This window comes from Salmo salar, chromosome 24 (genome assembly GCF_965601325.2).
Source record: "Salmo salar chromosome 24, fSalSal1, whole genome shotgun sequence".
Classification (NCBI taxonomy): Eukaryota; Metazoa; Chordata; class Actinopteri; order Salmoniformes; family Salmonidae; genus Salmo; species Salmo salar.
The window spans coordinates 14396056-14540234 of record NC_138314.1 but is presented as its reverse complement, the minus strand read 5'-3'; the positions used below and the strand labels follow the sequence as shown (position 1 = coordinate 14540234).

Below are 144179 nucleotides of genomic sequence, written 5' to 3'. Positions count from 1 at the left end.
GCGCCGACGCTGTTCCATTGGATATTGGCTAGGCGTTCCGCTAGCAGAACGTCTGTCCTCAACAGGTTTTAAGCTGCCCACTCAAGACAAAGCTTCAAACTGTAACCAGGTCCTGCAATCTGGTTCAGGTTCAATCAACCTACCATGGTAGTTACAAACTGCACATGTATCACTGCTCAGGAGAAGACCCAGGCCTGCCGCAAAACAGCCTACACTCCCAACAGGAGGCCCAGAGCGGATACAAACAACGAATAGTTTCACAACCCTGGAGCCTGATCTTCCTGCACCTTCGTTGCTGGGATTACCTGTGTCTGCGGCCCCTATGCCTACCTCATACTCCTTCCCCTACGATTTTGAAGTCAATGTTGGAAACCTTCCATCCATGCTCTGGATCGAGCAGGGCTTCTCCATCTGTCAGAGGCCTGCACCATCATGTGAAGAGTGGGAGTGGGTGGATTTCCTCATCCTTCTCTCCAGCTGTGATTTTGGGCAGCTCCACGATAAGAAATGTGACTGTTGCTGGTGCAAAAACAATGTCCTATCCCGGAGCTCGAGTAAATGACATTACTAAGCTGCTCCTAAATGTACTATGCCAGGACATGGACAGTGATTCTATTGTAGTCCATGTGGGTTTTAATGACATTATGAAAGGCAGCTCTGAACAGTTGAAACTGGATTTCAAAGAGCTGATTGACTCTCTGCTAGACATAAATAAAAGACCCATCATATCTGGCCCTGTGCTCTCTCTGAATCATGGCATTGATCAGAAATGGTTCCATTCATCGGAAACAGGATTTTGGTACACTGGGGAAGAGGGAATTCACCAATCACCTCACAGTCCACAAGCCGTTTTCGTTGTCCATTCCGTTTTCCAGGGGTAATCCTCACACTTGGGTCCTCAGCCAATCTGGTCCGGTACACAAGGGAGGTAGTCCGACAGTCCAGGTCACAACAGGTAATCTCACAGCTATTGCTCGCTCTTCTCCCACTCTTCATAACGCACATTTAAACTGGTTACTACTCTTGCCCAGAAACGAGAATATCCATATTATTAGTAGATTTGGATAGAAAACACTCAAGTTTCTAGAACTGTTTGAATGGTGTCTGTGAGTATAACATAACTCATATGGCAGGCAAAAACCTGAGAAAAAGTCAACCAGGAAGTGGAGGATCTCAGAATTGTAGTTCTTCTTTGTAGTCCCTTTCGAAACTACAGTATCTGTGAGCCAATTGCAATTGGCTCAGAACAGGGCAGCACGGCTGCCCTATTAATAATATGCATGTCAAACTCTCCTAGCTCAAAGTAGAGTAGAGACTGACTTCATCACTACTTGTATTTGTGAGAGTTATTGACATGTTGAAAGCACCGAGCTGTCTATTTTAACGACTTGCACACAGCTCAGACACCAATACATACCCCACAAGGCATGCCACCAGAGGTCTCTTCACAGTCCCCAAGTCCAGAACAGACTATGGGAGGCACATAGTACTACATAGAGCCATGACTACATGGAACTATTCCACATCAGATAACTGATGCAAGCAGTAGAATCAGATTGAAAAAAAACAGATAAAAATTCCCCTTATGGAACAGCGGGGACTGTGAAGTAACACAAACATAGGCACAGCCACATGCATACACACACATGATAACATACGCACTATACACACGTACACATGGATTTTGTGTTGTAGATATGTGGTAGTAGAGCATTCAGCACATCAGCTAAATAGGCAGCGGAGTGGGGACTCAGCTAACTAAAGAAAAATCCTGCACATGTGCAGAAATATATATATATTTAGCCTGGGCCAATAGGGATACAGAAATGCCGTAGCCATAACAATCACAAAGAAATAAGACATCACCAAAGAGATAAGTAGACCTATCCAGCTTGCTGTCATTCAATATAGGAGCCACTGGATGGCAGACTTAGCACACTAGCTAACAGAGATCAGCACCATGGAGAGCAGCATCATAAGCATTAGAGCTCATCATCAACTTTCACACAACACACCTCCATGGACTGTCCAGTTAACCACTGTAAGGTGAAGAGTGTATGGCACCATGGCCAGATATATCACCTGAGAAGTTAGTGGTGGATGTTATTCTTACAGTACAGTATGTTTACTGTAAAAAAAAAAAGGATATTGAGACTTCTGGACAATTTACATTATTTTTACAGTTTATCATAAAATTTGGCATATCTGTAAGGCACTGCATTTTTATCTAATCTGCTATGGTGTTAACTTTGAAAGGGCTGTTGCCTGTTCCACCGTTTATGTCTGTAAACTACAGTGAGACGACAAGCCATTGGCTTAGTTAGAGCATGTGGAGGTTTTAGGGCGGCAACTACTAAAAGAGAAGCGTTAGACCTTATCTGACAGAGCACGCTCTATCCCCACTAGTAACAGGCCTCTGAACCGGCTGAGATTGGATGTAAATAAAATATTAAATTCCTGTCATGCACTCTTAGAAATAAGGGTACGGTATTGTTCTCTGGGGTACAAAAAGATCAAAATACACATAACGTACCTTCAGAGGTACACAATGATCTCACATGGTACAGTGTGGAAAAAGAGTATAAAGGTAGATTTTTGTATCCAATATTAGGAATTTAAAAAGGTACAATCATCACAATCTCACTCTCAAAAAAAGGGTACAATGTCAAGGTACATTTGTTTCCTACGGTACAAATGTATTTTGTGTACCTCAATACCCTTAATACCCACCAATTATGAATTTTTGTGTAGGCCATAATTATTATCATCATATTTCCCAGCATGCTTTACTGCAGGTAGATTTTATTTAACTAATGTATATCTGTGTTTTTGCATTGATGAATCTTATGCTACAAAGACAAAGACAAATAACATACATTTTTCTAAACTTATCTAATCAGTTGGCAGTCAATAAAAACTGTTGGATATTTCCAAACTTTGGCTGGATTCCAATAGGAATTACAAATCACTTTGCAAGCCAGCATAATATGACTTACAAGTAGGGTTACAAAATGCTGGTAACTTTTCCAGGATTTCCAGAAATCCCAGTCAGAAGAGTCCTGGAAATGGGAGGGAATAAGTAGGACATGCTTCAACCAGGATTTTGAGAAAATCTTGGAATTTTAGGTATATTACCAGAATTTTGCAAGCCTACTTGCAGGCATGATGTGGCCTGTAAACCATGACTTCCAGGCCACTGTATTAGGGTAAAACTAGGCCTCAAAATAAGTCCTCAGGATGCTAAATTACATATAATCATGAAGCGTATAATTGTAATGATAATATATGCCTAGGAACTCACTTGGTGAAGGCCACAGGACTGAAAATGAATGAATTCAACAACCATGTCTCTCACTAGCAAATACAGTCATGGGTGGTAACTCTACAATTTAATCAAAAAGGCAAGGCACACGGAAATTATATTGGAGGCGTGGCATAGTGGGGCCGTGGGTTTCAGATAGTTATTTTTGGCCACCCTTGAGTGAAAGCGTTGTACCAGTTTAAGTTGTTTATGGTAGAGGTACAATTTTCCCACTTACAAGGAACAAAAGGCTTTGTCACTGTGGTGGTATTATATAAAGGCAAAAGGCATGCTTGGTACCTGTGGAGAAAGGTACTATCTGAGGTATGAACTGGGGTACAATTACTGTATGTACCTATAAAAGTACAAAGGAGGACCTTACAGGGTACCACCCCAGTGACAAGTGGTTGTACCCACTTAGGAACAAATCTAACCCTTATTTCCGAGAGTGTAACGGTCAACCACTCACATAGGGATGTAGCACATGTGACTCTCCAGCATGCCACTTAGCACACCCAGGCCACAGGGATGCAATTATCAAAGTTTGTTGTCACAGATTGGGATATGATTTTCTGCAGATATCCACAGATATGGCAATAGCCCTTTCCTGACAAATGACCTAGTTGCCTCATGGGTGGAATGTTATTAATATTTTTTATAATTAATAAACTTATTTTTTTAAACTGCAGAAAATCCAGTGTTTCTATGTCAAACATTTTTGTTATATTTCAGTCTTCTGTGATGTATATAAAGTGAAACTCAAAATTGTATACATTTGAACTCCATCTAAAATGCTACAGCCCATAAGCATGTGTGTGAGGTGTATACTTTTGTTTAGAAGTAGATTTGTTTAACATTACCAAGAAACACTCACACACATGAATGTTTTTTTTTGGAGCAATGCTGGTGGGGATCTGCCACAGCGTTGTTGTGAAAAGAGGTTCAGGTAAACATCTGTAGTGATTACTGTGTGTATCTATGGGTACTTCAATTACATTTCTAGATTGCTCATACAAAATTCCAATCCATGTAATTAGCTAGCCGATACCATCATGTAAAGCTCATCTTTGTTGTAAAATGGCAACCAACTGGAATTGTCAGACACCTTTGGCCATGAAAGTGCTTCATAAAAAAGCTTTAATCCCCTGTAGTGCAAAACCAGGTCCCTCGAGATAGGCAGCTGACAAGGACATTTTTATGGGTCTGGGTCTGAAAGCACAGTGGTGGTATCTGCAAAGTGCAACTAGGCCTTTGCATTCTCACAAGACCTTGCACCTTGCCCCCAACAGAGGGGGTGGGGAAAAACACATTCTGCTCTCTCACGACTGTCTCTCATGACTCTCTCTCAGCTTCCATTACATTGTGACTGAATTAAAAGTAACAACTCCAGTCCTGTGGGAAATATTTTCTGCAGTTGTCACACACCAGATCTTTTCTTTCTTCTAGGGAATATGATGACGATGGATAGTTTGGGAAGGGGAAATAGGCATTTCCCAATGGAACTTTAAAAAAAAAAGTATTTTCTCTTTCCCAAAATGGTTTAGTTTCTGTGGTTTTTGTTTAGTTAAGTTTTATTTAATAGAATATTACAGTTTTGAAATCCATCTATACACTGCTACAGAAATGTATCGGCAAATTGTTTAAAACCCTACTATGTTGGTTACACACAACAGTTAATTACCCTCTAAATCTCCCTGGGAAAAGATATGACACCTGATAAGCTAAGAAAGCATGTGAGAGTGGAATATTTATTTGCCTGTTGCCCAGAGAAACCCAGACTCAACAAGATTTATTTTTGTGACTGTGTACACAGGCAAAATGAAGTATTGAAATGTCCTTTTTATTACACCCGTGCAAAGGGCCACATTTCAATGGGAACCTTAGGTGTTTTCCACCACTATAAAATATCTTGTTGTTTGCATGATATGCTTCAATATCAAAACCAGACCACTCAAAACAAGCACTCAGAGCAGTCATGAGATATTAATGTAGGAGCTCACACGGATGTGGTTGCTCCTAGTATTTTACAGAGCTGTTTGTTAGGCTTGGCATGTAAAAACAAAAACAATGTGCAGTACTATGAGATAATGGCAATTAAAGTGATAAATGTTAATACTGTATAACACTTGTGTTATTACGTTCCATAAGTGTTCAGTTTATGCATCTACTTAGACTCTCTTTCTTCAGAAGTGCCGCACTGTGAAGCTTCTTATAACACTGCTCCTCTTATGCGGCCCTTGTATGGATAAGTGTAACTGAATGATTAATGCGTATCAGATTAGGCAAAAAGCTGATCATTCTGATCTGGCACAGGAAGATGAAAACAAAATGAGAGACGAGCTGACAGGAGATGCATGAAAGAAATTATGTCTGAGCGAGACATGATAGGACTCACAAAGGGGGATTTCACATGGCGTCAAGTCTTCCTCAGGCAACGTGTGCTCTTTGTTCATTCTGAGAAGGTAACACACAGACGGGCAGACACCCACTGACATTGGTAGAGTAGGAAGATTTCAACTGTAGAGTGACAATGATAGTCCCCCCATCCTTTTCCACCAGTATTACCATGGTAACTGAGACACCGTTAACATAACTGCTGCATGACAAACAACACCACAGTCATCTACCATACAGTGTTTTTAAAACATATTCACACCCCTTTACTTTTTCCACATTTTGTTGTGTTACAGCAGGAATAAAAAAAAAATTAAATTGAGATTTTTTTCCACTGGCCTACACAAAATCACTGGTGTGTATTCATGAATGCCAAGGGAAGCCAGGCTTCCCCCAAAAAATGGAGCAAGAAAAAAACATACAAAATAATGTATCTTTCATCTCTCTGTGTTTCATAAATGTCCTTCAATTCGCAAGAGGCTGAATGTATCTCACCAGAGAGAGCATCTGAGCGAAGGAAACAGTGCCCCTCTGTCTCAGTATGTGTAGCATATCTATCTGAATCTGTCTGGTCAGAAAGACTATGACATTGTTGTCGCCCATAGCATTGAATGTAAGGGAAGCCAGGGAGCATTTGGCCTTCCTTGATAAAAAAATTAAATAATAGCCAATCAGCGTTGAGCTAAACTGAGTGAGCTCAGCTGTGAATGGTCCTGGCGCACCAAAAGAAAGTGTCAAGGGAAGCCAGTTTGGATTTGGCTTCAGACCAATCACATCACAACAATTTGGTAGCTAGACGTAGTATGCTAATGTTAACTAGCTGACCTGGCTCATCGTTGCCCATGAAAGGTAGTTAGGCTAGCGAAAAAAGCATTTTAGCCAGGTAGGCTAGGACGACAAAAACTAAAAGCATGTACTGTATGACAGTCATAGACTGTTCAGGCAACATGAAAGAGAGGAGGATGCCATTGGCGTAGGGTGAGTCAACATGTTTTTTTCTACTTGCACGCATGCACTCACACACAAAAATCAGTACCATGGGCAGCCACATCATATTTAGCTTACATTGATTGGACTAAATAGTTTTTGGTATCTTTTAGTTGTCATTGTATTGGACTCAGCATAGGTGATTAGATGATGTTGAAATTTTTAAGTTGAAATGGTGCTGGAATAGTGGAGGCAGCTCCTGTTTTCTTTGCGACTTGCGGTAACTCTCCTTGGTTCTAAATCAATGGTAGTTTAGTAGTCTGAAAATGTTAGAAACATTACAGAACCTTGCATGACCATACTGTAGGTCATGTAACTAATTGATACATGCAATATGTTTTGTGGACTTCACCAGACAGATGTTGCTCTCTGGTTTTGTAATGAAACACGTGTGGTTGAATTTATTCTGCCACTGTTTCTACAGCTACTTCATCCCGAAGCAAGCACCAATTAGCCTGGAGCTAACCTATGCTAGGCCCATCTCCCTGCTAGCTGAAGAGGTCCATCAGCCACTCCTTGGGCTACAATACCTATTTTGCCAATTGGCCTGGACCCCTTTTACTGCCAATACGGAGCCCCGCCGATCCATCACGACTGGACTATCGACGTAATCTGCTCAAGGGGGTTTTCAACAGGCTCCTCTGTCGCGACGTCCCTGAACATCACTAGTTCAGGGACTGCTAGTTCTGAACATCACATGCTAATGTAAAAAGCTGTTTTTTGATATAAATATGAACTTGATTGAACAAAACATGCATGTATTGTATAACATAATGTCCTAGGAATGTTATCTGATGAAGATCATCAAAGGTTAGTGCCGCTTTTAGCTGTGGTTTTGGTTTTTGTGACATATATGCTTGCTTTGAAAATGGCTGTGTGATTATTTTTGGCTGGGTACTCTCCTGACATAATCTAATGTTTTGCTTTCGCTGTAAAGCCTTTTTGAAATCGGACAATGTGGTTAGATTAACGAGAGTCTTATCTTTAAAATGGTGTAAAATAGTCATATGTTTGAGAAATTGAAGTTATAGCAGTTTTGAGGTATTTGTATTTCGCGCCACGCGATTCCACTGGCTGTTGACTAGGGTGGGACGCAAACGTCCCACTGGCCCAGAGAGGTTAAATGGTGTCTCTAGAGACAATACCTCTCTCATCGTTACTCAAGGCCTAGGTTTACCTCTACTGTATTCACATCCTACCATACCTTTGTCTGTATATTATGCCTTGAATCTATTCCACCGCACCCAGAAACCTGCTCCTTTTACTCTCTGTTCCGAACGTACTAGACGACCAGTTCTTATAGCCTTTAGCCGCACCCTTATCCTATCCCTCCTCTGTTCCTCTGGTGATGTAGAGTTTAATCCAGGCCCTGCAGTGCCTAGCTCCACTCCCATTCCCCAGGCGCTCTCATTTGTTGACTTCTGTAACCGTAAAAGCCTTGGTTTCATGCATGTTAACCTCTTACATCTGCTCCAATATCCAATGATAGGCATGGCGCGAATTACAAATTCCTCAAAAATCCAAAAACTTCAATTTTTCAAACATATGACTATTTTACACCATTTTAAAGACAAGACTCTCCTTTATCTAACCACACTGTCCAATTTCAAAAAGGCTTTACAGCGAAAGCAAAACATTAGATTATGTCAGCAGAGTACCCAGCCAGAAATAATCAGACACCCATTTTTCATGCTAGCATATAATGTCACAAAAAACAAAACCACAGCTAAATGCAGCACTAACCTTTGATGATCTTCATCAGATGACACTCCTAGGACATTATGTTATACAATACATGCATGTTTTGTTCAATCAAGTTCATATTTATATCAAAAAACAGCTTTTTACATTAGCATGTGACGTTCAGAACTAGCATTCCCACCGAACACTTCCGGTGAATTTACTAAATTACTCACGATAAACGTTCACAAAAAACATAACAATTATTTTAAGAATTATAGAAACAGAACTCCTTCATGCAATCGCTATGTCCGATTTTAAAATAGCTTTTCGGTCAAAGCACATTTTACAATATTCTGAGTACATAGCCTGGCCATCATGGCTAGCTATTTTGACACCCACCCAGTTTTGTACTCACCAAACTCCGATTTACTATAATAAAAATTGAATTACCTTTGCTGTTCTACGTCAGAATGCACTCCAAGGACTTCTTCTTCAATAACAAATGTTGTTTTGGTTCCAAATAATCCATAATCAAGACACTATCTGAAGGGTGACGAAGGGTTACACGCCCGACGCGTGTCGTGCCAAAATATTCCATTACCGTACATCGAAGCATGTCAACCGCTGTTTAAAATCAATTTTTATGCGATTTTTCTCGTAAAAAAGCGATAATATTCTGACCGGGAAACCCTGTTTTCGTTCAAAGACGAAAAAATAAAAACATGGTGTCGGCTCGTGCACGCGCCCCCAGTCTCATTGTTCTCAGATCGACCACTATCCAAATGCGCTACTGTTTTTCAGCCATGGCCTGCAAAGGCATCATTCAACGTTTTGCCGCCTTCTGAGAGCCTATGGGAGCCGTAGGAAGTGTCACATTACAGCAGAGATCCTCAGTTTTCAATAAAGAGAGAGTGTAGATGGCCAAGGAATGGTCAGAGAGGGCACTTCCTGTAAGGAATCTTCTCAGGTTTTGGCCTGCCAAATGAGTTCTGTTATACTCACAGACACCATTCAAACAGTTTTAGAAACTTTCGAGTGTTTTCTATCCAAAGCTAATAATTATATGCATATTCTAGTTTCTGGGCAGGAGTAGTAGTCAGATTAAATCGGGTACGTTTTTTATCCGGCCGTGAAAATACTGCCCCCTATCCATAACAGGTTAACACCCAGGCCGTCCTACAATCTAAGCTAGATGCCCTCAATCTCACACAAATTATCAATGAACCTACCAGGTACAACCCCAAATACGTAAACACAGGCACCCTCATAGATATCATCCTAACCAACCTGCCCTCAAAATACACCTCTGTTGTCTTCAACCAGGATCTCAGCGATCACTGCCACATCGCCTGCATCCGTAATGGGTCTGCGGTCAAACGACTACCCCTCATCACTGTCAAATGCTCCCTAAAACACTTCAACGAGCAGGCCTTTCCAATTGATCTGGCTGGGGTATCCTGGAAGGATATTGACCTCATTCTGTCAGTAGACAATGCCTGGTTATTCTTTTAAAGTGCTTTCCTCACCTCCTTCAATAAGAATGCCCCATTCAAAAAATTTAGAACCAGGAACAGATACAGCCCTTGGTTCACTCTAGACCTGACTGCCCTTGACCAGCACAAAAACATCCTGTGGCGTTCTGCATTAGCATCGAATAGCCCCCGCGATATGCAACTTTTCAGGGAAGTTAGGAAAGAAAATGCTAGCTTTTTCAAACAAAAATGTGCATCCTGTAGCACAAACTCCAAAAGGTTCAGGAACATTGTAAAGTCCATGGAGAATAAGAGCACCTCCTCCCAGCTGCCCACTGCACTGAGGCTAGGAAACACTGTCACCACTGATAAATCCACGATAATTGAGAATTTCAATAAGCATTTTTCTGTGGCTGGCCATGCTTTCCATCTGGCTACCCCTACCCAGGTCAACAGCCCTGCACCCCCCACAGCAACTTGCCCAAGCCTCCCCATTTCTCCTTCACCCAAATCCAGACAGCTGATGTTCTGAAAGAGCTGCAACATTTGGACCCCTACAAATCAGCCGTGCTAGACAATCTGGACCCTCTCTTTCTAACATTATCCGCCGCAATTGTTGCAACCCCTATTACTAGCCTGTTCAACCTCTCTTTCGTATCGTCTGAGATCCCCAAAGAATGGAAAGCTGCCGCTGTCATCCCCCTCTTCAAAGGGGGAGACACTAGATCCAAACAGTTACAGACCTATATCTATCCTACCCTGCCTTTCTAAGGTCTTCGAAAGCCAAGTTAACAAACAGATCACCAACCATTTCGAATCCCACCGTACCTTCTCCGCTATGCAATCTGGTTTCCGAGCAGGTCATGGGTGCACCTCAGCCACGGTCAAGGTACGGTATCATACGATATCATAACCGCCATCGATAAAAGACAATACTGTGCAGCCGTATTCATTGACCTGGCCAAGGCTTTCGACTCTGTCAATCACCACATTCTTATCGGCAGACTCAACAGTCTTGGTTTCTCAAATGACTGCCTCACCTGGTTCACCAACTGCTTCTCAGACAGAGTTCAGTGTGTCAAATCGGAAGGCCTGTTGTCCGGACCTCTGGCAGTCTCTATTGGGGTGCCACAGGGTTTAATTCTCGGGCTGACTCTTTTCTCTGTATACATCAATGATGTCGCTCTTGCTGCTGGTGATTCTCTGATCCACCTCTACGCAGACGACACCATTCTATATACTTCTGGCCCTTCTTTGGACACTGTGTTAAGTAACCTCCAGACGAGCTTCAATGCCATACAACTCTCCTTCCGTGGCCTCCAACTGCTCTTAAATGCAATTGAAACTAAATGCATGCTCTTCAACTGATCGCTGCCCACACCTGCCCGCCCATCCAGCATCACTACTCAGGACGGTTCTGACTTAGAATATGTGGACAACTACAAATACCTAGGTGTCTGGTTAGACTGTAAACTCTCCTTCCAGACTCACATTAAGCATCTCCAATCCAAAATTAAATCTCGAATTGGCTTCCTATTTTGCAAAAAAGCCTCCTTCACTCATGCTGCAAAACATACCCTCGTTAAACTGACTATCCTACCGATCCATGACTTCTGCGATGTCATTTACAAAATAGCCTCCAACACTCTACTCAGCAAATTGGATGCAGTCTATCACAGTGCCATCCGTTTTGTCACCAAAGCCCCATATACTACCCACCACTCCGACCTGTATGCTCTCGTTGGCTGGCCCTTACTTCATATTCATCGCCAAACTCACTGGCTCCAAGTCATCTATAAGTCTTTGCTAGGTAAAGCCCCGCCTTATCTCAGCTCACTGGTCACCCACCCGTAGCACGCACTCCAGCAGGTATATTTCACTGGTCACCCCCAAAGCCAATTCCTCCTTTGGCCACCTTTCCTTCCAGTTCTCTGCTGCCAATGACTGGAACCAATTGCAAAAATCACTGAAGCTGGAGACTCATATCTCCCTCTCTAACTTTAAGCACCAGCTGTCAGAGCAGCTCACAGATCACTGCACCTGTACATAGCCCATCTGTAAATTGCCTATCCAACTACCTCATCCACATACTGTTATTTTTTGTTGTTGCTCCTTTGCACCCCAGTGTCTCTACTTGCACATTCATCTTCTGCACATCTATCACTCCAGTGTTTAATTGCTAAATTGTAATTATTTCGCCACTATGGCCTATTTATTGCCTTACCTCCCTTATCTTACCTCATTCGCACACACTGTATAGAGACTTTTCTATTGTGCTATTGACTGTATGTTTGTTTTTTCCATGTTTAACTCTGTGTTGTTGTTTGTGTTGCACTGCTTTGCTTTATCTTGGCCAGGTCGCAGTTGTAAATGAGAACTTGTTCTCACCTGGCCTACCTGGTTAAATGAAGGTGAAATAAAAAAAAATAAAAAAAATACTCCATAATGTCGAAGTGGAATTATGTTTATTTTTTATTTTTATTATTAATAAAAAATGAAAAGCTGAAATGTCTTGGGTCAATAAGTATTCAAACCCTTTGTTATTGCAAGCCTAAACATGTTCAGGAGTAAAAATGTGCTTAACAAGACCCATCATTTTTACATTTTTTTATTTGACCTTTATTTAACTAGGCAAGTCAGTTAAGAACAAATTCTTAGACGGCCTACCCTGGGCCAAACCTGGACGACGCTGGGACAGTTGTGCGCCACCCTATGGGACTCCCAATCATGGCCAGATGTGATACAACATGGAATCGAATCAAGGATTGTGGTGACGCCTCTTCCACTGAGATGCAGTGCCTTAGATCGCTGCACCACTCAGGAGCCGTAATAAGTTGCTTTGACTCACTATGTGTGCAATAATAGTATTAAACATTTTTTCTGAATGACTACCTCATCTCTGTACCACACCCATACAATTATCTGTAAGGTTCCTCAGTCAAGTAGTGATTTCGAACACAGATTCAACCACAAATATCAGGGAGGTTTTCCAATGCCTCGCAAAGAAGGGCACCTATTGGTAAAAAAAGGAAAAAAAGAAGGCAGCCATTGAATATCCCTTTGAGCATGGTGAAGTTATTAATTACACTTTGGATGGTGTATCAATACACCCAGTCACTACAAAGATACAGAGGTCCTTCTTAACCCAGTTGCCAGAGAGGAAGGAAACCTCTCAGGGATTTCACCATGAGGGCAATGGTGACTTTAAAACAGTTACAGAGTTTAATGGTTGTGATAGGAGGAAACTGAGGATGGATCAACAACATTGTAGTTACATCCCAATACTAACTTAATTGACAAAGTGAAAGAAGGAAGCCTGTACAGAATACAATACAACACATTACTGAGTACCACTCTCCATGTTTTCAAGCATAGTGGTGGCTGCATCATGTTATGGTATGCTTGTAAATGTTAAGGACTGGGGAGTTTTTAGGATTAAAAAGAAATGGAATGGAGCTAAGCACAGGCAAAATGCTAGAGGACAACCTGGTTCAGTCTGCTTTCTGGGAGACACTGGGAGATGAATCCGCCTTTCAGCAGGACAGTAACCTAAAACACAAGGCCAAATCTACACTGGAGTTGCTTACCAAGAAGACAGTGAATGTTCCTGAGTGGCCGAGTTACAGTTTTGACCTGAAAATGGTTGTCTAGCAATGATCAACAACCAGAGCTTGAAGAATATTGAAAAGAATAATGGGCAAATGTTTCACAATCCAAGTGTAGAAAGCTCTTAGAGACTTACCCAGAAAAACTCACAACTGTAATCGCTGCCAAAAGTGCCTCTGCAAAGTATTGACTCAGGGGTGTGAGTACTTATGTAAATTAGATATTTCTGTATTTCAATAAATTAGCAAAAATGTGTCACTATGTCATTATGGTGTATTCTGTGTAGATGGGGTGAGGAAAAAATATATTTAATAATCCATTTTGAATTCAGGCTGTGACAACAAAATGTGGAATAAGTCAAGGGATATGAATACTTTCTGGCACTGCTGTGGATATGCATTTTTGGATTCATATGTCACACTGGATATTGTCTTTCCAATGCCTCATTAAAGGGGAACTGCACCCGTTGATATGCCCTCATTATTTGGCTTGCTCCTCAAAAAATAATGGTGACCAAGACAGAAGCCAAACGTGAGTTGGCTTGGGGGTGTAGTTTGATGTGGGTGTTTTTTGGGTGTGTTCTTGCCACCACCAAAACACACCCATCTGTCAGAACCTTACCCGCAGCTATTTCCCCCCACTCATTCACAAAAACAAACCTCCCGCAGGTTGAGTTCAATAACTACAGGCAGATGTATGTTGAGATGTTGGAGGAAGCTTTGAATTGGTCAGTAGCCTACAGAGTAATATGAGAAATATGCAATTGCTGAATGTATGTAGATATTCTAAACAAAGTGTTTTGATAACTTTAAAATGTATTAGCAGGTCCATGTAGAATAAACAACCCTTTACACAATACCATATAAACAGTGTTCTGCTAATATAACAATGTGGACCTTTCATTGTCATTCCCAGCCGATACAGATCCTGTGCCTATCGACATTTTGTCTGGTGGTAATGGGGCTACTTCAAACATGTCAGAGTGGTCATACCTTCCTGTGTGGTTCAGTAATTTCATTTTTAATACATTTGCAAACATTTCTAAAAACCTGTTTTTGCTTTGTCATTATGGGGTATTGTGTGTAGATTGATGAGGAAAAAAACATTTTACAATAAGGCTGTAACGTAACAAAATGTGGAAACAGTGAAGGTGTCTGAATACTTTTCGAATGCACAGTATACAACAATCAATGTCTTATATATACACACAAGACAATCCCAATAGGATACACAATAGGCACCAAAAGGCAGACATATGCTATCCTGGGCATTCTCTTTTCACTCACTTTCGAGGCATGCTACTTTTTAGCAGTGCTTTCAGTTAGAACTTGAAACTGCCTATGGAGGTTATCATTTTCAAATTCTTTGGAAGACTGAGTACCAAATGGTTTCTTTCCCTATAACACTATTACATCCAAAAGTGGAATAGTGGAAAAGTTATGGTTATCTCGGACCAAGTTAAAGTAGCTATATTGGGGAAAATACTGTGGATAATATTATGTACAAGACACAATTTCATCTGAGAGACTCTCTCCTCTCCTGAGCCATCTGAGGCTTTCAAAGTGGGAATGGTCAAGATGAGTTCGTGCTGGAGGTTTGAGAATAATCCTGACTAATTTGTTCTGAGATGTCTGCAGTTTGTTTTTAATTATCTTAGGGGCACTACTGTACCAGGAAGAGCACGCACAGTCGAAGTGGCACTGAACAAAAGCCTCCGCCAATGCCACCATTGCATTCTTATCTAGAAATTTGAAGGGGATCTTGCCAGAAACCTAATTTTATGGTTCACTTTGGAGATAACATTTTGTGCCATGCTCTCCCCTGTCAGATGGTTATCTAGCACACATCCAAGATAATTTACTGAGTCTTTTGCTATGATGACTATGTCACCTACTACCATCTTAAAGTCAGGGGATTTCCTCAGTTTCACTTTGGACCCTTACAAGGTGGACTCTGTTTTTCCAAGGTGGAGTGACAGCTTATTGTCATACAGCCATTTACTGACATTCAGAAGTTCAGCACTGACGGCTTTCTCAACCACATTTTTGTCTTTGTGGGAAACCAACAGTGCAGAATGATCTGCATAGAGGAAAAGGTCATGTACAGGCAGATTTCAGATCATTTATATACAACAGAAAGAAAAGTGGACACAGCCCACTCCCTTGGGGTACCTGCAGTTCAAGGTTTTGGGTTTAGACAGGGTCCCACCCACATCTACCATCTATTATCTTCCTTGCAGATAAGAGATAACCCACTTTATGGCTATGTTGTTAAAGCCCATGGCTCTTAGTTTAATTAACAGAATTTCATGACGCACTATATCAAACGCCTTTTGGAGATCTAACATAACCATACCACAAATTTTCTCTCCATCTACTTCCTTCCTGATGTGGTCAGTTAGATATAGTAGGCAAATGTTGGTAGAATGGGATTTGTTAAAGCCAGTGTGGAGCTCATATAGTAGGTTAAGTAAGGAAAAATAACTGAAAATCTGCTCAAACATAATCTTTACAATGTGAGTTACGCAGGGTGTGATGATTACCACAGCAGCCCTTAGAAATCTGCCAGGAATATTGTGAAGGCCAGTTGCCTTGGAATGGTCCATTTTATTTAGCTTCTTTTTACAGTTGACTCAGACACTTTTTCAAGCGAAAAACCATCTCCTTGAATCCCTCGCTGCGAGTCAAACTGCTGGACTTGACTCTCCCCATAACAACCTGATTGACCATGTAACTAATGTAGTAGCTATTCAGAGTGTCTGCAACCATGGTCTTGACTGATGTAACCTTTCCTCCAATGTCCATGCTAAGATTTCAATCTTTAGTCTTTAATCTGTTACTGTAACCTAACAGCTTCAGACACTTCCATAGTTTATTTGGATTGTTCCTCTTCTCAAACATTTTGTTATTAAAATACTCTTCATTGGCCTTCTCTATCATCCAGTTAGCCTCATGTCTTAGTTTCTTATAGTCTATAAAAACATAATTTGCCCTGGATATCCTGAACTCCAGAAAGTGTTTATTTCTTAGCTTAATTGCCTTTAACCTGTTATGGCTAGGGGGCAGTATTTTCACGGCTGGATAAAAAACGTACCTGATTTAATCTGGTTACTACTCCTGCCCAGTAACTAGAATATGTATATAATTATTGGCTTTGGATAGAAAACACCCTAAAGTTTCTAAAACTGTTTGAATGGTGTCTGTGAGTATAACAGAACTCATATGGCAGGCAAAAACCTGAGAAGATTTCATGCAGGAAGTCTGACAAGGTGTCGTTCTTCTTGTCTCTGTTTATTGAAGAGTGAGGATCTTAGCTGTCCCGTGACACTTCCTACGGCTGCCATAGGCTCTCAGAAGGCGGCAAAATGCTGAATCGTGGCTTTGCAGGCTCTGGCTGAAAAAAAGTAGCGCGTTTGGGTATTGGCTGGTTACAGTACTGTGAGACTCAGGCTCGTGCCCGCGTCGACAGAAAGCTTTGTTTTCTTTCCTCTGTTTAGCTAAATGGACATTCCCGGTCGGAATATTATCGCTTTTTTACGAGAAAAATGGATTTTAAACAGCTGTTGACATGCTTCGAAGTACGGTAATGGAATATTTCGATTTTTTTGGTCACGAATTGCGCCATGCGCACGACCCTGATTTACCATTTCGGATAGTGTCTGGGACGCACAAACAAAACGCCGCTATTCAGATATAACGATGGATTATTTTGGACCAAGCCAACATTTGTTATTGAAGTAGCAGTCCTGGGAGTGCATTCTGACGAAGACAACAAAAGGTAATCAAACTTTTATAATAGTAAATCTGATATTGGTGAGTGCTAAACTTGCCGGGTGTCTAAATAGCTAGCCGGTGATGGCTGGTCTATGTACTTAGAATATTGCAAAATGTGCTTTCACCAAAAAGCTATTTTAAAATCGGACATATCGAGTGCATAGAGGAGTTCTGTATCTATAATTCTTAAAATAATTGTTATGCTTTTTGTGAACGTTTATCGTGAGTAATTTAGTAAATTGTTAGCAAATTCCCCGGAAGTTTGCGGGGGGTATGCTAGTTCTGAACGTCACATGCTAATGTAAAAAGCTGTTTTTTGATATAAATATGAACTTGATTGAACAAAACATGCATGTATTGTATAACATAATGTCCTAGGTGTGTCATCTGATGAAGATCATCAAAGGTTAGTGCTGCATTTAGCTGTCTTCTGGGTTTTTTTAGCTTGAAAAATGGGTGTCTGATTATTTCTGGCTTGGTACTCTGCTGACATAATCTAATGTTTTGCTTTCGCTGTAAAGCCTTTTTGAAATCGGACAGTGTGGTTAGATAAAGGAGAGTCTTGTCTTTAAAATGCTGTGAAATAGTCATATGTTTGAAAAATTGAAGTTTTTGTATTTTTGAGGAATTTGTCATTCGCGCCACGCCTATCATTGGATATTGGAGTAGGTGTTCCGCTAGCGGAACGTCTAGATGTAAGAATGTTATCGTTTATCCATGGTTCTGTTCTTTGCTTAATTCCCCCCCAAAATTCTGAGGCCAGCTTGTCAACAGCATCTAAAAACAATTATTTAAAATTGCCCCAGGCATTTTCCACTTTATTGCATTTCAATACAGTGACCAGTCCAATTTGCTCAAACAATTAACAAAAACATCTGCACTATAGTTCTTCATAGACCAAATTTTTATTGAGTTATGACAAATAAAACAGTTTTCTGAACCTTCATATTACATAAAATGATGGAACAATCACTGAGCCCATAGTTTACAACCCCACTCTTTGATATTTTTGATCTCTCTGACACCAACATGAGGTCAATGATGGTTTAGGTAAAAGGACAGACCCTGGTGTGCCCATTAATCAGCTGGTGTAAAGTAAACAGATTACAAAAATTCTTAAGAGCTTTAAAATTAGCATTTTCCTTTTGAGCATGTCTGTATTAAAATCACCAGTAACAATAACCTCTGATTAAATCAAGCTAATTCTAGGTCGTCACTAATCATAGACAGCTAATAATCCTATCTATTACTATGTCTCACAATGTGTCTGCATACCAATAACTGTCAAAGACATGACCAGAGGTGACTGTGGACAGGTTTACAGCATATAGAGGTGAAACAGATTTACACTCTGATTAAATGTGACATTAATCAACTTCTATCGTCGGCCCATGAACTCTATTTCTACACTACAGCCATTGATGGCTGTACTGTAGGTCTTTAGCATGAATTGACTTGACCTCTGCTTGCCTTGTTTTTTATGCCCTACTGCACATGACCTCATGTCCAAGCCAGTAACCTCCCACTAACCAAACAAGCCCCAACAGGAAAGCACGAGCCTATGCCAGAATGTCCTGGTTAATGTAGTGTTTCATGAAGTGTTTCTGTGAAGCGTTCAATGCCCATGCCTACAGATGTTCTATATGTGTATCAATTGTACAGTATGTTGTACCATATTGTACAATGTCGTATAGTGCCGTGTTGTGGTCTTAACATCCCAAGGACTCCACACCAGCAGTCGCTCTAAACATCCACCATTGTTACATTGTCAACCCTCACCAGATGAGCCAGAGCTGACTCAATAATAACCACCTGGCATGGCGCATTTCAGGCCACTGAGCCTGGATAGAACCGTACAATGCTGATTCCTCAGGTGGCTCTGGGGAAGTCGGTGGGAGTGGAGGGGGGGGGGGGGGGTGAAGAGGAGTACAGAGATCCCCCTCTCCTACACGAAAGAACGTTTAAGTTCAAAGCATGGAAGACTTGTCTGCGAAGTGAAAACAATTGGCCAGTTCAAGTTCCCATTCATCAAAGTGACAGTTGTAGCCACGTGGAAATGAATTAATAAATAAAGGGAATGCATTCAGTGTGCAGATTAAGTGGAGCTGGCTGTGTAACGCAGACAGAACTACTGCAGCAGCTAAAGTGAAGACTGTCAGTGACAGTGGCTGGCAGCACAAGCCCATGTCAGCAAATAACATCCAGATGGTTGGAGGAGCATTCATCTGTTTTTACCCTGCATGATTCTCTCTCTCTTTCACAGCGGCCCACATATCGCATATCAATGCTTTTTGAAAGGGAAGGAAGTGTTTTTGTGTGTCCCCATGGTTTTTTTCACCTTTTTGTGGTATTTTTTTTTTTCACAAGTGTAGTCAAGGCCAGGGGGTTTGTGTGTTTGTGTTGTGTACACGCATGGAGAATTTTACTTTGAATGTTTATTGATTACCGTAGGTACAGTATTTGTATGCATGCAATGTGAGTCATATAGAAATATGTGTTTACCCATCACTGCCCTCCACTTGAGCTATGACCTGTCACATATTTATTATTAATTATCATATTCTGGGGATGCTGAGTGCGGAGGTTTCAGTTGCCTTGGTTACCTATTTAAGAAATCCATGTTGACCGAAATGTCCCCTTCTGTTCCGTGCTGTATTTAAAAGTGAATAAAAGCCTTTGATACAAAGCCTCAGTTTCCCATGGAGGTTGAACTCACAAATGATCTCACTTCTCTTATCGTGACCGGTTAAAAATGTACCATGAAAATAGATTCAGACTAATAATGTAGAACTCATTTAAATGTTTTTTTTTTTTAACTACAGTTATATGGTATAGTTTAATTTCACTGCATTGTTTATGAGGCAAAGATCTGTAGGATCTACATACGAATTAATGCACCATATTTCAGTCTCATCTGCCCTTCAAAATCACTTACTATTCTTCACTTGAAACCAACTTTTCATGCGATATGTTGGATCAATCTATCATCTTGGAGTGAGACGTTATTGCATAGAGCTAGCAACTTTTTCTGAGGACAAAAAGCTGTTATTTTCATTATGGTGTAGAACCTCTCATCCATTGAGTATCAGTCTAAGAGTGACACCTTCATCATAAATTACACGGCAGCAGACGGCTTGGTGTCGCCCAACTTTGCGGAAAGTAGCCTATAACCAGCAGGTGGGATGACTTGCAGTGAACCTTATTGATTACCACTCATGTTTCTTTTGAATCAATCTCCATCATCCAATGGCCATTTTCTCCATTATATTTCATTTGGAGAGACAGATGATGGGAGGGCCTAAAGGAGAGGCCTATCTGTTCTCTAGGAGAGATTCTATCATGTAAAGGGCTTTGTGTCCCTCACACACAGCACAACACTGGCTCATAGAAGGCGACAACTCCCTGTCACTGCCTCAATTCCCCCGAGGATTCCACAGAAAACATTTACTTTGGCTGATTAAAACTGCTGCCAAATAACATTACTCCCTTTTTATTTTGGACCAGAACCCCTGTAAAGAGCAAATGAATGCACCGATTCTGCATGTGTTTCTCTGTTGCTCATTGAACTTCTTAGGTCTAGGCCCCTTTTCTCTCCACTTCCTGTCTGAATGACGTGCCCAAAGTAAACTGCCTGTACCTCAGGCCCTGAAGCCAGGATATGCCTATAATTGGTGCCATTGGAAAGAAAACACTTTGAAGTTTGTAGAAATGTCGAAATAATGTAGGAGAATATAACACAATAGATACGGTAGGAGAAAATCCAAAGAAAAACCAACCAGAATTCTTTGTTGTTCATGGGCCGACCAACCAGGTCATATTGAAAATTTGCTCCCTGGATGCAATTCCTATGGCTTCCACAGGGTATCTGCAGTCTATGTTCAATGTTTCAGGATTGTAACTTCAAAATGAATTAGAAATATCAGTTTTAGCAGACACAGTCTTGGAAATTCGTGTTTGCGCGAGCCCTGAAGAAATTACGTCCCTGCTACAATCGGTTTCCTATTGAACATACTTCTTTCCGTAAAAAATATTATAGTTTGATTACATTTTAGGGTTTCTGAGGAGTAAATAGAAACATATGTTGACTTGTTGAAACAAAGTTTATGGGTAGATTTTCAGATTCCTTTCTCTGCATGTTGAACGAGTGGATTACTCAAATCAATGGCGCCAACTAAATTGACTTTTTGGGATATAAAGCAGGATTTTATCTAACAAAATGACACTACACGTTATAGCTGGGACCATTTGGATGACAAATCAGAGGAATATTTTCAAAAAGTAAGTGAATATTTAATCGTTATTTGTAAATGTATGAAACCTGTGCCGTGGAAAAATATTTTGATGTGGGGCGCCGTCCTCAAACAATCGCATGGCATGTTTTCGCTGTAATAGCTACTGTAAATTGGACGGTGCAGTTAGATTAACAAAAATGTTAGCTTTCAGCCAATACAAGACACTTATATGTACATAAATGTTTAAAATCCGTATTATTTATGATTATTTATTTGAATTGCGCGCCCTCCAGTTTCACCAGAGGTTGTTCCGCTAGCGGGACCCCTAGCTCCTTAAGAAAAATGTGATCTTGGGGGTGTGGTTCAATAAGGCAGTTACTGATGTTTGTCCCCCATGAGACACCATAGGAACAAAGCCAGTATCACTTCCACAAAATAGAAATCTGTAATTAGCTCTGCTGAGGAGGTTTTAATCATACAAATTTACATCTATCTAAGGTGGTTGGTGCTGTGTTTCTCAATTTAAAAAATGCGTGACGTGTTGTCTTATGTGCTGCTGGGCAGTCTGTCTCACTGGCTGTGTGTTCTGCGGTAGGATTGGATAGAGGCAATCACTGCTGCTGTATCCCATGTTAGTGGGCAATTGGGCATTGTCGAAATCAAAACCCAACCCTCAAGTAGGTCATGACAAACTCGAGAATTTATGACAAAAATTATCCTATTTACACTCTGTAGTCAATTTCGACACTAGAATAAATGTTTCTGACTAATAGGCCATTTTCTGTCAGAGAAGTTGTTTATTGCCTTCAAGTTGCACTTTAATGGCAGTAATCTTTGTGTTCTTTGAGCTTCTCCTGGTTGGTTCTGACGCATCAGGGAAATATTGAAATGGTTTTATTACTGACACCAAGGAAAATCAATGCCTGATCTTATAGCTTTTGTGTGAGATATGGTTTCAATTTATGTTAAATATACTGTGCTGAGGGAAGTATGAATGGGGATATATTTACATTGAAATTGAAAGATTACAAAGAAAGCATTGGAAAATGTATAAATGACATTACAATTTAGTAATACACAACAATTACACCAAACAAAGTCAGTCAAGACCACATTATGTTTGAGCAGTAGTAACCTTACTGGTTACTGCTGACACAAACCTTATTGTGGCCACACACCATGGGCTTATCCTTAAAACCAATCTCCCCCTCTCCACTGAGTATCCTCTCATAAGCCCTTTCTGAGAGATATGTCATACCTTATACAGACTGTGTTCCGGCTGGATTTATATCCCTCCCCCCTCCCAGAGTGAGAGCTCTGTCAGCCCTTGTCCTTCGCTCGCCCAAACCCCTCTGGTGCTCTCACCAATCTATCAGGTCCATCAGTGTTTCATGTGTCCTGTGGCACAACAGCGGGCAGCTCAATTAGCTCCCTTTTCTCCCTCTGCTTATGCAGGCAGTGCCAGCAAGGCCCTGCTCCTTCCACCAGGTATGGATCTCTCTCCTATAGTGTTTTTTCAGAGAAATGTTTGACGCCTCAGATCTCCTCGAGGTAAGAAAACTCTCCCCAGTGGTCCACCTGTACCATAAATAATTTTTCTGGGGTATGTATAGGAATGGGTTCAGTTAGATCAAGTGTGGCCAAGTAAATTGGTGGTCCAACTGGCATTTGACTTTGGGATGTTTTCTGTGTACTTTATCTGTTTGTATAAATTTTAGTCTGTGTATTCATCAAAGTAGCCTATGATATGCAGATTAGTTAGAAATCCTGAAGGAGATGAATGATAAAAAGAAGGCTAAGTTTTATATCATCCTCCATAAAAACATTGTGCAACTCTATAATAGCGGAGCCTATAGGCTTGTGAAGGACATTGCAGAGTGTTGCTATACAACCAAAGCAGCCAGCATGTAGCAACCACAACTTCTCCTCCCTCAGCCCGGTCCAATCCACACAGCCTTCCAATGCCAACACTACATGAGGACGGTATGCCTTTAAATCAACTTGTCACCTATGCTTCCTGATCCAATTTACAAACAGTACAGTACAGTAATTGTTTGAAAGGGTCACCCTATTAAATTACTCATGGAAAAAGTTGAAGGATGAAATAGCACTGTGTGCTCATAAATGCATTTCCCTCTAGGCACAGACGTCAAATCAACGTATATTCCACGTTGGTTCAACCAGTGTGTGCCTAGTGGGTTGTTTTCTCACACTCTTACTTGGATGTATAACATGTTGAAGGCGTATGTATGAATAAAAGGTCTCGAAGGATTACAGTATAGGGTGTAGGAATTATTCAAAACCCTATACTGCCTAACTAAACCCAAACTCCCTTCACATCACAACTGCTCACTTCTCCAACAAGGAGCTCTTAGCCGTCAGCCAGTGAATGCTACTCGTATTCCTTTTGAGTGGAGTGCACTTTGGCTATCAACTGTATGGTTTTTAATAAAGGGATCTATTTACTCCGCTAGCACATGGAAGACAAAAGTAGACCCCTAAATCCCCATGGAAGTTTCATGGAGTTGGTGGTGTGCTCTCTCTCCATGCTGCAGGTAACCTGATGTAAAAAGGTCTGATTGATTGATTGATTGATTGCTCGATCGATTGATTGATTGATTGATTGATTGATTGATTGATTGATTGAGGTAGCACTGTGGTAATGCCAGAAAATAAAATTGTTGTGCTTTATTTTACAGTACATACAATTACCAGTAATTATTCCAATAAAAATACTTTCTGTAAAACCACAGGGAAAGAAATCATGATTCGTTTTCCAATGAAGGGTTTAAGACTACAGAGAGGAAGGAGTAAGGGACCTTATCAGTATGATATAATGAACAAGCCGATGAGAGCAACCAGCCATATCTTCATTATAAATAATTATAAATAAATCTATTATAAATAAATCTATACACGCATTACATTCTTAATATATTTATTCACATAATTTATAGATTAATTTAGACATCAAAAGTTGTTACTTTTTAAAAATATCAGGCAGGAAATGGAAAATTAAACAGTGTCCTCTGAACTTTATCAACAAATCTTTCTATGTTTTAAGCAAGATTTCCCAGATTGAAACATAATGTAACCAAAAACTTTAAGAATTATCAATTTGTTCTGTTGTCAGTAATATGTAATATTATATACGATAACTGGGGATTTGTCTCATATTGTGCCAATACAGAGAGGGTTTCCAGTTGATTGCCAGAGCTAAGTTTGACCTCTTGTGCTTTTCTTTTGCATTGAGACTGAGAGAATAGAGTGGGATCTATCCTGACAGCCAGGGATAGGAGCCCTGCAGCGGTGTCAGCTTATCTTCATCCATTTATCCTCTCCTCTTCCTCCTCCTCTTCATTTCCTGCACCAGCCTAAACGCATCCTCCATGTTCCTTGTTTTTGGATATGTGACAGGAAATTGAGAGTGAAGAGTAGCCCAAGGTATGCAAATGTTTCTACTGTCAAGATAATGTAATGATGTTATATATACATCCATATACTGTCCCTATTCATTCCAACTGTGCCTGTAAGAGACATAGAAATGAGGTGTGGTAGAGAGGATACACACACATACTGTACAACGAGACAGGGAATCTGGTTTTCGTTTTGATGCCAAACAAACATTTACTTGTTATGATAGTAATACTGAGGCAAATACATTTCTATTTCATAACACAGTGGCTTACATGCTTTTTATGGCTGATTTCTTTTTTCCTAGCCATGTAATGAAAGACATTTCCAATATGTTATCAGACAGTGGAAGCAGTCTTGTGAGAATTATTGCTCAACCTTGACAATGGAGGGATACTTAACCTGTTTTAGATTTGACATTTTTAGAATACGGAAATGGATTCAAATGTAATATTGTTTTTGTATTGTTCCCTTTTGTATTGTTTGGGCATTTGTATTGTGGGTGTACTGTCGGTGAAGTTCAATCACTGGAATAAGTCTGATAATGGCTATTCAATCTCCCAGTCGGGTGTAAAGAACAAAGTCACACATTCCCTCCAAAGAGCAAAGTGTCTTGGTCTCGTCATCATTGGTCATTGGAGTAAAGAACTCCCTTGTGAGAAGTAGCAGTGAAATTCCCCTGTATTTTCTAACACCCTGCACACATTGTGCCTTCTGGCTGGTGAGTGGGGATGTTTGACTGCCTGGCAAGGCAAGCAGGAGGGATCCCTCGGCTCTGATCTGAGAGACCGTGGCTGATGTTCTATCTCCCGGGCATCACGACAACACTGACTCTTGTCAGACCCTGGGGGTCCCAAACTGTCTCAGAACGACTGTGGATCAAACACTGTGAAACAAAGCTGGTAAGACTGCTATTGTCTCTTTGTAACTTAAAAGGACTGACTCTGAGTAATGTTTATCAGTATGACATGGAGAATAACCGGACCTTATTTACTTGTACTCAAGTTGAATCTGGTTGTTGGTTACCATATGATTTAACAGTACTTATGTTTCAGAATCATTGCACTGTCCTAGTTACTCACCACACATACTGTAGGGTTAAATCGACTGCAGCTATACCACCTCTTTCATAATTCACAAGCTCTGATGTTCTGAATGATGCACTGGGGATAAGATGGCCTGTTTATTTTCCCTTAGAAACCTGAGGTAACTCTGCCAGATAATAAATAAATAAAGATAATACAAAAACAATATGTGGCATATACAGGGGGGAGTGAATAAAAAACAACAAAGGTACTCTAGATATACAATATGCTGGAAAGATTAATGACCGTTCCTGAGTATCCCAAATTAGAACACTGTTGTTGTACACACTCCTCTGACAAAACACAATTAATTACCAGCCCCAGTGCATACAATTAGTTTCAAAAATATTGTATTTACTACATGGGCAAAATGGCATAGTTTTGATTAATTGTTCTTGGGGACAAGTTAGACTCCTAGCCCTGATGTGAAGTCACAACAGGCCCTGCTACATCCTTCTATTAATGAAGGGAAATGCATGGTGATTTTAATCATTCAGGCAGGGGGGAAACAGTACCAGCACCTAACAGTAGAAACTATAAACAGAAAACAATTATGAGAAAATTGGGTCCAATGCAGTCGGTTTGATCACAATATCAAATCATTTCTGGGTAACAATTAAGTACCTTATAGTCATTGTTTTCAATGAAAATGGTCAAATAGAAACAAAAATAGCAAAGAGCAATTTCTCAAGCAAGAATTTTGCTAGGACTGTCTGGGAGTGGTCTGAGTGGGGAAGGGGAAAACTGAAAATTAGCAGTTATTGGCAGAGAGGTTTGGAACTCTCTGTCATGACTTCCGCCGATGTCGGTTCCTCTCCTTCTTCGGGCGGTGTTCGGCAGTCGACGTCATCGGTCTTCTAGCCATCGCCGATCCACCTTTCATTTTCCATTTGTTTTGTCTTGTTTTCCCGCTCACCTGGTTTACATTCCCTCATTACTTGACGTCATATAACCCTCTGTTCCCCCCATGTCTGTGTGTGGAATTGTTTGTTGTAAAGTGTTTTGTGCACTTCTGACTGGTTTGCTATGGGTTATTTCAACCCGTATTTTGTTGTTCTGGGTGCAGTTTGTGTTGCTTCATTAAACTGCTCCGGATGGTACCCAGTTCTGCTCTCCTGCGCCTGACTTCCCTGCAGCCAGTTACGCACCTCTTACACTCTCTTTCTTATTGGTCTATTAACTAATGTACCTCTTGGTGATGTGACCATGCAGGCCAAAATTACATCCCACTAAAACAGGCTGAAATTTCAGGTGGTCTTTTTAAACAGTTCTTACAACTAAAAGGGCATTATCACAATTAGCACAATTTCACAGTATTATTCCAACTGCATAGTGTGGAAATATATATAAAACATAGAAAAATTACATTTTTCAATGCAATGGACCTTTAAGTCAAGGAGACTTAAAGTTTAGTTTGGGAAATGCCTAAATAAATGACGTCCCATCTCACAATATAGACACAGCACCTTGCATGTTATTGAGAGGTCTTTGGCAAGATGGAAAAGAGAGGAAGGCAGAGTAATCACAGACCAACCTGTAAAATATACTCTGATCTGAATCGATGTGCCGTTTTACACTCTGAGTGGAACTGGAATACATTGATTGCGTCCCAAATGGCACCCTATTATTGCCTATACTGTATAGTGCACAACTTTTGACCAGGGCCCATAGGTTCATAGGGTTCTGGTCAAAAGTAATGGACTAAATAGGTAATAGCTTGCCATTTGGTACACACCCATTGCCTCTTAATCTAAGAATGAGAGAACAAAGAAAGGTTGTGCAATATTGTCTGAGGTTGGTGAAACTTTCATTAAATGTAAACCAGGACAGTGGCATGCCACAATATCATTCATATTTCATTATTTCTCCTCCAAACTTAGATTTGCCCTTTTCAAATGAGGAGACAAGGAAATGTACTGCAGGAAGCAGGCTCCTTCCAATAATAATGCATTGTTGTTATGTAAAAGCAAAATAAGGCATGTGTCATTTCAGATTACAGCGATATGACATGGCTGCTAGAGTGGGCACAAGGTGAACAATGATAAACAGTGCTATTTTTCAATTATGGGAAAGCTTATAGCTAAGGGGTAGGTAGCATGCTGTTCATAGGCTACAATATAAGGCACATTTGAAAATAACTGTAACTGAAATGATGAGTTCCATGCAGTGAGACATTCAGCACAACACATCTACATGTTAATGATACATGACAATTTATATCATCACATATGGCTTGCTGATGATTTGATTGGGCTAATAATTTCTTACCTTTTTGTAGACCCTGTTCAGACAAAAATAAATTACATGGGTAATGTTACACCTGAAAAATCTGTTTTGATTATATGGACAGACTGTGCTTTGTGTTATTACATCCTCCCAATTACCTGTGTGCTTCCTGAGTATAATCCATTGGTTTCCTGAGTATAATACATTGGTATGCATTAGTCCACATAGTCCCTTTTTAAACAATGGGCTACTTTCCCCTAATGGTAATCATCTTCCTGGTGCAGCACAGAAATGGTGATTAAATGTTGATTTTCCATCCGAGAGAAGCTGCGGTGATGTATTTTATCACATCACACTTCTCATAGGGCTGATTACAGAGGTTATCTAAGAGCAAGAAAAACTCTCTCCCTCCCTCTCCCCAGGAAAGACCTTGAGGATACTAGCCCTCTTCTCTGTCTCCTCGTAGTAGTAGAAGGCTAGCATTCCTTCCACATTAAAGTGGAACTCCTTGTTCTCTTTGAAAATGTCTGTGGACTCATGTCATTACAGAGACAGGAGTATGTATAATTGCTGACCTTGTCACTTGTGTGCTGTGCAAATTTCCCTTCTACAAACTAAATCAAGGACGTGGGGTTATGCATAGATTTGAACAGACATGGTCGATTATTGAATGAGATAAAGCGAGAATAATTTGCATTCACATGGCCGTGGAGAGTACATTGTGTCCTCAAGTCAAGGCGGGTATCATTTTTGCAAATGAAAATAGACTATAAGTGGCACCCTTGGTCCAATTGACACTACAACAATAACAATAAAAAAGGAAGAGAAATGAGTCACTGACGTAAAATTAATGTCTTTGGTTTTATAGCTAACATTCATTGGCAGCATGATACCAGTTTGAAAGCCATAGTACAATAGAATAAAGGCTTGTGTTAGGGAAAATATTTTTAGATTATGCCCAAATCCAGGTAGCGAATATATTTTTAGTAGAGCCAAGAAGCAGTCAAGTTATTTTACAAAGACATTCAAACAATAGTTGTTCAGAAATGTTTTGAGAAAACAAGAAATGATTCATTTTCAGAAAAACTATACAAATCAAAGTCTGCTCTCTCCTCATCCTAATATGAGCCACATCTGTTGAAACTGGTTCCCTAATTTAGTTAGGGAACCATGCCAGCCTAATCTCTGACTGGCATTTAAACAAAGCTTAGAGTGTCCTGGAGTGGATTGACATTTGCTCTTAAGACAAGGAGCTTTTGTCACGTCCTGACCAGTGAAGGGGTTATTTGTTCTTATAGTTTGGTCAGGACGTGGCAGGGGGTATTTGTTTTATGTGGTTCAGGGTGTGTTTGTGTGTGTTCATGTAGAGGGGGTATTTGGTTTATATGGTTCGGGGTGGTTGTGTATGTAGAGGGGTATTCGATTTATGTGTTCCGGGGTTTTTGGGTTATTGTTCTATGTTAGTTTGGTTCTATGTTCAGTCTAGTCGTTTGTATTTCTATGTTTAGTTAATTGGTGTTGGGGCCTTCAGTTGGAGGCAGCTGTCTATCGTTGCCTCTGATTGAAGGTCCTATAAATAGGTATGTGTTTGGCATGGGATTTTGTGGGAGATTGTTTCTTGTTTAGCTGTGTGCCTGACAAGATTGTCCAGTTCGTTTGTTTTTGTATACGTGGTTTCCGTCTTCACTAAATAAAAGAAGATGAGTATACATTTTCCCGCTGCGTTTTGGTCTACACCCTACGACACCCGTGACAGCTTTGTCTGCTCTGCTTTCTGTATCTATTCCTGTAAAATCATACACCACATAACCAAAAGTATGTGGACACCTGCTCGTCTAACATCTCCTTCCAAAAACATTGCCATTAATATGGAGTTGGTTCCCCCGTTGCGGCTATAACAGCCTCCACTCTTCTGGGAAGGCTTTCCACGAGATGTTGGAACATTGCTGCGGAGACTTGCTTCCATTCAGCCACAAGAGCATTAGTGAGGTCGGGCACTGATGTTGGGCAATTAGGCCTGGCACGCAGTCGGCATTCCAATTCATCCCAAAGGTGTTCAATGGAGTTGAGGTCAGGGCTCTGTACAGGCCAGTCAAGTTTTTCCACACCGATCTAAACCATTCCTATACGGACCTTGTTTTGTGCAGAGGAGCACTGTCATACTGAAACAGGAAAGGGCTTTTCCCAAACTGTTGCCACAAAGTTGGAAGCACAGAGTCGTCTAGAATGTAATTGTATAACGTAGCGTTAAGATTTCCCTTCACTGGAACGAAGAGGCCTAGCCCTTACCACGACCATTATTCCTCCTCCACCAAACTTTACAGTTGGCACTATGCATTCGGGCAGGCAGCGTTCTCCTGGCATCTACCAAACCCAAAGTCCAATGGCGGCGAATTTTATACCACTCCAGCTGACGCTTGGCATTGCGCATGGTGATCTTAGGCTTGTGTGTGGCTGCTCGGCCATGGAAACCCATTTTGTGAAGCTCCCAACGAACAGTTATTGTGCTGATGTTGCTTCCAGAAGCAGTTTGGAACTCGGTAATGAGTGTTGCAAACGAGGACAGACGATTTTTACGCATTACGCGCTGCAGCACTCGGCGGTCGAGTTCTCTGTAGCCTACCACTTTGCGGCTGAGCTGTTGCTCCGAGACGTTTCCACTTCACAATAACAGCACTTACAGTTGACCGGGGCAGCTCTAGCAGGGCATACATTTGACCAACTGACTTTTTGGAATGGTGGCATCCTATGACGGTGCCAAGTTGAAACTCACTGAGCTCTTCAGAAAGGGCCATTCTAATGCCAATGTTTGTCTATGGAGACTGCATGTCTATGTGCTCAATTTTTTTTTTACACCTGTCAGCAACAGGTGTGGCTGAAATAGCCAAATTCACTCATTTGAAGGGGTGTCCACATACTTTTTATAATTTGACAAACTACACTGAACAAATATCTAAACGCAACATTCAACAATTTCAAATATTTTACTGTTACAGTTAATATAAGGAAATCAGTCAATTAAAATAAATTCATTAGACCCTAATCTGTGGATTTCACATGACTTAGAATACATAAACTCAGCAACTGCGTTTATTTTCAGCAAACATAACATGTGTATTTGTATGAACATAACAACTGAGACATAAACTGAACAAGTTCCACAGACATGTGACGAACAGAAATTGAATAATGTGTCCCTGAACAAAGGGGGGGGGGTCAAAATCAAAAGTAACAGTCAGTATCTGGTGTGGCCCCCAGCTGCATTAAAACCTGTTATGGCTAGCGGAATCCCTTGACAATATCCAGTGAAATGGCAGAGTGCGAAATTCCAAAAAATGTATTTGAAATATTTTACTTTCATATATTCACAAGTGCAATACACCAAATTAAAGCTTAACTTCTTGTTAATTTAGCCATCGTGTCAGATTTCAAAAAGGCTTTACAGCGAAAGCACACCATACGATTATGTAAGGTCACCGCCAAGTCACAAAAAAACATACAGCCATTTTCCAGCCAAAGGGAGGAGTCACAAAAAGCAGAAATAGAGATAAAATGAATCACTAACCTTTGATGATCTTCATCAGATGGCACTCATAGGACTTCATGTTACACATTACATGTACTGTATGTTTTGTTCGATAAAGTTCATATTTATATACAAAAATCTCAGTTTACATTGGCGCGTTATGGTCAGTAATGTTGTGCCTCGAAAACATCCAGCGAATTTGCAGAGAGCCACATCAATTTACAGAAATACTCATCATAAACTTTGATGAGAGATACAAGTGTTATGCATAGTATTAAAGATAAACTTCTCCTTAATGCAACCACTGTGTCAAATTTCAAAAAAGCTTTACGGCAAAAGCACACCATGCAATAATCTGAGTACAGCACTCAGCCACCAAAACAAGCCATACAGATACCCGCCATGTTGCGGAGTCAGTAAAAGTCAGAAATAGCGTTATAAATATTCACTTACCTTTGATAATCTTCCTCGGAATGCACTCTCAGGAATCCCAGTTCCACAATAAATGTTTTTTTTGTTCGATAAAGTTCATCTCTATGTCCAAATACCTCCTTTTTGTTTGCGCGTTCAGTTCAGTTCATCCAAATGCACAGGCGCAGGCACTAAGTCCAGATGAAAAGTAAAAAAAGTTCCATTACAGTTTGTAGAAACATGTCAAATGATGTATAGAATCAGTCTTTAGGATGTTTTTATCATAAATCTTCAATAATATTCCAACCGGACAATTCCTTTGTCTTGAGATCCGGCCTCGTCGCTGGCCATGGCAAAACACTGACATTCCTGTCTTACAGGAGATCACTCGCAGAACAAGCAGTATGGCTGGTGACATTGTCATGCTGGAGGGTCATGTCAGGGTGAGCCTGCAGGAAGGGTACCGCAGGAAGGGTACCACATGAGGGAGGAGGATGTTTTCCCTGTAACGCACAGCGTTGAGATTGCTTGCAATGACAACAAACTCTGTACGATGATGCTGTGACACACCGCCCCAGACCATGATGGACCATCCACCTCCAAATCGATCCCGTTCCAGAGTACAGGCCTCGGTGTAACACTCATTCCTTCGACGATAAACACAAATCCGACCATCACCCCTGGTGAGACAAAACTGTGACTTGTCAGTGAAGAGCACTTTTTGCCAGTCCTGTCTGGTCCAGCGACGGTGGGTTTGTGCCCATAGGCGACGTTGTTGCCGGTGATGTCTGGTGAGGACCTGCCTTACAACAGGCCTACAAGCTCTCAGTCCAGCCTCTCTCAGCCTATTGTGGACAATCTGAGCACTGATGGAGGGATTGTGCGTTCCTGGTGTTACTCGGGCAGTTGTTGTTGCCATCCTGTACCTGTCCCGCAGTAGTGATGTTTGGATGTACCGATCCTGTGCAGGTGTTGTTACACGTGGTTTGCCACTGCGTGGTTAGCCATCAGTTGTCCATCCCGTCTCCCTGTAGCGCTGTCTTAGGTGTCTCACAGTACAGACATTGCAATTTATTGCCCTGGCCACATCTGCAGTCCTCATGCCTCTTTGTAGCATGACTAAGGCACGTTCACGCAGATGAGCAGGGACCCTGGGCATCTTTCTTTTGATGTTTTTCAGAGTCAGTAGAAAGGCCTCTTTAGTGTCCTAAGTTTTCATAACTGTGACCTTAATTGCCTACCATCTGTAAACTGTTAGTGTCTTAACGACCGTTCCACAGGTGCATGTTCATTAATTGCTTATGGTTCATTGAATAAGCATGGGTGTCACAAAATTTGTCATGTAGAGAAGAGGACCAAGGCGCAGCGGGATTGTGTACACTCATGTTTATTAAAGGAAACATGTAAAGCATCCACTTGAACAAAAAAAACAATAAACAGTACTTACACCGGTAACAGTGTGGCAGGCTCAAACCAACGCAGTGCACACAAACAATTCCCCACAAACACACCCAACTAATATAGGACTTCCAATCAAAGGCAACACCACACAGCTGCCTTCAATTGGAAGTCCACCCCAATTACCTCTACATAGAAACACCCAACCTAGACAGAACAAAGAAAACCCAACTTCTTCTGCTACGCCCTGACCAACACTTGTACACCTACTCCACCTGCTGGTCAGGACGTGACAATGGGAAACAGTGTTTAAACCCTTTACAATGAAGATCTGTGAACTTATTTGGATTTTTACGAATTATCTTTGAAAGACAGGGTCCTGAAAAAGGGACGTTTCTTTTTTTTCTGAGATTATATGCATCTATTGGTCACAGATACCTTAAAAAAATGTAGGGGCATGGATCCAAAAAAACAGTCAGTTTCTGGTGTGACCACCATTTGCCTCATGCAGCACGACACATCTCCTTCACATAAAATTGATCAGGCTGTTGATTGTGACCTCTGGAATGTTGTCGCACTCCTCTTCAATGGCTGTGCGGAGTTTCTGGATATTGGCAGGAACTGGAACACGTTGTTGTACACATCGATCCAGAGCATCCCAAACATGCTCAATGGGTGACATGTCTGGTGAGTATGCAGGCCATGGAAGAACTGGGACATTTTCAGCTTCCAGGAATTGTGTACAGATCCTTGCGACATGGGGCCATGCATTATCATGCTGAAACATGAGGTGATGACGGCGGATGAATGGTACGACAATAGGCCTCAGGATCTTGTCACGGTATCTGGATTATCAGTATATGAGTATATCAGTATATGGATGGATTATCTTGGCAAAGGATAAATGCTCACTAACAGGGATGTAAATCAAATTGTACTCAAAAGTAGAGAAAAATACGCTTTTTGTGCGTCTGGAAAATGTCTCTTCTCTTTTATTTCAGCTCTTTACATGGGACCAGCACTTTACATATTGTGTTTATATTTTGTTCAGTGTACCTTCAGTGTACCTCGTTCCCGAGTGGCGCAGCGGTCTAAGGCACTGCTTCTCAGTGCTTGAGGCGTCATTACAGACACCCTGGTTTGAATCCAGGCTGTATCACAACTGGCTGTGATTGGGAGTCCCATCGGGCAGCGCGCAATTGGCCCAGCGTCGTCCGGGTTTGGCTGGTCTAGGCCGTCATTGTAAATAAGAATTTGTTCTTAACTGACTTGCCTAGTTAAATTAAAAAAATGACCATAGTCATCTGCTATGACATTTTGTGCAGAGAACATATTAACAGTTACATATGAACTGTCGGTGCCATTATGACGTCCTTTACTTTGTAAGTGGCTCTGGCTGGTATGGATATTGGAGGAGAACCTACAAGTTGTAGTAAGTAACAATGCTAATGTAAGTGTTAATTGAGGTAAGATTGACACATTAAAATGCTTATAAGGGAATGTGCTCCCACAACAAAACATATTCTGGAAACTTCAGCACATACTGCGTGAGAGTGAGAATGGGATTTGCAGTTCTGTTCTGAGTGAGAATGGGATTTGCAGTTCTGTTTCTTTATTGAAAACAACTGACTTTTCTGTAGTTATGTTCAATAAACAATATTATTTTCTGTGGATCAGTGGACAACAACTGGCAGTTGACATTAGCATTTATAAAACACTGACCCACTGTTATGAATGTGTTATGAAGTACTCATATACTGTAGGTACCCTTCAAATAAAGTAACACCACTTTTCTTTGTGTAGGGAAAGTCACTTCTTTTTTGTTTTGCTGCGAAAGTCACTTCCTTTGGTTTTAAGTGAACACTGAAGGGTCCAGCCTCCATCAATGATAAGTGCTGGTACTTTATCAGACAGGCTGCAGAGGCATATTGTATTTTCAGCACGACTCTTTAGTGACTTTCAGGAAAAATCAAGGGATGTTTGGCTCAAAGTAAGACTGTTGAGTACTTTTAGTTGACGAGCGTTCTGAACCAAAGTGCTGCAAACTAATGAAATGAACTTTGTTAGAGAGACTTGAAATAGCAAATGTAACTCCCATTGACGTAAATAAAAAGACAATCAATCATTCATGCATGCACGCTCACACGCACTCACACACACACACACACACACACACACACACACACACACACACACACACACACACACACACACACACACACACACACACACACACACACACACACACACACACACACACACACACACACACACACAAACACAAATGTCCAGTGTGTCACTAAGGTTTAAAAGATATTGAACAGATCAGCACAGATCACCTGTTCAACTGTGTCCACTCTACTGCAGTACTTTATTCTGCTTAGCCCTCTGCACACATAAAATAATGCACGTCACATTACCACATCAGTGCTAGGGGAGATTGATTTCATTCAGCTGTATTATTAGAGAATTGGAGGAGTGCCAATGGACAGGCAGTGCAGTACAGGGGTTGTCTGTGACAATTCAATTACATGGCTCCATCTTTATGCCATTGCCAGTTGACCTGCCTGCTACAGTACAGTTGTTCATGCTAAAGATCTGCCTGACATGGATGGCATAATTTGGCAGTGTTTTGTACCGTTCTTATACAGTATGCCCAACTCAGTGGCTTTGTGAGTTTGAAAGGTTGCGAGTTTGATCCTCGGTCGAGTCATACCAAAGACTGCAAAAATGGGACCTGATGTGTCTCTGCTTGGCACTCAGCATAATAGGGGGGCTGAATGCACCACTTACAGTTTTTCTGCTGTTCGTTAAGAAAAAACAGATTTTGGTCTTGGGGGTATGGTTTGATGTGGGTGTGTCATGTTCGCTATATCGTACCTTGGCAGTTATAGTTGTTTGTCCCTCTTGAGTCACGGTAGCAACATTTCCCCCTCTAAATAGTCAGAATTAGATAAATCAAGAAATCTGTAATTAATTTAGATTTTTTGGGGTCAAGGAAGTCTTAGTCGTACAATTTTACATCTAGCTAAGGTGTTTGGTGCAATATTTCTCCAGTAAATAAAATGCATTAAAACAAGTAGTGCACTGCAATATCGAGTCATCTGTTGCTGCATTCCAGACTGATTTCTGAGAACATGTTTACAACTTCAACAAGATGTCAAACTTTCATAAATACAGCACAAGGTACATGCTGTTCATCAGTGCCTAAAATCACTATCTGTTCTGAACAAAAATCGAAAGTCAACATGCAACAATTTCAAAGATTTTACTGAGTTACAGTTCATACAAGGAAATCAGTCAATTGATATAAATTCATTAGGCCCTAATCTATTGATTTCAAATGACTGGGAATACAGATATGAATCTCTTGGTCACAGATACCTTAAAAAAATGTAGGATCAGAAAACCAGTCAATATCTGGTGTGACCACCATTTGCCTCATGCAGCACGACTCCTCTCCTTCGCATAGAGTTGATCAGGCTGTTGATTGTGGCCTGTGGAATGTTGTCCCACTCCTCTTCAATGGCTGTACAAAGTGACTGGATATTGACAGAAACTTGAACACGCTGTCGTACACATCAATCCAGAGCATCTCAAACATGCTCAATGGGTGACATGTCTGGTGAGTATGCAGGCCATTGAAGAACTGGGACATTTTAAGCTTCCAGGAGTTGTGTACAGATCCTTGTGACATGGGGCCATGCATTATCATGCTGAAACAAGAGGTGATGGCGGTGGATGAATGGCACAACAATTGGCCTCAGGATCTTGTCACGGTATCTCTGTGCATACAAATTGCCATCAATAAAATGCCATTGTGTTTGTTCTCCGTAGTTTATGCCTGCCCATGCCATAATCTCACCTCCACCGTGGGGGATGTGTGGGTGACCAAACCGCTCACCCACACGTCTGCCAGGAACAGTTGAAACCGTAATTCATCTGTGAAGAGCACACATCTCCAGCAAGCCAGTGGCCATCAAAGTTTTTATTTTTGTCCAGTGTAGTTCCATCTCTGTGTATGTCAGTGAAGCTAGCTAATAGCTAGCAGGCACATTGAGCAGTCAGGCCATATTAGCTAAATCAGCAGGCCATGTTAGCTAAATCAGTCACTGCCGAGTGGCAAAGTGCTTCTGTGCCGTTTTGTTTTAACAACTTTCTCACTATCTATTACCGGAGATTGAGTCTGTCTGGCAGTGTTTCATAGTGAGTCATGTACCAAAACATGTTGCGGTGGGACACAAGATACTCGCAAATTAGTTTCACATTTCTTTATATTGGCAAGTAGCAGTTAGGATGCAAGTGCGCATCGTCTCAATTCTCAATTTACCCAAAACAGTCACAGACTCCAGTGATCACTATCAAACACATCAGCAAGTCACCACTCAATTATGAAGTTAGGAGCCAAGTGTTCTTTCAACATAACATTTGCGACTTTGTTGTTTTCTGTAAAGTCTGAGGCTCTACCATCCATATCTGACATGTCTATTTTCTTCTCTTGGGATAAAATTGTGATGTCAGTTGAATGCTAGCAACGTTTGGGCATTGTTAAGGATGTAGCTATTGTAGCTTACTGACAAAAACATCTATGTAGTTGATGACTGCTGACAGTATTGTACATTATCTCATGCTGGAGAAGTTTAAGAAAGTACGTTCTCTCTTCCAGTGATTGGTAAAAGGATAACAAAAATGTGTTCTATAATACATGTACAGTTGAAGTTGGAAGTTTATGAACACCTTAGCCAAATACATTTAAACTCAGTTTTTCACAATTCCTGACATTTAATCCTAGTAAAAATTCCTTGTTTTAGGTCAGTTAGGATCACCACTTTATTTTAAGAATGTGAAATGTCAGAATAATAGTAGAGAGTGATTTATTCCAGCTTTTATTTCTTTCATCGCATTCCCAGTGGGTCAGAAGTTTACATACACTCAATTAGTATTTACACTCAATCAGGACTGTTTTGCTATCACAGACTGGAATATGTTCCGGGATTCTTCCGATGGCATTGAGGAGTACATCACATCAGTCACTGGCTTGATCAATAAGTGCATTGAGGACGTCGTCCCCACAGTGACTGTAAGTACATACCCCAACCAGAAGCCATGGATTACAGGCAACTTTCACACTGAGCTAAAGGGTAGAGCTGCCGCTTTCAAGATGCGGGACTCTAACCCGGAAGCTTATAAGAAATCCAGCTATGCCCTCCGACGAACCATCAAACAGGCAAAGCATCAATACAGGGTTAAGATTGAATCGTACTACACCGGCTCCAGCGCTTGTCTTATGTGGCAGGGCTTGCAAACTATTACAGACTACAAAGGGAAGCATTGCCGCGAGCTGCCCAGTGACACGAGCCTACCAGACGAGCTAAATCACTTCTATGCTCGCTTCGTTGCAAGCACCACTGAGGCATGCATGAGAGTATCAGCTGTTCCGGACGACTGTGTGATCACACTCTCAGTAGCCGACGTGAGTAAGACCTTTAAACAGGTCAACATTCACAAGGCCGCGGGGCCAGACGGATTACCAGGACGTGTGCTCCGGGCATGTGCTGACCAACTGGCAGGTGTCTTCACTGACATTTTCAACATGTCCCTGATTGAGTCTGTAATACCAGCATGTTTCAAGCAGACCACCATAGTCCCTGTGCCCAAGAACATGAAGGCAACCTGCCTAAATGACTACAGACCCGTAGCACTCACGTCCATAGCCATGAAATGTTTTGAAAGGCTGGTAAGGGCTCACATCAACATCATTATCCCAGAAATCCTAGACCCACTCCAATTTGCATACCGAACCAACAGATCCACAGATGATGCAATCTCAATTGCACTCCACACTGCCCTTTCCCACCTGGACAAAAGGAACACCTATGTGAGAAAGCTAGTCATTGACTACAGCTCAGCATTCAACACCATAGTACCCTCAAAGCTCATCACTAAGCTAAGGATCCTGGGACTAAACACCTCCCTCTGCAACTGGATCCTGGACTTCCTGACGGGCCGCCAGCCCAGGTGGTGAGCAACACATCTGCTACGTTGATCTTCAACACTGGAGCCCCCCCAGGGGTGCGTGCTCAGTCCACTCCTGTACTCCCTGTTCACCCACGACTGCATGGCCAGACACGACTCCAACACCATCATTAAGTTTGCTGATGACACAACAGTGGTAGGTCTGATCACCGACAATGACGAGACAGCCTACAGGGAGGAGGTCAGAGACCTGGCCGGGTGGTGCCAGAATAACGACCTATCCCTCAACGTAACCAAGACTAAGGAGATGATTGTGGACTACAGGAAAAGGAGGACCGAGCACACCCCCATTCTCATCGACGGGGCAGTAGTGGAGCAGGTTGAAAGCTTCAAGTTCCTTGGTGTCCACATCACCAACAAACTAGAATGGTGCCGACACCCCAAGACTGTTGAGGAGAGGGCACGACAAAGCCTATTCCCCCTCAGGAAACTAAAAAGATTTGTTATGGGTCCTCAGATCCTCAAAAGGTTCTACAGCTGCAACATTGAGAGCATCCTGACTGGTTGCATCAGTGCCTGGTACGGCAATTGCTCAGCCTCCGACCGCAAGGCACTACAGAGGGTAGTGCGTACGGCCTAGTACATCACTGGGGCTAAGCTGCCTGCCATCCAGGACCTCTACACCAGGCGGTGTCAGAGGAAGGCCCTAAAAATTGTCAAAGACCCCAGCCACCCCAGTCATAGACTGTTCTCTCTACTTCCTCATGGCAAGCGGTACCGGAGTGCCAAGTCTAGGACAAAAAGGCTTCTCAACAGTTTTTACCCCCAAGCCATAAGATTCCTGAACAGGTAATCAAATGTCTACCCAGACTATTTACATTGTGTGCCGCCCCCCCCCCCCCCCCCAAGCCTCTTTTACGCTGCTGCTACACTCTGTTTATCATACATGCATAGTCACTTTAACCATATCTACATGTACATACTACCTCAATCAGCCCGACCAACCGGTGCCTGTATGTAGCTTCGCTACTGTTATAGCCTCGCTACTGTATATAGCCTCGCTACTGTTATTTTTCACTGTCTTTTTACTGTTGTTTTATTTCTTTACTTACCTATTGTTCACATAATACCTTTTTTTGCAATTAAGAGCCTGCAATTAAGCATTTCACTGTTGAATTGGGTGCACTTGACAAATAAACTTTGAATTGATTTGATATTTGGTAGCATTGCCTTTAAATTGTTTAATTTGGGTCAAACGTTTCGGGTAGCCTTCCACAAGTTTCCCACAAAAAGTGAATTTTGGCCCATTCCTCCTGATAGAGCTGGTGTAACTGAGTCAGGTTTCTAGGCCTCCTTGCTCGCACACGCTTCTTCAGTTCTGCCCACAAATGTTCCATAGTATTGAGGTCAGGGCTTTGTGATGGCCACTCCAATACCTTGACTTTGTTGTCCTTAAGCCATTTTGCCACAACTCTGGAAGTATGCTTGGGGTCATTGTCCATTTGGAAGACCCATTTGTGACCAAGCTTTAACTTCCTGACTGATGTCTTGAGAGGTTGCTTCAATATATCCACATCATTTTCCTCCCTCATGATGCCATCTATTTTGTTAAGTGCACCAGTCCCTCCTGCAGCAAAGCACCCCCACAACATGATGCTGCCACCCCCGTGCTTCACGGTTGGGATGATGTTCTTTGGCTTGCAAGCCTCCCCCTTTTTCCTCCTAACATAACGATGGTCATTATGGCCAAACAGTTCTATTTTTGTTTCATCAGACCAGAGGACATTTCTCCAAAAAGTACGATCTTTGTCCCCATGTGCAGTTGCAAACCGTAGTCTGGGTTTTTTTATGGTGGTTTTGGAGCAGTGGCTTCTTCCTTGCTGACCGGCCTTTCAGGTTATGTCGATATAGGACTCGTTTTACTGTGGATATAGATACTTTTGAAACCTGTTTCCTGCAGGATCTTCACAAGGTCCTTTGCTGTTGTTCTGGGATTGATTCACACTTTTCGCACCAAAGTACGTTCATCTCTAGGAGACAGAACACGTCTCCTTCCTGAGCGGTATGACAGCGGCGTGGTCCCATGGTGTTTATATGTACTATTGCGTACTATTGTTTGTATAGATGAACGTGGTACCTTCAGGCGTTTGGAAATTGCTCCCAAGGATGAAACAGACTTGTGGAGGTCTACCATTTTTTTCTGAGGTCTTGGCTGATTTCTTTGGATTTTCCCATGATGTCAAGCAAAGAGGCACTGAGTTTGAAGGTAGGCCTTGAAATACATCCGCAGGTACTCTCAAATGATGTCAATTAGCCTATCAGAAGCTTCTAAAGCCATGACATCATTTTCTGGAATTTTACAAGCTGTTTAAAGGCACAGTCAACTTAGTGTATGTAAACTTCTGACCCACTGGAATTGTGATACAGTGAATTATAAGTGAAATAATCTGCCTGTAAACAATTGTTGCAAAAATTACTTGCGTCATGCACAAAGTAGATGTTCTAACCGACTTGCCAAAACTATAGTTTGTTTACAAGAAATTTGTGGAGTGGTTGAATAACGAGTTTTAATGACTCCAACCTAAGTGTATGTAAACTTTAGACTTCAACTGTATATACTGTAGCTATGCAAATTTTAAGTCATTACACAAATTTCAGGGTAGAATTCAATTTATTTCAAAAAGCTAAAATGTTTTAATGTGCTGCCCATTTATTCATTTATTTACTTTTAGTGATTTGGTGCCCAGAATTATATGCATTTTGGTTAGGCCAGAATGAGACGGTAAAATAAATATTGGATGGGGAAATTATAATTTTATCTCAGGGAGCTCATAAACATTAACATTAATAATACACTAGACGCGACTTATTCAAATTCACCATAAAGTTACCTCTGACAAATAACTATTATTCTGAATTAATTACGAGTTAAGATTCAACAGAATAGATCATAGATGGATTACAATGAATGTTTTGGTCCTTTCAATTGTAGACCAATGGGATATTTTATTTTACATATCTTCAAAGTATCCTATATCTACAGCCTACAGTGGGCTTATGTTTAATTTGAACCCTCATTAAACTATATGCTTCAGTGCTCTCCTCTTTCTTGTACATCCCAGTAATAGCCATCAATGTTTCTGTAGAATAATTATCTGATTGCAGTAACAAGCTGCCTACATATATATGTGATCAGACAACGCAACACAGTTTATAGGCCAATAGTTTGCAATGTTCCCAAACCAAGTTTCACAGAATCTCACAGCAGTGTGACTGACTGTATTTCGCAATGGGTCCTATGAGATTCTGTGTGACTCACCCTTCCCCCTTCATTTGTCAGAGAGTGCTCCCTTCGTCTGTCTGAATAATGAAGTCACCTCTCCCTGTTGGCTGGGATCCAGGCATAAAAATACTATTGTCAGCATGACAATGAGAAACTACCAGGTCCCCTTCCCATGAGAGCTATGTGTCCTTGTCCACCTGCACCTCTCGCCCCCACACCGCTCCCCTTTCTACCACCCCTCTGCCACCCAGCTCATCACTCACTGTCACACTATCTGTCTGCACGGCACGTGAGCGAGAATGAAACGTGTAATGCATACCCTGTCCGACGAACCGCTTTGGTCTCCGCTAGGAGGTGCACAATAGCTATTTTCTCATATTCGACCGTTTAATGCTAATCCACTAGATGACATTCAATGACATTTCTTGCAAGTAACATTCATCAGCTTTCAAAATATCATCCCTTTGTAAAGAAAATGTTATGGGCACATGTGTCATAGCGATCACAATCCCCTTTGCACCTACATTTTGACCATTCAGTATAAATAAATGAGAGACAAAATATGAGAGGCACCAAAAAAGGTATTAGAGAGTTATTTATCTTCAAAGTTGTTCACTTTTTGGCCGGGCATCAGAAAATACAGTGGGAAAAGAGTTTCTTGCTGAGCGTAATAAATTGGAACGCTTTCAGATCTTTGTGAAGACCTGTTATTCTGTGGGTGGGTTTTAACGATTAGAGAGTTGCGAGGCCAGAATCCAGTAGGAGGCTGTAAGTGGAAACACAACAAAGGCAGGTAAGTGGGCTTACGCTGTCAAAGTCAAACAACCACCCGCATCTGGCTTTACATCTGTAAAAATAGGCCCTGGCTTCCGTGTAACATGCAGTGAACAGCATTGTGGGTAAGGAAAATCTTTAGAAATCTTGAAATGTTCCAATATGTACACTGCCTGGCTCTGTACACAATGGTTTAAAATATAGCATTTTTTTTATTAATGCAGTTAATGAAAACATTTTATTATCCTAACTTTTTTTGGAGGACTGATACCAATTTCTATTTTACAATATATTACTATTATTTAGACATCTTTACATTGGTTTATATATTAATTACTTTAACATAATTTGTACATGCTTGTGGAATTGACATTCCCTGGTCAGATGAAGCATAAGGATGTAAAAAGGCACGCTATTGCTCTGATAATTAGTGGCAAGCAATACAGTCAAAAGAAAAATACAAAATAATATCCTTTTGTATTTGTGAGAACAGTAGTTGCTTTGCATTCTTATAAGTTCATCAGGAAGATGAACAGCTTTTTGAATCGTATAAAAAAATGTCTTATCAGGATTGTGAAATGTCCAAAGCAATTATCCAAATGACAGCCTGAAGTAATTACAGATTGATATGGCGACTGATAAGCAATTTCATCTTTTGATCTGCTCAGTCGAATCAACAAAATGACTCGCTCCAACCTCATCTGCAAAGATTCCTGGGATTGGCTTTATATCAAAAACACAATTCTTGTCATTGCCAGTGTTGAACCACATTGGTAGTTTCATTCAAGTGTCTTATTATTATTTTGTACATGTTCTGTAAGAAATGTAGAGTATTTCAAACAGTACTGTATAGCTCGCTGTAAGCTTATGGTATGGTCTCAACATTTGACCCCCAGCTCAGCTGAACACATACTGTATATTGATAATATTCTTCTGAAGATTCAGCAGTTGAAAGCTTTTTGCTCTAAGGGGAAAGCTCAGTGCACACAGTCCATAGAATAATCCACACACTGTGAACTCATCTGATCAGTCCCAGGGCCTATAGCTATCTCATATGAAATGCTCTCTGACTGTCTGTCCATGGGTTTGTCTTCCAAGACTGAAATTATATAATTTTCTCAGAGGTAATGTCTTGTCTCAATGCCTCGGATGCTTTATCCAGTTCCGTATCATCCACTTTTGACCAGAACACCTCTGCACCACCAGTCGAAGGCCAAAGTTGGCATCTTTGGACATCTCCACCTCCAGGCACCGTCCAGTGTCCCTGCTGATGATTGGACCATTCTGAAAAACAAGACGCGAAAGGATCCTATCAAAAACACTGATATTGAAATAGAACACATTGTTCCAAACAACTTTGTGTAACCTCAAATCACTCTCTATATTCCTGATGGTAGGTATTATGTTCAAATATTGTTACTATTACCCGCTCCATACAGGCACACTCGGTCATGTGACAGTTGTGAATGCAAATGCACTGAATGGACATGGGATTTGACATACTCTTCTACAATGGAGGGACCTTTATCAGCAGCAACAACATTTAATCTCACATTTAACACATAGCTCATACTATTATAGAGAACAATTTATTTTCCTCAATATGTATGCAATACATGACTCAGTTAATTTGATGAAGCCAGAGGCTCTTCCAGAAACATTGATCAATTATTGTATTTGAATCCATTTGTGTTTTGTTTTTACCTGTGTAAAATCCCACAGCCTCTGTGAAACCCGCGAAACAGAGTCACATTTTTTCAAGCTTGGCGTGCGCCCTCTTCCGTCATCAATGAGACATTTTGTATTGGGCAGGAAGGTGGTTGACCCTAGGGGTCCTAACTGCAGCAGGCCCTCTGTTGAGTAACGGGCAAGCTGAAAAACAGAGATGAACATCAGGCAGTTAATTTGATTATAACAAAAAGAAACATGGATCCAAAATGCTGTACATTTGAGTAAATGCTGCAAATAAAATTGGTAAGTAGTGCACCAGAAAGTATTTTCACCATCCAACTCTAATTCAGTGAGCAAATTCATTAGCTGTATGCAAACTTAAGATATTTATGGACCTGCTAAGTCTATTATCTATGTTACTGTCCTAGGACATTATAATACAAACAGAGGCATAGTTTATTAATGCTAAAGATTTTTTCAACCAGACATAATCCCTGGTCATTCAATCCAGTACTAGAAAGTGTGTGTGTCTGCGTGTCGTATCTGTTACTTAAGGATACAGTAGAAATAGCATCCATTATTCATTACACTGATCCTCTCACAGAAATGAGAAGATAAAGATAGGTGGGTCTTCAATACAGCCCAAAATCGCAATATTCTGCTCTTCCCCATTGTTCCACAGTCATCCAGGTAAAAGGGGGTGTTGTAACGGAGGTAACTATATGAACCAAAACAAGAGGAGGTCGGGGTCGATCAATATAACGGAATGCTTTTGAACCCATACTGTTGACGACCCGGCGTAGATGGACATTATGTGAGCCTTGCAGCTGACTGAATGGCTGCTGCTGCAGGCTGATATTTTCTGTTACCACTCCCTTAAACCAAATACTCAGAGCTGGATAAACAATATACAAGCCAGCTCATGTGGGGACAGTGGCTGTACTGGAGCTCTGGCTGAAGGTGACAGAGTGCTCATTGTGCAGAGTGCTGCACAGAGTGCTGCAGATAAAGAGACACCAATTTGGAACACATGAAAAATGTGGAATGGGTTCATCACTTACTTGTCCAGACTTTTCAGCTTTTACTACCTTGGGTCTGGTGAAAGTCCTGTGGCTGATTGCCTTTTCACTATTTCTATTGAAATACCAAGGGAATGTATTTCAAATACCATCTTTTCAAATCTTTTGCATGCTGAAAAGAAGTGTACAATGTAGATCTTGGAGCAGTAAAGTTGATCCTTGAAGTTAAACTCTATCCATATTTTTCTGTGTCTTGGGATGTTAAAGTGACCATATTGCCAACACACCGGCAGTCACGAATCATGACCAGTCAAACTCCACCTGACAGTTGAGAGCCCCTAGGCTTCTCCAAAAGTGCACGTTGATGCCGCTGATGGTCATTAGTAGCATACCAAACTTGCTAATGGCTAGTCGCTAATGGCCTGGTACTCTATTGGTACTCTATTGTCCCTCTAATCACTCTGACATCAATGCAAATGGGTCGAAAATCAAATCAAAAACTTAATCAGAGCCCTGGCATTAAGAGTCTGAGCGGAATAGGATCACCGGTTGAGCAGCGAGAGCCTGCTCCTCATAGCTGGTTGATGCATGGAATGAAATGTGTTCCTATGAGCCCAACATATATTGCCTATGCTATGCAATTGCGTGAGAAAACAGAGTTTTGATGGCCTCTATTAAAAAGAGGAGGATCCCATCAGCTTTCTATAAGCTAGGCCTACTAATAGCCTATTAAGCATATTGCTTCACTTTACAACCGGAGTAGCCTACCTGGCTGGCATGAAAATGAACAGCGGGAAAAGTGTCCTCCATTAGTTATTCAAGTGCATGTCTATTTTCTCCCTGCTCCTGTTCTGACAGTTGCATAATAATGGCCCATTCTACAGTAAATCAAAACTAATTTCACACATTTATTATTAAGTACATGTAAAGACAACATTACATTGAGAATAGTCTGATGGGTGAGAATATTATCACTTGTGAATGATGCCCAGCACGTGCAGAAATATGTATTTTTATAAACCCAGTCAATGTGCAATCGCGTGTGAAAACAGTTTTGACTTGCCACTATTTAAAAGAGGATCCCAGTTTTCTTGTGATACAGTATATTTATTGTTCAATTCTTAAAATGAAGCACATTAATCCGCTTTACAACCGGTGTAACCTACCCGGCATATTAAAAAATATAACCACAGGAAGCTTTTCCTCCATTCACTATTCGAGTGCAGGCTATGTTTTTTTTGTGGGCCATTCTAAATAAAACAAATTTCCACACTTATATTAGTAGGCTAATTAGTAGGCTAGAGCACATACGTTTCATGCAACTTTTTTAAAATCATCATCAGAGTCGCATCATGCAGCTTTAGTTATGATACAAACCTTAGCCTATATGTTTTGATTTCTAATAGATTCTAAAGTTGCATAAATCACTCATACAGTTATAAATTAAGCATACAGTGCCTTCAGAAAGTATGAACACCTTTTGACTTTTTTCACATGTTGTGTTACAGTCTGAATTTAAAATTGATTCAATTAACATTTTGTGTCACTGGTCTACACACAATACCCCATAATGTCAAAGTGGAATTATGTTTTTAGACATTTTTACAAATGAATAAAACATGAAATGCTGAAATGTCTTGAGTCAATAAGTATTTAACCCATTTGTTATTGTCAGCCTAAATAAAATCAGGAGTAGAAATACACTTAACAACTCACATAATAAGTTGCATGGATTCACTCTGTGTGCAATAATAGTGTTGAACATTATTTTTGAATGACTACCTCATCTCTCTACCTCATCTCTAGACCCCACAAACAATTATCTGTAAGGTCCCTCAGTCGAGCAATGAATTTCAAATACAAAGACCAGGGAGGTTTTCCAATGGCTAGCAAAGAAGGGCACCTATCGGCACAGTACATGGGTAAAAAAAATAATTAAAAGCAGACAATGAATATCCCTTTGAGCATGGTGAAGTTATTAATTACACTTTGGATGGTGTATCAATACATCCAGTCATTACAAAGATATAGGTGTCATTCCTAACTCAGTTGCCACAGAGGAAGGAAACCGCTCAGGAATTCCACCATGAGGCCAATGGTGACTTTAAAACAGTTAGAGTTTAATGGCTGTGATAGGAGAAAACTAAGGATGGATCAACAACATTCTAGTTACTCCACAATACTAACCTAAATGACAGTGAAAAGAAGGAAGCCTGTACAGAATACAAATATTCTAAAACATGCATCATGTTTGGAATAAGGCACTAAAGTAAAACTGCAAAGAATGTGGCAAAGAAAATAACTTTACAGTATGTCCTGAATATAAAGTGTTATGTTTGAGGCAAATCCAACACAACACATCACTGAGTACCACTCTTCATATTTTTCAATTATGGTTGATGGCTGCATAATGTTATGGGTATCTTTTTCATCGGCAAGGACAAATTCTTTTTTGGGGGATAAAAGGAAACAGAACAGAGCTAAGCACAGGCAAAATCCTAGAGGAAAACCTGGTTCAGTTTGCTTTCCAACAGACACTGGGAGACAAATTCACCTTTCAGTAGGACAATAACTTAAAACACAAGGCCAAATATACACTGGAATTGCTTACCAAGAGGACATTGAATGTTCCTGTGTGGCCTAGTTACAGTTTTGATTTAAATCGGCTTGAAAATCTATGGCAAGACTTGAAAGTTGCTGTCTAGAAATGATCAACAACCAACTTGTTAGAGATTGAAGAATTAAAAAATTATAATTAAGTGATAATACCAGAGAAGTTGGTGTTTGGTGGATATATTGCCACGGGTGTTGTTAGGCCCGAGACTAAGTGTTATTGTTATGTATCTATGGGCGTGACCCAGTTGTTCATTCTAAGTGTGTTATTGCCATATTGGTTGGAAATGTTCTTATCCCTTGCTTGCTAGCTAACTACGGCTAACTTACAGTCACATCAAACAGCGCAGCCAGAATAACAGAAAAGTAGCTGCATTTGCATTTGTTTAAGCTGTTTTCTAGTGACAATTATTTGGATACATCCATAACAATAAGCTAATAATGCGCGATTTCACCTGACATAGAAAATGTGCTCGTCAGGACACTGCTCAGAAAAGCTAAGTTAGGCAACAACACAGCTAACACAATCACTTCAAACTAAAGCTGGAAAGACTGAAAACTATCTACAATTCATTTCGTTTGACATGTTTTCTATTGACATTTGTTTGTATATATCCATAAAAATGATGCCTTCTGATTCTTGATTTCGACTGGCTGAGAAAAGCTGTCTGCCTGTCTGTCTCATCCCAATTCCCGACATGTGCATTACTATGGGACAGCTGATGATCGAATTTCAATATTGAAACAATGTACAAATGTCAGAAAGACAGTAAGGTTTATACAAATCTCTGCTGTTGACAACCAAATGCTAGTCTAAAAGAAATGGGAGATAATGTCTAGATGCTTTTTATAGTGGAGATCAAGTTTATAAATGGCCTGGATGGGCTAATGAGACAGTGGATTTGTCAGTGAGATGGAACAGAGTAAATAGGCATTTCAACATCATAGTTTTAGCCGGTTGTAAATTGTGGAATAGACACCGGCTGGAATGTGGTTTCAACCAATCAGCATCCAGGATTAGACCCATTCGTTGTATAATGTGCAAATATTGTACAACTGTGAGAGAAAAATTATGTATTTACCTGATTTGTTTGATATTAACAGCTAACAATTAATACTTAACAAACAGTAAGACATTTCTGTTCTATTAATACTGTGTTTCTGTAAAGGGGTGCTTTCCACTCGAGCTTCCTGCAGTTAGTCTGGGCGTATGGTCAAGGGAACGGGTTTTGCTAGAGATAGCTCGAGCTGACAATGACTTGGTGATAAATATCTACAGCTGGCATTCCATAGACAAGATGTGGTGTGTGTGACCCGAGATAGAGATAGCCTGGAAGAGTTTAGAACAATCCCTCATTGTCTCATCTTCATCCTGACAAAGTCTCTCTCAGTATAAATTTCCACGACACAACCCAGGTGTGCAAAGTTCTTAGAGATTTATTCAGAAAAGACTCACAGCTGTAATCACCGCCAAAGGTGATTCTAACAGGGTGTGAATACTTATGAATAGTTAAGTGAATACTTATGTCAATTTGATATTTCGGTATTTCACTTTCAATAAATTTGCAAACATTTCTAAACACACTTTGCCATAATGGGTGTTGTGTTTAGATGGGTGAGAAAAAAAATCTATTTAATCCATTTTGAATTCAGGCTGTAACACAACAAAATGTGGAATAATTCAAGGGGTATGAATACTTTCTGAAGGCAATGTAGGAGGACCTGTTTCAAATGATCACTTTGTTAACCACTTAACACAGAAAAGCTGCATGTGCACACTCCCTCAGAAATCTTTTGGGGAAAATATCCTTTCTATTTTATTCAGCTACATTCAATTGTGTTCTTACCCTATAATAATATAAAATAATGCCCCAGGAATTATAAGCAAATCTTATCTGCTAAATGAACTAGTGTAGCCCACAGCCATATGGTATAGCCAGATCTGGGCCTAACATAAGGACAACTCAGAATATGCTATTCTGTTCTTCTGAAATAAGCCACATTTTCTTCATATCATTATGTTTCTTTAGACCTGCCTATAATAATGTATTTATTGTGATGGTGTAGGCTATATAACATTTATTTATCCGACTTTTTCAAATGTAGATGTTTCAAAGGTCCGCATCACTGGCTTGTATGCAATGCGTGGAAGCCTGGAGATGCTAAATGTATTTATATTAATTTATGGTCAATTACCATGAGACCGGCAGTTATTTGCTTGACAGTTACCGTCTGACAAAATTTCATGACCGACACAGCCCTATCTGTATCACAAAGTGGTAGCTGTTTTTCCATACTGTTTGAACCACTGGCGTGATAAACTGACTCATCAGTAGTGGAAATGAGAACTGTAGACAGTCCAGCAATATAATCCCTGTTACGATGTGTTTACAGCGTTAAGGAGTGGATGCCTTTATTTCCTAACGCAATTCAAATCTGACTATAACAAATAATTTGCCACCATACGGAAATTTTTATGCCAAGCCAATCAACCTGTTCTCAAAACATTAGAGCCTGATGCTCAATTACTTAGCGCAGTAAAGTTTGGGTGGGAGCCTCTTTGGGTCAGGCTAATCATGAGTTCACTAATTGGCTCATTAACACCAGGCTGGGGTACAGTATAGTAAATATGATGTATGTGTGTTATTGTATAGCAGGAAGTATTTCAGAGTGCTATGGTAATCCCCCCTCCACACCTCGCTCTACCACAGAGTGACAGCTCTGCAATGTGCCACTCTGAGATTGCTGTACTGTACTCCACTGTACAATTACATTATCCCATTTATAAAGCTGCTGACTATGCTCTCTGACAAATACACTATACTAGTAGCTTTTCAAAGTAAATAGTATATATTTTTATGACTGCTGAATACCAACTATCAATCACTTAGATCATGTACTTTCAGGTAGAGAGATACCTCACGAAACAACTGCTCTATATCCCTCTCGATAGTGCGTTCTTCTGTCTCTTCTCTCAATTCCCTACTACATCGCACAGTTTGGGTTTGATCTAAATTTATCTCTAGAGAAACTACACATTGCGCTCACAGAAGAAAACTTAACGAAATGGAATTCAAATAACTGAACTGACGTTGGTAAATTAGTTGTTTAATAAACAAAAATACAGTTGAAGTCGGAAGTTTACATACACTCAGGCTGGAGTCATTAAAACTCGTTTTCAACCACTCCAAAAATGTATTGTTAACAAACTATAGTTTTGGAAAGTCGGTTAGAACATCTACTTTGTGCATGACACAAGTCATTTTTCCAACAATTGTTTACAGACAAGTTATTTCACTTGTAATTCACAGTATCACAATTCCAGTGGGTCAGAAGTTTACATACACTAAGTTGACTGTGCCTTTAAACAGCTTGGAAAATTCCAGAAAATGATACCATGGCTTTAGAAGCTTTTGATAGGCTAATTGACATCATTTGAGTCAATTGGAGGTGTACCTGTGGATGTATTTCAAGGCCTACCTTCAAACTCAGTGCCTCTTTGCTTGACATCATGGGAAAATTAAAAGAAATAGCCAAGACCTCAGAAAAAAATTGTAGACCCCCACAAGTCTGGCTCATCCTTGGGAGTAATTTCCAAATGCCTGAAGGTACCACGTTCATCTGTACAAACAATAGTACGCAAGTATAAATGTCCTCTGGTCTGATGAAACAAAACTAGAACTGTTTGGCCATAATGACCATCATTATGTTTGGAGGAAAAAGGGGGAGGCTTGCAAGCCAAAGAACACCATCCCAACTGTGAAGCACGGGGATGGCAGCATCATGTTGTAGGGGTGCTTTGCTGCAGGAGGGTCTGGTGCACTTAACAAAATAGATGGCATCATGAGATAGGGAAATTATGTGGATATATTGAAGCAACCTCTCAAGACATCCGTCAGGTTAAAGCTTGGTCACAAATGGGTCTTCCAAATGGACAATGACCCCAAGCATACTTCCAAAGTTGTGGCAAAATGGCTTAAGGACAACAAAGTCAAGGTATTGGAGTGGCCATCACATAGCCCTGACCTCAATCCTATAAAAAGTTTGTGGGCAGAACTGAAAAAGCATGTGTGAGCAAGGAGGCCTACAAACCTGACTCAGTTACACCAGCTCTGTCAGGAGGAATGGGCCAAAATTCACCCAACTTATTGTGGGAAGCTTGTGGAAGGCTACCTGAAACATTTGACCCAAGTTAAACAATTTAAAGGCAATGCTACCAAATACTAATTGAGTGTATGTAAACTTCTGACCCACTGGGAATGTGATGAAAGAAATAAAAGCTGAATTAAATCATTCTCTCAACTATTATTCTGACATTTCACATTCTTAAAATAAAGTGGTGATCCTAACTGACCTAAGACATGGAATTTTTGCTAGGATTAAATGTCAGGAATTGTGAAAAACTGAGTTTAAATGCATTTGGCTAAGGTGTATGTAAACTTCCGACTTCAACTGTAACTGACATTTTAGTTAATCACTCAGCACTACATTGATTAGAACTTTCAACTTTAAATATTTTTTCTACAAAACTTTGAAATGTGCTGTATTCACATATGTAGACACTGGTATTGTGCTGGAGATAATGAAATGAGGTTAAAAAGTGGTGAAATAAATAAATCCCCTTAGGGCTAGGGGTCCCGCTAGCGGGACAACTTCCTGTGAAACTGGAGGGCGCAATTCAAATAAATAATCATAAAAACTATGGATATTAAACATTTAGGTACATACAAGTGTCTTATATCGGTTGAAAGCTTAAATTCTTGTTACTCTAACTGCACTGTCCGATTTATAGTAGCCATTACAGCGAAAGCATTCCATGAGACTGTTTGAGGACGGTGCCCCACATCAAAATATTTTTTCCAACAGCACAGGTTTCATACATTCACAAATAACGATTAAATATTCACTTACTTTTTGAAAATCTTCCTCTGATTTGTCATCCAAAAGGTCCCAGCTATAACATGTAGTATCGTTTTGTTAGATAAAATCTTTCTTTATATCCCAAAAAGTCTGTTTAGTTGGCGTCATCGATTTGAGTAATCCACTCGTTCAACATACAGAGAAAGGAATCTGAAAATCTACCCCTAAACTCTGTTTCAACAAGTCAACATACATTTCTATTTACTCCTCAGATACCCTAAAATGTAATCAAACTATAATATTTCTTACAGAAAGAAGTATGTTCAATAGGAAACCGATTTTAGCTCGTGTTCTGTCTTCATTGCGTGCGCATACACGAATTTCCAAGACTGCGTCCTTGTTCTAAAACTGATATTTGTTATTTGTTTTGGAAGTTACAATCCCGAAAACCTTGAACATAGACTGCTGACACCCTGTGGAAGCCATAGGAATTGCATCTTAGGAGTTAGAATTCAGTATGCCCCTATACCTTCCATTGTAAGAGCATGGGTTCTCAAAAAAAAAAGATTCCGGTCGGTTTTTCTTTGGATTTTCTCCTACGATATCTATTGTGTTATATTCTCCTAAGCAAGCCGACCATACAGTACAGAATCCCTGGACAGAACACAGCTCATTTCCTCTCCCTATGGGGGTTGAGCAACAGCAGGAGACCAGCGTGTGATGTGAAACACCCTGTTTGCGTCCACAATGTCACCCTATTCTGTATGAGAATGACATCCTATGCCATTTGGACGCAGCCCCTGACTACTACCGATCCCTTTGCTGGGGTCTTAAAAGGCCTCTTAGCATAAATGATTCAAACAGAGAACAGGGAGCAACATACACTGTCCACTGCTCCATGTACACCACACATTTCAGGTATTCCTGCTGGGATGAGCCAGGTGGGTTGAGTGGGGCGACCCTGGCCCTGGAATCCCCATCCTCTGCCATGCCCTATATCAGGATTAGCCCAAATGGACAAGGTGAGCCATTGTCATCTTAGTTTTGAACCTCCTTACAAGAGGCATGGGGGAAACAGAGAGACTAATAAAGATTTATTCCGCACAATTACATTTTTTATACGTAATAGGAAAAGTTCAGTAAAATCAAAACGACTCTAAAAATGGAATTGGATCCTGTGTAGTAGCTTTGTAATCTAATGATACAATGACATAACATTCATTTCCATTTGTTTATTTCCCCTGAGGGTAGGATTAAAGACTCAGTGTAGCTTTACTGGACCGCACTGAGCTCTCTCCGGAGGATGGAAGGGGAAAAGAGCCAGCCAACACTCTGCAACTATTTTATATTCAGCCTGCGACTGATAATAAACATGTCACTCCGCATCCAGAGGGGGAAAAAAAATCAGCCATGAATAATATTTGCATGATTGCAGGCAAACAAAAATAGTTGCAAAGACCCTTTTGCCCTCACACTCACAGGTCAGCACCTAGTGAATATTCTATAATGGAACTACCAGGGAGGCCATTGATTAAAATATTAGAATAAACAAATGGGAAAGCAAAAATCAATCGAATTATGAATTATACTGAACAAAATTATAAACCCAACATTCAACAATTTCAACGATTTTACAGAGTTACAGTTCATATAAGGAACAAAGTCAATATATGTATTTTTTTTATTAGGCCTTAATCAGGGCAGGGGCGCAGCCATGGGTGTTCCCAGGAGGGCATAGGCCCCTCCCACTTGGGAGGCAGGCCCATCCAGGCCCCGCCAATCAGAATGATTTTATCCCCACAAAAGGGCCATATTACAGACAGAAATACTTCTCAGTATCATCAGCTGTCCAGGTGGTTGGTCTCAGATGATCCTGCAGGTGAATAACCCGGATGTAGAGGTCCTGTGCTGGCATGGTTACATGTGGTTTGCAGTTGTGAGGCCATTTGGACATACTGCCAAATACTCAAAAACCACATTGGAAGCAGCTTATGGTAAAGCAATTAACATTACATTCTCTGGCAACTGCTCTGGTGGACATTGCTGCAGTCAGCATGCCAATTGCGCTCTCCCTCAAAACTTGAGACATCTGTAGCATTGTGTTGTGTGACAAAACTGGCGTTATATTGTCCCCAGTGTAATGATCATGCTTTTTAATCAGCTTCTTGATATGCCACACCTGTCAGGTGGATGGATTATCTTAGCAAAGGAGAAATGCTCACTAACAGGGATGTAAACAATTTTGTCCACAAAATTTGAGAGAAATAAGCTTATTGTGCATATGGAACATTTCTGGGATCTTTTATTCCAGCTCATGAAACATGGGATCAACATTTTACATGTTGCGTTTATATTTTTGTTCATTATATTGTAAATATATTCACAATTCTGAGCTTTTTTCCCCAAAATGAAATGTGATTTGTAGATTTTGCTTGGCTGTCAATATTGAGATAAGTGTCATACACTGCATACTGTAACAATAATGCTTAAATTATTTAGTGAAGAAAGAAGGTACCTTCATGTTCAAACAACCCGAAAATGTAAACAGAGTCTTTATATTATTTGTAAATATACAAAAGAGAGTGAAATCTGCTAACCTGTGAGGACATCCCGTGGCAGGGGTAGAGAATGGCTTTGTCATCGTCCTCTGATCCCTGGTCCAGACAGTAGCCACTGGCCTTACTGTTCCTGACCTGCAACACACCAAAAAACATAGACACTTTACTGTTTCTGACCTGCAAAACACCTAACAACAAACACTTTAGTGTTCCTGACCTGCAACACACCAAACAACACAGACACTTTACTGTTCCTGACCTGTAACACACCAAACAACACAGACACTTTACAGTTCCTAAACTGCAACACAAAAACAGCACCTAAAATATACTGTTCATGACCTGCATCACACTAAACAACAGACACTTTACTGTTCCTGACCTGCAACACACCGAACATCACATATACTTTTCTCTTCCTGACCTGCAGCACACAAAACAACAGACATTTTACTGTTCCTGGCCTGCAATACACCAAACAACACAGACACGTTACTGTTCCTGACCTGCAACACACCAAACAACACAGACACGTTACTGTGCATGACCTGCAACACACCTAACAATAGACACTTTACTGTTCCGGACTTACAACGGACCAAACAACACAGAAACTTTACTGTTCCTGATCTGCAACACACAAAACAACATACATTTTACTGTTCCTGACCTGCAACACACCTAACAACAGACACTTTACTGTTCCTGACTTACAACACACAAAACAACACAGTACATTTACTGTTCCTCACCTGCAACACACCAAACAACCTACACATTACTGTTCCTGACCAACAACTTAACAAACAACAGATACTTTGCTGATCCTGACCTGCAACACACCAAACAACAGACTATTTCCTGCTCCTAACCTGCAAAAGATGAAACAACAGAGACTTTACTGTTCCTGACCTGCAACACACCAAACAATAGACAGTTTACTGTTCCTGACCTGCAAAACACCAAACAACACATAAGCATTATTGTTCCTGACCTGCAACACACCAAACAACACATAAACCTTACTCATCCTTACCTGTAACACACCAAAAAAAACAGATACACTTTAATGTTCCTTACCTGCAACAAACCAAACAACACATAAACCTTACTGATCCTGACCTGTAACACACCAAACAACACATAAACCTTACTGATCCTGACCTGTAACACACCAAACAACAGATACTTTAATGTTCCTTATCTGCAACAAACTAAAGAACACCTTAACTTTACTGTTCCTGACCAGCAACACACCAAACAACATACTATTCCTGACTTGCAACACACCAAACAACAGATAATTTACTGTTCTTGACCTGCAACAGACCAAAGAATACAGACACTTTAATGTTCCTGTCCTGCAACATAACAAACAACACAGATACTTTTCTGGTCCTGACCTGCATCACACCAAAGAACAGACACTTTACTGTTCCTGACCTGCAACACACCAAACAGACACTTTAATGCTCATGTCCTGCAACATAACAAACAACACAGATACTTTTCTGGTCCTGACCTGCAACACACCAAACAGATACTTTACTGCTCCTGACCTGCAACACACCAAACAAAATACTGTTCCTGACCTGCAACACACCAAACAACACATAAACTGTACCGTTCCTGACATGTAACACACCAAACATACTGTTCCTGACCTGCAACACACCAAACCACATACAGTTCCTGACCTGCAACACACCAAACAACATACAGTTCCTGACCTGCAACACACCAAACAACATACTGTTCCTGACCTGCAACACACCAAACAACATACTGTTCCTGACCAGCAACACACCAAACAACATACTGTTCCTGACCTGCAATACACCAAACAACATACAGTTCCTGACCTGCAACACACCAAACAACATACTGTTCCTGACCTGCAACACACCAAACAACATACTGTTCCTGACCTGCAACACACCAAACAACATACAGTTCCTGACCTGCAACAAACCAAACAACATACTGTTCCTGACCGGCAACACACCAAACAACAGATCATTTACTGTTCTTGACTTGCAACAGTCCAAAGAACACATACACTTTAATGTTCATGACCTGCAACATAACAAACAACATATACTTTACTGTTCCTGACCTGCAACACACCAAACAGCACAGTTGCTTTACTGGTGCTAACCTGCAACACACCAAACAAGAGATACTGTACTTTTCCTGACCTGTAACACATAAAACAACACATACACTTTACTGTTCCTGACCTGCAACACACCAAACAACACAGTCACTTTACTGGTGCTAACCTGCAACACACCAAACAAAATATACTTTACTGTTCCTGACCTGCAACACACCAAAAATATATATAATGTACTGTTCTTGACCTGCAATGTAAAAAACAACACAGATACTTTACAGTTTCTGACCTTCAACACACAAAACAACACAGCCACTTCACTGTTCCTGACCTGCAACACACAAAACAACATACACACTTTACTGTTCCTGACCTGCAAAACACAAAACAACATAGACACTTTACTGTTCCTGGCCTGCAACACACCAAACATGACAGATACTTTACTGTTCCTGAACTGCAACACACCATACAAAAAACACTTTACGGTTCCTGACCTGCAACACACCAAACAACACAGATATATACACACATGAAGATGGAAATCAGGCTACGCTTAGATTCAGGGAAAGATGTACTCAGTGCATGAGTCTGTGCAAAGTTTGCATTTATTATTTTCAGAAGGGAATTAATGGTATAAACACAAAACTGTTGTTATAACAGTCTTATCGAACCTATTTTCGATAATTTTTAGAGCCTCTTGTCCAGAATATACTGTAAAATATATATTTTTGTAAATATTAGTAATAAGAAACGGCACTTCATCATCATCTCACATCTCATAAAGTAAGAATGTAAACACTACAGTGATGAGAGATTCCATTTTAACCCAATGAGTCTCACCGTAACACCGGGATGTTTTGGACCCCTTTAAAACAGTTACAGACTTCTGGGATTTGTTCTGGGCCATTGTATTTGTCTATTTCTTCTGCATCCGTAGATACTGTACCAACCATTATTCTGTGTTTGTGAGACAAGGGCGGAACCAGAAGGGGCCCGGAGTTGGGTCTTTTTACAAAAACATATGTAGAGTCTTAATAGTTTAAGCTAGTAAAAGCTATCTATTAAAAGCTGAGACTCTCATGAATACGCACATGTGACATGTCTATGACAAGCATTAGAAGGTAATGGGTTCTTCTACATAGAAGATCATTGGAAATCCCAGGACATAGTGTCTATAATACTCTAATAAGCTCACATAGTTGCTGTCACAAACTCCAAACTCCACACAGTTGTCACTGAGTAGTTGTATATTCATTTCCCAGTGAGCAAACAAATTCATTTTGATCAGGTTTTTGCTTTGGCAGACCTTATTTTTTTTATTGACATCTGTCAATAAAATTCATGAATGCTCCCAAGTTGCGCAGTATCACATCCGGGCGTGATTGGGAGTCCCATAGGGTGGAGCACAATTGACCCAGCGTTGTCCAGGTTTGGCCCGGGGTAGGCCGCCATTGCAAATAAGAATTTGTTCTTAACTGACTTGCCTAGTTAAACAAAAGTTAAATATAAAATAAATTAATTAATTAATAAATGTTTTGTGTTGTTTTGTGTTCTAATTATATTTAGCCTCACTTCATAGTGAGGCTAAATATAAGGGCTGAACATGCAGATAAATTAATGTCAGATATATGAAAAGCCAATTTTAGCTGGGGTCTCGGGACTGATCTGGACTCCTGGTCCAGATGGTAGTGTGGATTAGTGTGCTTTTAAGACTATGTGATTGAATGTGTATGACTTTATTTCCACCATGTGAATGTAACCGGTGTGAAATGGCTAGATAGTTTGCAGTGCGTGCTAATAGCGTTTTAATCAGTGACCACTCTCTCTGAGACCTTGAACTAGTTGTTTCCCTTGCTTTGCAAGGGCTGCAGCTTTTGTGGAGCGATATCTAACAATGCTTCGTAGGCAGCAGTTGCTGACGTATTCAGAGGATCCTTGGTTCAAGCCCAGGTTGTGGTGAGGAGAGGGACAGAAACAATACTGTTACATGAAGATATCTATCATGTTGTGTTGTCTGGTAAAAGTTGTACGTTTTAAGAGTCGTATGTATTCGATACACATGGTATACACCGTCCAACCAAACGCTTACTTGCAGTTTCCTTCTCGACAATGCAACAACAATAAGAAATAATAAAAGATAACAATATGAACATAAAGTAAATGGCTCAGTAGAACAGAATAAACATTTTAGCATAAGTATAATACAGGAAGGCAGAATTTATAGTCCAATATTGACACATGTTTTGGGGAAGGGGGGATTGGGAGGGTAAGTGTTTAAATTGTGCAGTATTTACAAATCATAGTAAGAAACTGGTAGCAGCAGTTGTGATGTGTGTGCTGCATGAATGTTTATGTGTGTGTGTGTGTGTGTGTGTGTGTGTGTGTGTGTGTGTGTGTGTGTGTGTGTGTGTGTGTGTGTGTGTGTGTGTGTGTGTGTGTGTGTGTGTGTGGGGGGGGGGGGGGGGGATGTGTGTATGTCTGAGCTGGTGGTCAATCCAGTTCAAGTGTTCAGCAGTCTGATGGCTTGTAGATATAAAATGTCTCAAAGCCTTTTGGTATCCGATAACGGTCCGATAACGTCTGCTCGACGGTAAGGGAGTGAACAGCTCGTGGCTGGGGTGTGTGGGGTCCTTGGTGATGCTGCGGGCCTTCCTCAGGCACCATTTTCGAGTAGATGTCCTGGATGGATGGGAGCATGGTCCCAGTGATGTACTGGGCCACTGGTCTGGTCAGTGCAGCTGTGGTTCAGCTGTGGTTCAGCTGCTGCGGTATGGCAAACACAAGGTAACTGTTCCAAGACTTGAATCCATTTGCAAGAAGCAGGGCTAGCAGCATTCATGGGGCCAGGGCCACCAACATTGTGCTGCTTGATGAAGTTACGGCCTATTTTAATTCTGATATATGCCGACCATATACTTGAAAAGCTTATTGATTTTCTCCCCCGACTCTGATGTCGAAATCAATAAGTAAAAGTATTTTTATTTTACAATGATTCTGAATTGGCTGTCTGACTTCTTGCGCTCAATTTCTCATCCTGTCATAATCTTTTCCGCTGTGCAGGGTTGTGCAGCCGAGCCCAAACAATCAAGTCGGCATCGAAAGCTAATAAGTGTGTAATTAAAACTCATTACGTCGAAATTGCATCAAATTTTGTAGCTGCGCAGCGTTTCTGTGGAAACATGATACCTTTACCTTTCGATGACTCCCTGTAAATTAATGTATTTCCCTTCAACGTGTAATCTTGCAGAAGTGCAGAAGCGGTGAAATACAATGTCAATGGTAGATTGATTGAGTATACATTATGTAAACATAACTCGCGTAGTACTGTATGTGACATTAAAGAAAACACTGCTTCTTATATTGAAGCTCTTATATGCAAATACAGAGCAAAAAAACAAAGCACACCCTGCAATCACTGCAAGAGACAAGTGCATGCCAAATAATTCAACAAAAGACTGAAGGGAAGATTTCAAGAATATGTGGGTTTGCAAATGAACTAATTTGAAATGTGTATTATTTGTAGAACGTGTCTTCAAACACACAGTAGGCTGCAGCTATTCCACTCAAATATTGTGTCGTTTTCTTTTATTGTGTCATTGATAGTGAAAATGTAATCAGGTATTCCACTACATACAGTATAGGTATTCCACTCAAAACATGCTTTGTTTTTGTATCGCTATCGTTGATAGTGAACAGTGAATGTCTCACCTCCCCATATGTGATTGTGTTGTTGTAGATGCGCATCTCTGGGTAGACATTCTCCAGGTACCAGCGGAAGCTCCGACACTGCAGCCTCTTCCTCAGGGCCACCCGCTCAGACACGTCCCCATAGTCAACCCCAGGGTTCTGGTAGCAAACAGGAAAATAAATCACATTTAACATTTATCCAGGAGGCTATTACTTATTATCTACTTAGCTAAGCAACATGTGACTACACTTGTTGTGGTTTTGAATAGAAAAATGGAGGCCTGGAAAGACTGCTGGAGGGAGGAAGGGTAGAAAAAAGGAAAAGAAAAGAGAGAACCTGAGAGAGGAATAGTGGATTTGGTTTAGAGGTGGATGGATGGTGGCCTGTCATGTGGGACCCTCGTTGTTCTTTCATTAGACATGTATGCTGTGCAAATTCTAATCAGCTGCTTAATTATGAGTCCTCGCGGCCCTGCCGTGCCGGCCGGTGTTGTGCAGGGAGGTGGCTGCTTAATCACTGCTTTGCTCTGAGCTCTGCACTGTGCCCTGGCCTCTGCAGCAGACATACACTGCCTCATTAAGAGGCACAGTGACTTTAAAAATCTCCCTTTTCCACGGGTACCAACCATATTTTAATATCTGAGAATAATGGCATTGTCCTCTGTCTTTCTAACTAGCTATAATATTAGGCTAACAGATGCATTCCATTTGGGAGACGTTATTTGGACTACCTGATGGTGGTAACCACAGTGAATCATAGACCCTGCCCTCCTAGCAGAGTAACCAATAACCAATTATTCTGTGTGTGTGGTGAAGGGAATGGGAGATGGATTAGTTATAAGATAACGTTTTGTACAGTACATGAAATAACTTCTGTGCCATGGGACAGAGAGGTAAAAGCACCATGCCACTGGGATTGTAATTACATAAAGAATGTTATGCGATGAGCTAGTTTGTCTATAGGGTGCTGTCTTAGTTACTGTCGGAGGCCTTCAATCAGTAGGCTGCTCCTCCTGCACGCATCCATTGTACCTGTCCCGTCTTCTCCCTAGCTTTCTGCCACGTTTACAGAGGCATTGGCCTCCCTAGGATTGTTACCTTAATGTGCTCCTGTGTAGGAGGCCTTGTTTGAGTGAAACACAATCCAAAGCTTGTTTCTACTGACAATAATGTTTTGAAAAACATACAATTTCTACCAGGCTGTGTTTTAATAAAGCATTGTGACACACAGATAATTTGCAGTACTTAAATTAGTGTTCTCCATTAAGCTCTTTTTTACATTTATTATTGAAAATTATTATTTTCTAAGCCCATTTCAATGGCTCTTGAAAGCAATTATGTCTAAACTGATGTATATGAAAGCGGACTCTGATTAAATGAAAGGCCCCCTCATTCATTTGGTTTCAGCTCTCAGCTCCACCACTCAGAGCCAGACGTCGTCGTTCAGATTTCACTGAGCTGCTCTGAAGGTTGAGTTGGATGAAATCTGAATTCTGAATTTCCATTGAGGCATAGTCTCTCTAGAGGGGCCCTGCCGGCACAGATCAGGATGCTGGTCTGAATGAACAAGTGGTGAGGATGGATGGATGGATGGATGGATGGATGGATGGATGAGTAAAAGAGCAGACAGACTCATGTGACCATCTGTGTTCGAACTCGGTCTCCTGTGCACCATAATACTGTGTTACCCTGCTGAGCTAAAGCTTAGGTATTAGCTAACACAAGTCTTCAGGTCTTAGGCAAGGTTACTCATGAGCTTGGTTCACCGAACCACCTCCATTACACTCAATAGAAATAAGCCCTGTTTTGTCATAGAATGTCATTCTATTTATATCATCAATAGAAATAAGCCCTTTCTTTTCACAGAATGTCATTCTATTTCTATCATCACACTAGCCTTGACCTTGGCCGTATGTTCTCCATAGGTCCGGCACTGTCAGACTATGGCTACGCTCACATTCATGGGGATGTTCCAGGCCATGTAGACGTGGGACTTGTACTCGTCCATCCAGACCTCGGCGGCCCGCAGGGCGTTCCTCTTGGCATAGTAGTCAATGTCATTGTTGTACGGCTTCTTTGTCCGCTCGATGTGCGCCACTCTGGCGCAGGGCAGCACCTCCATGCTCCCGCCGCACTGCCACACCTAGAGAGGAGACAGCAGAGAGAAGACAGAGTCAAGCCTAGTTTAGAGGATTGTTTAGTAGTTCAGACAGAGAAAACATCTGTATCTGCAAGATTTCCTGCTAGCTGTTATAGCTGCCTCCTTGTTTATCTTTTTACGGAGGAGGGCGTTTGCTTGATGCAGCAATTAGGTTCCACAGGCCATTCTTTTCTGCTGAAGAGGGTGAAAACAGGCCTGATAAATGGCTCTGTATGGGAATGGCCCATAAATATGAGTGTCCCTAGAGAGTTTCCTGTGACACACAGTAACCCTGGCACTGGATTGTGGTTGAATAGTGTCTGTCTGTTAAAAAGTGGTAATACATAGAAATAGGTGGTAAAAGCATGTAATCCTGGAGAAAAACGTTCATCACTGCAAAAAGTATTGACTGACTACGGGCCTGAAAAATGCAGTGACACTCAACTGTGACCGACTCAATACTCAAGGAAGGAAAATAGTGGCTGCATCATCAGCAACGACTACCAGAATGAATTCTTCCAGGTTATTGGAAAACAATTCCAACCTAAGGTGTCACACCCTGATCTGTTTCACCTGTCTTTGTGATTGTCTCCACCCCCCTCCAGGTGTCGCCCATCTTCCCCATTATCCCCTGTGTATTTATACCTGTGTTCTCTGTTCTTCTGTTGACAAACAAGACGAACTGGCAAGTCAACCAGCGTTTTTGCCCCAGCTCCTGTTTTTCCCAGTCTCTCTTTTTCTCACCCTCCTGGTTTTGACCCTTGCCTGTCCTGAAAATGAGCCCGCCTGCCTGCCTGACCACTCTGCCTGACCCTGAGCCTGCCTGCCGACCCGTACCTGTGCCCCACCTCTGGATTAGTGACCACTGCCTACCTTGACCCTGAGCCTGCCTGCTGTCCATTACCGTTGCCCCACCTCTGGTTTACTGACCCCAGTCTGTCTATTGCCTACCTCTGTTGGATTATTAAACCATTGTTAATTCGACGTTGTCTGCATCTGGGTCTTACCTTCATAACTGATATAAGGATAACACTTGCCCAGACACAAAATGACAGCATATAAAGGAAAGTCAAAGTAGAGAGGGAGAGAGAACTTAAAACGAGAACATTTCCAACACCAGAGCAGAAAGATAGAGAGGACAGCATATGGTAATGTAGTCCTCCTGTCTTTTAAACTGCAGAGCCACCAGCACTCCGAGAGTCTCTTAATGACAATCTTCACAATGCAGAACAGATGTTCCAAACCATTAACATTCCACTGAACCCAACATTTACCTCATGCTCAGCATAAGAGGACACAGATAACTGCCTGCATGCCGCAGAGAAATACCCTGAAGAAACCAGGACCTCCACCAGTCGAATTTATAGTACCGAAATACTAATACGTTTTTTAATTACATACTAATGAGTCACCACCCTAAGGTAAAAAAACTAAATTTGGACTGGCAGTGACATCACCATTGTTTTGGAGGGGGTAGTAAGGAATACTTTACATTGTAGTGACTTACTGTAGGTGTACCACTAATGTTTCATATTTTGTGTTAGCATGGATTCCACTGTGCTCCTACTTTATGTGAAACATAAGAGGGTTTCATACCAAACTGCATGCAATGACACATGTTGGTGCACTGAGTGAGTGTGGGCATGAGGCAGAGCAGAGGGAATTGAGTCAGTAGGAGAAATGTCATTGCTCAGATTCCATTGATTGATGGATCCCTAGTCAAGATACATTGTGGAAAAAGTTTGTTCTCCACCCTTTTTGTTGGACAGGGCTGCATAAATGAAACCCATTGCATTGACTTGGGCCTTCCACTGACACTAAAAACAATGCTTGCATTGGAAAACATCCCTTTGTTAAGTGTATGACCCCAAAAAGACTGCTGCTATGCAGAGCATATACTCCTCCATCTTTTCCCTCGCAGTTTGTGACAGCTTATGTTGGAACTTCTTGTACTTCACCGCACATAACGCAGAGGTATTTGAGCGATTGTATTACAAGCACTATACAAATAGAGCATGCTGTGCTGAGTGCTAACAAAAGGAGAAGTCAAATCAAGTATTCAAATAAACCAAATAACTTCTTGCCGGTCTGTGAAATTCATTGAGGAAAGATGTTGGAGCCGCTAAGCCCCCAAGCCATATGGTACGGTGTGCCATGTTCATGGAAATGAAATACATCAAATATTAATCAAGTCACTGTTACCATCATTTGCATGTACTGTACAGTACCACTCAAGCGTGTTTATGTGGGTGAGTGTTTAATTGAATGTTAATAAAGGCATAACATTACTACATTTGTTTTCTGATCCATACCCTAGCTGTGAAGGCCTTTGCCCTCCTCCATCTCACACCCTCAATGGTTGCCTTTGACTCAATCTACCTCCATAATGACCCAGATTGGTTGTAAACCCTCTCTTAGATTAAACAGCAGTGAAGTGTGGAGTGACTAATAAATGGACTGGACTAATAAATCAATCTGCGCTATTACCATTACTTGACACGTAAGCACCTTCATGGCGACAACATACAAACTACTTGCATTCATTGTGTGTCTGTGGATGACATTGCATTCACTAATAGATGACTTATTGTTTTACTGATCAACGGTTAGGTTTCAAATAACAAAGACCTAATCAAACAAACACAGGATCATCTTCAATCCTGCCTCTACTAAAGCACAAGCACTTAACTGATGAACATGCAGTGGAATTACACTATTACCAACATATTCAAATAATAATTGACATATTTTCATGAAAGACTTTATTTTGATGAATTTATTCATATTATTTCATCCTTCCACAAGATATAGTCCCGACACAAATCTAGGTTTGCTACCCAAGCCGGCTGGTTGTTCGTTCTATCGCTTCGCTTGCCAGAGATGCGAGCCAGTAGTTCGTTCTTTTTGCTCTGTATCTATGGACGCGACCCAGTCGTTTGTTATAAATGTTCCATTGACAAACTGGCTGGCAACGTTCATATCTTTTGCTTGCTAGCTAGCCAACTATGGCTAACTTACAGTCACGTCAAAAAGTGCAGCCAGAATAACAGCATAGTAGCTGCATTTGCATTTGTTTAAGCTGTTTTCAAGTGACATTTATTTGGATACATCCATAACAGTGAGCTAATGAGTTGCAATTTTGCCTGGAATAGAAAATGTGTTCACTCGTCAGGAGCTAGCCAACAACACAGCTAACACAATCACTTCAATCACCTCCATTCTCAGTCAATGTGCACACTAGTCTGTACATTAATCATAACCCTCTGTAGTGCCTATCAGCTTCAGCAAGAAACTCCTAGCTAGGCCTCTATTACAGTCACGACATTTTCAATGTGTTCTTTTTAAACTGTGTAGGATAGCGTTGGGTGATTGCAGAGATGGATCTGCACAGGTAATGCTTGTTTACTTATGGGAGAATCAAGTGTGTCAAAGTGGGTGTATCAAATCAAATCCAGTTCTATTTGTCACATGCACCTATTACAAATGGTGTGGACTTTACTGTGAAATGTTTGCTCACAAGCCCTTCCCGATGATGCAGAGTTTAAAAATAAAAGAGTAACACAAGAGGAATACAATTAAATACACAAGAATGTATGCAGGGAGGACACGTACCAGATCAATGCGCAGAGGTATGAGATATTTGAGGTAGATATGTACTGTACATGAAGGCAGGGTAAAGTGATTAGGCATCAGTATAGATAATAATAAGAGTAAAATAAGGAACAGAGTAGCAGCAGCAAAGGATCAGTGTAAAAAAGTGTGTCTGTGAGTGTGCGTTTGTGTTTGTGTTGTGTCGGTATATGCGTCCATTTGGGACGTACGGTTTTAACAGTGCGTTTATCTAAGATTGTCCTTTCTGTCTATTCTTGTAATCAGCCTAAATGACATTGAAAAAGCCTAATCAGATCAGACCAGACAAATCCTCTATGACAGGGTAGGTTTGGGAAATAAATAGCTAACAGACATCACAGAACATGGAGTCTGAGGAGTCAGGTCAGTTCCTTTTTTAAAACACACAAAATCATCAGTGATAACGTGACCTTTGCAGCGTAAGAGATAGAGTGAGTGTTAGTCAATCAGAGAGAGAACAGGTGGTGTGCAGCAGGCCAGTACCAGGCAGAGGAAGGAGCAGACCGCAGGCTTCTCATGTATGTCACGTCTGTTCCAGGATGTCTTATGACGCTGCTGCCACTCTCTAGTATCTTCGGAGGTCTCAGCCAGGGCATTAGCTAAACAAATCAGACCAAATGCCTTTTTTTCCCTGGACACAAAAGGCATAATGATGATGTGATGATTGCACCAGGGCTGCGTGGAAAACACATTTATGCCATGTTGAGAGAGCATCGCCAGCACAGCTTGCGGGTGATCTCTTCAAATAGACAATAATTGATCTGTATGTGAATCATCTGGCCTGTCAAGTCACGTTAAAAAGTGTTTTCTATAAGCAGTAATCAAACTTCTCACTACCACAGTAAAACAACAATTATCTCAAATATATTAAGTGAAATTGGAGTCTTGCCCTGATATATGGTTGTTGATTCATATGGCATCATAGGAGTCAACAGCCATGCATCAGGGCAAGTTGGTGACCAACACAGAAGTATCATACACACATTACCTTTTCACCTCTAAATAGATTAGGAAACAAACATCTTTAAGTATCTTACTATGGTTTCATAGGAATATATAGTGAAGTCTGATTTGCATAAATTCCTCTTTAAACGCAGGAGAGAGATCATTAAGAGGCATCACCGAACATAGGAGACTGTTTACTTTGATGTAGAGGTAATTTAATTGCTAATATAATTGCCGCTGTGTGGCGTTAGTTAATTGGCACAGGACCATTTGGGTGAGCTAAGCCCTAGAGGGATGTAGGAAACATCAACTGTAAAAACCATAGAAATTATTAACAGCAGTAAACAGAATTGGAAACAGCACCATTACACAGTTTCGCTACTAACCCAACATATTGGAGAATCTAAGGTCTATATAATTCCTCTTCAGCGTCTCATCCCGTCAGCGGGATCAAAATCCAGCGAAAAATCATATCGCCATTAGCATAACAAAATGTAATAATTTGAAGAAAAAAAAAATTATAATCAATTTTTTTCGTTTTATAGATACACCTCTCCTGAATCGACCCACGTCGTCCGATTTCAAAAAGGTTTTACAGGAAAAGCAAATCATTAGATTATGTTAGAGGAGTCCATCGTAAAAAGCAGCAACATAGCCATTTTCCGACCAACACATGCATCACAAATAACCAAAAAACAGTTAAATGCAGCACTAACCTTTTACAAACTTCATCAGATGACACACCTAGGACATCATGTTACACAATGCATGCATTCTTTTGTTCAATAAAGTTCATATTTATATATGAAAACAGCATTTTACATCGGCGTCTGACATTGACTAACTATTTTCCCGTCAAAAGCATCCGATGAAACAGTGCTACAATTTACTGAATTACTATTCGAAAACATGTTTAAAATGTAATATTGTCATTCTAAGATTTATAGATGAATATCTCTTGAAGGCACCTGTCATACCAGATTTAAAAATAACTTTACTAGGTAATCACACTTAGCGATAAAAGGGGATGCGATACTCAGAAAATGAGCTAGTAAATACAGCTCGGCGCCATCTTGGAACAATCGCATATCACATCTAATGTTGTATAATATTGTCAATAATCCCTTACCTTTAGTTGTCTTCATCAGAAAGCACTTCCAGGAATCCCAGGTCCACAACAGATGTATTTTCGGTCGAAAAAGTTAATCCTTTATGTTCCATTAGCTTGTTGTTGTTAGCGCGTTCTGAAGGCTGCACCAAAAGTTCCGACGTGCACGGGGCTACTCTGTCAACAAAATGCATTTTTTTCTTATTTAGGTTCGTTCAAACATGTCAAACGTTGTATAACATAAATCTTCAGGGCCTGTTTCAACAAGAGAGCCAATAAGACTCGAGGGGGACGATTTCAATGTGTTTCAAAACGTTTCCAAAGGTGGGGGTAGACAGGGCCGCCGGCGTCATAATGGTGATGGCCCTCCCGCTGTGACCAATTTCCAACGCATCTCATTCACTGAGTTTCGACAGTAGAAGGCTCAAAACACTTTGTAAAGACTGGCGACATCTTGTGGAAGCAATAGGAAGTGCTCAATAAACGATATCTCACGGTGTTAATAATAGGCGACGACGTGAAGTTGAGTCCACAATTCAGAATTCCACTTCCTGGTTCAATCGGTCTCGGGGTTTTGACTGCCATATGAGTTCTGTTATACTCACAGACACCATTCAAACAGTTTTAGAAACTTTAGGGTGTTTTCTATCCACAGGTATTAATTATATGCATATCCTAGCTTCTGCTGAACACTGCTACGCAGAGTCTGCATCTAATCCCTCTAATCTACCAGAAGTCATGAAGTAAGGAGACAAGGAAAGAAAAGGAGACAAGGAGAGGAGACAAGGTTGGAACTCCCAGCAATGGGACTTAGTCGGAGATCATCAGAAGGTTTCCTGAAGTCCTGCTGAATTCATTTTCTGCCTCATCTTGCTTTGTAGCTGTCTGATTTGACAGACCGCTTGGAAAATTGTCCACTAACACAAATAATATAATTCTAATTAAACTCTTTATGACAAAACATAAGGCCTTAATTTGAGGCCTAGCTTAACCTGTAACATCTGCTTCCAACTCACACCCTCAAACACGTAGATCCCCTGAATGCAGCTCACTTTCCAGCTCACACTCTCAAACACCTAGATCCCCTGAACGCAGCTCACTCTCCAGATCCCAATCACCTGAATTCTAGTCACCTGTTCACACACCTGTATGTCATTATCACACATTATTTAGTTCAGTTCTTTGCACCCCATCACTGTGAGGTATTTTTTTATTTTGTGACACGTCTTTCAGAGTGCTGGGTTTCCCGTGATTTACTCCTCCTGTGTATTTTGCCTGCCTCACTAATGATGCCTTTTGCCTATTCCCTGCCTGTTCTTTAGCCTATTGGATTTCCTGTTATCTACCTATTGCCTGATCTCCCGGACTACGTTACTAGCCTTTTACCTGCCTGTACTGTTGCCCTTTTGGACCCCCTGTGTATGACCTTCTGCCTGCCCCTGGACCCAGCTACCTGCCTCCTCCTGTGGTCCTTTGCAATAAACACCTGCTGCGCCCTGCGCTTGAAACCGGCTCTCTGTCTCGCCTCATGTTCATTACATTACCCACCTTCAGTGGCCTGAAACTCATGGTTTAAAGGCCACAACAGGCCTGCAAGTTGGGTTGCAAAATTCTGGTAACTTTATCCAAAATTCCCCGATTTCCAGGAATCTTCCAACCGGGATTTCTGGAAAACTTGGAAAACCCTACCTGCAAGTCACATTATGCTGGCTTGCAAGGTTATGTTGAATTTCTTTTGTTGATGTGACATTTAGTTTTGAGTCAGTACCACAAACATAACTAATAATGACTTTTCATTGATTTTGAGTTCAACTTATGAGTTGAGTAAAGTATTTGAGTAAAAAAATGCAATGGGGTGTAACTACTGTGCCGAGTCGGTTCCTTCCAGTGACAGTAGGAGCTTCCTGGAGGGTCACAGAGTTAAGCTCCAATATTTATTGGTCATATTGTAAGCATGGTTGACTAAGCTAAGGACAATGGACCCTGGCATGACCCCAGCGGACCTCTGGTTACTATAAACTCCATGTTATGTATGTCTGTTATTCAGAAAACTGTGGGGATTGGAGGGCATTTGCCAAACGAAAAACATACATTTTCCATAACTATTTCACAGACAGTCAACTCTAAATGTATTGTCAAATGCCCTTGTTCTGCAAATTGTACACCTTTTGAGATTGGTAATCATATATAGATGTACAGTGCCTTCAAAAAGTATTCAGACCCCTTGACTTTTTCCACATTTTGTTACGTTACAGCCTTATACTAAAATTGATTAAATATTTTTTTAAATCCTCAGCAATCTACACACAATACCCCATAATGACAAAGTGAAAACAGGTATTTAATTTTTTTTTTTTATGTAATAAAAATCAAATAAAAAATACCTTATTTACATAAGTATTCAGACCCTTTGCCATGAGACTTGAAATTGAGCTCAGATGCCTCCTGTTTCCATTGATCATCCTTGAGATGTTTTTACAACTGGATTAGAGTCCACCTGTGGTAAATTCAATTGATTGGACATGATTTGGAAAGGCACACACCTGTCTTTATAAGGTCCCACAGTTGACAGTTCATGTCAGAGCAAAAACCAAGCCATGTGATCTAAGGAATTGTCCGTAGAGCTTTGAGACAGGATTTGTGTCAAGGCACAGATCTGGGGAAGGGTACCAAAATATTTCTACAGCATTGAAGGCCCGCAAGAAAACAGTGGCCTCCATCATTCATAAATGGAAGAAGTTCGGAACCACCAAGACTCTTCCTAGAGCTGGCCTCCCGGGCCAAACTGAGCAATCGGGGGAGAAGGGCCTTGGTCAGGGAGGTGAACAAGAACCCGATGGTCATTCTGACAGAGCTCTAGTGTTCCTCTGTGGAGATGGGAGAATCTTCCAGAAGTACAACCATCTACGCCGCACTCAACCAATCAGGCCTTTATGGTAGAGTGGCAAGATGGAAGCCACTCCTCAGTAAAAGGCACATGACAGCCCCCTTGAAGTTTGCCAAAAGGCACCTAAAGACACTCAGACCATTAGAAACAAGATTCTCTGGTCTGATGAAACCAAGATTGAACTCTTTGACCTGAATGCCAAGCGTCACGCATGGAGGAAATCTGGCACCATCCCTACGGTGAAGCATGGTGGTGGCAGCATCATGCTTTTGGGATGTTTTTCAGCTGCAGGGACTGGGTTACTAGTCAGGATCGAGGGAAAGATGAACGGAGCAAAGTACAGAGAGATCCTTGATGAAAACCTGCTACAGAGCGCTCAGGACCGCAGACTGGGGCGAAGGTTCACCTTCCAACAGGACAACGACCCTAAACACACAGCCAAGACAACTCAGGAGTGGCTTCGTGACAAGTCTTTGAATGTCCTTGAGTGGACCAGCCAGAGCCCGGACTTGAACCCGATCGAACATCTCCGGAGAGACTTGAAAATAGCTGTGCAGCAACGCTCCCCATCCAACCTGACAGAGCATGAGAGGATCTGCAGAGAAGAATTGGAGAAACTCCCCAAATACAAGCCATACCCAAGAAGACTCTATGCTGTAATCGCTGCCAAAGGTGCTTCAACAAAGTACTGAGTAAAGGGTCTAAATACTTATGTAAAAGTGATATTTCAAAAAACTTTTATATAAATTGTCATTATGGGGTATTGTGTGTAGATTGATTAGGGGGAAAAAACACTTTGATCAATTTTAGAATAAGGCTGTAACATAACAAAATGGGGAAAAAGAAGGGGTCTGAATACTTTCCAAAGGCACTGTATGTGTATATACAGGGAGGTTTGCCATCAGCCATACGGTTATGAAAATCTATACCTTAGGTTAGCTAATGGTTTTCTCCCATTGACAATCACACAAAACACATAATTTACATTTCTGAGTTATAGCACTTGATACATTCAAAAATATATTCACCTCTCCCCACTCTTACATACTGTAAATGTATCCAATTAGCATAATCAAAGTTCTGGTAATAGTCAAGCTTCTCAAAGACCGCGGCTCTTAAACCGTTTTTGTCTTGTGATATACAGTCTACAATGCCTACAATCTTTTGAATATTCTTGTGACCTGTCAAATAAATTAGCTTTAACTCAGTTTTACTTCTATATACTACTTATAGTATAATAGTATATGCCATTTAGCAGATGCTTTTATCCAAAGCGACTTATGCAAGCATACATTTTTACGTATGGGTGGTCCTGGGAATTGAATGCAATAACCCTGCTCTATCACATGACACAAGGGGACCAGCCACCAGTGTCTCGTGACCCATAGTTGGGAGGAAGACACACTGACTGCCCTAAAGGTCCTCATTTCCATTTCTGCCACGGAGCTGCAATTCTGGGATCAATTTTGTGTCAAGTTAGAGTGAAGCAACCAATGGATGAGGGAGGATTAAAGGGATTGGGATATCTTATCCCTTTTAAACAAAGCCAGGTGAATTCCTTTAACAGTTTTACCACCGGAGCCCTTACAGAGATTAACACTACAACACAGAATGAAAATATTCACAATGAAAAATAAGAAAGACATACAGTACTTGCATTTGTGGGCTTGTTTTACCACTTGAGGTGTGTGTGTGTGTGTGTGTGTGTGTGTGTGTGTGTGTGTGTGTGTGTGTGTGTGTGTGTGTGTGTGTGTGTGTGTGTGTGTGTGTGTGTGTGTGTGTGTGTGGGGGGGGGAGTTGTGTCTTAGGAATTTGTCTCTGTCTCTGTTCTTAATTGAAATGTTTCTCACTGGCTTCTAGTCTCTGTACCCAGGAGAGCTCTCTTCCTTTTAATGTAATATCTGATTTGCCCATTTCAAAGACATAGCAGGAAATCCTGACCACAAAGTGATATATTCTCCCATGAAGCTGTTTGGCTTTATAAAGTGAAAGAAATATTCCTCACATCTGTTTTTTGTAAGTTGTTGTGATGTACAGTGTGACATCAAAGATGAATTCGATTTGAGAACCCCCACCGTGTAGTGTGGACATCTATAGCATTCACACCACTGATGTAATCACGCCTCCATGCAAATCCCAAATACATCAATTGATTCAGTATGTGGATATGAAGAACAAAAAAGGCATGATAGCATAACATCTTTCCCTCAAAGCTTTAGCTTGAATAGTAGAATACTTAACATTTCCTCTATAACAGGCCATACTAATAAATAATGAGTGGTAAACCTTGGTTTGAGCACATATCATTGGGCCTACACCCTCAACTGGTGTTTTTGTCAGCATCCATGTTACATGCGTGCAACACCATAGTTAACACATTCAGAACTAGTCGGACCATTGTCTCTAAGCTGTTAAGAATGACTAGAATACCAGGCAGCAGCATCATAATGTGTTGCAATGCAAAGTCTATCCCGCCCCTCCCAATGGGATGTCCAATGAGATGAGTGATGTTTCAAGCAGAATGAACTGAAGGTCTCTCTCTCTCTCTCTCTCTCTCATACCCAAAATGTATAGTTCAAATCAGGATGTCTCAGTGATGTGATGTAGCGCTTTCAACTCTACTGTCAAAACATGCAAAGCAATTGAATCCCCTGCTTTCTCATCGGCAGTCCCCTTAATTGTAGTGAGTTTGTTTGACATACCAGTGCATTCCTCACTACTTAAGTGGGTTTTTTTTGTTACAGTAGATTAGCTGTCAAAATAATTTCCATCTTGTCAAACACATCTAACACCATCAAACACCCTCCAATTAAACTAACAAATTAAAAACATGTTTTCTATAATGAGAAGGATGATCCAATTTCAAGTCTGTGCATTTCAAAGTTTATTTAAGTAAGTATGGCGACTTCAGACAGAGTTGGATGGTTAATTAGCTTCACTTTTCTTTTTGCATAACAGGCTCTGAAAACAGAGGGTTATGAAATGAACAATATGTCTTAAAGGATCTTAATTGCCTCGTCAATGTGTGTTTAAAGATAGGTGCAAGAGCAGTCACACTTGAAAGAGGCCTATAATGAAGTTTATGGCTCATGTAGATAATAAGTGCGCTGACAAGTTCTGCCTAATTGCTACTCCCTGTGGCCCTGAATAGGAAAACTCTCTGTCTGGCTGTCGAGCGCTACAATATGTATTGAAACCCACATAACCTTGTCAATCTCCAAAAGTCATTCAGGGATTTCAAATACTTGAAAATAAGCTGGATGGGCTGTTGTTAGGAATAATTTTGCTTTTCAAAACGTGACCTGTTTAAGCATTTAGTGGCAGATTTCTGGGTCAGCACTATACCTTATAAAACAATATAAACCCAGTCCAATTATCTGTGCGCACAGACACAAAATGTTATTTTTTAAATAATTCAATACAGTAGTATGTGATCTATATGTAAAACATTTACATTTCACATTTTAGTAGTTTAATCACTTAGCTGATGCTCTTATCTAGAGCAACTTACAGTAAATGTATTACTCTTAAGATAGCTAGGTAAGACAACCACATATCACAGTCAAATATACAGGATACAAACATTCCTTTCTAGCTAAACAATGGATTGGCCTGTATAGCGTTTAGCAACAAAAAAAAAACATGTTTTCATACACATCTAAAATCTACGAATTAAAGATCTGAGAACAGTAATATTTAACATACACATGAAGGTACCCTAAAGCAATCATTTCTGATGAGAAAACACAAATATAACGTTATAAAAATAAACTCTCAATCTATTTATACTTATTTACTTCAATATTAACTTATACAACTAGGATAGCCACCTTGTAAACTCAAACCATTGAATGAATGGAGCATTAAAATAGTTCCTATATGATATATCCCTGTTGTTCCTATTCTCCTCTGTGTCTTCCCTCCTCTGTGTCCTCCCTCCTCTGTGTCCTCCCTCCTCTGTGTCCTCCCTCCTCTGTGTCCTCCCTCTTCTGTGTCCTCCCTCCTATGACTAGTGGTGAGGTAGTGAGATAAAACCTACTGTAACGAAGCCTAGAGTAAATACCTCTCAGTCCATTAAGCCCCAGCAGATTGATTCAGGCCCTCTAAATAATGTATGTCTTGAAAAAGACAAATACTTGATCAATATGAAATGGTCAACCCATTGTTACCTTTGCACTGTTCCTATTGATGAAAAACAGATCTTTCCTCCTACGTCTTCCCAGTTAAAGAACTATGTTCTCTGAGAATTAATCATTCATGTAATGGGGCGATGAGCCAGAGGAGGAGCAGAAAGGATAGGAAGAAATCCACATGAGAGATACAGTATATTTGTAGTCGATATACGACACAGGCCAGGTCTCCTGTTGTACTGATCTCTCACACAAATGTATATATTTCTCATCATCTATCTCCATCTTCTCCCATGACTCTTCATGTCTGCCTTCAGACTGTGATGCAGTAGCCTAATAGTCAAATTCCCTCATGTAGTGGCTCAAATCAGTCCAATTTTTTTTTTAAATGGTCTATTTGTTTCAGTGGGCCCACATATGGTCAGCCGCTTTGTCATTCGCTGCCTGGTGGACGTGGGCATGAGGGTGATTTTAGCTAGCCGCGGATGGAGCTGGTATGGCTGCTGACCACAGATGGCTGAGGCTTAATGTTGGCTCATAAAGACACGGCTGACCTTTTCAAGGTGACTCTCTCTTTGCTATAGATGTGAGGATAAGGAGGAAAGTAAAGCAAACACCACTAGAGAGAGATGCCCTCTCCTCTTCGGATATAATGATTTTGTACATACCTCCCAGTATCTACTGCATGGTGATGGCTCTGTCAACATCATAGAGATATAACACTAGTTCATTCTGTGGTCAGCATGAACTGTAGTTACACACAAAAAAAAATGATGGCTCATCAAGGTTTCTTTGGGAAGGGAGATGGTTCTATGTGGAACCATTGAGCTCTTCAATGGTTCTTTACAGTTCACAAAAGAGTTCTTTGCTTTTTTTTTGTGACGATTCAAATTTAGGGGAGGTGGCTCGTTTGAACATTTGGGGGCGTGGTTTGCACACAGCTCATTTTGTGCAACTGTGAGTGAGAGTGTCTTTCCAGTTTATCTAATGTTTTGTGTTATGACATTACATATTATATATGGCTATGGCTAATGATTGTGTTTCGTGAAAGACTGGCCTTGCGGTAATTTTTCACTGATGCAATAATCAACAATATCAAATGGCTGACCGGAATGAAAACCCCTCTATGGTTCTTCGAAAGTATATATAAAGAACATTTCAGATGTGAAGGTTCTATAAAGAACCATAAAAAGGGTTCTCTATAGCCCCCCAAAACGTTGCAACCATAGCAGAACCCTGTTTTGGTGCTATATAGAATATTTTTTTAAGGTTATTTATAGAACCTTAGGAAAGGGTTCTTTATAGATGGGTTAGCTGACACAGTCACGAAAACGATGTGCACGCTTCAATGGGGCAGAAGTCTGTGAGTTGTTGTGATTCTGGATGGCCAATAAACTGCCATGTGGGAAAATGTAAGTGACTCGTTTCAGCTAGTTTCATCTTGTTCTTGATACCATGTCTTGTTTTCAGGTGTTTTGACTGATTTCATGTCAATTCCAATATGGCAAAAGAAATTGCTAGCTAGGTAACCAACATCTGTAATTATGTATTTGAGAGACAACAAGTACTCATTGTGCAAATGTATTTATGTTTTCAATAAACATTGGAGATGAAATATAGTTTAGATGTGGTCAACAATCTAAGCCCACCCCATCTGTTTTGCCCCATAGTTGCGCACACATATGTTTTCTTGCTAAACAACCAACCCATCTATAGCACCATACAGGTTCCATTTAGATCCTTGTGAGCATGGTTCTTTATTTAGCAGAGAGTTTGTCTCCCAGGCATAAAAGGAGCATTTAGTTGTAAGAAGAACAAACAATTGTTGTTTGAGGCACAGTGGCCACAAACTAGCCACAGCATCTAAACACACCACTTCAAAGCAGTGAGTGTTTTACTTAAAAGCTTTAGCATTACCCAGGTTCAGTAATGTACCGATCTTTGTCTGTTTTTTAACTACAGAAGTGGCGGAAGTTTCAAGACACAACCTCACTCCAATATGTTCACCTGTAGAAAATAAGGCAGTCTTAATTAAGGGCAGCTGTGTCAATTGCGTATCCCAGGGTATGGCAGTACCATTTTAAATAGGCTAAAATCATTCCAATCCCCATTAAAGGGCAATACAGTTTAGCGGGATTAAAGGGCTAGGATGATGCAGACACCTGGGAGAGGCAATGGTGTAAAGTACTTAAGGTAAAATACTTTAAAGTACATCTTAAGTAGTTTTCTGGGGTATCTGTACTTTACTTTACTAGTGATATTTTTTTACAACTTTTACTTTTATTCCACTAAATTCCTAAAGTAAATAATGTACTTTTTACTCCAAAAGTACTTGTTACATTTCGAATGCTTAGCAGGACAGAAAATGTTTCCAATTCACACGCTTATCAAGAAAACATCCCTGGTCATCCTTACTGCCTCTGATCTGGCAGACTCATTAAACACAGATGCTTCATTTGTAAATTATGTCTGAGTGTTGGAGTGTGTCCCTGGCTATCTGTAAAATAATAAAACAATAAAATTGTGCTGTCTGTTAATCTAAGGAATGTGAAATGATTTACTTTTGATACTTAAGTATATTAAAAAACAAGAAAATCGTGCTGTCTGGTTTGCTTAAATCCAAGGAATGTGAAATTATTTACTTTTGATATTTAAGAATATTTTAGCAATTACATTTACTTTTACACTTAACTACATTCTATGTATCTTTACTTTTACTCAAGTATGACAATTGGGTACTTTTTCCACCACTGGGGAGTGGAAGGTAAGGCTGTTTGTATGGCTGGCTGGCTCCACCCTAACAATGTATAAAATTAAGTGTCGAAAGGGAGTAGGCACACCACTGGCTTGACCCTGACTTGCAGCTGTAGTGTCGCCGGCAGGGAGAAGGACGGGTGAGGGGTGGGTAGGCTGTGTAGGAAAACGACAGGAGCACGGCTGCCACTTGACAAAGCAACCTATTGCGGGTGCCCTACTCTGGAGGGACTCTGGAGGGACGCCGGCCTCCCGAGTGCTGACTGGGTGTGTTTATAGAATGTTAAGTCCCCTATTGACTCAGGTGAATGAAGCTACAGCAACAAGTTGATGATGGCTGGAGTCAAATTTGCTTGTTTTTGCTGTTCTCCAAATTGCATTTTCGAGTTAAAAAAATTGTGTACAAATGATGTAACTTTGCCATACTCTAGGTTTAGCTGAAATGATGTCCATGTCCTGTGTGGGTTCCTTTGTCTACACTTAAGTACCTGAAACTATCTGGCAGAACAATAAACCCGGAAAGTGAAGAGGCAAGAGTGTATCTTATCTTTTGAGCAGGAGAGGACCCAACTGAGTTGAGCAATCAATCACCCTCTCCCGTTCTTCTACTTTGTGTTGATGTTTCTGGAGTTTTAATTAAGTTAATTCCCCATCAAACAGAAGCGAGATTATGACCATATGCCAAGGATGAACCAGAGCCTGTGTGGATACAGTAGATGGCCTTTCAGAAAACTAATTATTACAACTTTCTTTTGTTAAATACATGTAAAAATAAAAGAAGCTTGGGTTGGTTGAGTTCATTTGAATATCCCAGGAGAAGTGCTGTGGTGCGATCACTCACAGATGAGTTGAGATAAAAACACTTTACAAATACTTTCAAGAAGACACCATCAAGTGTAATGTCACCCTGACCCCTAGATATATATACAGTTGAAGTCGGAAGTTTACATACACCTTAGCCAAATACATTTAAACTCAGTTTTCCAAAATTACTGACATTTAATCCAAGTAAAAATTCACTGTCTTAGGTCAGTTAGGATCACCACTTTATTTTAAGAAGGTGAAATGTCAGAATAATAGTAGAGAGAATTATTTATTTCAGCTTTTATTTCTTTCATCACATTCCCACTGGGTCAGAAGTTTACATACACTCAATTAGTATTTGGTAGCATTGCCTTTAAATTGTTTAACTTGGGTCAAACATTTCGGGTAGCCTTCTACAATCTTCCCACAATAAGTTGGGTGAATTTTGGCCCATTCCTCCTGACAGAGCTGGTGTAACTGAGTCAGGTTTCTAGGTCTCCTTGCTCGCACACACTTTTTCAGTTCTGCCCACAAATTTTCTATGGGATTGAGGTCAGGGCGTTGTGATGGCCACTCCAATGCCTTGACTTTGTTGTCCTTAAGCCATTTTGCCACAACTTTGGAAGTATGCTTGGGGTCATTGTCCATTTGGAAGACCCATTTGCGACCAAGCTTTAACTTCCTGACTGATGTCTTGAGATGGTCCTTCAATATATCCACAAAATGTTCCTACCTCATGATGCCATCTATTTTGTGAAGTGCACCAGTCCCTCCTGCAGCAAAGCACCCCCACAACATGATGCTGCCACCCCAGTGCTTCACAGTTGGGATGGTGTTCTTCTGCTTGCAAGCCTCTCCCTTGTTTCTCCAAACATAACGATGGTCATTATGTCCAAACAGTTCTATTTTTGTTTCATCAGACCAGAGGACATTTCTCCAAAAAGTACGATCTTTGTCCCCATGTGCAGTTGCAAACCGTAGTCTGGCTTTTTTTATGGCGGTTTTGGAGCAGTGGCTTCTTTCTTGTTTTTCCATTCGAATGTGGTTGTGCTTTTAGATGGATGAAAGCATAGTGATAACACATTGTAAATTCAACTAACTTTTGGCATTTTTTTTTTCAGTCTGTGAATATGGTTGTAATCTCATTGATCAACATCTCAACCAAATATTACCCAATTATCCACTTTAAAATGATGTAGTGTGCCCGGTGGGATATGTCATCATATGTATCCTCCATACCATTTGGGCATCAGGAAGGGATGGCCATAACAATACTAAAGATTAAGAAATGCTCATATCTCAGTGTTCCTGTTCCTCCTTTAATAGCATTAGCTCTTCCGGCATACAGAATCATTATGTTTTGTGAAAGCACTGCTGGCACCATGAATAATTTCTTTGTCTAGGAGACAGAACACGTCTCCTTTCTGAGCGGTATGATGGCTGTGTGGTCCCATGGTGTTTATAGTTATGTATTATTATTTGTACAGATGAACGTGGTACCTTCAGGCATTTGTAAATTGCTCCCAAGTATGAACCTGACTTGTGGAGGTCTATAATTTTTTTTTCTGAGGTCTTGGCTGATTTCTTTTGATTTTCCCATGATGTCAAGCAAAGAGGCACTGAGTTTGAAGGTAGGCTTTGAAATACATCCACAGGTACACCTCCAATTGACTCAAATGATGTCAATTCGCCTATCAGAAGCTTCTAAAGCTATGACATCATTTTCTGGAATTTTCCCAGCTGTTTAAGGGCACAGTCAACTTAGTGTATGTAAACTTCTGACCCACTGGAATTGTGATACAGTGAATTATAAGTGAAATAATCTGTCTGTAAACAATTGTTGGAAAAATTACTTGTGTCATGCACAAAGTAGATGTCCTAACCGACTTGCCAAAACTATAGTTTGTTAACAAGAAATGTGTGGAGTGGTTGAAAAACGAGTTTTAATGACTCCAACCTGAGTGTATGTAAACTTCCGACTTCAATTGTATATACACAGTATGTGTATGTATATATATATATATATATATATATATATATATATATACATATATATATATATATATATATATATATATATATATATATTATACAGTATGTATGTATACTGTAGCTAAATATTCCTGAGGGGACTTGAAAATGAAGGGCAGTGTTTTGGTCTCATGAGATGCTGTATCAGCAAATAATAAGTGAGAGATGGAAAATGCATGATGCAATAAATGTGTATTGACACCTCTGGCAGAATTCATCATTTCTATTCCTTCTTGATATTTTTTTATTTTTGCAAACTCAGCCTCATGGTAAGCAATGTTTACATCTCTGATACCAGGGTATGGGTTTCAAATTAGACTTATTTATAAGTCACAGTGAACTGCAGCAAAAATAAACTACTTTAATACTAATATTTTGGAAGAGCTGCAATGGCATTGATAATCAACATCATCAAATATCATGACTAAATTAACTATTTTGTACACATACAGTACTGGGATAAATGGTAAAACTATGATATCAAGAAACAGCATAAACATTTACTTTAACATCTATGGTCTATATATCTTCCTCTTCATGATTTCTCCCACAATTCCATGAAAGCCTCTCCTATTCCCTGTAGTGTAAATACATCTCTAAACTGTACAGTGGAGGCTCCTCAGGGGAGGAAGGGGAGGACCATCCTCAGTGAATTTCATAAAAATAAAAATAGTGAAACATAAAAAAAGTTTTCCTCTTTAGATAAAACTATAATGAATATATTAATGTCACCAGCGACATCTATTGCAGGATAAATCAATGTTAAAATGTTCATAGCTGGTCATATATGGGATGTTACGTTTTACTTTATGGGTTGGTTATGTAGGCTTCTTGTAACCCATCGCTTTCTACTAAATATAATAATACGATTCAATTATATCTTTACATTAAAAACCAAAGTCTATCAGAATTTCAGTCATTCCAATAAATATTATACCCTTTGATCTTCAAGAATAGGACTTGGAAATATGGAAGTATAGATTAGCCAAATTGTTTTACCTGAGCATAAGCCCAAAACTAAGGATTTATTAGCCAGCCCTACTCTGTTGTTGATGAATTTGTGGTCATGGAGGACTGATTGGGCTCATTGATTCGAGTTGAAAAATAAATGCTGTGCTCATGGAATGGCATGCACTGAGCGCTACTGAAAAGTGATATTTACATGTGAAAAATGATTGCCATATGCTGCATTTGCTATAGGCCTATTGTTCAACTTTTCGTTAGTGACACTTTGATGTCTTGATAATATGCAGCTCTTTAAGTCCATAGATGAAACAATAACAAACTTCTGAATTAAAAAGTTTTCCTCGAAGTAATCATCTACCTTTTCAAAAGTATCTGTAATCTGATTACAATATTTTTGCTGTAACATGATTACAGTTAAACAAAAAAAAATGTCATCCCTAACATGTAACGAATTACATGTAATCCATTACTCCCCAACCCTGCTGGCTATGGCTATCCAACACTGGAACTCTTTCAAGTCAAGGTCAATTTTTTATTTTTTATATATATATTGCCACCGAGGCCCACGGTGTAACTGCTAAACTGCTTGCTTAACTGTATACTGTAACGGGTTACTAACGCATTAGTTCTAGTAGCTATGTTGACCATGACGTTACTAATGTCAGCTAATATGGTGACAACGTTGTAGGCTGTGTGTAGCTGTTGGCTTGGAAAGTTTTTTTTTCGCATAGTCACAGACAGCTGATGTGTTGTGCACTGAAATCCCCAAGGGAAGGGAAAAGGTGAAAGGAGGAGAGCGCATAGATGCGAGAAGGAATTACACAACAAACACATTTGTATGTTATGTGACCGCTATGAAAGTGCATTGTGTTTTAGTGTGATCAGTGGTGTATTCATTCCGCCGATAATGTTTAAAAACGTTTCTTAAATGGTAGCTAACGGAACGAAACGGGGATAAACATGCCGGCATTTGTCCAAAAGAAACTCACGTTTGCAACTGTTGGACTAACGAGTACACCCTAGATACGCTTGGCGCACAACCGTGAGTCGAGGAAATTTCTGGTTGCGACAACCACTCATATCGCCGTCTGCAACCAAGAAGTAACCAAGAATTGCACTCGCCAACCAATCCGAGACACCAGTGCAACCAAGAAGTAACCAATAATTAACCAATGAGGTTATAGCTATGGCAGGACCTTTAAACTCTAGAAGAGGACCATGGAAAAGTACATTTCCTATCAGGTAATTTTGTTCGGGAGTTATCTTTCTTTTCTGAAGTAACGTTAGCTATGGCGGGAACTTTAAACGCTAGAAGAGGACCATGGAAAGATATATTTCCTCTCAGGTAATTTTGGCGAGTTATCTTTCTTTTTTGAAGTAACGTTAGCTACAATTTATTGTTGTTTGCTGTTTTTATTAATCATCATCATAATCGATCGGAATATCTAGCAGGTAAGATCAGTGTATTAGGCTTCAGTAATATGTTAGCACGATTTACAGTGTAGCTACAGTAACGCTATCTAACGCGTTAGTAAACTGGTGTTTTGACACTGACACAGGTTATCGAAGTAAAGTAACGTTAGCTAGCTTAACGTCCGATGACTCTGACCATCAAAATAGAGGTGGGTATAATTTGTGGAACGTTCCAACAGGAATATGTAAATAACAAGGTTGTCAACAAACAACGCATACGAAGTTGTATAGCGGCCGAATAAGATACCGGGTAGGGAGTGGGGTATTTCATTAAGTTAACTTACCACGTTTATTCCGTAAAATGTCTGTCCTCACTCTGGTAGCCTATGGACAAGCATTAAGAATAAGCTACGTGGTGACTCGATGCCTATTCGGCAGCTAGTTAGCTAGATTAATTGATCGTGCTACTTGTATGCGTTGTTTGTTGGCAACATTGTACTTTACGACGTTTTTGGAACAGATTCCTGTTGGAACGTTCCACAAATTATACCCACCCTCAAAATAGTCTGTTAACCCCACTATTTCCAAACTGGAGGTATTATTTGCTTATTACCGTAACTAGCTATCCAAACAAAGTGTGATTTTATAGCTAATAGTTGTGTTTTTGTCACACAACAAAGCATCATCAAACCCTCTCCCTTTTCTCTTTTAATTAATTTAGCTAATTGGACTAGACATAACTATAGGGCAGACACTGTCTTCATATCAAATAGGCTAGGGTCATCATGTTAATTATGAATCAAAAGGCACGAGCGATATCCTATGCTCTTGCTTATGCTGGTGTGTCTGTTTGTGGTAGAAATGTCCTTCAGCAAGTAGCTAGAGTTTATATACTTCATTTTATTGTTCCATCTATTAACCTGGTCTGCTCACTGTGATTAAAATGTATATCATTTATGCTTATTAAATACAAACTTTCCCCTTTATTTTCACAGCAGACATGGAGCCGGGTTCAGAAAACTGCCAAATGGAAGCCATGTCTTAACGGACAGTAAGGATTCCAGGATTTACAGGACAAAAACTACAAAAAGCGTGTGGAGCAAGGCTGTGTCTCCAGACAAAGTGGTGGAATCAGCCAGGAGGGCTGTACTGCTCAGAGGTGGCAACCCAACAAGCAGGGCACCTTTGCTGGGTCAGCATGAGATGCAGTTTGGCCTTTATAAGGAGCAGTCTTTCAAGTGGGTGGTTGAAAATGTGCTGGGCTGGGTATTTGGTGGCATCGATGCAGAAAGAATCTGCCTCTCAGCCAGCGAGGAGTGATTTCAAAAACCATGCTGCTAATAAGATGGCTTTCAAGGAATACATGGAGCTCTTCCCTGAGGGCCGGGAGGCTATCAGGATTAAGTCCACCACCCAGCCATCCGCCACCACCCAGCCATTCAAAGACCAGATGACCACTGGTTACCAGAGGTCCTCAACATCCTCACTCAGGTCATTGCTGGTTGGAAAATTACGCCCCTCCCAGAATCTCCACAGCACAATAAGGAAGCTCATGTCTCCTCGGAAGGTTCAGCCTAGTAAGCTCTATATTATGTTAATATAAATGATATCATAATGATGTTTATTTTAGTTTATAGAGATAATAGATAAGTAAAACAATGTTGTTTAATCTATTGATCTAATTTATTGAATAGTTCTACTTTTCAGCCCTTCCAGCCTCTGAGCCTGATGATGGTGAGCTCCTTATGGCAGCAGAGCAGCTTGAGTCACAGGAGTCAGACGTGCCGCGACCAATGGAGTTACAAGTATCAAGTTATTACATATAGTACTGACTGCTCAGCCTCTTTAAGGCTCATTCTACGTATTTGTGTGGTGTATTTATAGTGATGACTTACATTTTAAATGATGTACCAGGCCTACACAGTATGTCTCATGTGATATGAGGACCTGTCCTTGGGGAATTTATCATCAAAACATTATTTATTGTGTTGGGATGTTGTTGTCTTTTGATTTCAGGGAGCGACGTAGTATGCCTTCCCAAGGATTGGCAACGCACTTTGCCTGATGTGGACCATAAGTGGGTGTCCAAGGCATTGTTCAGGTGGTCGGGCAATGGGATTCCAGAGATGGACTTTGACAGGGTTGACAAAATGTGGTGGGACCCCCCTCCACCACCCTTCATCTGCAGCTCAGCACCGGTGATGGAGAGGTACTTTGCCCATCCTCTGCTGCTCTGGATGCCCAGGAAGGTCTGGCAGGTGAAGCTGTATTGCCCACATTCTGACTGTGAGAGGGGGGAGTTGACCTCATCAGGACTCCACCAGAAGATCAGGCAGGTTGTGGATGTGGACGGATCTTACTATCTGGCAGCAGAATAACTTTAATGTCCCAAGTGCAGTAGGAAGGTCATCAGTTGGAACCACAACATCCTTTCCCAGCTGGAAATAAGCCACAGCATCCAGTTTCCCTGCATTTTGACAGCTAAACTCATCTGTGACATCAAGGTAGTTCATCTGATGAGACAGAGGTCTGGGGAACAGCAGCAGCCATATACAAAAGAAGGTGGAGGAACAATGCAGTCCTGGCTGCAGAGGACTATCCCTTACCTGACTGACTGCAAGCCCCCCCCCCCCCCCCTCCCCTCCTCCCCCTCCCGACATGACATCTGTGCCCAAGTACCGCTGGCTAATGCAGGTATACGCCCAGGAGGTCCTGCACCGACTGGATGAGGTCAAGGCCAGCATTACCTCCCAGTTTGGCACGGTCCTCAAGATCGACTCAACCAAGAAGGTGGTAAAGAAGCTGGCAAGCCACAGTGCCAAAACTGCTGTGTGGGTCACTAATGTGGGAAATGAGCATGGACAAGCCCTCATGTCCGTGCTCACAGCCAGTGAGGGCAAAAGGACTGGGCCCTATGGTCGATGGCCTCATTAAAATGTATGCGGATGCTGGAGTCACAACACCTTCCGTCCTGTATGTGGACAGGGACTGTTGCGGAGCAAGCCACATTCAGAAGATGTTCGCTGCCTGGCCACAGCTGAAGATTAAGCTGGACATGTGGCACTTCATGAGGCGCATGGCAGTTGGTTACAACACCGACTCCCACCAGCTGTATGCAACATTCATGAATCGTCTCAGCCAGTGCATTTTCCAGTACGACCAGTATGACCTAAAAGCACTGAAGGATGCAAAACGAAAAGAGCTGGAGGCAAAGCTCATGGGTCCATTAGATGCTGATGTCATGCGTAACATCACTTGGAGTGAGCTGGCCCTGCACTGCCGAAGAACCACACGTGGCACAGAGGAGACCCAAGCTCTGATCACTGAGCTCATCAATGGCTTTGATGGTGAGAAGGGGCGTGACTCCTTGGGTGTGCCTCTGATTAACTCCTGCAGGATGGAGGACACAGATCAAGCATGTGGCCTGCCTGCAAGACCCAGAGGGTGCCCAGTTGTATATCCAGACTGGCATCAGCATCAAGGGAGGACTTCCCCTGCCCACATACAGATGTGCCAGAAGTTCCACATCACTAGAATGCTTCACCTGAACTGATTCCTCCCAGGTAAAAACACAATCAAAACAATTCACTTCTAATGTAGAATTACTGTTGTCTCTGTTTGAACTGGTGGTTGTATTCGAATGTACCAACCTTATGAATTTATATTTCAGGTACCCTAGCCAGTGATACCTTTTATCAGATGTACCTGGTTGATGGATTGGCACGGTGGAGTCAGGACCATGCTGTTGCAGCTACAAGTGACAGGAAGGAGCCACACTCCTACTGTGTTATCCTTCGTCATGCTGCCAACACCCTCGGGGAGGAGATGCTTGGAAAGATTATGGTTCCTTACACTGTTCCACGCAAATACACTGGTAATGGCAATATGATTTTTATGTAATAGATGCAGCTTTTATATTTAATAAAAACAGCAACACATTTCTCTTTGTGAAATGTTATTATAGAATAATTCCATTCTCAGTCTGATGTATTCTCATATTGTTTTCCTTTATGGAGGAAATATGTTTGGGGTACCTCTTCAATCAGACTGGTTTGGTGCTGCAGGATTACGAGGCTGCCATTGAGGAACTGGAGACAGGTGATCCTGATGTCCAAGGGGAGGATGATGAGGGCTTTGTGGAGCTTGTGGAATTTCAGGACCTGACAGTTCCAGTGCTAGAAGCAGCCCTGCCTCTTGGCACCTTTCGTCCTATTCCCACCCCCTCTACCAGCATCCAGTCCACAGCTGCATCAGTCAGTCCCCTATCTTCCACTCCTGTACGTGCTACTCCACCACTTGGGCCTCTGTCCTCCACACCTGTGCTCGCCAGTCCATCAGTCAGTCCCGTCACTGTCTGTCGCCTTGGCTGTGTTTGTAAATTCACTCTGGAATGCCAGAGTCTGCTCAGAGTGCGCTCTTGGGCGTTCGTAAATCCAGAGCGTTGTCAGATTGTCCGTTTGTAAAATTCAGAGTGTTTCGCTCCCGGAGCATTTAGAACACACACTGGACGCTCTAGCCAAAGAGTAGGTTTGATCCGAGCTAGCGTTCTGACCTCACAACAGCAGTCAAGCACCCAAGCTAACTGACTGAAGTTGGCTAGCTTACTAATGAGAGAACACCTCACTCTGCCCATTTTATTCACCCTAGCAGAGCTGGTTAGGCTGCTTTCATGTTATCTAGTGCATTGACTGTAACTGTGCGGCTGGCAACAATTTACTGACACCCATCATATTCAACAGGTGTTGCGTGTTATTAAATGAATCAGTTGCCCCTTGATTACTCACATTTTTCTCTTGACCTGTGCATCTATACTGAACAAAAATCTAACGCAACATGCAATAATTTAAAAGATTTTACTGAGTTACAGTTCATATAAGGAAATCAGTCAATTAAAATAAATTCATTAGGCCATAATCTATGGATTTCACATGACTGAGAATACCGATATGCCTCTGTTGGTCACAGATACCTAAAAAAAAGATAAGGGCGTGGATAAAAAAAACCCAGTCAGTATCTGGTGTGACCACCCTTTGCCTCATGCAGCAAGACACATCTCCTTCGTATAAAGTTGATCAGGCTGTTGATTGTGGAAATGTTGTCCCACTCCTCTTCACTGGTGTGTCCAAACTTTTGACTGGTACTGTATATATTTTAGTTCTGTATACAACTTTCATTCATAGGCTAGGTCGTAGCACCCTCATGAAGGGTATATGGAAAATTATAGTATCATGTAGTAGCCTAAACCTATCGATGTTACATTGAACTGGGTGAATGGAATATGAATGACAGTCATCCAATATGCTGTAATAGAAGTAAGGCCAAGCTCATCAAAAACCAAATTGTCCTCCCTCATCTTAAACATCACTGACCGCCACTGATACCGTATATTGACAAAATTCAATAAGCTCATACACTTCTGATCTTGATTCCCTCCAATGACTGTTTTATTCAGTTACTGCTTACCCCAAGATCTCCACTACCACACCGAAGACCACTGTGGCCTGTGAACCCAGCATCTTCTCTCTCTCTCTCTCTCTCTCTGTCTCTCTGTCTCTCTCTCTCTGTCTGTCAATGGGATGGCCTCAGAGACATAATTGCTCTATGCAAAAGAGAAGCCAATCTCCATTCCATTAGAGGCTGTACAATACAGTGTTGCGGTGAATCAAAGTTGATTTGTTATTCAGCCATTCTTATACAGGTATATTCATTTCATTTTCCTCACAATGACAGAACTAGAGAAGAAAGGGTGCTAGTATTTGCATAGGCATTATGGTGAAAGACAAAGAGAGACTGTTATGTTATGACATTTGTGACATTGGTGTTATTATTGCATGAATCAAGGAGAGTGCAATTACTTTATGTAAGCATTGTGCAAATGTCAGACCTGATGCAAGTCATTCAATGGAGCAGAATGACAAAGTGGAGTACATCAGTATAAAACACACACTCCAGTGGGTTTCTTATAACACTCTATTTAGTGGCCGTATCTGAATCAATCTCCTACCTTTCGAACCGACCACTCAGTGGCATGGTTTGCTGCATAAAGGCAGGTCCGGTGAATAACAAAACAGAGTTTAACCTTGAAGACTGAAATTCTGGGGTGGCATACTGAACATTGAAATTACTATTAGGCTCAATGAAGAATGTGACTGTTCACTGGTAACAAACCTGAAACAAACATTTACTTGTTGTCTGAATGTCTCTTACTATTCAGCGGGGAAACCTTTCTATTGATGAGAATGTCATGCTAGTCCATTTAGAATGATGAGGACTTTGAGACGGTCATCAGCTACTATAATATTCCGTCCAGGTTCCTCAGAGGGGTTGAGTTATCAATAAACCAACCAAGATCTATCCTCTTGCCTCTGAAGTGCATTTTCAAAGGCTGCAGAAACCCTTCTGAAGCACCGTTCAAGCAATCTGAAGATTTTAAACTGGATGTGATGACATTAATGAAGGATACTTTTTCAAGCACGTCTCATTCCAATAAGCCCAGAGTGAGTTTAGATTCAGAGTGGTTCCACTTGGCTGAGGAGAAACATTTTCTGAATTTAAACGCGACCAATTCTTCAACCAAGCCTCCGCTCACATGAAGCGTTAAATTCAACTCAAAGCAGCTGAAAAGAGATTTACATTTTCAGTATAGAGCTTTAAAGCTATAGGGTTGACTGAAATATTTGCATTAAGGATTTTCCCTCCCGTCTGAGAAACATATTTCTGACATCTCTCAGTTGACGCCTTTGGGTATTGTATCTTAAGCTACTACCCTTATTTTACAAAACATAAGGAAACTTAATCGTGAGCCATTCCAAAGAAGGGAATATAAGCATAATAAATCATTTCAACAGGACTTTCCAAGTGAGCCGGTGCTGTACCTAATATTGGATTTGTAATTACTGGTATTATGTTTCAGCGCACTAGTCTTTCCTTTCCAATCCCACTCGCTTTAACTGAATAGGCTTATTAACAACCTCAACTTCCAATGGCACTTTTAACAACTTTTTTGTGTGATTATGATTTTGTACCTTCATGTTGTAACTTCTCAAAAATAAATGTGTCCATTTGAGTCTATCAAAATAATGTGGATGTATTCAATAAGCAGAATGAATCAGTGTTGTACTCACGCGCATGCCAAGCTCAATGTTCTCGCCTCCATAGACTTCCATGCCAGGATCGAGGAGGCCGATCTGGCCAAAGTATTCTCTGTCCACCACAAAGGAGCAGCCGATCATAGCTGGTGTCCTAGATGAAAAGACAGAGATGGAGAGAGGCTTTTAAAAACAGTGTTCATTCCCCTGTCACTGTCTTGATCAGCCTCAGTGACTAACCTTTAGTACACCCACAGTGCACTCTGTTGAGTAGACCCTTTACTAAAAAAAACAGGATTCATAATAATGTTAATAATCACTGCACACCAGGCTGTTTGCACCCTGGGCTACACTGCAGGCCGATACACTATTTACTTGATTTGATTTAATTTAACACAATAATCTATGCATGATTAACCTGGGAAAACCCCTGAGTAACAATGCATTTTACAAAACGGAGAACACCATTCTTCTCTCTTAATTGTACATCTACATGTGGGGTACAAGTGCACCCAGACATTCTGTGAAAATACCACAGGCTCAGCATTTGGTATATCTTTAGATATGCATTTTTCCATAAGTGTCTGTGCTAAAACATCAAGAGGACCAACTTCCAGAGACATCTCCATAATACAATAGAACTGGGTCTATAAAGCTCTTCAAGGAAGAGGGGTGGCAGGTAGACTAGTGGTCAGAGTGTTGGACTAGTAACCGAAAGAATGCAAGATCGAATCCCCAAGCTGACAAGGTAAAAATCTGTTGTTCTGACAAGGCAGTTAACCCTCTGTTCCTAGGCTGTCATTGAAAATAAGATTTTGTTCTTAACTGACGTGCCTAGTTAAATAAAGGTTAAAAAAAAGGAACATTGCTTTAGGGATGTATGAGAGGGAAGCTATGATGGGGACAAGGTCCTCTAGTAAATATAGACTGTCAGACACACACACAAACCTCCATGAGAGAGCCACCTGAGGAGGATAGGATGGGCTGCTTTCCTCTCCACTCCAGCCTGCTGTCTCTAGGTCTCTAAAGTTGTTTTTATTTCCGGGCCACTGTCACCCTAGGCTTGCTTTTACTGGCTTTAGCCATTGCATTTAGTCCTCTATGACATAGACCTCATAAAAATGTAATATAAAAATATAGCAGTCCATGATGTGCGATGACAGAGTCAAAAAGCTTATTTTCAATCTGATCAGTGGGTAGCTGTAGTCTACTGCAGCATGGAGCCTAGTACGTCATACATTAACATGCACAGTGGAGAGTGCAATTCTGTACGACTGGCCCTACTGTATGTTATCGGGAGGAGGTTATTAGAGAGGAAGGATGAAGAGGGAACTCTATAATGATTAATTGACACTGTGTTAATATTCAAAAGGAGGTTGTTTAAGGATATCAAGGATGCTGTGCATGTTTATATTTATTTGCATATAGTCGTGTTTAGACTATAATTGCAGTAGTTTTGTCTTCCCAAAATAATCTGCATGGAGTGTGCTTTATGAAATGATTATGTGGGGTAAGGAAGAAAGACACACACACACACACACACACACACACACACACACACACACACACACACACACACACACACACACACACACACACACACACACACAAACCAACATCTGCGCAATCACTGCTCTAAATGTTTTGCAGTCAGTCAAAGTTTATAAAAGCAACGTTTTTGCTATTACAGTGCCTTCAGAAAGTAGTCACACCCCTTTACTTTTTCCACATTTTGTTGTGTTACAGCCTGAATTTAAAATGGATTACATTGAGATGTATTGTTACTGGCCTACACACAATACCCCATAATGTCAAAGAGGGATTATGTTTTAAGAACGTGTAACTAATTAATAAAACATGAAAAGCTGAAATGTCTTGAGTTAATAAGTATTCAACCCCTTCGTTATGGCAAGCATAAATAATTTCTGGAGTAAAAATGTCCATAGTCACATAATACGTTGCACGGACTCTTTGTGTCCAATAATAGTGTTTATCATGATTTTTGAATGACTACCTCATCTCTGTACCCCACACATACAATTATCTGTAAGGTCCCTCAGTCAAGCAGTGAATGTCAAACACAGATTCAACCACAAAGTCCAGGGAGGTTTTCCAACGCCTCACAAATAACGGCACCTATTGGTAGATGGGTAAAAATAAAAAAATAAAAAAAACATTTAATATCCCTTTGAGCATGATAAAGTTATTCATTACACTTTGGATGGTGTATCAATACACCCAGTCACTACAAAGATACAGGTGTTGACGGAGAGGAAGGAATTCGCTCAGGAATTTCACCAATGGTGACTTTAAAACAGTTACAGACTTGGGACATTTTCTTGTTACTTACAACCTCGTTAGCCTACGTTAGCTCATATTTTGATTGGTCTTGTTACAGTTTTGACCTAAATTGGCAATACTTAAAAAAGGGCTGTCTAGCAATGATCAAAACCAACTTGACAAAGCTTTAAAAAGAATATTTTGCAAATATTGCACAATCAAGCTGTACAAAGCTCTTAGAGACGTACCCAGAAAAACTCACAGCTGTAATCGTTGCCAGAGGTGATTCTAACATGTATTGCCTCAGGGGTGTGAATACTTACTGTATGTAAATTATATTTCTGTATTTCATTTTCGATGCATTTCCAAACATTTCTAAAAACATGTTTTCACTTTGTCATTATGGAGTATTGTGAGTAAATGGGTGAGAAGAAAAAAAACGATTGAATTCATTTTGAATTGAGGCTGTAACACAACAACATGTGGAATAAGTCAAGGAGTATGAATACTTTCTGAAGGCACTGTTGTGGATATATTCTTGGATGCCCAAACACCTCAGCTCTGAATAGCCATTGGCCTACACTCCATGTATTGTTGATGGGCAGAGAGATTTAGGAAACAAGTACAGGAATGATTTCCAATAGGGATCAACACAGCCAACACACCTCTTGAGGCGTGGAGTGTCAATAACAGGACTGCAAATAGCACCTGCAATGTTTGCAGTCATTCCACTGCTGTTTTTGACAAAAATTTCTACAACAGAAACAATTAGGTTACTGTAGTCCATATGAAAATGAATCCTCTTACAATATTTATTAAGAAAAGTTGAGTTTTTCATGCTTGTTCTCCTGTATGTCCATTTAATCTATCTCAGGGGCAACAGTAACACCACTTAACAGAGTCCTGCTTAAACATTATTTCCAGCGCTTAACATTTCTGTCTCTAACTGGCAAAGCATGGTTCGGTTGTCATTCAAATAGTGATCAGCAAAGTGGCATAGCCATGATGTCAGAACAGTCTGGTTGAAATTTTCCTCAGAGGAGAAGTCTCATATTGTCTCTTCTGTCTCTGTTGGTTGGCTTCTGACATTGTGTTAAATTATAATCATAAGCTAAATTATGTTTTAATGTCTCAACCAGAAGACAAATGGCCCATAGCACATGGCTCAGCAGTCACCTCCAGTCTTCAGACACAGCATTAGGGTCTACATGAATAATTAATTACAACTATTTTATGACCTGATTTGTGTGTGTTGCCATGACCTTGCCCCAGCCAAACACATGTCCGGAGAAATATATGACTATTTCTGTGTAATTTAGGAAATATGACATAATAATAATGCTGAACATATAAAAAAATACATAAAACATGATTTACTTGAGGCTCCTAGGTGAATATTTACTGTAATAATAATCAACTCTATGATTACAGTGACAACATTTATTCCATACTATACAGCACCAATGAACACTGTAGTCTAAAGTCATGTACAGTGCTCACTGTATGAAAGTACACTAATGACCCAATATCAAGGTTTCCTCGTCAAAATGGAGGGGGTGCTCAACTATGGTGAGGTGTGTTACCTGATGGGGGCTGTCTCGTCGCCCTTGTCCAGCCACTCCTGAGGGGGGATAATGTACATGCACCACAGGCCCCAGTTGTAGCCGTGGGCCGCGTTGGCGTACTGCTGCACCTCGAACGTGTTGAACTTGATGTTGTCGATGGCCGGGAGGATGATCCGGGTATGGTCCTCCTTCACTCTGGTCAGGATAGGCTCCGCCCTTTGATAAGAGAAGAGAGACATCAGGGTTGAGCTATTGTACTGTGACACTGTCACAACCATCAAACAATCATCCATCAACATCCCTTTAAAACACTGCAGATAAATAAATGTAATACATATGGCCAGCAATAAAAAAAAGCAGTGTTGGCTCCCTCGAGATCTTTATTTCTCATGTACAGGGTTGCCAGGGATTCTCAATAAAAGCCTTTTTCTAAAAGCCTGCCAAAGTCTTCAACAGTGGCTTACTCGAGGGTGTTTTGCTTGGCACGTTCGGTGTCAGAGTACATCAGACTGTGTGCAGCACCCTTGGTGTCATTGAAGTGGCTGGCTACAGAGTTATGTGTTTGTTCCCTTCATTTCCTTCTCCCTTGGCCTATGGCATGCATGCTGATACCTTTGGGTAGATGGAAGGGGAATAAGGGTCTCTGTCAATTCATTTGCCATACTGTTAGCCCTGGCTATACATGTACTTTGATCATCTGTCTAATGTTAGGTTTGCTTCAGTACAGCTTTAGAGCAACTACTCATACCTAGAAGCTGCATTTCGCACAATTTTCAATCTGACAGGCTGCAATTATGATCCATAATTACCGTAACTCTTTAGAATACCCTCTCCCTCATCTCCCTCCATTCTCATCCTCTATCGCTCTCAGCATATTTTCTTAAACTCTCTCTCTATCCCCTTCTCTCTCTCTCTCTCTCTCCCTCCCCTTTCTCTCTATTTCTTTAAAAGCCAAACCCATTTATCTTCCAAAAGCAGAAGTATTCTTTATCACATCAGGGTAGTGGAAAGAGTGCAGGGGAATGGATCCAAATGGAGCTATAAGTGGGTTTCCGGTAAAAATGACTGACAGATGCACTACTAAGTAAAAGCAATCATTTAATGAGAGCGGCGTGATTGTAAAAACCTTCCCATCTCATTCGGAAAGATTGGCATATGAGAGACCTGGGCCTCTACTTACTTTAAGGTGTAATGGAAAGGATAAAAGTACGCGTGGGAGAGGGGTCGACTTCCCCATCTGCTGTTAGAAAGTTGGTCATTGTCCAGGTAAAGAAATGTGTTAATGAGCTACATTTTCTGACAAACATGATTTACCGTATGTGCTTTGAACAGTCAAACTTGAATGATGAAGTAATAAAACGTAATAATTGAAAGGTGCTAAAAAATATTGCACCGCTAAATTATTGTCACTGAACACTTGAATTGAAAACGACTGTATTTAGATTCATTAAACGCTAGGATGTTTGTATAGCCCTAATTTCTCAGCCAGCAAATAAATATTATATATAGTTAATTCTACTTAGAATGAGAAGGCAAAGTTTTACTTCCCTCAACAACCTTCTGTAAGCGTCATATTGCCAAGGGCCTAACATGGATAGGCAAGGATGAATAGAGTATACAGTGGGGGAAAAAAGTATTTGATCCCCTGCTGATTTTGTACGTTTGCCCAGTTACAAAGAAATGATCAGTCTATAATTTTAATAGTAGGTTTATATGAACAGTGAGAGACAGAATAACAACAAAAAAATCCAGAAAAACGCATGTCTAAAATGTTATAAATTGATTTGCATTTTAATGAGGAAAATTATTATTTGACCCCTCTGCAAAACATGACTTAGTACTTGGTGGCAAAACCCTTGTTGGCAATCACAGAGATCAGACGTTTCTTATAGTTGGCCACCAAGTTTGCACACATCTCAGGAGGGATTTTGTCCCACTCCTCTTTGCAGATCTTCTCCAAGTCATTAAGGTTTTGAGGCTGACAGATTTTCTATGGGATTAAGGTCTGGAGACTGGCTAGGCCACTCCAGGACCTTAATGTGCTTCTTCTTGAGCCACTCCTTTGTTGCCTTGGCCGTGTGTTTTGGGTCATTGTCATGCTGGAATACCCATCCACGACCCATTTTCAATGCCCTGGCTGAGGGAAGGAGGTTCTCACCCAAGATTTGACAGTACATGGCCCTGTCAAATGATGCGGTTAAGTTGTCCTGTCCCCTTAGCAGAAAAACACCCCCAAAGCATAATGTTTCCACCTCCATGTTTGACGGTGGAGATGGTGTTCTTGGGGTCATAGGCAGCATTCCTCCCTCTCCAAACACAGCGAGTTGAGTTGATGCCAAAGAGCTCCATTTTGGTCTCATCTGACCACAACACTTTCACCAGTTGTCCTCTGAATCATTCAGATATTCATTGGCAAACTTCAGACGGGCATGTATATGTATTCTTGAGCAGGGGGACCTTGCGGGCGCTGCAGGATTTCAGTCCTTCACGGCGTAGTGTGTTACCAATTGTTTTCTTGGTGACTATGGTCCCAGCTGCCTTGAGATCATTGACAAGATCCTCCCGTGTAGTTCTGGGCTGATTCCTCACCGTTCTCATGCTCATTGCAACTCCACGAGGTGAGATCTTGCATGGAGCCCCAGGCCGAGGGATATTGACAGTTCTTTTGTGTTTCTTCCATTTGCGAATAATCGCACCAAATGTTGTCACCTTCTCACCAAGCTGATTGGCGATGGTCTTGTAGCCCATTCCAGCCTTGTGTAGGTCTACAATCTTGTCCCTGACATCCTTGGAGAGCTCTTTGGTCTTGGCCATGGTGGAGACTTTGGAATCTGATTGATTGATTGCTTCTGTGGACAGGTGTCTTTTATACAGGTAACAGGCTGTGGTTAGGAGCACACCCTAACGTAGTTGTTTTTACACGTTTTTCTCGATATTTTTGTTGTTATTCTGTCTCTCACTGTTCAAATAAACGTACCATTAAAATTATAGACTGATCATTTCTTTGCCAGTGGGCAAATGTACAAAATCAGCAGGGGATCAAATACTTTTTTCCCCCACTGTATCTACTACATGCTGAGATCTTGCTTTTGGTGGATCCTGAATGCATTCTCTAACCTTGAGAACTCAGAACCCCCATCTTCTCCAGTACACTCCATCAGTCATTCATCTTCACCTGTCCCTCGACAGTACAGTAGCAGCCCAGCGCTAGCTAGCAGCGTGCTCAACACTAGCTACCTCACCAGGTACCTCAGAAACAATGAGGGATCAGGTTTAACTGATGAGGTTTTTCATTTCCCACCTCTTCTTCTCCTATCATTTCATATGCACCATCTCCGTGACGGTTATTCACCCACATCGGTCCAGATTCAATTTGGTTTCATATTCAAGTAGTGTTTTTTTCCCTCAGTGATGACTCATGTAATCTTGTTCAAATACATTGTCGCAATAGGTCTCATTGTTTTTCTGGAGCTTCTCTCATTTTATTACTACCTGGTCTGGTCTCAAGCCTTTTTCAACATTTACATGTACAGACGTTTTGGATAAATGGAACATTTTGTGAGTTGTTTACTTGATGTCTACTTGCAAAACAATAAACAGCCCTGCGTGTTTTTAACCCACTCAAAACCAATGGAAGATGTCTAATATAGCGATCAACACTTATTTTCCTGACCTAAGCAAACACGCCTGCCTGGGGTTGAGCAACATCATATGGCAGGATAAAAATGCCCTGATTTCAATCTGTGTATACTTAAGTCTACATGCCATCTTCTGAGGATGGCTCCTCTCCCTATCTGTCCTACCTTTGTCCTCTGCACAGAGCCCAGAACGCAGGCCGCTGAGATTACGGCTCCATTCTTCAAGATTAATGGAATTCCTGTGTGACACATCTTGAATTGGGAAAGTTTCTCAAACACAGATTTATCAGATAATGGAATCTAGCTTCATTCACAACCATGCAGCCACAGAACTGCAGGTGCTGAGCGCCTAAAACAGGATCTGTTATAATTCGTTTACAGGTTAATGCACCAGAACATGTGAGTTGCCCATGTAGAAAGTCGAGGGGATTTCATTGTGACCTACTGTAGCTTTTATGAGCGCAGTAGATGTGAGCATGCACATTTGTTTGTGTGTGCATGCACATTTGTTTGTGTGTGTGTGAGAGAGAGAGAATGTGTGTGTGTGTGTGCGAGCGTGTGTGTGTGTGTGTGTGTGTGAGAGAGAGAGAGAGAGAGAGAGAGAGAGAGAGAGAGAGAGAGAGAGAGAGAGAGAGAGAGAGGAGAGAGAGAGAGAGAGAGAGAGAGAGAGTGTGTGTGTAGTGTCTGCATGTGAGAAGCCTTTCATCGCCTCCAGCCATGTTCTTGCACATTAAGACTGCACACTGTGCACAGATCTTGGACTATCCAGTCACACAGTTGTCTTCAGGGCTGTTTTGGATAGATAATGCATGAATCTGTAGCAAAAATATTCATATTAGGCAATACTACTCCTGTAAAAATGACTGTTCTGAATGAAATGTACAGATGTAGGACCTTAAATTGATCACCCTGTTGCAGGAGAACTTTCCTGCAATGCAGGAAATTAAAAACCTTTCATGTATTTGAGGTTTAAAAATGCTTTTGAAGTTTGTAATTTCCACTTTGAAATTTCAGACTTGATTTTCCGTTACGAAAAATGTATCAACCCCTATAAAAATGTGCATTAATTATAATACAAATAATAATTCACATTTCCTGTTGCTGCAGCACTACAGTATTTTCCTGCTGTAGCAAACTGTCTCAAATTAAGATTCTACATCTGTAGGGATCATTATTCACACTGAATTTAAAGTTACAGTGTCAGGTCCACTGAATAAGGTTTTGGCAATATCATTATAGAGCTTAGGAGCTTGCAATACTATCTACCTTTAGCTTTTATGTCTTGATATTACTTTGATCATTTTCAGTTGTCCTGGTAGGTATATATGCTTGGGGATAAAAGCTGATAATACTGTAGTATTAGCAGCATAAATCTCTGTCTATTCTGTATTTTTGGATGCCTGCCTAGTGTGTGGTTTGTGAAGCACTCACTGTTTAAGCGTTACACCATCTTCCTCCTTTCAAGACGGATAAACACTGAACCAAGACCAGTCAGTCAGAGCAAGAAGAAAGGTAAGGCATGTTTCAATTTAGCTGTGAAAAAAAGGCCACAGGGTTTCTAAAGCTCAGTACTGTTAAATGAAAAATAATACTTTTAGCACACTTGCACAGCAAGCAGATTGAGCTCATTATATCCACTAAAAGAGATACAAGCTTTGAGAAGAGACCACAAGTGTCAAAATATGTCTGATTTTTAAACTGTTTTGCACAATGAAAAAATTAACTACTCAGTATAAGGTCTATGAGATCTTATCTACCCTTTTTGTTAAAACCTTTTTTGGAAATCAAGTGTTTAGTTCACAAATGTATCCAATATATTTCAATTTTCTGAACAACGAATGCAAAGCACACAATCCAAACCAATTGAGAGGTCCTTGGAAGAGGTTGGAACAGCAACTCTTTGTCACGTTCATGGTAGGAAGGAGACCAAGGCGCAGCGTGCGTATCGTTCCACATCTTTATTAATATGTGAAACTATGCAAGACATACAATAAACAAAACAACAAACCGTGACGACAGAGGTGCAACATGCACTAACTCAAAATAATCTCCCACAAACACAGGTGGGAAAAACAACTACTTAAATATGATCCCCAATTAGAGACAACGATGACCAGCTGCCTCTAATTGGGGATCATCCAAAAACCCCAACATAGAAAAACAGAAACTAGAACCAAACAACATACAAATAAATAAACTAAATAAACCCCCCCAGTCACACCCTGACCTACTCTACCATAGAAATAAGAGCTCTCTATGGTCAGGACGTGAAACTCTTATTTTTCCTATTTTCGATTCTCTGACCTCAATCTGAATCCTGGGAAACAGTGGGATCACAAGGTGTAGCATCACAGCACCATCAAAGTGTGGGGTTGTGACCTGTGCATTTCATTACAGCCATGCAGCCTACACCCAACACCCACAGCCTTTAATCTTCCCCCACACACATACACCGCTCGCATGGACTAATAATGAATCATTAATAACCTGATTGCAACAGTGCAGAATTCAAAAACCAAATAAATATACATTTATCTGAAGCTGCTCCCCCTGTGAGCTCAGAGTTCAAGAGGCACGGATGCTCATTACAACCCTGTCGTATTTCCACCACATTAATTGTATTTACAGAAAAATGGAGGTTAGCGGAATTAGAACGTTCGCCTCGGAATGGATGAATGTAAATATGTTCCATCCATTCCAACAGTGAAAACTATTGAAACGTGAACTATTCATACTTAATAAACCAACATGGGTTCAAGGAAATTGAAAGTGTCAAAGTACATTTATGTTGCAATTATATCAAACTATCCTAGAATTCCGTATGTGTATAATCAATTCTATACTAAGGGTAAACAATATCAACTGGACAGTTTCTTGGCTTCAGAGTGCCAGCACGTTCACTTGGCTCAAAAAACTGGATGCCTGCATGCATTACTAGCTCTAACAAGGTTATTCACTATGCCTCATGACAAAAAGCAGGGGAACAATCCATCTCACTTATCACTTATGTATGTGCCATAATGCATATTCATATGATGATGAATAGAGGGGCTTGTGATTGCAACGAATGGACACATCTAAGGTTTCTTCTAGTATTTGAATAAGGGCTAGCAGCACAATACACCACATACTGTACATTCAACACGTGTCATATTTTTTTGCTATTCACACTGAAATCTATATACTCAGCTCTGTGCAAACACAGAAGCACACTCACAGTTGAAGAGCCAAAAATGTGCTGTATGCAACACAAATCAATTTCAATCAAATTCTATTTGGCACATGCTTCGTAAACAACAGGTATACACTAAACGTGATATGCTTACTTACGGGCCCTTCCCAACAATGTAGAGAGAAAGAAAATAGAGAAATAATAGAAAAGTATTGACATGTAATAATAAAAGTGATAATGAATACACAATGAGTAACGATAACTTGGCTATATACACGGGGTACCAGTACCGAGTCGATATGCAGGGGTATGAGGTAATTGAGGTAGATATGTACATATAGGTAGGAATAAAGTGACTAGGCAACAGGATAGATAATAAACAGTAGTTAGTGCAAAAGGTCAATGCAGATAGTCCGGGTAGCTATTTGGTTAACTATTTAACTAACTATTTAGCTTGGGGGTAGAAGCTGTTCAGGGTCCTGTTGGTTCCAGACTCGGTGCATCGGTACCGCTTGCATTGCGGTAGCAGAGAGAACAGTTTATGCCTGGAGTCTTTGACAATGTTTAGGGCCTTCCTCTGACACCGCCTGGTATAGCGTTCCTGGATGGCGAGGAGCTCGGCTCCAGTGATGTACTGGCCCTTACGCCGTACCCTCTTTAGCGCCTTGCGGTCGGATGCCAAGGAGTAACCAAAACATGTTTCCTAGAGTGATGTAGTGCCTGATGTTTTTCATTTCATCTATAGCATTCTTTTTTTCTACATACTATGGCTTCTTTGAGAGAATAAGTCGAATCCAAGGGCACAGTTGTACATTTCATAAGCTGATGTACAAATATAATGTAGACTCATGTAAAACAAATGAACGGCTGCTGTACCAAACAAAGAAGCCACACTATAAAAAAAAGTGAAACGTGAAGTGTGTGTGTGAGTCACGAAGGCAGCAGGTGAACTAAATCAAAAGAAATTCAGACTGATCCCTGCATGTAAAAAAGAGAGCGAACACCAGAAACAATGAGGGTGGTTCCTGTGGAGGTGAAAGGGTGGTGAGGGGACGGAAAAGCACATCAATTTTTTTCAGGAGCAGATGGGGAAACAGATGAGGGAACCACTAGGGAATCAATTATCATCACTCACTCAACTCCTGATGAAACCAACCAACCGACTCCCCCATGTAGCTGGCTGGCTGGCAGAGACAGCTGGGTTTGGTGTGGCCATTAAGTTCCCACTAAAAGCCCTCCTGGTCCAGGATAAAGGTACATGAGATTCTCCTCCACCCAGAAGTTGAAAGGTCGGCGGTGATGAATGTATAGCGGATCAGATCACAGTAGACTAAAAGCCCTCCTGGTCAAGGATCAAGGTACATGAGATTCTCCTCTGCCCAGAAGTTGAAAGGTCGGCGGTGATGAACGTATAGCGGATCAGATCACAGTAGACTAAAAGCCCTCCTGGTCAAGGATCAAGGTACATGAGATTCTCCTCTGCCCAGAAGTTGAAAGGTCGGCGGTGATGAACGTATAGCGGATCAGATCACAGTAGACTAAAAGCCCTCCTGGTGAAGGATCAAGGTACATGAGATTCCCCTCCGCCCAGAAGTCGAAAGGTCGGCGGTCGGTGATGAATGTATAGCGGATCAGATCACAGTAAACTAAAAGCCCTCCTGGTCCAGGATCAAGGTACATGAGATCCTCCGGAGGAGGACTAGACTAAACTCACAGAGGGCTTTGAGCCTTTTTACCTTTAATGCTGTATGTTGATTTATTATAGTCAAATGTGTGTAGGAATCACATAGTCGTTTACCCATAAATAGGGAGGAGGGGACAAGGAGTTTTTATGACCATGTGACCTCACTTGTGACCTTACTCCAGGCCCTAGATTTTCCTGGTCCAGGGAAACTCTAGGCCCTATTCATTACAAATGATGGCGTACAACAGTCTTGAACAAGATATTTAACCACACTTTTATTGAAGTGATAAGTAAATATATTTGGCAAATATTTGTCATCTGTCTTCTCTTCCTGTTCTGTCTGATGTTTGAGTTATGAAGCAATGGCAGTATCTTGTTAGGTGAAGTACCTGAGCTACAACCAGGGAGGTAGAGAAACAATTTATTACCCAAACCTTCGGTCCCAGCTTCCCCACAGCTTCCCCTAGCTTCCCCAGGAACACACCACACACACTCAGTCTTAAAAAGCCTGACAGGATGACAGGCTCAAATTAGGTGCCAATTACAATGCGCTTGAGTGACATGTTTGGTGGTAAGCATGCCTGTCAGCCAGACATTGGGTTGAGACCCCCATCATGCTTATAAGACTAAAGTCTAAGGCCTGAGGAGGGTGGGAACAGTGTGGCAAACACAACATTTGAGCTGTTCTCTATTATTTTATTCTGCCACCACCGTTAAAACGTCAGCGACTTACAGGACAGCACAGCACAGTACCGTGCCATCATTGAAACCCAAACAGTGTATTTTCTATTGGCCATTGGTCACAGTTCAGGAGTGATGAGGAAAAGCTCATTAACTGTTCTAACTCTTTCAAAATTAAGGTCACATTCCCTGAATGTGCTGCCTCAGTAATAATTCCTCGTAGCGTAAGCACTGTTTAGCTGACGCTTAATCAAAATGCTTAAAGGAGCGACCCTCATATTTCATTGATGATTATGTAGGAGTACAACCGTTGCACTCTAACATGAACCCCAAGAGGGAAAAGGAGAATGAAGAGTGAACGAAGATGAAGCGCAGTTCTTACCATGCGGTGTTGAACTCTACATGGGCATCAAAGAAGCCTACGACCGGGAGGAGCGACCCGCATATTTCATTGATGATTATGTAGGAGTACAACCGTTGCACTCTAACATGAACCCCAAGAGGGAAAAGGAGAATGAAGAGTGAACGAAGATGAAGCGCAGTTCTTACCATGCGGTGTTGAACTCTACATGGGCATCAAAGAAGCCTACGACCGGGGCTGTCGCAGCGTTCCAGCCGTGTATCCTGGCTCGGATCAGGCCCTCCCTCTTACTGTTGCGGACGATCTTTACCAGGCCTGGGTAACGCTTGTTCACATACTGGTCCAGGTTGAACTTCAGCTCCACTGGAGAGACAAGAAAAAGAGAATCAGTTTTATTGTAAAACAGAAACACTGAAAGTATTGGCTTCACCGCAAATGCATAGTTTGCAGAAAGTGTTGTTTCAATCTGGTATACAACAATCAATTAGCATTGTTTGTCTGAATAAAAATGGGGTAATGAATTGCCCCAAGAAGAACACAACAGAGCTCAGAATCAGGAGTTACGTAGAACTAGAACGACCCAGCACAACACAGATTACTTTATTATTTCTGTACTGTAAAAACATTCTCTCCTTCTCCCTTCACTCTACTCCAAGGGATGAGCCTGGCTTTCTTTCCGTGTCGCTGTCTTACCTGTAAATAAAGTCTGTGAGGTAAACAAGCAGTTCCACAAATGGCCCAACTGACTGACTGAGCCCACGTAATGTTTTTGGAGGATTGGTGAGTGTTTGAGGTTCTCCCCCCAAGGTTGCTGAGTGCTCTACCTTCTATGGGAGAGAGAGAATGATAAAGGCGAGCAAAGCTTCATAATGGATCTGATGCCTGGAGCTGACGCCTGGAGCTCACGCCTGCTCTGTACATAAATCAACCTCTGAAAGAACACCTGGTCTAATCTGTAGGTCTCAGTTGGATAGAGGAGGTGCTGTCATTGGAGGTGTGTTCAGTGCTTTTTGTCAGAATGGGTAAAGCTGGTCTGCCTATCATTAAAGTGGCAATCATCAGTAGAACATTTACAAAGCTGCCTCGGCACCCCTGGTTTGGTAAAAAAGCTGAGGGATGCGGCTGGAGAAATGTAATCACTCTCAAATTCATAGGCAGAGCTATGGAGCTATGCAAGGATTGACCAACCATGATATAAACATTATAGTTTATAGTTATAAACATTATTGTTTGAACCATGTGTTGTGGCTACATAGTGTTTGTTCACAAACATTGGGGTAAAACAAGTTGATATTTGGGTTCTGATGGGGTACGACAGTTGAACAAAGCCCATGTGGCATTTATATTATAAGTTATATTCTTCAAGAATAGGTACATATCATTCATTTGTAAGTCCAAACATGTATGTTGCAGCTGCTGATTGCGCCTTTAAGCAACCTTTGACTACAATATGACCCTAACAGACAACCAATGAGTAGAGCCAAATGTTTTCCCCTGATCATGTGACCTGACCACGGAAACTCTGGGCCGTAGCGATAGCCGACTGTGACCTGACCTCTACACCCTAGTTGAAGTTTTTTACTGGGCTTTTTTTTCTTCTGTTTGTCTATATTTAAGTTTGCTAGAATGGCTTGTGAGCTGTGTGAAAACTGCGGCACCACTGATGCAGCTAAAAGATTATGACACCCAACAAAAAGTGCAATAATTGCATGGCTGTTCTGCTGGGGGGAGAAACGTTATAGGATCCCCTCTGGTGCCCAGCAAACAAATAGAATGTGGATTGCATCCGTGGCACTGGAGAATTATGGACCATGGACTATGTTTTAAAGGGATCGACGGTGCAAAACAGCAAAGAATAAATAACTATCCATCATACTGTGAATATGGAATGAATACATATTTCACCATACAGGGAGCCAAAGGATTTCAGGGTGAAATGGTCAGATTGTGAGAGGCCTTCTGCTGTGTCTGATAGATTTTTCTCACATGCATTGGTTTTATTCGATCAGTCTAAAGGCTTACACATTTTCATCTGCATATATCAAGTGGTTTATTTTCGTGTATGACTTCTAGACTATGCCTATTGCCAAATGCTTCCTGTGTGGTCACCAGAGATCAAAGGCCAGTGTGTAGCCATGTTGATTAAGGCCAATTGGCAGCGGGTTACGTCATATATTACATAACTTATATAGCCTATACCACTGACAGAGAGAGAGAGAGAGAGAGAGAGAGAGAGAGAGAGGAGGTGAGATTGGTCATATTTCTTGTCTTGATGATCAACTGCAATCCACTTGTATTTGAATTCAGCTCTCATGTCACGTTATGAGCTGTACTCAATTTCGCTTCAGTTCAACAGATCCCAGCTAGCACATAGCGTTCTGAGAACCATATGTTTCCTAGAGCTTGGTGAGAGTGTGATTGTCCTACGGTTATTTTGCATACAAACAAAACATAAGATTCTGGGAATGGTGCAGGATGCCCAGCTAGCAAAACCTTTTTATTTAGAAACATACTGTTCTCAGCGTCAACCAAACTTTCTCCATCTTCTATCTTGTTAAGTGGGTTCAGGTGTGTTGGCCGTGCGCACTAACTGGCCACAACTCATGTTAATAATGAGTGCTTGTTTCCTTTAAAATGGGGTCTGTTTGAATAGACTAAAATCAATACCTTTATAGGAGTTTAAAAAAACATGGCATTCTAGCTCCATCCTGGGTGGACTAATTCCATGGATAGAGAACAGAATCTCACCAAGAAATGTTGCATGATTAATGCCTAAGCAAATGAATTTCCATGTGTCCTATCTGTGCTTGGAGTTCAAAACAATTAACCCAAACTAAGCTAACAGTGTTATTAAAAGTCTTATTGAAACATGTTCTCAGAACATTAATAATTTCAGTTCTAAGAACATTAATAGAATCTCCCAGGAAAACTTTCAGGGAACCATAGTAAAACGTTCTCATAACCTCCCTGCAATCTAAAAATAAACGTTCTCAGAACAGGTGAAATTTGCCCTTCTGTTCTCAGTACATAAAAAAAACATTAAGTTTTACCATTCAGGAAACTTAACGCTTCGTTCCCAGAACCAATGGGAAACCAAAAACGTAAGTTCCCACAACTTCCATGGAACCAAATGTGCCAGCTGGGATGATATTTCCATTATATGAACCATTAAGTTATTAATTTACTTGCTATATTTGGAGTTTAAATTCCAGAAGGCCTATTAAACATTGTCCTTCTGATAATATTTAAGCTGCAACAATGAATGAGTGTTTGGGACTGTTACTGTATGATATACACAGCAAGCTAAACTTCATCAGGTAGAACAAGCATTTAGTTCCCCGCATGCCCGGCGCTCACTAAGGCAAAGGAGCAGCCCAATACATGTCACTCTCTGTCCCAGCTAAAGGATATGTCACAAAGACAAGGCAAACATCCCACTGGGCACAGACAATTCAACGTCTATTCCAAGTTGGTTCAACGCAATGTCATTAAAATGACGTGGAAACAACGTTGATTCAACCAGTTTGTGCCCAGTGGGATGTTCCCTGTGTGTGATTCATTATGCACCAAGTGAGCCTCTGTGCCTTACCTCTAGTCATATCTCAGAGCCGTGGTCAAATGAGAGGTGACAGGCATAGCCAGCAAGAAAAGGTCAAGTAGCCTAGCCTGCATATTAATAGTCTGTCACTGGAGAGAACAGCTTAAACATCTGCACAAATTATCATCACCAATCACAACCAGTAAATATCTGGGTAGATGGATAGGGGGAGTACTTGGTTTGGTATTTTGCCGCGGCTGCCATTTGTGCCTACTTTGTTTGGTTTAAATGGATGCCTATTTAAGAGCCTCTACATGGAGAGTGGGCAGGTGCCAATGTTGACTCTTACTTGGTCCTCTTTCAGTATGTTATTTGTGCCTCCTCTCTACGCCTGCCGGGGGGAAACTGGGTCTTAAATCCAGCTCCATGCCAAGTGATGGAGGGCCAAGTGTCAGTTGGAATCTAGTTCATTGTCCCTCTCTGAAACAGGCAGGATTTTGGGAGTCGTGGCTGAGCGGGGCCGGCTGCCACGGGCCATGCAGGTGTGTAGAAGCAACCAAAGCCCCATGTCGACCAAATCACAATGAAGGCTGTGCACTGCACATCAGTTCAACAGAGGGTAGAGGCCTCTCTTTTTTTCTGGATATTTTTAAACTCACTAACAGTGTTTAAGAGCACACCCCCAAGGGTTCTCCATTCCTCTCTACTTTGCCCTCGTTCATTCTCTTCTCTGAACACACGCACAACCAACACACACAGAGAGAGACAGAGAGACGGAGAGAGAGAGAAAGAGAGAGGGAGAGAGGGAGACAGAGAGAGGGAGAGAGAGAGAAAGAGAGAGAGAAAGAGAGAGGGAGAGAGAGAGAAAGAGAGAGGGAGAGAGAGAGAAAGAGAGAGCGAAAGAGAGAGGGAGAGAGAGAGAAAGAGAGAGGGAGAGAGAGAGCAAGAAAGAGAGAATCACACTTAAGTTAGAAATGTATTTTGTGTAACTTGACTTATTCAATCACGGCTGTTTATTTCATTTATAAGGGAATTGACTCCTTTGGCACTTTTCCCACACACAAACAGATGAAATCCTTTGTTTGTGACTCCACCCTCCACTTTTAAAGAGACAAAAATGAATTGGAGTGGTAATGTTTGTGGAGCAATTAGCCACAAAAAAATGTCAGTAATGCAGTAATACAGAGATTGTGGTTATTCGAATGAGATATGGGAAACAAAACACTAGGTCAGGTAACAGTAGCATCACTGTGACAAATGTAACAAGGGCTTTATAAATTCACTTGATTGATCATTAGATTGAGTACAGTCACAGGGAATGAACAGTTAGATGGTTCTACTAAAGAAGCATCTGAACTAGACGTCTTACCACTGTCGCTGTTGTCGTCCACCAGGATGATCTCCTTGAGAAGGTGTGCAGGGGTGTGGTTGACCACGCTGTGGACGGACCGCAAGATGACTGACAAGGCCTCGTTCACAAAGATGAAAACCACTGAGATCTGAGGGAGGTCCTCTGGGTAAGTCAACTGCTTGCACCTGTATTGAAACAAATCATACGGTTTTATAATTATGGAACACAATTCAGGATTTGGCCAGTGAACCGGTAAAAGTGAGCTGCCCTCTTTCATTTGAATAAACCAAGTCTTGTTTGAAAGTTCTGAACGTTCATTGTAAAAGGAAGAAGATATTGAAATGCAAAAATATTTGCATTTAAATATCTTCTGCCTTCTACAATGAATGTTCAGAACATTCAAACATAAAACACTATTCATTCACTGAGCATACCTACACAAGTCTTCATACATGTTTCTATGCTCAGTGAATTAATAGTGTTTTAAGTCGATTCCCCTCAAAGCATACCACAGTCCCAAAAGATTTTCTGACAAAGCAAAGTAGGGGAAATAGGAACACTCTTTAATGTGAGGGTTGTGGCAAGGGAAAGCTGCAGCCTGGCTGTAGATGAAAGATGCAGCCCCTTCCTGGCTAGCTAGATCTATAAGCTGGAGGTGAGAGGCAGATGAGGTGTAGAGAACAGGGCTGGGAATGACACCAACACTGATGGGCTAGGGCTTTCCTCCCTCTCTCTCTATCTCTCTCTCTGGCTTCCCTCTCTCGCTCTCCAGTCTCCAGAGCCAACACTCTCTCTCTCTCTGTGTCTCTCCCTATCCCTCCTCCCTCCATCTCCCACAACTCTCTCTCTACAGCCCAGGATCTCAACTAGAGAAAACGCTCTTGCTGCCACCGATTAGGCCTCTCACACCAACGCATGGTAACTGGAGCTGTGGAGCAGGGATTCTTGTGATTGCAATCCAATTTCATGTTGTCGTTTTCAATGACCCAGTTAATGGAATGAATAGCACACGCCCACAGTAGTAGTACACAAGCACGTAAACAGGCACCATACAGTAGCATTTAGATTTTGTATATTTTTATATGCAGTTCATCACAGTCTTTTTGACTCCTCCCATTGCGTTTCCCAAGGGCTTTCACAGTAGCATAAGGCTTTGCAGGCATCTAAAGGTAAAGCTGGTCATACTGAAACGAATTCCTATGGCAACAACCAGCACACACGAACATCTTGTAAACCATCCCCCACCAGCATCCTAATTATATTTCAACTGCTGTCCCACTGGGCACACACTGGTTGAATCAACGTTGTTTCCACATAATTTCTATGAAATTACGTTGAGCCGACGTGGAATAGGCGTTCAATTGACGTGGGGTGTTATTTAATCTTCCATTTTTTTGGTGTAATCATATTGCACCACAATTAGGTGTTAATGAAGTACTAGTCACAATAAGATGTGTTTATATTTTCAACAATGTTCTCACTTATGGTTGAAATGAATGGTTTATGAGGCGGTGGTGGCAAAACGTCAACACAACAAATTAATTCAAAACTTAAATCGACTTGGCTCTGAGTAGGTGAGAGCAGAGGGCACAAACAAGATGAGTCATTTAAAGCTGTAATCCTTAATGGTGAAATTGCCACAGTCCATTTGCAATATTACAAACAACAAAGACTTTACTACTAACGACCACAGTTTTTTCCCTCAGACATTATGCGTAATAGAACAGCAGCATAAGTGCTGCAATGTTTTTTACCACGATGCACGAGGATCCCCAGCTCTGCTTCATGAACAAAACAAAAACAACGGCCGTGGGGCAGACAGTGGCACTGTTTTTCCCTATTGTTTCCATAATTTTCCCCACAAAAGTTTAGTATTTCGTCTCATATTCCTACTACACAATGACCACATCAAGCTTGTGACAAACTTGTTGGATGCATTTGCAGTTAGTTTCGGTTGCGTTTCATATTATTTTGTGCCCAATAGAATTAATGGTAAATAAGGTATTGTGTGATTTGGAGTCACTTTTATTGTAAATAAGAATAGGATATGTTTCTAAACACTTCTACATTAATGTGGATGCTACAATGATTAAGGATAATTGTGAATGAACTGTGGATAATGATGAGTGAGAAAGTTACAGGGGGTGAAAGATCATACCCCTAAGACATGCTAACCTCTCACCAATACCAACAACAGGGGATGTTAGCATGTCTTGGGGGTAGAATCGTTGACCCTGTGTGTGTGTGTGTGTGTGTGTGTGTGTGTGTGTGTGTGTGTGTGTGTGTGTGTGTGTGTGTGTGTGTGTGTGTGTGTGTGTGTGTGTGTGTGTGTGTGTGTGTGTGTGTGTGTGTGTGTGTGTGTGGTGTGTGTGCCTGCGCATCAGATGGAACCCAGCGTTGCTCTGCGTCCTGTCCTCTCTACCCACCTAAACTTGAGAATAGTGCAGTCAGTCAGTTCTGCATAAACCAATGATGTGTGTGTGCGTTTGTGTTTGGCCTGCACTAACTGTTTCTCACCTCACAGCAATAGGAAATGACAGGAGCGAAATGTACAATGATATGGAGAGGAGAGACTGTAAGGGTGTTATACATGGTCCATTTTAGGGCCTGTCCTTTTTAAACTGTACACAAAGGATGTTGGTAGAAATGTTTAAAACTCCACCTGTATGCTGATGACACAATTGTTTACTCCTGTGCCTCTTGTTAAATGGTTAAATGTTATCTGGTTAAATGAAAAGCTCAATTTTAAACAGCACATTAAAAACTTGGCAAAGAATCTGAAATTAGGTTTTTATTTTAGGAACAAATCAGGTTTTTCTATGTCAGTTAGAAAGGAACTTGTGCAAGGGACATTTTTTTGTGTGTTGGACTATGGTGACACTATTTACATGCAAGCTTCCGCCAGTACCTTTAGGGTGCTGGCCATAATGTATCATGGAGCACTTAGGTTCATAACTTATGCAAGATCACTCATATCTTTGCTCCTCACTAACAACAAAATCACAATCCTACAGCCTCCGTTCTCAGGACTGAAAGGGGGAAACAATCCTTCTCTCCTTCAACGCTCCAAGACCGAGCTACAAAAAACTGAAGCTGTACTGTACATTATTTTGTCTAAATGGGTCATACTGTTAATGTATTATTTGCAGTATATTACCCTATTCAAGTTCAAAGTGAAGTTCTATACAATTATTTCAGTTACAGTAAATTTCTATTTTATTCTGTCAGGAAAAGATTTGATTGAAAATCGGAATTGGTTTACATATCAGTTTATATACGTTTCCTAGGTTTGTTTTTGCTTCTATACAGAAAGTTCCATGTTTCCCCTCAATAATAGCAAATAGGACTGTTTTGATTGATTAGCTTTTCAGTGTATTCCTGAAATCCTTCCAAAAGGATTCCTTTCTCTCAGCAAGTTTATTTTGTTCTCTTTCACAGCTGTTTCACTGCCTCTTTCAATCAGCCATACATGCATTATACGTAAACACGAAGCCATATCTGGCAGTGAATACAAGTGAATCTTTGTGCAATAGTTTTCCTTTAAGTGGGGGACAGCCACAAGCTGACAACCATGCCAAATCTAATGATGTATGTTTTATTTGGGCTTAGTTTAATTTGTCATGGCTAGTATGTGTATGAATATGGTTACCATAAGAATAAAAGCCAGAAGGGGCCAGGGAAAGGCACCAGATCACTTCAGCTGAGTTATGTCTATGGGCAAATTCAGTATCGAGGTTGTTAAGTGATATTGTAGTTCCAATGCCCTAGTTACTGAATTCAATTTAGGACAATGCTCAACCTTAAATTTGTGCCTGTCTGCTGGAACGAGGAGGTTTGTAGGTCCATATCAGTATGAGCGATCGACTCATCTGTTTGTAATGGAACTAAGCTCACTGGCAAGCTCTCATAATTCAACCTAGAACGATCTGTGACAGAAACAGAGCGCCAGATTAAGACTTATTCCCATCACACCCCCTTTTCGGCCTGCGACGCTGGCTGGCCGGCCCGTCTGCTTTTCACAGCCATGTTATTCGCTTTGAAATTTCACATTAACCTGAGATAACCTGTGCTGCACAGGAAATGAAAGCAACTCTACCCCTATAGAAAAGATTGTTCTCAAAAAGACATTAGTTTGCCTTGTCATTTCGCTGCCCTGTTGAGGAGATAAACTCAGCTTTTGTGGGAGAAACATTCCAGCTGAAAGCCTTTTACTTACAAATGGCTGCTGCGGTGACCTTGCGATCCCATTCCAGGGTATCAGAGGCTTAAGAAATTAGGTAGCGCCCAGCCGCGTGACCTTCCTGCTTTATAGTCTAGTTCTCCAAGTCCCAGATACGTCTATGGGGAAGTCTATGGGGAGACCAACCTCAAGATCTGTTGCATTGCTTGATCTCAATGAATATAGGAGCAATATTGTGCCATGTCTTGCTACAAGTGATTACAGATGATATAGATGAATTGAAATAGAAAATATTGTACAACTTCTCATCAGGGGCTAAAAGAGCCAAACTAGGGAAACTAGAGAGCAACAGAGAGCTAACAGCATGGAAATTGCATTTTCACATTGACTGTGAGGTATAGGCTAGAAGTGTCTTTCATTTTCTTTCTCATTCAGATGCTATTCTCTTCTGCCCTCAGTGAACCTCTGGTGCTAGCTAGTGCATCATTCTTATTGGCCCATCCCTTATCTAAGACATAGTATTGCAGCATTGTGCTACAGGCAACCCAAGGATGGGCAACATGGTGTGGTGTGACATCAGTTCCTGGATGGGATAATAAAGCCTCAAGTTAACTTCCTCTGGATCAATGTTGGAAAATGTCACCGCTGGAAGGATTGGCAACATAAAGCTCAGACCACTGGACGGGGAATGGGATAAAAGGGTTTAGGGAAATGGTCCGTCTTGACAAGTCCTGATTTGACCATGAGCTGATAGTGGGCTGTAATTAGAATGAATAGATTGGCGGTAGATCTTAAAACCCTACAAAAGGAGAAAGACAGTGTAATACAGAGACAGAGGTGATGAGGAGTGTGGATGTAGAGATCATTCAATAATCCTGCACCCCCCCCCCCCCCCCCCCATGACTCCTGTGCAATTATGGCATTTGACCAAAGGTGTCTTGTGTTACCCTTTCCACACTATCCTACAGACCCCAATCCTATACTTTGCTGGCTAAGGTATTTTCTTTTCACATTGTCCTTTCAGGCAATGTTTCAGAAACCAAGGCGGACGCATAAGCAGGCCAATGCGGTACAGATTGGCTTGGCTCAGCTCAGTAGTGTGGAAATGGTATCAGTATATTGAAGGTGTGTCTTGTGTGTTTCTGCACAGCCAATTCAGTCCAACATGCAATGCAATGCACCCACATGGTGTGAAAATAGCCCTATCCCTTTCTTGCACCAAGGACCCATGTTTTGATTACAATCAAAGTCCTTGTCTTGTTCCAATCAGTAGACATCTTGCTACCTATGTCAAATGAATTACCCAAACAAGGTCGTTCAAAGTGCAGGGACAATGTGCAGGGACAATGTTAATTTCCTTCCAGCCATGGTGCAATAATACGCAGTAAGTAAGACACGCAGTAAGTAAGACACGCAGTAAGTAAGACACGGATATGTTAAGCTTAAACATATTGATTTCCTTTATGCATAGGGAGCCCACTGTATCTTCATCAAATAGTGTGTCTATGGTTGTTATGAACTGCTTTGCTTTGGGGAAGGTTTTCACCCTCTGGAATGACCTGTTTACATCTAAAGAAAGGGCATATCTTTGTTAATGGCGTGAACAATTGTGTTGAAATAGAGGCACACACGTCTCTCTCTCACACACACACACACACACACACACACACACACACACACACACACACACACACACACACACACACACACACACACACACACACACACACACACACACACACACACACACACACACACACCCACACACAGCATAGAACTGCATGAATCATTATTATTTCCACAGGGTATACATAACATACAGCTGCCCCTTACATTAGTGTCAAACACAGGACTGGCGGTATGATTATCTATCACGAGGGAGTAAACAATACATAGAAGTAAACGGTCTAGACAAACTGTCAACACTGACTTCCTGTAGACATGATCAAACCGTCAACACTGACTTCCTGTAAACATGATCAAACCGTTAACACTGACTTCCTGTAGACGTGATCAAACCGTCAACACGGACTCCCTGTACATATGATCAAACCCTCAACACTGACTTCCTGTAAACATGATCAAACCGTTAACACTGACTTCCTGTAGACGTGATATAACTGTTAACACTGACTCCCTGTACATATGATCAAACCGTTAACACGGACTCCCTGTACATATGATCAAACCGTCAACACTGACTTCCTTTAGACATGATCAAACCGTTAACACTGACTTCCAGTGAGACATGATCAAACCATCAACACTGACTTCCTGTAAACATGATCAAACCGTTAACACTGACTTCCTGTAGACGTGATCAAACCGTCAACCCGGACTCCCTGTACATATGATCAAACCATCAACACTGACTTCCTTTAGACATGATCAAACCATTAACACTGACTTCCAGTGAGACATGATCAAACCATCAACACTGACTTCCTGTAAACATGATCAAACCGTTAACACTGACTTCCTGTACACATGATCAAACCGTCAACACGGACTCCCTGTACATATGATCAAACCCTCAACACTGACTTCCTGTAAACATGATCAAACCGTTAACACTGACTTCCTGTAGACGTGATATAACTGTTAACACTGACTTCCTGTAGACATTTTCAAACCGTCAACACTGTCTTCCTGTAGAAATTATCAAACCGTTAACACTGACTTCCTGTAGACATTATCAAACCGCCATCACTGACTTCCTGTAGACATTATCCTCCTCATAAAGAATCATTTCCTCAAATCCTCTTTTCCACCAAGCAGTTTTCAGCTGGTTATTAATTAGTAACCCGTCTTTTCACTCTTTCCCTTGCTCGCTCTCTCCTCTCGTTGATTTTCCAGCATGAAAGAAAGGGGATTACAAAGCGGATGTGGATGAAATGAATTGTTATCCACAGCAAAGCCCAAAGAAGTCTCTGGACGTCTCTCTCTGTCTGTCTGTTTTTGTTCTCTGACACGGGCTGATCTGAACACCAGTGGCATGCCTTATTATTCCCTCACAGTCATTGTATCACAGATGTAGTCCCACATTCTAAATATAAGATTCATTTTCTAAAAGGCCATTAATATTCCTACTGGGGTCTCCACGGTCTCTTTCATAAGAAATACTGCTGGACTCTCTCTTTTATTGCATTATTAACTAGCCTGCCGCCCCACTATCAACATCTTCTCTGGCTGTCTGGGACAATGTCTTTCCATGTAAGAAATACTCATGTCTTATGCAGCTGCCCTGGCCTAGCTACTGTACGGAGACAAGACAAATCTAAAAACCCATTTTGGGGTTCTCACTGTTTTACCTCAATTCAGTTGGCTCTTCTATTACCTACAGACAATGTTACTTTCTTTTGCACAAATAAATATAATAAAAGATACTAAATGAATATATAAATAAAGTCAAACCTACTTTTTGGGTCTGTAGTCTGGGATGCTACGGTCCAGGGATATGCGGTCACTGAGCTGGGCGTTGTAGCCGTACTCCTCGTACTTCCCGTCCCCGTCAACATGGCTGTCGTCCCCCAGAGTGGCAGCTGCTCCTCCCTGGCCCAGACCCCCAGGCCCCTCCACCAGCCCCATGGGCTTCGCCAGCCCTAGAGGACAAACACACAGACATGCACACACACACACACACACACACACACACACACACACACACACACACACACACACACACACACACACACACACACACACACACACACACACACACACACACACACACACACAGACACAGACACAGAGAGTGAGACGGACAGACAAAAAAAAAGAGACAGAGAGTGGTAGGTGAGAGGAGAGGCCATACAGAGGGACAGGAGATTGACATTCATGGGCTGTGAGAATCATGGGGAGTGCATCATTACACTCTCTGTCTTTAAAGGTGCTGAAAATACCAGCCTGGATGTGGATTTCTCAAGATGACAGAGTAGAGCGAGCAGCAGAGAAAAGGCAGTGGTACAAGACATAGAGAGACATATACAGTATAACGTCTGCATTCTACTTCTATGGCACAAGCATTGCATTGGAGATATGTACACTGAGTGTACAAAACATTAAGAACACCTTCCTAATATTTAGTTGCACCCCACCCTTTGCCCTCAATTCGTCAGGGCAAGGAATCAAAAAGGGGGCGAAAGCATTCCACAGGGATGTTGGCCCATGTTGACTCCAATGCTTCCCACAGTTGTTTCATGTTGGCTGGATGTCCTTTGGGTGGTGGACCGTTCTTGATACACACAGTAAACTATTGAGGCGGCAGGTAGCCTAGTGGTTAGAGCGTTGGACTAGTAACCGAAAGGTTACAAGATTGAATCCCCAAGCTGACAAGGTAAAAATATGTCGTTCTGCCCGTGAACAAGGCAGTTAACCCACTGTTCCTAGGCTGTCATTGAAAATAAGAATTTGTTCTTAACTGACTTGGCTAGTAAAATATTGAATGTGAAAAACCCAGGAGTGTTGCAGTTCTTGACACAAACAGTGGCACCTACTACCATACCCTGTTCAAAAGCACTTAAATATATTGTCTTGCCCATTTACCCTCTGAATGGCACACATACACAATCCATGGCACACATACACATGGATTGTGTATGTGTGCCATTCAGAGGGTAAATGGGCATTGTCTCAAGGCTTAAACAAAATCTTTAACATGTCTCTTCCCTTTCATCTACACTGATTGAAGTGGATTTAACAAGTGACATCACTAAGGGATAATAGCATTCACCTGGTCAGTCTATCTCATGGAAAGAGCATGTTTTGTACACTCAGTCTACATTTCCCTTGTACTGATCATTTTACAGGATATCAGGTCTAAAATCACTGTTGGAATTATCCTCATTTGGAGAAGCACATTAGATACACTTTCCTTATAACCTAATCAGAATTAGACTGAAACTGATTGGGACTGACAGGTTTACAGATACTATTGGCCACTATAGCAGTTCTCTAGACTGTTATAATTCCCTGCAGAGGAAGGGGTCAGCTCTGTAAATACAAAATCTATCAACAAACAAATATAGCTTTTCAACTACACATTGATGGCCGTTCACTAAATGATTTTAAGTCTTCCCACTGGGCACACAGGTTGAATCAACATCGTTTCCATGTCATTTTAATGACATCTGTGACGTCTGTGGTGGATCACACATCAGAAATAAATCTGTCAGTTAAGTCTCCCACTATTGTAACCAGTGGTGGAAAAAGTACCCAATTATCATACTTGAGTAAAAGTAAAGATACCTTAATAGTATAAAGCATTTCAAATTGCTTATAATAAGCACATCAGACAGATTTTTTTACGGATGGCCAGGGGCACACTACAACACACAGACATCATTTACAAACAAAGCATGTGTGTTTAGTGAGTACTCCAGATCAGAGGCAGTATGGATGACCAGGGATGTTCTCTTGATAAGTGAGTGAATTGGACCATTTTCGTGTCCTGGTAAGTATTTTTGAGTGTCAGGGAAAATGTACATTATTTTCTTTAGGAATGTAATGGAGTAAAAGTAAAGTCGTCAAAAATAGAAATAGTAAAGTACAGATACCTAAAAAAACGACTTAAGTAGTACTTTAAAATATTTTGACTTAAGTACTTTACAGCACTGATTGTAACTGACATCCGATTGAACGTATCAGACAATGATGCTCTTATTAAAATGACATAGTACAATGCATTTAGCAGACTATAACACATTTCCCCTGTCTGTGACATTTTTAAAGGGGAAAGGGTTATCAGAAATGAAGGGTACAATGGGTTATCAGAAATGTGATTTTCCGAGATCTCAGCAGTCTCATTTTTTATTTTATTTTTATTTAACCTTTATTTAACTCATCAAGTGAATGCTCTTGGAAGTTTTCAGTCTTTAATCACAGACAGTGATATTTTGCTGTTAAACTTTCCAGACCGACTTCAAAGTCTGGCTCTTAATGATAGTTTTGGGTTGTATTTATATTCCTGGCTCTTTCTTTTTTTTACATTTCACCTTATCTGTTTAAGTACGGAGACTCTGGTGCACCTTGTCTACTATACAGTCGTGGCCAAAACTTTTGAGAATGACACAAATATTAATTTTCACAAAGTCTGCTACCTCAGTTTGTATGATGGCAATTTGCATATACTCCATAATGTTATGAAGAGTGATCAGATGAATTGGAATTAATTGCAAAGTCCCTCTTTGCCATGCAAATGAACTGAATCCCCCAAAAACATTTCCACTGCATTTCAGCCCTGCCACAAAAGGACCAGCTGACATCATGTCAGTGATTCTCTCGTTAACACAGGTGTGAGTGTTGACGAGGACAAGGCTGGAAATCATGCTGTCATGCTGATTGAATTCGAATAACAAACTGGAAGCTTCAAAGGGAGGGTGGTGCTTGGAATCATTGTTCTTCCTCTGTCAGCCATGGTTACCTGCAAGGAAACACGTGCCGTCATTATTGCTTTGCACAAAAAGGGCTTCACAGGCAAGGATATTGCTGCCAGTAAGATTGCACCTAAATCAACCATTTATCGGATCATCAAGAACTTCAAGGAGAGCGGTTCAATTGCTGTGAAGAAGGCTTCAGGGCGCCCAAGAAAGTCCAGCAAGCGCCAGGACCGTCTCCTAAAGTTCATTCAGCTGCGGGATCGGGGCACCACCAGTACAGAGCTTGCTCAGGAATGGCAGCAGGCAGGTGTGAGTGCATCTGCACGCACAGTGAGGCGAAGACTTTTGGAGGGTGGCCTGGTGTCAAGAAGGGCAGCAAAGAAGCCACTTCTCTCCAGAAAAAACATCAGGGATAGACTGATATTCTGCAAAAGGTACAGGGATTGGACTGCTGAGGACTGGGGTAAAGTAATTTTCTCTGATGAATCCCCTTTCCGATTGTTTGGGGCATCCGGAAAACAGCTTGTCCGGAGAAGACAAGTTGAGCGCTCCCATCAGTCCTGTGTCATGCCAACAGTAAAGCATCCTGAGACCATTCATGTGTGGGGTTGCTTCTCAGCCAAGGGAGTGGGCTCACTCACAATTTTGCCTAAGAACATAGCCATGAATAAAGAATGGTACCAACACATCCTCTGAGAGCAACTTCTCCCAACCATCCAGGAACAGTTTGGTGACGAACAATGCCTTCTCCAGTATGATGGAGCACCTTGCCATAAGGCAAAAGTGATAACTAAGTGGCTCGGGGAACAAAACATCGATATTTTGGGTCCATGGCCAGGAAACTCCCCAGACCTTAATCCCATTGAGAACTTGTGGTCAATCCTCAAGAGGCGGGTGGACAAACAAAAACCCACAAATTCTGACAAACTCCATGCATTGATTATGCAAGAATGGACTGCCATCAGTCAGGATGTGGCCCAGAAGTTAATTGACAGCATGCCAGGGCGGATTGCAGAGGTCTTGAAAAAGAAGGGTCAACACTGCAAATATTGACTCTTTGCATCAACTTCATGTAATTGTCAATAAAAGCCTTTGACACTTATGAAATGCTTGTAATTATACTTCAGTATTCCATAGTAACATCTGACAAAAATATATAAAGACACTGAGGCAGCAGACTTTGTGAAAATTCATATTTGTGTCATTCTCAAAACTTTTGGCCACGACTGTAGGTATGAAGTCTCATAGCGTTTCTGGTTTGGATATTCTAAACCCTGCTACACAGTGACATTGTAGGGGCTTAATTGTATCTGTGTGTCATACTTCCAGTGTGATCTCCACAGGTAAACCATGTTGCCTCTTCTCAACAGATGGACAGAAACAGCAAGTAAACAGGCCATACTAATGAAGATCTTCTCCCCAAGCCATTGCAAAGAAAACATTTTGGGGATGAGAGCTTTGAGGTTCTGGGAGATTTGCCATTGGAGCTGAACGGTTGGCGGTTGCAAGCTGTCACCTGTCACGAGAGGGATCACATCAGGAGAAACGCAGTGGTGTCATCTGACACCCTGAGTGGCGTTCAGTAGCGGTATGAACCCAGTCTGAATCCCAATCGCCGCTCTCATAACACTGAGGCAATCTAAGAAGCAACTGAAAGTAAAATATGGAGTGCCTCTCTGCGTGAGACTCGGAAACAGCCTAACATCCCCGCAGTTTTGTTTTCCGCAGTCCTTGTTATTTTGCTCCCATCACTCTCCGCTTCTTCTGGCTGGTTGAAGAAAATTCCATTAGAGGATGAGCGGATGCACATTGAGCCAGGAAGTCTGTCTGCCATTTGCTGCTGCCTGACAGAGTGGAGAGAGGTATTTTAACATAGGCCACGGGCGACTGACATGGTTTGAACCCTGGCCTCTTACACGTCAGAAGAGCACATTAGCCCGCTAAGCTAAAGCTTAGTCAGTGGTCCAGGAAGCCAATGCAACTCTACGTCCAAAGCAATGCTACTCATCATCAGTGATGTAGTGGAGGGTAAATACAGTTTACCCACCTTTTTATATTTTGCGCGACAGTTTACCCACCTTGCAGAAAAATCCATTGTAAGTATAGGGAACGTTACTTTTTTCACCATGACTGAGGATCAGAGTTTACCTTCCTATTTTTTTACCACTACATCACTGCTTATCATGTGAGTGTGGTCCAGAGTACTGGTTTTACCCTGTGTTGTTTTTACGCATTATTGAGCAGCAACAGCAAACAGAACCAGCTCAGGGATTTGGTGGTGATTGGTTTGGAGCTGCATTTGTTGTGCTGCTGCCAAAACAATTGGGCTTTGATAATACCTCAGAGAACAATTTGTTGTAGCTACAATTTCTCACTCTGCTGCTGATTCATCTTTTCATGTTTTTTTCTCTTGAGGCTGAATATTCTGTTGATTGGAGCAAAGCAAGGAATCCTTACAATGCCACAACGTATTAGTGCAAATAGAGGGGTTAAGCTTTGGATGAAAACCGACAAGTCCGCTAAAAGGATGTATAAATTAAATAGGGTTTTATTACAAACCACTCTGAATTGGTACAGTAGATATTGCTAAGTGTGTAAAGCTACTTGAGATATTAAATTAGACTAGCCTCAAGCCATTCAATATAATTCACATTCCAGACACAATCAAACATTGAATGATTGCATTCACTAAAACCCATGAGTAGGTTGACTATTTATCTACAACAATGAGAGACGTCCCAGACAAGGCAACAAAATACAACAGTAATATGCTTGTGTGATTCATCACTGAAATATATTGGACTCTCATTCAGAGTAAAGATTATTGTGACTCAGGTTGGGCAAACTACTGGGGAAAACGACAATGGCATATGCTCCAGCTACCACAGTGTTTGGCCAGAACTCTGAATGTCAGTGCACCTCTCTGACTAATCGTGTTACGGTACTGTTGACCACAGTGTTTCAGCACTGTGCTTGTACCATTGGGTTGGACCTGTATACAATGTGCAGAAACATTCATTTGTTCAGTCAAGGCAGACAATATGCCTACCATGATGTAGTTCAGTGACTATAAAGTAGAATAAATCTGAGAAGGAAGGGTAGGGGAATCAAGTATACAAGATTTTTCCAGGACACTTACGACAGGTTTATTAGATTGACTTATAGGGCACTTTTAAAGGACTTTTCGTGTCTGGGGTAAAACTGTACATTGCTTATTCACTATGGCAAAGCCACCAAAAAGAGCTTCAAGCTTTTTAGCGTAAACACAAGCATATCTACAGACGTGTGTAATCCTGTCCTATTGTGATGATTCATGTTGTATCACTGACACATCCTCAACCCAATATCCTCTACTTCCTCTAGTTTCATTCTTCAAACTACACATTAGCAAAACACCTTAATTATCCCACAATGAGGTAATTACAGGGAAACATCTGGTTGTTCCACCGTAAACACACAGGTGCTATTCCCTGTATTACGAGGTTTGCAGCACGCTATTGGGAGATAAAGGTTTGCATTCAAAATGACAGCCTAGTTCACTACATAGTGGACTAATTTTGACCAGAGCTTCATGGGCACTGTTCAAAAGTAATGCACTATATAGGGAATAGGGTGCCATTTGGGACTCAGAGGAGGATGATGTACTGTTCCTATGCACTCAGATGGACAGATGTGTCTGTGCAGATATGAGGACGAGAAAGACTGACTACGATCAAACATCAATCTAGGTGCCCTATGTCCAAGTGCATATCTATCTTGATGTTCAGTCGCTCACCTCAGAATCCATTTCTACAGAGGCGCCCGCAACATGATACATTAAAGTCATTACAGTGATAAATTATGCAATAACCTTAAAAAAGTGTCTAACTTGGGCTTTTTCGATAGATGTCAAACTAAAAGACATCCCCATTTTGTGAATGATTTAAAGGAAAAGTGGAGTTATGCATGTCAAAAGTGAAGCTGAAATGTTATAAATATTGATGTCTTGGATGTGGTCGAGTGATCTGTTGTTCAAGAAAAGGAAAATAACTCCCTGTGGTTGGTTTTAAAAGCTACAATGTGGGCGATCCATAAAACACGAGAAAGGCATTACGCATAAAGTCTTGATTTTCTGCTCTTTTCAAAAAATGCTAACCAATGGGTCATAGTGACTCGTATTTGGAAATGATCAGAAGGATATCTCGAGACCCAATGTGCCATCACAACAATTTAAGTTTGCATGGCAACACATGCAAAGGTCTGAAAGTGGAAAGAACTGTTTCAAAAGAAGAAGTGCACAATAGCACCATTTAGCAATTATAAGGCAAAAATACTTTATAATCTAGTACAGTATATCTGTCTATAAATCATGTAATACGCCAGTTTCCTAATGAAAAGGAAATACCCCGCTCCTCCGCTCTCTCCACTGGCTTCCAGTTGAAGCTCGCATCCGCTACAAGACCATGGTGATTGCCTACGGAGCTGTGAAGGGAACGGCACCTCCATACCTTCAGGCTCTGATCAGGCCCTACACCCAAACAAGGGCACTGCGTTCATCCACCACTGGCCTGCTGGCCCCCCTACCTCTGAGGAAGCACAGTTCCCGCTCAGCCCAGTCAAAACTGTTCGCTGCTCTGGCACCCCAATGGTGGAACAAGCTCCCTCACGACGCCAGGACAGCGGAGTCAATCACCACCTTCCGGAGACACCTGAAACCCCACCTCTTTAAGGAATACCTGGGATAGGATAAAGTAATCCTTCTAACCCCCCCCCCCCCCCCCCTTAAAAGATTTAGATGCACTATTGTAAAGTGGTTGTTCCACTGGATATCATAAGGTGAATGCACCATTTTGTAAGTCGCTCTGGATAAAAGCGTCTGCTAAATGACTTAAATGTAATGTAAATGTAATGTAATGAAATATTTTCACACGGATCTAACCTCTCATTTAGGAGGGCAAGGACATATTCATATCAGGACTTTGTAGGGAATCATTCAATTAAAGTTTCAAAATAACCCCCATATGAAATCTCTCGCTCTTCCCAAAGTGTCATTATTCTGTAGATAGAATGCAGAATGTCAGAAGAGTCGGTGAATTCATTACAGAGATTCAGATTCCTAAAGACTGGAACTGATGAAATGATTATCATCTGTTACTGAAAATGTTTGGTAGATGATTCCTTATCTACATATCATTACTGGAAAATATATTTAATTCCTTCACAGGCTCCATTCCCCCACTCCAATCTGCTGGGGAGTTGTCTGTTGGCTCTCCAATATACTGTAGAATTACTGATGAATACTATTAAGGTATGGGGTATGGGAGATGAGACAAAATTACATTTCTAATTCCTTGTCAGGATTTCTCTCTCTCCAGGCTTTATTAACAACATTGCTCTCTGTCAGGCGGTGGGTGTAGCTGGTGCATGAAGTCAGGTGCAGGCGAGCAGAGATGAGTGAACAACGCACTTTACTTAAGAAATAGCACAAGTAACAATACCAATGTGCGAACAATAACGGTTGCCACAAAACACGGGTGAAAACAGCACCCGGAAAAAACCAGCCGGAAACGTACCGACCTGAACAATAAACAATCACACACAAAGACATGGGGGAAACAGAGGGTTAAATACATGACCAGTAATTGGGAAATGAAAACCAGGTGTGTGGGAAACAAAGACAAAACAAATGGAAAATGAAAAGTGAATTGGCGATGGCTAGAAGAGCGCCGCCCGAACAAGGAGAGGAACCGACTTCGGCGGAAGTCGTGACAGTACCCCCCCTTGACGCGTGGCTCCAGCAGCGTGCTGACGCCGGCCTCGGGGATGACCCGGAGGGCGAGGCGCAGGGCGATCCGGACAGAGACGGTGGAACTCCCGCAGCATTGAAGGGTCCAACACGTCCTCCACCGGAACGAGTCCAGTATAGATCGAACTGAATACCCCTTGATGTCCAGAGGGAGTGGAGGAACCTCCCGCACCTCAGACTCCTGGAGCGGGCCAGCCACCACCGGCCTGAGGAGAGACACATGGAACGAGGGGTTAATACGGTAATCGGGGGGAAGCTGTAACCTGTAACATACCTCGTTCAGTCTCCTCAGGACTTTAAATGGCCCCACAAACCGTGGACCCAGCTTCCGGCAGGGCAGGCGGAGGGGCAGGTTCCAGGTGCGAACACCGGGGCCCCACTGCGGTGACGGTCTGAGCTGGATTTCTGGCGCAGCAAGGCCCACTACAGGTGAACATGAGCGGTGTCCCATGTCTCCTCAGCGCGCCTGAACCAGTCGTCCACTGCAGGAGCCTCGATCTGGCTCTGATGCCAAGGCGCCAGAACCGGCTGGTACCCCAGTACGCACTGGAAGGAGGAGAGGTTAGTAGAGGAGTGGCAGAGCGAGTTCAGGGCCATCTCTGCCCAGGGCATGAACGCCGCCCACTCCCCCAGCTGGTCCTGGCAATAAGACCTCAGAAACCTACTCACATCCTGGTTCACTCTCTCCACCTGCCCGTTACTCTCGGGGTGAAAACCTGAGGTAAGGCTGACCGAGACCCCCAGACATTCCATGAACGCCCTGCAGACCCTCGACGTGAACTGGGGACCCCAATCAGACAATATATCCTCAGGCACCCCGTAGTGCCGGAAGACGTGTGTAAAGAAGGCCTCCGCAGTCTGTAAGGCCATAGGGAGACCGGGCAAAGGGAGGAGATGACAGGACTTAGAAAAACAATCCACAACGACCAGGATCGTGGTGTTACCCTGTGAGGGAGGAAGATCGGTCAGGAAATACACCAACAGGTGCGACCACAGCCGTTGTGGAACGGGTAAGGGTTGTAACTTACCTCTGGGCAGGTGCCTAAGAGCTTTGCACTGGGAGCACACCGAGCAGGAGGAAACATAAACCCTCACGTCCTTAGCCAAAGTGGGCCACCAGTACTTCCCACTAAGACAGAGCACCGTCCAACCGATACCAGGATGACCAGAGGAGGGTGACGTGTGGGCCCAATAGATCAGCCGGTCGCGGACAGCAGACGGAACGTACAGACGCCCAGCTGGACACTGGAGGGGAGCGGGCTCTGTACGTAACGCCTGCTCAATGTCCGCGTCCAGCTCCCACACGACCAGCGCTACCAGGCAGGAGGCCGGGAGTATGGGAGTATGATCCATGAGCTGCTCCTCTGTGTCATTCAGCCGGAACAGTGCGTCTGCCTTCACATTTTGGGAACCTGGTCTGTAGGACAGGGTAAACACAAAATGGGTAAAAAACATGGCCCACCTTGCCTGACGAGGATTCAGTCTCCTCGCTGCCCGGATGTACTCCAGGTTGCGGTGGTCAGTCCAGATGAGAAAAGGGTGTTTAGCCCCCTCAAGCCAATGTCTCCACGCCTTCAAGGCTTTCACCACAGCCAACAACTCCCGGTCCCCCACATCATAGTTCCGCTCCGCCGGGCTGAGCTTCTTCGAGAAGAAAGTACAGGGGTGGAGCTTCGGTGGCGTGCCCGAGCGCTGAGAGAGCACGGCTCCTATCCCAGCCTCGGACGCGTCCACCTCCACTATGAACGCCAAAGAAGGATCCGGATGGGCCAGCACGGGAGCCGAGGTAAACAGAGCCCTTAGGTGACCAAAAGCCCTGTCCGCCTTAGCCGACCACTGCAAACGTACAGGACCCCCCCTAGCACCATGGGAAACGCAGGAGAATCAATAAGGAAGAGACAGATTTTCTCCTTATGACCCTCCTGCGTCACCATGCCCAGGGGCGCGGTGACCTCCCTAATCAACCCGGACCCTAATGGTCGACTGTCTAGGGCATGAACTGGGAAGGGCATATCCACTGGAACAATGGGGATCCCTAATTTATGGGCAAATGATCTGTCACTGAAATTCCCAGCTGCGCCTGTATCGACGAGCGCCTTATACTGGAAATGCGGGGACAACTCAGGAAAAGTAATGTTCAAAAACATGTGGGCAACAGAAAGCTCTGGGTGAGCATGGTGCCGCGGGTGACGCGAGAGTGCCCTGCCTGCTGCCTCGACTCCCAGAGGAACCTCCCCAGCACCGACCGGCAGTGTGCCCTCTGCGGCCACAGATGGTGCATGAAACGGAACCTCCTCTGGTCTCCCTAAGCGTAGCACCTCCCAGCTCCATGGGCGTTGGAGAGGTGGTGCTGGGGGATGGAACCGACAGACCCTGATCTGGATGTCCGCGGGTAGCCAGCAGGTTATCCAACCGAATGGACAGGTCCACCAGCTGGTCGAAAGTGAGGGTGGTGTCCCTGCAGGCCAACTCCCGACGGACGTCCTCGTGCAAACTGCAACGATAGTGGTCCAACCGGTGTCATGTCGTTCCATCCCATCCCACGCCAGCGGACGGGGTCCTGAAGTCCAGCGCCACCTCCTGGGCGCTCCTCGTCCCCTTCCTCAGATTTACGAGACGTTCATCCGCCGCTCAGGCGGGTGGTCGAAGACTGCCCGGAAGTGGCGGGTGAAATCTCCAAAGTGGTCCAGCGCCGCATCTCCTTCTCCCCACATGGCGTTGGCACACTCCAGGGCTCTCCCTGAGACAAGGGAGGACACCCTCTCTCGGTCCGAAGGCGCCGGGTGGACGGTTGCTAGGTAGAGCTCCAGCTGTAATAGGAAACCCTGACATTGTGCAGCCGTCCCATCATACTCCCGAGGGAGGGCAAGATAAATCCCACTGGGACTGGGTGAAAGAGGGGCGAGTAGTGGAGACCTTGGTTGAGCTGGCGGAGGCGCTGGAGGACCTCCCTTTCTCTCAGCGATCCATAGTCTGTAGGATGCGGTCCATGGTGGCGCCGAGATGATGGAGCATCGCCGCTTGCTCCTGGACGCGCTCCTCGACCCCAATAACAGGGGTACCTGCTCTTGCTGACTCCATGACGTTTCTTGGTGTGTGATTCTGTCAGGCGGTGGGTGTAGTTGGTGCATGAAGTCAGGCGCAGTAGAGCAGAGATGAGTGAACAATGCACTTTACTTAAGAAATAGCACAAGTAACAATACCAATGTGCGAACAATAACGGTTGCCACAAAACACGGGTGAAAACAGCACCCGGAAAAAAACAGCCGGAAACGTACCGACCTGAACAATAAACAATCACACACAAAGACATGGGGGAAACAGAGGGTTAAATACATGACCAGTAATTGGGAAATGAAAACCAGGTGTGTGGGAAACAAAGACAAAACAAATGGAAAAGGAAAAGTGGATCGGCGATGGCTAGCAGACCGGCGACGTCGACTGCCGAGCGCCGTCCGGAGGAACCGACTTCGGCGGAAGTCGTGACACTCTGCAGCATAATCGAAGGGTTTATTTCCCAAATGCTATATCCACCAATTTTTCACATTTGGGTTTTTTCATTAGAAATGATTGCATATTGGTACTTTCATGGGGGTGTAAAATAATACTGTTCTCCGATTTTTTTATTAATCGATTTTTTTGCAAAACAGTATATATGCATTGTTCAGTTGAAATGGAATATCCGTATCCTGTATATTTGACTGTCTCACCTAGCTATCTTAAAATGAATGCACTTATTGTAAGTCGCTCTGGATAAGAGCATCTGCTAAATGACTAAAATGTCAAATGTAAATGTTTTACATAAAGATCTCATTTTACTGTATTGAAGTTTTTTTAATATTGACGTCATAAATGTATCATTTGTACATTTCTTAATTAGTAATATAGTTATTTGATACATTTGACTGTGTAAAACCTAAATCTAAGTTACCAATGTTTCAGAAAATGTATATATAGCGTTTTGAAATGAAACTCTTCAATTGGGCATTATAGATATGAGTCATATCTAGTGCTGCAGATAGAACGTCCATGCCATCTCATCACCTTCACTAACACAGGATGAAACAAGGAGTGACCTGCATCACTGATGACAAACATTCAGCCCTGCTCAGCTCAGCCTGTCTGTTTTAGGACAGCATTGGGTTGGAGGCTGTGACATCTGAATGCAACTGATGTTGAAACTAAAATAGCTGTGCAGCAACACTCACCATCCAACCTGAAAGAGCTTGAGAGGATCTGCAGAGAGCAATGGGTGAAACTCCCCAAATACAGGTGTGCCAAGCTTGTAGCGTCCTACCCAAGAAGACTCGAGGCTATAATCGCTGCCAAAGGTGCTTCAACAAAGTACTGAATAAAGGGTCTGAATCCTTGCAGTATGTAAATGTGGTATATATTTTTATATATATACATTTGCAAACATTTATAAAAACCTGTTATTTGCTTTGTCATTATGGGGTATTGGGTGTAGATTGATGAGGGAAAAAAACTATTTAATCCATTTTAGAATAAGGCTGTAACATAACAAAATGTGGAAAAGGTCAAAGGGTCTGAATACTTTCCAAAGGCACTGTATTTATTGATGATTATTGATAAACAAATATACTTCTGGCCCAAAACATGAATACACCGATCAGAGAGGATCTATCTGTTAATCTAAAGTTGCACTGATAGTAAGTAGAGATTTGGCATTTTGTGTGCACTGTTTAGGTCACAACACTGTCCTATAAGCCTGTTAACCAGAAGCTTAAACCCAGATAGACGCTTATCCAGCAGAGGATAGTGCCTCTTCAGCAGAGGAGAGATTCTGATAACCCTCTTGTCAGTTATTTCCATACTGAAAGAGTTGCTGATAACACACTTCACTGTTGTTTTGGTGAGGAATGACCTCATTGAAATATTAGATAGTGTTAGATGATATTAGATAATATTAGATACAGTGGTTGCATCCCAAATGTCACCCTATGCCCTATCCTGTATAGTGCACTACTACTTGCCCTATGGGTCCTTGTCAAAAGTAGTGCACTATAGGAAGTAGGGTGCCAACTATAGGAAGTAGAGTGCCAATTGTGATGCCAGTGAAGCGGCCTTTGCAACCAAACTGACTGGTTCACAAATCTATGGAATATTTAAACCCACACATTAACCAATGTCAAATACAAAATGAGGGCACATTGTCCAAATCACTGACTGAGCAGTACTGGAACAAATGCTTGCACAATGCACAGGAGCTGCATCACTTTGCAAAGCCATGTAATAGAAGAAGATTGGGCATTTTAAATGTCCTCTAAATCTAATTGGGCCTTGTCTTAATCCATTGGCATGTCACTGTTGGACAATAAACAACTGAAAAATGGGCAATTACTTCAAATCGCTGCTGGACATGGTAATAGTTATTGGCACGCAAGGTTCTCACTCTGTACAGCCAATCCCAATTGCAATAGAATACAATTAGTGGTCTGTGCTCCATTTACATATCGGGTAATAAATCGGGATATAAATGTATGATTAAGTGTGTCAATAAATAGTTGGATGCTAAACATGGAGGGGTTGGTGACAGGAGGGAAGGATTCTACCAGACTGTGTCTGACTCTGTACACTTCAGGGAAAATACATGAAGAAAAAAAATTAAATAACAATGTTTTTATTGTCACACACCAGATAGGTTCAGTGAAATGTCCAGATAGGTGCAGGATCTAACCTCTCATTTAGGAGGGCAAGGACATATTCATATCAGGACTTTGTAGGGAATCATCAAATTAAAGTTTCAAAATTACCACCATATGAAATCTCTCGCTCTTCCCAGTGTCATTATCCTGTAGATAGAATGCAGATTGTCAGAAGAGGCGGTGAATTCATTACAGCGATTCAGATTCCTAAAGACTGGAACTGATGAATTGATTATCATCAGTTACTGAAAATGTTTGGTAGATGATTCCTTATCTACATATCATTACTGGAAAATATATTTAGGGAAAAATACATAAACATTTTTTGGGGAATAACAATGTTTTTATTGTCACACACCAGATAGGTGCAGTGAAATGTTATTTTTACAGTTAGCCATAGTAGTTCAGTGCCTCTGGAGCAAATTAAGCTTAAGTGCCTTGCTCAAGGGCACATCGGCAGAGTTTTCACTTTGTCGGCTCAGGTATTCGAACCAGCAACCTTTTGGTTACTGGCCCAGTGCTTTATCTGCTAGGCTACCTGCTGCCCTAAATACATGGTGGCTCCCCGGCCCCTTACACTAGATAAAGCCCCCTGAATGAGAGGAGGCACCATATATTTGGTGAGGCAGTGCCTCCTGGCTTTGCTCCAAAGGCCTTGACAACTTTTGAGAAGGGGAATAAACTGACTTCACAAACACTTTCACCAAAATCCTGTTCATAATACTATAGTTCCAGCATTAATAGGCCTTTTGCTGGGCACCAAGGCCAAATACCACTCTGGTGATTTGATACAGTGAGTACACAACTTATCTTTTAAGAGCCTGCCTCTATGGAAATTATTTTATGTTAACATTTTCACCTTGAAGCTGAGTTTTGTTGACGTCGACTGAATAGGGAGATTGAGGGAATGATTCGCTACTTCAAACAAATCAATAATGGCACAGGCTGCTTATCATAGGATTTGTATATACTATTGATAACATATGGCTGATTCTTACTGCATTTGGGGAATTGACTGTATAACATGCTCCATGGTGATGCATACTCAATATTCTCTACAAGGGTTAAAAGGACATCTCAAATGAAATGTCGGACTTTTCAGTCTATGGCGCTCTCATGTTCCATGAGCGAGTAGGACCATGGAACACACTGAGTTGTTTTGAACACGATTGAAAGGATGCTGTTTCGCCAGGCAGACCAAATCTCCTACAATAAATTTCAATGACTAATGCCAACATAATGAAATAAAGCAGTTTTTTTTCATTTGATAAGGAACCATTTTTTTTTTTACGTATTTTAGATTTCAGACAGCCTATCAAGATTATTGTATTGGGGCCAAGGGAATGAGAAAAGCAGAACTCAGTAGCCAAAGGCAGGGTTGTTTTCCCCTATGGGAATAATATAAAACTATTGGCTGAGGTCGTTGATTTCAGTTATTGATAGGGATCATGCCAAGTTAAGTGAACATATTACGAACTGTAGCATTGATTCTACTTGAGTAAAATATATTCACTAGTTGGCAACACCATGAAGCGCCACCATCCATTACAGGATGACTCACGCTGCACAAAATAACTGTACCGTACTGACTGACACCATCTGAATGGCTGATATAACATTTGCATATTATCTTATTGACCATTGTCTGATCAAGTCCAATGTAACATACATAGGCTGTTTATAGTTGCTCTGTAGTAAAATGACAGTAACTCAGGATGTACATAACTATAGAGATATGATTCCACAATTAATACTGACAATTAAAAAAAGATCTCATACTTGAGTAAAGACTATACTGAATGTTGTTAAGTATACTCCATACCGTTTAATTGGTTGTAGACAACGTCCTCGAGCCGCTCCAGCCTCTGAAGTATAGACTGCCTGTCCACTAAGTTGGACACTTTTCCATTCCTGGTTCTCAGCCTCTGGTCTGATATCCTGCCGACCTGAATGAGTTCCTCAGAACGGTCTTGTATTCTGCAGTACACTGAGAACAATATGATCCCCACAAAAACAAAAATGTTAACCGTGAGCAAAGTTTTTATTTTGCGTGCCACAGCCATGTAACCTAAGAGAACAGTCGGGCTTACGCCGTCAAGCCAAATAATAATCCATTTGCGGTATTTAGCTAACTCTCGGCTCTGTAGCAGTGAAAAGCAGACGCTTTCAGTGGAAGTCAACTTTGGGAGTCCTGAAACGAGGAGCTGTCTTTTCAGCACCACTGAGATACCGGCGGCACGCTTCTCTTGGGCTGGTGTGGGGCTACTACTGTTCAAGCTTATGGTCTCCCAGACTGTGTATCCTGATGCTGTACTGAAGAAGTTGAAGGTTGACAAGCATGCTGGACAAAACAATGTTTTCTCTTTAGATCAACGCAGTACCCCTATACCTTTACAGACTCACTGCTGGTGGAGAGAAATATGTCTTCTGTGGTGTCCACTATAAATACATTACGTCAGACACAAACCATAGTCTTAAATAGGAGATCATATGTACTGTAGCAAAACATATCTACGTGCACTGTAATGTGGAAAGTCGTCAAATCTCAGTCACAAGGACAACATCAGCTCGTCCATCCATAACAGTGCATAATACCGTATTTGCGAAGCAGCATTCGATATCACTGCTTTGACATTTCCTCTCTCAAAGGCGTTGTGGTCACAGGATTCGTCCTGATCCTGAAATAGATTCGGATGTGTCTCGAAATGTGCACATGCCTCCCTCAATTATGCAGTGAGTTTCTTCCATCAATCCATCATTGGTCGCAATAGAACGTTGAGGTGGTGACAAAAGTTCAGAACGGGTTTGTCCTCAAATGCTGTCAAACGGTTCCGATGCTCGCACTGCCTCTCTGCATGGTGAGCGAGCCAACCATTCTCTGTTGCCAGCTCTCGCATGCTGTCTTGCATCCCACCCTCTCTCTGTTCAGACGTCTCTCAGAGGAAGAGCGCAGGGAAAGCGCTACTGCGTTGTGACGTTTAGCGGCACAGTTCATGAATATTCACGAACTGTCTCAGGGATAAAATAAACATGAATATAAAAAGCAATTTTCTTGGAATTCTTACGGTGCACTGTATCCGGCCACTTAATAACAATAATATGTCATTAGAAAATATATTATGCAACCCTAGGCTATGTCCAATATGTGTATTGACTATTGTACCTCGAGTTGATGAGGTTGTAAGTATCATAGCTACTGTTTTTCCCATTGCAGCATTTGTAGTTATGTCCAGTCAGTCAACACATTCCAGAGGACATGTGCTCCTAATTTTTGTCCTTTCTAGTGGACATTACTTTTTGGTCCATATCTCTAAGGCCTTTACATGCCACTGTGTTGTACCTTTGAGAGGCTTTTATCAAAAAAAATCCTGGTTCTTCAAAATGGCTAGCATCACAACTATCCCCACACTTGTTTCTAATAGGCAAATATCTCAGGAATAGTTTGGTGGGTTTTCAGAGCAGTGTAATAATGTGGGTTCACATTAAATAAGAGCTTGTTAATACATGTTATCTGTAATGTACAGGATGCGTTAACTATATATATATATATATATATATATATACACTATTATTAACCCCCCTCTATGGAGGACAAGTATATAGTGTATATATATATATGTATATACATATAGTGTATATATATATATATATATATATATATATATATATATATATATATATATATATATATACACTATTATTAACCCCCCCTCTATGGAGGACAAGTATCTTTCAGTTTTTATTACTACTTTTTTGCTACATATGCATACATTTTACATATACATTTTGCATACACATTTTGCATACAGATTTTAACTATATTTTTTACTTACTGTCCCCATTTACTGTATTGTAAAATGTTTCATATGTACTATTAACCAAGTCCTAATGGCCACTACAGTGTCTTTGAAACATATTGTTTTCACCCCAAAGACTTCTGTGATGTAAAAAAATATATAATTCCCAAACTTATTTTTGCTAGGTCTCAGGAAGCTATAAAAAATAACCCTGTAAGGACAATGCTAGAGGGTAAAATTAATATCAAATGAATTAAACACGTTTGACGTGGCAAGATTGATTCGAGATTGATTGTATTATCCTAAGACCAACAGAATAAATCACACACAAAATAGTCAGGTTGATTGAGATACCATAACCTATACATTTTCCATCTCCCCTTCAGAACAACAGCCAGAAAATGGTTTATCAATTATTGTTGGTATATGACTTAATTGATTGCTGATTGATTTCAAGTCAACCTCTTTAGAGATATCTTCATGTAGTTAGGCTACACAAAATGCAAACAGGTATTACAGGTGTAAGTAGCCTACGACGTAAAAACGTGTATCAACTTCACCTATCAGGTTTCAGGTAAGACCCAAGTGCAGACTGTGTTGAAGTAGGCAGGCCCAGGGTCAGGTCAGACAGAGGTCAATAATCCAGAGTAGGGGCAAAGGTACAGGACGGCAGGCAGGCTCAGGGTGAGGCAGAGTGGTCATGCAGACGGACTAAGAGTCAGGACAGACAAGGGTCAAAACCAGGAGGATGAGAAAAAGAGAGAAACTGGGGAAAAACAGGAGCTGAGAAACCGCTGGTTGACTTGAACAAACAAGATGAACCGGCACAGACAAACAGAAAACACAGGTTTAAATACCCACGGGATAAGTGGAGAAGATGGGCGACACCCGGAGGGGGTGGAGATAAGCACAAGGACAGGCGAAACAGATCAGGGCTTGACATCACCTACCAATGCAAAATATAATGTACAGTGCCTTCAGAAAGTATTCACACCCCTTGACTTTTCCACATTTTGTTGTGTTACAGCCTGAATTTAAAATGGATTAAATGTAGATGATGTGTTGCTGATCTACACATAATACCCCATAATGTCAAAGTGAAATTATGTTTTAGAAAGCTTTACAAAGTAATATAAAATTAAAAGCTGAAATGTCTCAATAAGTATTCAAGCCCTTTGCTATTGCAAGCCTACATAATTTCAGGAGTAAACATTTGTGTAACAAGTCAGATAATAAGTTACATGGAATAACTCTGTGTGCAATAAGTGTTTAACATGATTTTCAAATGACTACCTCATCTCTGTACCCCACACATAACAATTATCTGTACGGTCCCTTAGTCGAGCAGTGAATTTCAAGCACATATTCAACGACAAAGACCAAGGAAGTTTTCCAATGCCTCACAAAGAAGGGCACCTATTTGTAGATGGGTAAAAAAAACTGACATTGAATATCCCTTTGACCGTGGTGAAATTATTAATTACACTTTGGGTGGTACACCTTCTTCCTAACTCAGTTGACGTAGAGGAAGGAAACCGCTCAAGGATTTCAACATGAGGCCAAATGTGATTTTAAACCAGTTACAGTTATTAAATGGATATGATAAAAGAAAACTGAAGATGGATCAACAACACTGAGGTTAATCCACAACACTAACCTAAATGACAGAGTGAAAAGATAGGAAGCCTGTAAAGAATACAAATATTCCAAAACATGTAAGCTGTTTGAAATAAGGCACTAAAGCAGTGGTCACCAACCGGTCGATAGTGATCTACTGGTCGATCTCCAAGTCATTCCTAGTTAATCACCAAGCATCTCTGTAAAAACCCAATGATAAAGCCTTGCGTTCCAAATGTTTTTATTTGTTTCGCGTTCTTGGCGGTAGGTGCACATGATTAAGCAGCCCTGGCGCTGGGAAGGCAAAGTGTTCCCATTTTGAACCATTTCTTGTGTTTGAAGGTAGAACTCTGCCTACATGGCAGGCCCAGAAGAAGCCTTGAACGTGCAGCAAAATTGATAATGTGAGATTACAAAACGTTTTAAACCATGACTAGAGAGACTCAACGAATACAGCAAAGACCTGCTGTTTTTTTTAGTAAGTTCATGTTTAAGTTGTTATTCAGCACTGTCAGTACTTTTATAAGACAAAAAATGTGCATTCTCCCTAATTCCAATCACACTACAACCAGCTGCAATGAATGAGTATAGCAAAGTGTTCCAGTTATCTTCTGTTGTTATTTTTTAGCATCTTATGTCTTATAATATCGAGGAATAGTTAACTTTCTCTGGTCATAGGAGTAACAACATGAATTGCTGCTTGAGGCAGAAATAATGTAGTGTGACTTGAGTTTCACCATCAGCTAGAAGACTGTGTCCCCTTTACTCAGTGGAGGGAGGCAGAGCGGAGGGACGGTGAGTCAGGTTAAAGACAGCCTCACGGTTTCTCCCTCCCTCCCCTCAGACTGACCATCAGATGCAGACCACCTGTCCATTAAAAAAAGTATGCAGTGGTAATGTATTGGGCCTATAGCCTACTGCACAAACCTCATTGCTATAGATCTGTTTTAATTGGTTGTTATTACATAGGCTTACGTTTTCTAAGTCATGTTTAAAAAAAAATCTGAGTGGTTGATCTCAGCTTGCATTTTGACTCAGAAAGTGATCTTGACTCAGAAAAGGTTGGTAACCATTGAACTAAAGTAATACTGCAAAAAATCAGGAAAATAAATAAACTTTTTGTCCTTGTCACACCCTGATCTGTTTCACCTGTCTTGTGCTTGTCTCCACCCCCACCAGGTGTCTCCCATTTCCCCCCATTATCTCCTGTGTACTTACACCTGCATTTTCTGTTGGTCTGTTGCCAGTTTGTCTTGTCAAGTCTTACCAGTGTGTTCTCCTGTTGTCCAGTGTTTCTAGTTTCTGTTATCTAGTCCTCCCGGTTCTGACCATTCTACCTGCCCTGAACCTGCCTGCCATTCTGTCGCTTATTGACGCTGTCTTGGATAACCGACCTCTGCCTGCCCTGGACCTGCCGTTTACCTGCCCCCTGTTTTCTGAGATTTGAACTGTCTGCCTCCTGTGTCTACATCTGGGTCTTATCCTGTGTCACATTAGTCCTGAATACAAAGTGTTATGTTTGGGGCAAATCCTCTTCATATTTCCAAACACACTCTTAGAAAAAAAGGTGCCATCTAGAACCAAAAAGGGTTCTTTGGGTGTCTCCATAGGATAACCCTTTAAAGAATCCTTTTTGGTTCCAGGTACAGTTGAAGTCGGAAGTTTACATACATCTTAGCCAAATACATTTAAACAAAGTTTTTCACAATTCCTGACATTTAATCCAAGTAAGAATTCCCTGTCTTGGGACAGTTAGGATCACCACTTTAATTTAACAATGTGAAATGTAGAGAGTAGAGAGAATGATTCCTAGTAGAGAATAGTAGTAGATAGTAGAGAGAATGATTTATTTCAGCTTTTATTTCTTTCATCACATTCCCAGTGGGTCAGAAGTTCACGTACACTCAATTAGTATTTGGTAGCATTGCCATTAAATTGTTTAACTTGGGTCAAACGTTTTGGGTAGCCTTCCACAAGCATCCCACAATAAGTTGGGGGAATTTTGGCCCCACAACATGATGCTGCCCTCCCGTGCTTTACAGTTGGGATGGTGTTCTTCGGCTTGCAAGCCTCCCCCTTTTTCCTCCAAACATAACGATGGTCATTATGGCCAAACAGTTCTATTTTTGTTTCATCACCCCAGAGGACATTTCTACAAAAAGTACAATCTTTGTCCCCGTGTGCAGTTGCAAACCATAGTCTGTTTTTTTTATGGCGGTTTTGGAGCAGTAGCTTCTTCCTTGCTGAGCGGTCTTTCAGGTTATGTCGATATAGGACTCATTTTACTGTGGATATAGATATGAAACCTAAAAGAGTTTATCCTATGGGGACAGCCAAAGAAGCACTTTGGAACCATTTTTTCTAAGAGTGCATGGTGGTGACTGAAGTTTTGGGGGATAAAAATAAAAGGAATGGCACTAAGCACAGGCAAAATCCTAAAGGAAAACCTGGTTCAGTTTGCTTTCCACAGGACAATGGGAGATGAATTCACCTTCCAGCAGGACAATAACCTAAAACATAAGGCCAAATCTACACTGGAGTTGCTTACAAAGAAGACAGTGTACATTTCTGAGTGGCTGAGTTACAGTTTTGACTTAAATCTGCTTGAAAATATTTCTCAAAACTTGAAAAGGGTTGTCTAGCTATGATCAACAACCAATTTGACCGAGCTTGAATAATTTTGAAAAATATAATGGGTAAAAGTTGTACAATCCCGGTGTGCAAAGCTCTCAGAGACTTACCCAGAAAGACTCACAGCTGTAATCGCTGCCAAAGGTGATTCTAACATCTAATGACTCAGGGGTGTGAATACTTATGTAAATTAGATATTTCTGTTTTTGATTTTCAATAAATTTGCAATGAATTCTAAAAAAATGTTTTACTTTGTCTCATTATGGGGTATCTATTGTGTGTAGATGGGTTAGAAAAACCATTCTGAATTCAGGCTGTAACACAACAACAGGTGGAATAAGTCGAGGTATGCATATTTTCATAAGGCACTGTAAATACTGTAAGGTTTTAATACCCTTGATAATAGCCTATAAAAGAGTGTTCTATTTTCTTTCCTTTCTTATAATTTTTATTACAATATTTCCAGACAAATTCCTTGATTTCAAGCCTCTGACTTCAATGGCTAAAATGTTTCTTATTTCAAGATCACAATCCTCCAAGAAATCAGTCCCCCAGTCCTCAGAATGGAGGATCCATCTACCCAATTGCCAGTTGAAGCTGTTATCTATGCTCACCACTGTGTACCCTGCCTGCCAGGGACCAACTGCTGCCTGATCAGTGGTTCCAAATAAATCACGATTCTAGTAAATTACAGTCAACAGAGCCAGTCCCTGTGTACTTTCTCTTGATTAGAGTAACCCAGAAAAAGGCCTTCCAAAACATTTTCATCCCTGGCCTTTCTCCTCAGAGGAGCCAAGTGCAGATTTATGCTCTTTGATTTGTTTGACTTTCCAATACAATTAGAATTGGGCTATAACTGTAAAACGTTTATTGAATGGTAGGGGGTACGGAGAGCTCAAGGCTTATAAATGTTTTCTCGCACTAGAGTAAATTTCTTGAGACATTTTAAGATAAACGTTTTACAGATAGAGGTTGATAGTCCCAGCAGACCTTTTCTTTTGACCAATCCATGTTTTTCTTCAGGAAACTAGTCTGACACCAAGGCCTTCAAGAACTACCATTCTTCATTTTAACACTGTGGTTCTAGTGCTTTATCAGGACAGCTTGGTTGCCAGCTTTCGACTTATCAGGGAGATCTTTCTCATTTCAAACTTTCCCTCATTGGTAATGGCATTTTAATGCTGTTACCCCCATTGGTAACACCCCCAAAACACATCGAACTGATACGGGTGCTCATTAGTCCCACCATTACTTTCTTCAATCTCCAAATCAAGAATGACAACATCCTTTGTACATACAGCCTTTCCCCCTAAAGCAAGCAGATGTTTTACTTAATTGAAGCCCTTCTAGTTGAAACCATTCTGAATAATGAATTTTCAATTTATGAGATAAAACAAGACATATGGACTGTTTTACATTCAATGTTAATGAACAAGAATCAAAGACATTGCTCTACTGAACTTCACAACTGTATGATGATAGGCCATGGTCTATCCTGCTAGGCTCCGAGTAGGTACCACATTAGGTAACATGTTGTGTCCTCGGTTGTTCTTCATACACATGTATCTATCCCTTTAGATAGCGTGCTCTGCATGACAAGTAGATTTGAAATAATTGGCTTTATCTGCAGAACTTAATGAGGTTTCCTGCTGAATATGAATCACATTACAAAATATGCTGATTTAGTTTGTGGAGAGAGAAGTCTGCTGCTGAAACAGACAGGCTTGGGGAATCATTCAAGATCCCACTGGTCCACTGCTGTTCATACTATTAATATTAGTATTACTACTACTACTATTATGACTACGATTATGATACCAATATCACTGCTGCTGCTGCAATCTACACACAATACCCCATAATGTCACGTCCTGGCCAGTATAAGGTTAATTGTTTTTGTAGTTTGGTCAGGACGTGGCAGAGGGTATTTGTTTTATGTGGTTCGGGGTGTTGTGTTTGTGTAAAGGGTGTTTGATTTAGTATTTCCGGGTTTTGGTTTATGTTTAGTTAATTCTAGGGTTAGTCTAGTGTGTGTGTTTCTATGTTTGGTTGATTGGGGTTGGGACTCTCAGTTGAAGGCAGGTGTTGTCTATCTGCCTTTGATTGAGAGTCCCATATATTAGGGTGTGTTTGTATGTGTTATTTGTGGGTGATTGTTCTGTGTTTTGCCTTGTGCCTTACCAGACTGTTTTTGTTGATCGTTCGTGTTTTGTTATTTTGTACGTTCGTTTTGAAGATAATTAAAAATCAAGATGAGCATTCACGTACCTGCTGCGTTTTGGTCCTCATTCACCGACAACAACCGTGACAGAATCACCCACCACTCAAGGACCAAGCAGCAGCAGAAGAAGGAGCAGAGGGAATTCGAGTTGGACTGGCGGGAGAAATGGACCTGGGAGGAAGTTCTGGACGGGGCCGGACCTTGGCACCAGGCTGGGGATTATCGACGCCCGCAGTGGGAAATTGAGGCAGCCAAGGCAGAGAGGCGGTGGTACGAGGCCAAGTACGCGCTGAAGGAGAAGCACGAGAGGCACCCCCAAGAAAATTTTGGGGGGGGGCACACGGGTAGTTTGGCTAGGCGTAAGAAGAGCCGGAAGCCAGCTACCCGTGGTTATATGGAGGAGCGTATGGGGTGGAGAGCGCTATGTTTCGCTGAGGAGCGCACTATCTCACCCATACGCACGCACAGTCCGGTGCGCGTTATTCCAGCCCCTCGCAGGTGCCGTGCTAGAGCGGGCATCCAGCCTGGTAGGAGGATGCCTGCGCAGCGCATCTGGTCGCCGGTACGCCTCCGAGGACCAGGCTACCCAACTCCCGCTCTACGCACGGCTACCATCAGGCCCCTGCACAGCCCAGTCTGCCCTGTACGGGCACCCCGCTCGTACAGGGCTACTAGTTCCATCCAGCCAAGACGGGTTGTGCAGGAGGTAAGATCGAGACCGACTGTGCGCCTCCATAGCCCTGGGTTTCCAGCTCCTGTCTCTCGTGCGGACCCGGAAGTGCGTCAACCCAGTCCGACTCGTCCTGTTCCCGCTCCCCGCACTAGCCTGGAGGTGCGTGTACATAATCTGGTAAGCCCAGTACCAGCACCACGCACCAGGCTACAAGTGCGTCAACCCAGCCTCGCCAGTCAACAGTCATCATCAGAGCTGCCCGCCAGTCAACAGTCATCATCAGAGCTGCCCGCCAGTCAACAGTCATCATCAGATCTGCCCGCCAGTCAACAGTCATCGTCAGAGCTGCCCGCCAGTCAACAGTCATCGTCAGAGCTGCCCGCCAGTCAACAGTCATCGTCAGAGCTGCCCGCCAGTCAACAGTCATCGTCAGAGCTGCCCGCCAGTCAACAGTCATCGTCAGAGCTGCCCGCCAGTCAACAGTCATCGTCAGAGCTGCCCGCCAGTCAACAGTCATCGTCAGAGCTGCCCGCCAGTCAACAGTCATCGTCAGAGCTGCCCGCCAGTCAACAGTCATCGTCAGAGCTGCCCGCCAGTCAACAGTCATCGTCAGAGCTGCCCGCCAGTCAACAGTCATCGTCAGAGCTGCCCGCCAGTCAACAGTCGTCAGAGCTGCCCGCCAGTCAACAGTCGTCAGAGCTGCCCGCCAGTCAACAGTCGCCAGAGAGGTCAGACTGCGCTGAACTGCCGGAGTGGCCAGACTGCGCTGAACTGCCGGAGTGGCCAGACTGCGCTGAACTGCCGGAGTGGCCAGACTGCGCTGAACTGCCGGAGTGGCCAGACTGCGCTGAACTGCCGGAGTGGCCAGACTGCGCTGAACTGCCGGAGTGGCCAGACTGCGCTGAACTGCCGGAGTGGCCAGACTGCGCTGAACTGCCGGAGTGGCCAGACTGCGCTGAACTGCCGGAGTGGCCAGACTGCCCTGAACTGCCGGAGTG

At 41.5% G+C, this 144179-nt stretch overlaps 1 protein-coding gene and 1 long non-coding RNA gene across 5 annotated transcripts; one reads left to right on the top strand and one right to left on the bottom strand.

The window, feature by feature from the left end:
* Positions 1-43357: 43357 nt before the first annotated feature.
* On the bottom strand, positions 43358-135165 carry LOC106585080 (polypeptide N-acetylgalactosaminyltransferase 9). Of its 3 annotated transcripts, XM_014170867.3 has the most exons (11): positions 134065-135165; positions 117833-118016; positions 110253-110419; positions 105534-105708; positions 95828-96025; positions 92001-92118; positions 64026-64211; positions 62090-62227; positions 56302-56397; positions 45246-45413; positions 43358-44825 (listed from the first exon to the last, which is right to left on the bottom strand). In XM_014170867.3, the coding sequence occupies exons 1-11, from the start codon at positions 134303-134305 to the stop codon at positions 44679-44681; spliced, it is 1818 nt and encodes a 605-aa protein (XP_014026342.1). In that variant the 5' UTR covers positions 134306-135165; the 3' UTR covers positions 43358-44678. The 3 variants fall into 3 exon arrangements, with proteins under 3 accessions (XP_014026342.1, XP_082824637.1, XP_014026343.1); XM_082968511.1 differs by lacking the exon at positions 134065-135165 and having other exon boundaries at positions 117833-118008; XM_014170868.3 differs by lacking the exons at positions 105534-105708; positions 110253-110419; positions 117833-118016; positions 134065-135165 and adding an exon at positions 105367-105408.
* On the top strand, positions 84137-91230 carry LOC106585082 (uncharacterized). 2 transcript variants are annotated; one of them, XR_014382504.1, is made up of 5 exons: positions 84137-84808; positions 85872-86453; positions 86571-88439; positions 88547-88750; positions 88923-91230. It is a non-coding gene; the product is annotated as an uncharacterized LOC106585082 (long non-coding RNA). The 2 variants fall into 2 exon arrangements; XR_001323905.3 differs by having other exon boundaries at positions 84139-84808; positions 86584-88439.
* Positions 135166-144179: the final 9014 nt, after the last annotated feature.

What these genes read in the sequence shown, in the direction of transcription:
- LOC106585080 (XM_014170867.3), bottom strand. Translation starts at nt 134,305, where the DNA reads ATGGCTGTGGCACGCAAAATAAAAACTTTGCTCACGGTTAACATTTTT. An exon ending in TGTCTACAACCAATTAAACG is followed by an intron (nt 118,017 to 134,064) that starts GTATGGAGTATA and finishes TTTGTCCTCTAG; the next exon opens with GGCTGGCGAAGCCCATGGGG. An exon ending in CCTGGAACATCCCCATGAAT is followed by an intron (nt 62,228 to 64,025) that starts GTGAGCGTAGCC and finishes GTTTGCTACCAG; the next exon opens with AACCCTGGGGTTGACTATGG.